Source organism: Oncorhynchus mykiss, chromosome 31, assembly GCF_013265735.2.
Source record: "Oncorhynchus mykiss isolate Arlee chromosome 31, USDA_OmykA_1.1, whole genome shotgun sequence".
NCBI lineage: Eukaryota > Metazoa > Chordata > Actinopteri > Salmoniformes > Salmonidae > Oncorhynchus > Oncorhynchus mykiss.
In genome coordinates, this window is record NC_050571.1 from 25,611,624 (window position 1) to 25,740,461 (window position 128,838).

General features: G+C 43.6%; 9 protein-coding genes across 21 annotated transcripts; 8 read left to right on the forward strand and 1 right to left on the reverse strand.

Annotated features, from left to right (window-relative positions):
• The first annotated feature begins 3,568 nt into the window (after window positions 1-3,568).
• mif (macrophage migration inhibitory factor) lies at window positions 3,569-4,692 on the forward strand. Its single transcript, NM_001124581.1, is given in 3 exon segments — window positions 3,569-3,739; window positions 4,167-4,336; window positions 4,406-4,692. Coding segments are annotated over 3 exon segments (345 nt in total). The 5' UTR covers window positions 3,569-3,631; the 3' UTR covers window positions 4,473-4,692.
• Window positions 4,693-15,956: 11,264 nt separating this feature from the next.
• LOC110504846 (zinc finger protein 607) lies at window positions 15,957-18,669 on the forward strand. Of its 3 annotated transcripts, none has more exons than XM_021583697.2 (3): window positions 15,957-16,145; window positions 16,632-17,156; window positions 17,245-18,669. In XM_021583697.2, the coding sequence occupies exons 2-3, from the start codon at window positions 16,838-16,840 to the stop codon at window positions 17,979-17,981; spliced, it is 1,056 nt and encodes a 351-aa protein (XP_021439372.2). In that variant the 5' UTR covers window positions 15,957-16,145; window positions 16,632-16,837; the 3' UTR covers window positions 17,982-18,669. The 3 variants fall into 3 exon arrangements, with proteins under 3 accessions (XP_021439372.2, XP_021439371.2, XP_021439373.2); XM_021583696.2 differs by having other exon boundaries at window positions 16,649-17,156; XM_021583698.2 differs by having other exon boundaries at window positions 16,720-17,156.
• A 6,054-nt stretch (window positions 18,670-24,723) lies between these two features.
• On the forward strand, window positions 24,724-30,434 carry LOC110504843 (zinc finger protein 250). The gene is made up of 3 exons (XM_021583690.2): window positions 24,724-25,005; window positions 28,895-29,379; window positions 29,457-30,434. The coding sequence occupies exons 2-3, from the start codon at window positions 29,016-29,018 to the stop codon at window positions 30,314-30,316; spliced, it is 1,224 nt and encodes a 407-aa protein (XP_021439365.2). The 5' UTR covers window positions 24,724-25,005; window positions 28,895-29,015; the 3' UTR covers window positions 30,317-30,434.
• Window positions 30,435-31,004: 570 nt separating this feature from the next.
• Window positions 31,005-41,810, forward strand: LOC110504845 (zinc finger protein 517). Of its 3 annotated transcripts, none has more exons than XM_021583692.2 (3): window positions 31,005-31,160; window positions 31,583-32,096; window positions 40,797-41,810. In XM_021583692.2, the coding sequence occupies exons 2-3, from the start codon at window positions 31,775-31,777 to the stop codon at window positions 41,684-41,686; spliced, it is 1,212 nt and encodes a 403-aa protein (XP_021439367.1). In that variant the 5' UTR covers window positions 31,005-31,160; window positions 31,583-31,774; the 3' UTR covers window positions 41,687-41,810. The 3 variants fall into 3 exon arrangements, with proteins under 3 accessions (XP_021439367.1, XP_021439366.1, XP_021439368.1); XM_021583691.2 differs by having other exon boundaries at window positions 31,022-31,496; XM_021583693.2 differs by lacking the exon at window positions 31,005-31,160 and adding an exon at window positions 31,167-31,322.
• Window positions 41,811-42,757: 947 nt separating this feature from the next.
• Window positions 42,758-52,377, forward strand: LOC110504847 (zinc finger protein 69). 5 transcript variants are annotated; one of them, XM_021583702.2, is made up of 5 exons: window positions 42,758-42,881; window positions 43,744-44,096; window positions 44,247-44,386; window positions 47,993-48,053; window positions 48,151-52,377. In XM_021583702.2, the coding sequence occupies exons 2-5, from the start codon at window positions 43,805-43,807 to the stop codon at window positions 49,551-49,553; spliced, it is 1,896 nt and encodes a 631-aa protein (XP_021439377.2). In that variant the 5' UTR covers window positions 42,758-42,881; window positions 43,744-43,804; the 3' UTR covers window positions 49,554-52,377. The 5 variants fall into 5 exon arrangements, with proteins under 5 accessions (XP_021439377.2, XP_021439375.2, XP_036826349.1 ...); XM_021583700.2 differs by having other exon boundaries at window positions 42,877-43,009; XM_036970454.1 differs by having other exon boundaries at window positions 42,877-43,009; window positions 47,996-48,053.
• A 1,729-nt stretch (window positions 52,378-54,106) lies between these two features.
• LOC110504848 (zinc finger protein 629) lies at window positions 54,107-59,132 on the forward strand. 4 transcript variants are annotated; one of them, XM_021583704.2, is made up of 6 exons: window positions 54,107-54,454; window positions 54,706-55,144; window positions 55,248-55,372; window positions 55,553-55,697; window positions 56,230-57,010; window positions 58,791-59,132. In XM_021583704.2, exons 2-6 carry the CDS (start codon window positions 54,841-54,843, stop codon window positions 58,924-58,926), a joined length of 1,491 nt encoding a protein of 496 aa, XP_021439379.2. In that variant the 5' UTR covers window positions 54,107-54,454; window positions 54,706-54,840; the 3' UTR covers window positions 58,927-59,132. The 4 variants fall into 4 exon arrangements, with proteins under 4 accessions (XP_021439379.2, XP_021439380.2, XP_036826111.1 ...); XM_021583705.2 differs by having other exon boundaries at window positions 55,577-55,697; XM_036970216.1 differs by having other exon boundaries at window positions 54,810-55,144.
• Window positions 59,133-68,569: 9,437 nt separating this feature from the next.
• LOC110504850 (serine/threonine-protein phosphatase 2A 55 kDa regulatory subunit B gamma isoform) lies at window positions 68,570-92,124 on the forward strand. 2 transcript variants are annotated; one of them, XM_036970028.1, is made up of 10 exons: window positions 68,570-69,305; window positions 73,889-74,038; window positions 84,900-84,997; window positions 85,217-85,382; window positions 85,587-85,699; window positions 87,040-87,217; window positions 87,848-88,012; window positions 88,144-88,313; window positions 90,464-90,555; window positions 90,915-92,124. In XM_036970028.1, exons 2-10 carry the CDS (start codon window positions 73,957-73,959, stop codon window positions 91,207-91,209), a joined length of 1,359 nt encoding a protein of 452 aa, XP_036825923.1. In that variant the 5' UTR covers window positions 68,570-69,305; window positions 73,889-73,956; the 3' UTR covers window positions 91,210-92,124. The 2 variants fall into 2 exon arrangements, with proteins under 2 accessions (XP_036825923.1, XP_036825925.1); XM_036970030.1 differs by lacking the exon at window positions 73,889-74,038.
• A 7-nt stretch (window positions 92,125-92,131) lies between these two features.
• LOC118946024 (serine/threonine-protein phosphatase 2A 55 kDa regulatory subunit B gamma isoform-like) lies at window positions 92,132-97,581 on the forward strand. The gene is made up of 5 exons (XM_036970031.1): window positions 92,132-92,278; window positions 92,394-92,591; window positions 92,723-92,892; window positions 95,043-95,134; window positions 95,482-97,581. Exons 2-5 carry the CDS (start codon window positions 92,453-92,455, stop codon window positions 95,774-95,776), a joined length of 696 nt encoding a protein of 231 aa, XP_036825926.1. The 5' UTR covers window positions 92,132-92,278; window positions 92,394-92,452; the 3' UTR covers window positions 95,777-97,581.
• Window positions 97,582-99,395: 1,814 nt separating this feature from the next.
• On the reverse strand, window positions 99,396-115,084 carry LOC110504851 (wolframin). The gene is made up of 10 exons (XM_036970222.1): window positions 114,953-115,084; window positions 113,168-113,548; window positions 109,637-109,713; window positions 109,290-109,434; window positions 108,744-108,917; window positions 105,076-105,156; window positions 104,832-104,986; window positions 104,416-104,652; window positions 102,604-103,479; window positions 99,396-101,203 (listed from the first exon to the last, which is right to left on the reverse strand). Exons 2-10 carry the CDS (start codon window positions 113,544-113,546, stop codon window positions 100,418-100,420), a joined length of 2,910 nt encoding a protein of 969 aa, XP_036826117.1. The 5' UTR covers window positions 113,547-113,548; window positions 114,953-115,084; the 3' UTR covers window positions 99,396-100,417.
• Window positions 115,085-128,838: the final 13,754 nt, after the last annotated feature.

Below are 128,838 nucleotides of genomic sequence, written 5' to 3' on the forward strand. Positions count from 1 at the left end.
TGGGACACAATCATGAAGTGGAACGACATTTATTGGATATTTCAAACTTTTTTAACAAATCAAAAACTGAAAAATTGGGCGTGCAAAATTATTCAGCCCCCTTAAGTTAATACTTTGTAGCGCCACCTTTTGCTGCGATTACAGCTGTAAGTCGCTTGGGGTATGTCTCTATCAGTTTTGCACATCGAGAGACTGACATTTTTTCCCATTCCTCCTTGCAAAACAGCTCGAGCTCAGTGAGGTTGGATGGAGAGCATTTGTGAACAGCAGTTTTCAGTTCTTTCCACAAATTCTCGATTGGATTCAGGTCTGGACTTTGACTTGGCCATTCTAACACCTGGATATGTTTATTTTTGAACCATTCCATTCTAGATTTTGCTTTATGTTTTGGATCATTGTCTTGTTGGAAGACAAATCTCCGTCCCAGTCTCAGGTCTTTTGCAGACTCCATCAGGTTTTCTTCCAGAATGGTCCTGTATTTGGCTCCATCCATCTTCCCATCAATTTTAACCATCTTCCCTGTCCCTGCTGAAGAAAAGCAGGCCCAAACCATGATGCTGCCACCACCATGTTTGACAGTGGGGATGGTGTGTTCAGGGTGATGAGCTGTGTTGCTTTTACGCCAAACATAACGTTTTGCATTGTTGCCAAAAAGTTCAATTTTGGTTTCATCTGACCAGAGCACCTTCTTCCACATGTTTGGTGTGTCTCCCAGGTGGCTTGTGGCAAACTTTAAACAACACTTTTTATAGATATCTTTAAGAAATGGCTTTCTTCTTGCCACTCTTCCATAAAGGCCAGATTTGTGCAATATACGACTGATTGTTGTCCTATGGACAGAGTCTCCCACCTCAGCTGTAGATCTCTGCAGTTCATCCAGAGTGATCATGGACCTCTTGGCTGCATCTCTGATCAGTCTTCTCCTTGTATGAGCTGAAAGTTTAGAAGGACGGCCAGGTCTTGGTAGATTTGCAGTGGTCTGATACTCCTTCCATTTCAATATTATCGCTTGCACAGTGCTCCTTGGGATGTTTAAAGCTTGGGAAATCTTTTTGTATCCAAATCCGGCTTTAAACTTCTTCACAACAGTATCTCGGACCTGCCTGGTGTGTTCCTTGTTCTTCATGATGCTCTCTGCGCTTTTAACGGACCTCTGAGACAGTCACAGTGCAGGTGCATTCATACGGAGACTTGATTACACACAGGTGGATTGTATTTATCATCATTAGTCATTTAGGTCAATATTGGATCATTCAGAGATCCTCACTGAACTTCTGGAGAGAGTTTGCTGCACTGAAAGTAAAGGGGCTGAATAATTTTGCACGCCCAATTTTTCAGTTTTTGATTTGTTAAAAAAGTTTGAAATATCCAATAAATGTCGTTCCACTTCATGATTGTGTCCCACTTGTTGTTGATTCTTCACAAAAAATACAGTTTTATATCTTTATGTTTGAAGCCTGAAATGTGGCAAAAGGTCGCAAAGTTCAAGGGGGCCGAATACTTTCGCAAGGCACTGTATACAGTGGTGCATTCTGCTGAGGAAAATAGAGAAAATGCAACAGTAACAAAGAGATCTTGGAATGAAGGCACTCTGAGAAGAGGCTGGAAAGAACAGAATAGAGGCAGTTTGAACGGTAGTTGAAATTCAACCTGGCACCATTAAGCAATTAGGCACGGGTGTGTGGTATATGGCTAATTTAGCCCTTAGCCATGGCGTCCTTATGCACAACGCAATGCAGAGACGTGGTATATTGACCATATACCACAAACCCCCTTATTGCTATTATAAACTTGTTACCAACGTAATTGGAACAATAAAAAATATTTTTTTGGTCATACCTGTGGTATATGGTCTGATATACCATGACTTTCAGCCAATCAGCATTCAGTGCTCAAACCACCCAAACTTCTATTTAAGAATGATGGAGGCCTGCAGATCTGCCTTCCCCAGATCTGTTCCTCGACAGAATAATGTCTCTGAAAGTGTTGAATACTTATGTAAATAAGGTATTTCTGTTTTACATTTTTCATAAATTTGCAAACAATGCTAAAAACCTGTTTTCACTTTGTCATTATGGATTATTGTGAGTAGATTGATGAGGGTAAAATATATTTAATACATTTTGGAATAAGGCTGTAACGTAACAGAATGTGGAAAAGGGGAATGGGTCTGAATACTTTCCGAATGCACTGTATATGAATGCAGCTACCAATACACTGAAACCAATGGATGCAGTTCATCACAGCGCACAACACTTTATTACGGGCGACAGGTTGAGGACACATCACTACATTCTGCATCAGAAAGTAGGCTGGCCTTCTTTGAAGTGTCATAGATCGATGCATTGCTCTCTTTTTGTTTATAAAGCTCTTTTACAAAAACTCCCGCCTCACCTGACATCATTCATAACCTTTAGATGTATAAATGACCATACACGATCTCAGGGATTGCGACTTCTGGAGATTCCTTCGGTCTCTACAGTTAGGTAAATCCGTTGTAGTTTTTCCCCCCACCTTTCTTGTGGAATAAACTAAAACTCTTGAAAAGTGGATGAACTGGTGCCTCTGGGGCATTTACGATGGCTGATTGAGGACCGTTTTAATGAAACGTGTTTGTTTTTTAATGACTGGGTTGTGTATCTCTTTCGTGCTTTTCATATTGTATTGATGTGTATAATTGTTTTATCTGTAAAAGAGACCTTGGTCTCAGCATGAGTCCTTGTCAAAATAATGGTTAAAGGTTGGGAACCATTGATGTATTGAGTGACAGGCCTAATCAACAGTGTCATAGCATCAACTCACCTTCACTAGCAGAGAAAACAGTCAGTAGGATCCAGAGGAGCATGACCTACATGGGATACAGTATAAAATGTTAATTATTCGAGATCGGTCATTTGCGAAACGCAGTCAACTGCGTGCAGTTGGTGGAAAAGGAGTTGTAGGTTGAATGTGTTGTGAATGTCCGATTAATTTATTCTTGAAGCGTCATTCCGACGTTTGTTGAGCATATGACCGTACATAATATATGATTTGCCTCAATACTGGAAAGTTCAACAAATACACATATAGCTTCATTTGATTTTAAACCCAATTTGTGTACAGTTTCAGTAATCTTTGTGAATAGCTAAGACATTCAGAACCGTATTCAGAACCTATCCAACAGTAACAAACAAAAAAAATGTGCGCACATTACGTGATTGAATATGCCAATCAACTCCAGCCCAATGTACAAATTCTTCTCGATTCCGCCAGGGTTTTCAAACTTGTCTTTCTGATTCCACGGTATCTGTCGAATTGGAGAGTCAATGTCCCGTTTGTTTCCTACATTCCATAACCAAGACCCAGTACAGAGCCTACGTAGCCTGAACAACCACTTGTGGTCGCTGTTTACTTGTCTATGACTGTCGCGTGCGTTTCACCCGGCCTTCTCCCTTTTCCAGTTTTTTTTCTGCATAAAAATGTCTCAGTTTTCACCCCACGCGGTAGGTGGCGGCAATATACCGTTTTTGTTTGTAGTCCGCCAATAAAAACTCAGAGAAGAAGGAGCTACCTTCCAGATTGCATCCGCATCAGAGCTGAGTGGAACACGGTTAAAATTCCTGCAACACAGAACTTCAGCGAAGCGATCAACATGCCTATGTTTTTGGTAAATACTAACGTGGCCAAGAGTGACATTCCGCCTGCACTGTTGTCTGAGGCCACAGAGGAACTGGCCAAGGCGATGGGCAAACCTGTGCAGGTGAGTCTTCCAAACTTGGCACAGCAATGCTTTTTTTGCCCCAGTTGTAGATGGCTAGCTAGTTGCTTTGATGCTGACGCATTTTTCTGCACCGAAAATTACATCGCAGGGTACCCCCTTTTGTTTCCCTTGAGAGACCTCTTCAGTCTTTACCTATCCATAACAGAACCGTTATACAACTGGGCATGAGCATAGTGTAGTATTCCAAAAATAGAACAGGCTTTACAGTGCTGCAGGTCTGCTGTACTTTGACAGGTCCAGGACAGAAATACTGTAACACACAATCCAACAACTAGTTATTATTTATTACAAATTTACATGAACAACCATGACAGTGAAATTTGAGTTTTCCTCATGCCTTTCAAACACGATTGTTCCAGCTCCCACTGACTGTATGCCCTGTGCTCTGTTTGTGTGTCTCTCTCAGTACCTTGCTGTGCACATCATCCCAGACCAGTTGATGATGTTTGGAGGGAAAGGAGACCCTTGTGCTCTCTGCTCCCTTCACAGCATTGGAAAGATCGAAGGAGCTCAGAAACAATACTCTAAACTACTGTGTGGACTGCTCAACAAACACCTGGGCATCTCCCCCGACAGGTAATGGACACACACATACATTTGAAGTGTTAATGCAGTATATTAACCCATTTCTCGTGTCTGTGTCAGGATCTACGTCAACTTCTTTGACGTGGAGGCAGCGAACGTAGCCTGGAACAACTCTACCTTCGGCTGATCAGGGGATCTGAACTTCAATGGGAGCTGACCCTTCCTTTCCCCCACACCTTAATAACGGTAGTACAGCATTAGAGTAGGCTGTGGAGAGACCAGCAGAGATGCCCAGTTTCTGGGCTGATGTAGAGCAGCATTGATAAATGAACCCTTGCTTTATGCAGACCCTTGGTTTGTACTGGACCCTTGGCTTTGATGTTCCAATAAAGTGATTCTCATTGATCACAACTTGTTCTGTTTTCCCTTTATCTTTAACTTACTGGATACTTTGCATTGACATGCATGAAGCAGTTCAACATTACCTCAGACTATCGTGTTAAATTATTAGGTAAAGTTCAAGGTATAGTTGATAGCCTCCTAGCCTAATGTAAACCACTCTGCGCTGGTGGAGTGATTTGCTAGGTGTGTATATTTGCCTTTTGTACATATGCAAATAATTGGACTTGGTATATCATTGAATGTATGGTATAGAGTGCCCATGACACTTGATGTTTGCCATGCAGCCCATGTCCACCAATAGAGGACAGCAATAGAAACATGTCTTGACTTTTTGTGTATTTATCCTCTGCAATTTCTGGTAGATGTATCTGTTGGCTGATGTAACGTATTTTTAGACGTCAAATCAAAGACTGATGTAGTCCCGCTCCACCTGCGCTATACAGACAACCATCTTTGTTGCCTTGCACCATTTCTGGGGTTCAATCAGGGTCACTGGATAGAATGGTATCAGATTACATTGGAGACTGTTCTGAGTTGAAACGATAGTACTGACACTAGATGTATAACACCCTCTATTGTTGCCACTGGTGGGTAAACACTTCAGCAGCCAAACCTCATTCATATGCTCACACAGTTGCTTAACATGTCGACTGGTCCTCAGCACAGGCGGTTTACCCATATATCTTGCTTCAAGTAAACTTACAACTATGCCAGTGTTCATGGTGAACACACATGTAGCCACGGCTTCCATGACTGGTGCACTTCTATTTGCAGCCTGGTATCATAGACGAGATGAAACATTGGGAAAGTATATAGTATATGTTACGTTTGGTATGGTCACAAAAGACAAGTTTACTTAAGGCAAAAGTGAGAGTAGGGTGGGTGGGAGTATAACACAAACGACTAGCAACCCAATGGTTGCGTGTTTGAATTTCATCATGGACAACTTTACATTTTTGGCTAATTAGCAACTTTAACTACTTTGCAGCTACTTAGCATGTTTGCTAACCCTTCCCCTAGCTAACCCTTCCCCTACCCCTTTAACCTAACCTTAAGCCTTCCCTTAGGCTAGCTAACGTTAGCCACAACAAATTGGAATTTGTAACATATTGTACGAATTGCAATTCGGATTCTGTGCTTCCAAATTTGTTTGGGGAAGGCCCTTTACTGTTTCAGCATGACAATGCCCCTGTGCACAAAGCAAGGTCCATTCAGAAATGGTTTGTCGATCTGTGTGGAAGGACTTGACTGGCCTGCAAAGAGCCCTGACCTCAACCCCATCACACACCTTTGGGATGAATTGGAACACCGACTGCGAGCCAACCTCAGTGCCCGACCTCACTAATACTCTTGTGGTTGAATGGAAGCAAGTCCCTGCAACAATGTTTCAACAGCTAGTGGAAAGCCTTCCTGGAAGAGTTGAGGCTGTTATAGCAGCAAAGGGGGAACCAACTCCATATTAATACCTCTGATTTTGGAATGAGATGTTCAACAAGCAGATGTTCACATACTTTTGCTTATGTAGTGTATATACCAGATGAAGCGTAACAAACTAAATGGACTGTCTCGGATTTACCAGATTGCAATCTGAAACTAATGGAACTGTCCAAAGCTATGGTAAATCCAGGACCTGAGGTGGGTAAAAAGAAAATAACTATAGTGCAAATTAATGTACAGAACCCATTTCAAGTAGTGTTGTATACAGTGTCTTAACTTTTCCATAGCTCACAAACCGATGTAGTAGGAAGGAATGAAATGGAACTAAAATCTACAGCTATAATCTGTACCTAAAACACTTGTGGACCAGCACTAGCTCTTAGAACTGAGGGACTTTTGAGAAGAATGGGTGTGACTGTTTGCCTGTCAACATACAATGAATCATTCACATTGTATTAAGCCATTAAACAAAATAAATGTGTATTGACCAGGCTTGACATTATGGTAGATAAAAGTATTTTGATTTCTGCAGTACTTTTTCGTTGACATCTTTCCAGACCAGATGATGATGTTTGGGGGAACCACACGGTTCTGTCAACACCATTGGAGCTATCAGTGAGGAACAGAACCTGCTGTATTCTAAACTACTGTGTGAGCTGCTCAACAAACACCTGAGCATCGCTCCTAACAGGTACAGAACACGCATGCTTGCATATACAGTGCCTTCGGAAAGTATTCAGACCCCTTGACTTTTTCCACATTTTGTTAGGTTACAGCATTATTCTAAAATTGATTAAATTGTTTTTTTTCTTCATCAATCTACACACAATACTCCATAATGACAAAGCAAAAACTGGTTTTTAGAAATCCTTGTAATTTATAAAAATATTCTAACTGAAATATACCATTTACATAAGTATTCAGACCCTTTACTCAGTACATTGTTGAAGCATCTTTGGCAGTGATTACAGCCATGAGTCTTCTTGGGTATGACACTAAAAGCTTGGCACACCTGTATTTGGGGAGTTTCTCCCATTCTTCTCTGTAGATCCTCTCAAGCTCTCGTCAGGTTGGATGGGGAGCGTTGCTGCACAGTTATTTTCAGGTCTCCAGAGATGTTCGATCAGGTTCAAGTCGGGGCTCTGGCTGTGCCACTCAAGGACATTCAGAAACTTGTCCCGAAGCCACTCCTGCATTGTCTTGGCTGTGTACTTAGGGCTGTGTACTTTTTCATCAAGGATCTCTCTGTACTTTGCTCCGTTCATCTTTGCCTCGATCCTGACTGGTCTCCCAGTCCCTGCTGCTGAAAAACATCCCCACAGCATGATGTTGCCACCACCATGCTTCACCGTAGGGATGGTGCCAGGTTTCCTCCAGATGTGACGCTTGGCATTCAGGCCAAAGAGTTCAATCTTGGTTTCATCAGACCAGATAATCTTGTTTCTCGTGGTCTGAGAGTCTTTAGGTGCCTTTTGGCAAACTCCAAGTGGGCTGTCATGTGCTTTTTACTGAGGAGTGGCTTCCGTCTGGCCACTCTACCATAAAGGCCTGATTGGTGGAGTGCTGCAGAAATGGATATCCTTGGAAAGTTCTTCCATCCCCACAGAGGAACTCCAGAGCTGTCAGAGTGACCATCGGGTTCTTGGTCACCTCCCTGACCAAGGCCCTTCTCCTCCGATTGCTCAGTTTGGTCGAGCGGCCAGCTCTATGAAGAGTCTTGGTGTTTCTAAACTTCTTCCATTATAATAATGATGGAGGCCACTATGTTCTTGGAGACCTTCAATGCTGCAGACAATTTTTTGGTACCCTTCCCCAGATCTGTGCCTCGACATAATCCTGGCTCGGAGCTTTATGGACAATTCCTTTGACCTCATGGCTTGGTTTTTGCTCTGACATGCACTGTCAACTGTGGGACCTTATATAGACAGGTGTGTGCATTTCCAAATCATGTCCAATCAATAGAATTTACCCCAGGTGGACTCCAATCAAGTTGTAGAAACATGTTAAGGATGACCAATGGCAACAGGATGCACCTGAGCTCAATTTCGAGTCTCATAGCAAAAGAGTCTGAATACCTATGTAAATAAAGTATTTGTTTGTTATACATTTGCAAAAATTTCTAAAAACCTGTTTCCGCTTTATCATTATGGGGTATTGTGTGTAGATTGCTGAGGATTTGTTGTTTTTTTTCAATCAATTTTAGAATTTGGCTGTAACGTAACAAAATATGGAAAAAGTCAAGGGGTCTGAATGCTTTCCGAAGGCACTGTGTACACACACACACGGAACATTTTGACCCATTCCATTTGTCTCTGTCTCAAGATCTACATCTGTAAAATGGAACGTTGCCTGGGACAACACAACATTCGGCGCTGTTCTTTCATCAAAGAAATTAAGAGTGGATGGATAAGATATCCAATTAAATCAAGAAACGGCATTGTTGTTACAATAAAAGTTAACTCTTGTTTATTGTGTTGTTTTGAGTGTTTATTCTATAAACATGAAAGGCGAGCAAGAAGATTAGTTAGTATATTAGTGTAACAGTTAGTATAACAGTCCATAGTCATTCTAAAAGTTTATATTATCAGGAAAAATTTGTTTTATTTATGCTCCTAAAACCAAACAGTCATTGACAGGCAAATACAGCTGGTTCTTTACTTGGGCGGTAGATAGCAATGTTGAGCAATTGAGAGACGAGCACTGCGCCCACTCTGGTGGCTTGAAGTAAGCGGTAGTATCATGGTTCATTGGCAGTCTATATAGAGGACCTATCATCTAATAATGTGTGGTTCACAAACGATTCATTATTTTTGAACGACTCTTTTTACTGACTCGAGAGTCATTGATTCGTTTTTCAGAGTGATTCGTTCATTTTAGACGTTCGTTCTCAATGAATCCTACAGCAGGATTAGTACACGCTCCTCCGGCTCCGAACGCCAACTGTCGGACATGCTCGTGTAACAGTATAACTTTAGTCCGTTCCCTCGCCCATACGAGGGCTCGAACCACACATCTGCACACATCAACAACTGACACCCACGAAGCATCGTTACCCATCGCTCCACAAAAGCCGCGGCCCCTGCAGAGCAAGGGGAACCACTACTTCAAAGTCTCAAAGCGAGTGATGTCACCGATTGAAACGCTATTAGCGCGCACCACCGCTAACTAGCTAGCCATTTCACATCCGTTACACTCGCAGGGAATAGATCACGAGCATAGAGGAGAAACATACATGTTTAGAACTGATAATTGATCGCTGATAATTGATCATTAAATGTTATGATGGACACCGCTTTGAGGTTTGTAGAACCAAAACATACACAGCCTCTAGAATCTGCTCAACTCACACTCGAGAACGAATTGTTTGAGGGGCTGCAGTTCGCAAATGACATTGTGCTTATCGCACAGTCGTTCACAATCTAGTCCGGTTGTGGCCACAATTTAGTTTAAAGTGTATCAAGAATTAATCTTATTTGTATGCATAGCAATCAAAAAATGTATACTGTTTAAATCACACGTTTACATGTCTCAGTCACAAATGACAGCTTCAATAAGTCCCCTATTGTGAACGAGAAGCTTGTAAAATCATGACTCTTTCGACTTTTCAGTTCACCGTTCGCCAGCAGGGGTCCTGTGTGCTCTCGGCATTACTGACTCGAACAAAATTAGTCTAAAGATTCGTTCTTTTGACTGAACGGGTCGAAAAGATTTTCAGTAAAAAGAGCCGAACTTCCCATCACTACTATAAACACACCAATGGCAAATTACTTCCAGCTAACGAGAGACTTGCATTTCAGAGGCCACACCCCACTCGTATGCACAGAATGGTCTAAACTGTTTTAAGCACAGTAAATGTACTGAACATTTATTGTGTTAAAGCTAGAATCTCTAGTTGCTACATCCATTTCTGGACTTAAATAAATGAATGAAAGGGTACTACGGGGTAACTGCCCCCACCCCCTTAGAACAACGTCTAATTGATGACACAAAACATAAACGTTTGGAAAACAATTGGTATGTGGATGGTCATGCTTCGGCGAATAAACGATAAAGGGAAATAAATGGCTACAGTTTACACTTTTTTAGTTATTTAATGAAATGTTTTTAGAAAAAGGGATTTTTTTTAAAGTACCAGGTCACCCCCACCCTCCCCCCTCCCCCGTGGGTTAACTGGCACCTGGGGACAGTCAGTGCTCAAGTACATAGTCCTGGGGACAGTCATAGGATCTCTGTTATTAGATAGAACGCATCCGCATCACTGTGGAGGTATGTGGAAACTAGGCAAAATCCTGAATGGAAAAGGATTGGCCCAGTGTTTTTTTTACCTTTATTTAACTAGGCAAGTAATTTAAGAACATATTCTTATTTTCAATGACTGATTTTTACCTTGTCAGCTCAGGGATTTGAACTTGCAACCTTTCCAGTACTTGTCCAACGCTCTAACCACTAGGTTACCCTGCCACCCCGTTTCATTGGAAACCAGAAGTGGAGTGACCCCTGGAACACATGAACTCAGTTTCCCGCACATTTGAAGACCCTGAGATCAAAATGAGTATTGTTGTGTGCAGTGCTACTGTCAATGAGATTGAAAAGAATGGAAATTGTATCGGGACAATTTTTTGGGACAATTTAGGCACTACAATGACAATTGAGTACTTTCCACCACTGGCTTTAAGTTACAAAAAGGCAGAGTATGTACCTTTAGTTTAGAGACATGAAATTGTTAAAAAATGGCAACAGTTTGCCTACCTGGCGCACAGGGAAGCTGAGTCAGGTGCAGCTACTGCCAACAGACCAAGATTAATTTAAAAAATAGGAACACTTTAGGAATGTCTTGGAGATCGAACGGTTGGTGACCACTGCTCTAGAAAGTTGAGTGAAATTTAATCGTGCCCATAGGGAGAAGAAGCCCTATGGGCTAATATTTCATCTGCTGCAAAGAAACCCGGGACCAACAACAGGGTACAGAGATGGACAAGAATGTGCACGTGCGCAGTTTAGAGGGAACTTTGGTTAAGACTATCATTTAGTACAACATACATTTCAAAAGCATCTCAAACTAACTTCTAAAAATGAACTATAGCCATTGAATTTTATAAGGTGTGAATATACCGTGTGTTATAGGGAAATAATTATTCCTCTAGAATGCCCTTCAAGACAACCATGACAACAATGTCATGGTATAAACTCTTTCATAAACTGGGTGGCTCGATCCCTGAATGCTGATTGACTGACAGCCGTGGTATACCAATCAGACCATATACCACTGGTGTGGCAAAACATGTATTTTTTCTGATCTAATTACGTTGATAACCAGTTTATAATAGCAATAAGGCACCTTGGGGGTTTGTGGTATATGGCAAATATACCACAGCTTAGGGCTGTATCCAGGCACTCCGTGTTGCATCGTGCATAAGAACAGCCCTTAGCCATGGCATTTTGGCCATATACCACCCCACCCTCGTGCCTTATTGCTTAAATGTACAATACATTGTTATGTATAATACACTGTTATGATAACTCAAGATATAACAGAGAGTATAATTCTGTAACTGGTATTAATCATCAGGCCAGGAGATCAAGTAAAGAGTAAGCTGATCTAGGAACATGGGCTGTTTCTCCACTTGAAATAGCTATTCAAGAGTTTCATCATTCAATGCTTTTAGTTGAGAGGTTAATTATTACCTCTTGGTTTTAGAGGGAAAAGGGCAATAAACACACTGACTGTAGGATTTATATCATGTTGCTAGTGTAGGAGGGGATATGGAGAGTTTACTAATACTAACCAATGGAGGGCGAAATGACTATTTTGAATACAGAGTTAAACTGGTAATCTGAGTTAGTTAGTGGGGAGGTAGAGGCTGGTGTTCAGCCACACCTTTCCTCACAAGAGTCTGGGAGTGTTGATCTGAATAAATGGTTGTTCTACTGGTATAGGCCTTTCAAACAATGATTTACCTACAGGCCAGAACAAGACACTTTTAAAAAAACATTTTTAAAACTTTTACAGCTTTTCCTCCCCAATTTCGTGATATCCAATTGATAGTTATAGTCTTGTCCCATGCGCCGCCTCATGGGTCTCCTGGTCACGGCCGGCTGTGGACACAGCCTGGGACCGCTGCCCCACTCAGGAGGCCCAGAACAAGGAACCTTATAAAGTTACAATTGTCACACAGCACCTAAAAAAACAGTGTAGTTTCATTCTTGAACAAGCATTGAACATGCAAATATAGGTTACTTGCTATTCCTGTTCATACATTCCGAAGCCCAGTATGTTTAAGAAGGAGTCTTCCACCAGTCGAACATTGTGAAGGTTATCTATCTACTTCATGGAACAATGTAGATAAGAGATCATCTATTTATTATAGAGTCTACATCCACAAACAAAAGAGTCACATGCAAACAATCATACATACAAACTATTTACATTGCCAGGAATCCTAAACAAACAAATCATATTCATTAATAATAAAACAAGTTCGAATTGCCTTTTTGTTTTTCGTTTTTGTTTAAAGTAATGCCATATTGTTTAAATTAATTTATAAAGTGAAAAAAGTTAGCTTTTGAATTCGACCATTTGCATATGTGAATATCAAATGTACCTAATATTATTAGCAGTTGAATGAAATATACTACATCTTTATCAATGTCACAACTTCTGAAATATATCATAATATCAAAACCATTCAATTGTTCAACCGGTCCTATTTGTTATGCAACAAAGTTCTATATGTCAATCCAAATAATTACACTACACTACAGGCAAAAAAAAAAAAAAAAAAAAAAATCACAATTATAGTCAATATTCAGCTTGATAAAGGATAAATTCTATGTAATATTTTAAATGAAACTTCCTTTACCATGTTACTGATTCAATATTTGTTAGTTATTTCCCATGCTTTCCACCATTGTATATCAACATAGATATTCAACCAAAAAAATCTTCCTGAAGGAATTGTAGTATCACAAACAATATTCCTAATCCTTTTATTACTATATTTATCTTTGATGTTAATATTGCCAATTAATATATTTTCATGTAACTCTGTTACTTACATCAACCACAGAGGAATTTAAAAGAAATACAACCCTCCTTGGAATCGCATCAAAAACAATTGCATATTCTTTCAGGGTTATTGGAGTTCGAAATGTATCAAGAAATTCTGCATATGAGAGTAGATATCCATCATGATTCAGTAACTGACCAACCAAAATAATTGTATTCTCAAGCCAGTTACGAAAAGAGACTTATTTTTTTATAAATAGTATATCTAGTCTGGAGACTAATTATGCGCAATCACCTTCTCGTGATGATCCCCTTGAAGCACGTGCCAGGGGGCGGGACCTAGCCGTCTAACCTTGTTACCTGTGTACACAGTCAGCACATATTGTTACACACATTGGCACTAGGATGAGAGATTGAACGTTTCCAACTAGCTGATTGACACGAACCATGTGTCAGCGTTTGGCAAGTATTAGGATACTTTCTATTCGAGTCAAATGAAGCTGCTACCACTCCTGTGGTATCACAAGCTAGCTAGGTAAGCGAACTTGATAACATTTGCTACTGTGCTAGCAAGAAAAGCAGGACAACATTCTGCTATCCAGCTAACTAGTAGCTCGGGTAGTGCTAACTAGCTATGACGCTAATAATGTCTTAAATATCTAGCTATTACTAATAGCCATTCAGGCAAACAAAATGTTTAGCTATTTGTCGCTGAGCTTCCCTATTTCACTGGCAAGGTGACAGTCCACACTGCAAGGTCTCCCTTATCATGTATTTGACAGTTTGTTCCTGTTTCCAGGTGGACTCCCTGGGTGCTGGTGTAATCTGGAAGCTACGTGCCAGTTTCATAGCTTGTTGAACTTTGGAAGTGAAGTGTTTTCTTTCCAGTGTTGGATTGATGTTGTTGCAGTTATGTCAGAGGCCATCCTCACCTTCCAGTACCAGCTCAATGGAGTCATGGAAACGGTCCTCGAAACCGCTGTGCATGAGATCACTCGGCTGGTGAAGTACAGCTTCCTAGAAGAAGTGACAGGGAGCAAGCGGGAAGTTGACGTCTTGAAGGAGAGGCTGCAGCAGTGTGAACACAGATGAAGGGATGGAGAGGAGAAGAGGAGGGAAGATAAAGAGCAGAAAAATAAGAGGGAAGAGTGCGAGCCGAGGGGGATGTGTTGGAGATGTGGTTGTGCTGGAGACACTGAGGAGAGAGAAGAGGCTCTGTTAGGTGAATGAGGAGAGATGTGTGTGTGTGTGTGTGTATCTATATATATATATATATATCACACACACACGATATAGGATCTATAACTTTCTACTGTTTTGTCCTCAGCAGCAGAGGAAGGTTGTGTTATCAAACAGGAGATCTTCCAGTCAGGTGGACCCAGCACTCTCCCAGAGAGGGTCCACGGGAAATGGCCACACCCAGCTCTTCCTGTGTCTCTGAAAGGATGAAAGAGAGGGAGGCCCATGTCGTCCTCATCAAAGAGGATGCTGATGACTGGGGGGGATCTGATTACCCAGATGATCACATCCACATATTCCCCCATAATGAGCCAGAGTCGTCTGGAGAGATTGAAGTCACATCATGGGGCCAGTGAGCTTCTTCCTATAGTACCAGCACCATGGACCAGGAAAGAGCAGCACCTACTCCCAAGGTCAGTGATACCCACCCAGGGAACAGAGCATGCTGTGGGTGCCCTCAAGGACAGCCCCTACGGCCTGATGATCAACACAACAGCAGAGCTGGGGTCAAACCCTACAGCTGCCCACACTGTGGGAAGAGCTTCCCTCAGCTCCGAAATCTGAAAGACCACCAGAAGTACCACCACACAGGGAAGAAGGCCTTCACCTGCTCCCAGTGTGGTATGGGTTTTGTGTACATGTGCCACCTCAGGGTACACATGCAGCGCCACACGGGGGAGAGGCCGTTCAGCTGCTCTCAGTGTGGGAAAAGCTTCAGCCTTCAGAGCAGCTTGAAGAGACACAGGGTCCTTCACACTGCAGAGATGCCTTACCACTGGTAACAGATTCAATTCTAGAGCGGCCCTGCAAAGACATGAACAGATAGATTCATGCAGCAAGGTAGACCTTTGAGATGAGGCGGGGGGGGGAATATAACTGCCCACGTGTACTATGTTCAATGTATCTATTAGTTGCTGATTAATTTAATGTTGAAAGGAATACAACTCTTTGAATAAATTATTCTCATCGTTTCTTAAATGATTGGTCACACAGTGCTATTTAATTGTTACATACACACACACACACACACACATCTTAAAAGTAAAAGAGTAATAAACAAGTAGCCTTGTCTGAGCCCGAATGGCCCATAGAGCAACTTAGGCAAATAAATACTTGTGGAACTGTGCTTTAGACAGATTGTCACATCAAACAATATTTACCAGATCTGTGCAATTGCATTGGCAGTATCATCACCTTGATGTCACAGATCAGTGGGGGAGGGACCCATCCTCTACAGTCTAGTTAGGTATTAGTTTAGCTATAATGTATAATCTGTGCTATAATATAAAGTAGTGTTCGGGAAACGAAGCTTCTTGAAGCATTGAGCATTTCAAGCTAATTGGGTCGAAAATATGTTAATTACTCTTGGCTTTGATCAACACGTACACTAGTGGCAGCTGCTGGTCAAAATAATTTAGAATAGCCAAATTATTATAGTTTACGTCGCACGCGCTGGGTAGCCGTAGATAAAATCTTTGAGGTAACTTTTTTGTCTTCTACAGAAACAAATCAGGTGGTCGTTCGACAAAACGACGATTCGGACGTCATTGATCACGTGCTTCTTACAAAGCGATAAAAGCAACAGCACACTGCTTCGAGATAAACTGCTTAGCGGTTTCTACGCATGCCTCGGAGTTCCGGTATAAAACGTGACATCACTAATATATAGTAGCTGCCTGTCTCTTTTACCTCTGTACAGTTCTAGTAGAGATAGGTAGGCGGTTTTGTAACTAGTTGATTTGTTGACGCACACCAAAAAATAACGTTTGGAAAGTGGTAAGTATATTTTTGTTTGTGTCAAATGGTCAGAAAGCTGCTACACAACCCTGTGTTATTAGCTTAGTTAGCTAGATGCTATTAGAAACGCGGGTGTATTTACATTCTACCGTTGCTTTCTATTGTATTGGGTGGCACAGAAACAGTCCAGGGGAAACCAGGAGTAAAATACAATTCCATTTCAACTTACTGTGCAGGAGGGCAGGACGGTTAGTCATTATGGTGGGGGAATTTGAGACATATCTAAATTATTGTATTATTAAACAGTATGTAAATACACATGCGTTGCTTAAAGCACCTAACGTTACTAGCTAGCAAGCTTGAAATGCGATAACGTTATGTGGTTTACCTAACCACAGCCAAACGTGGTGTAAGTAAGGGTTTATTAATTTGTTTGTCACAGTCATGTTTCAGGGCTAAATTTATTGGTAGGTGAACCTTCTATTACTGACAAGATATTTGAAGCACATTTAATGTATTTGACAGCTTTCCCATATTTCTAGGAGGAAGAGATACCTGACTCTGGGCATTGGTGTGATCTGTAGGAGGCTAAATCCAAGTCTTTCCATTATAGTGAACCAAACTGGGAAACAAGGGGGGCAGCTCATCCATAGAAGACTGAACTCTGGGACTGGTACCAATAAGGGAAGGGGGGTTGATTTTTCCAGTGTTGGATTGATGTTGTTGCAGTTATGTCAGAGGCCATCCTCACCTTCCAGTACCAGCTCAATGGAGTCATGGAAACAGTCCTCAAAACTGCTGTACATGAGATCACTCGGCTGGTGAAGGACAGCTTCCTGGAGGAAGTGACATGGAGCAAGCAGGAAGTGGACGTCTTGAAGGAGAGGCTGCAGCAGTGTGAGCAGAGATGGAGGGATGGCGAGGAGGAGAGGAAGAGGGCAGTTGAGGAGAGAGAGCAGAAAAAGAAGAGGGAAGAGTGTGAGCCGAGGGGGATGTGTAGAAGATGTGGTTGTGCTGGAGACACTGAGGAGAGGGAAAAGGCTCTGTTAGGTGAGTGAGGAGCGATATACATACACACACACACACACACACACACACCTGATAAAGGAACTATAACTTTGTTCTGTTCCATCCTCAGGAGCAGAGGAAGGTTGTGCTATCAAACAGGAGATGCTCCAGCCAGGTGGACCCAGCACTCTCTCAGAGAGAGAATGTCCACAGGAAATGGCCACACCCAGCTCTTCCTGTGTCTCTGAAAGGATGGAAGAGAGGGTGGTCCATATCAAAGAGGAGTCCGATGACTGGGGGGACTTGGTTACCCAGATGATCACATCCCCAGATTCCCCCATGATGAGCCTGAGTCATTTGCAGCGATTGAGCTCACATCCTGGGGGATGGACCAGTGAGCCTCTACCTCCAGCACAATTGGCCAGGGACCCTCCACCTCTAACTCCAGCACCATGGAACAGGAAGGAGCAGCACCTACTCCCAAGGTCATTGAAACCCACCCAGGGGACAGAGCATGCTGTAGTGGCCCTCGAGACCAGTCCCAATGGCCTGAGCATCAACACAATGGCAGAGCTGGGGGTCAAACCCTTCAGCTGTCCACACTGTGGGAAGAGTTTCCCTCAGCTCCGAAATCTCAAACACCACCAGAAGTACCACCACACAGGGAAGAAGGCCTTCACCTGCTCCCAGTGTGGTAAGGGTTTTGTGTACATGTCCCACTTCAGGGTACACATGCAGCGCCACACGGGGGACAGGCCATTCAGCTGCTCTCAGTGTGGGAAGAGCTTCAGCCTTCAGAGTGGCTTAAAGAAACACAGGGTCATTCACACTGCAGAGATCCCTTATGTGGTGGAAATTAAATATTAATTACATACTATACTGTTTAATTAGACATACTATGCTGTTTTTACTTAAGATAATTGTCTACTGTTATGTTATTTTTACTGATACAGGCTTGTCTTGTGACTTAGTCATAAATCTGAGCGTACAGATTTATGAGCTGCTTGGATGTGACACCGTATGTGACCTCCTGTGTTTACGATCGGCAGGAATTTAGCTATGTGGGATTTGCAGGAAGGAACAGCGAGTGGAGGCGATATCAGCTATCATGATCTACACAGATGAACTAAATTACTTCTTACAACTCTGTTCCCAGGGCATGTTTCTGCACATCTGCTAACTGTCACAAAGATAAAAGGATGTACTTTCTATAAAAGGCGAAAGACAGCTCTGTTCATGGAGCTTTTTAACTCTGACTATTTTTTGTGATGGTTGATTGCTTAATTTTTGCAAATCTTAAAGTTGTTTTGAAGAATAGTCTTTCTCCTTTTGGTTAGAAATACTTACCATTGCACGGAATGTGGGAACAGATTCAATTCTAGAGCAGACATGAACAGATTCATGCAGCAAGGTAGACCTTTGAGCAGAAGCAGGTTGATTTAGAAAAATAGAGTGGGGAAAAAAACTGCCCACGTGTACTGTGTACTATGTTCAATGTGTTGTTGCTGACGCATTTAATGTTGAGAGGAATAAATTATTCTCATCCTTTCTTAAATGATTTATCAGTGTTATTTGTTACACACACATCTTCAAAGTAAGAGTAATAATCAAGTAGCCTTGTCTGAGCCTGAATGGCCCATAGAGGCACTTACTCTGTCACATAAATACATTCCCCCTCCCCTAACTTTATTTAGGCAGGTTGAGAACAAGTTCTCATTTAAATTTGCGACCTGGCCAAGATAAAGCAAAGCCGTTCGAGACACACAACAGAGTTACACATGGAGTAAAAAACAGTCAATAATACAGTAGAAAAAGTGTATATTTACAATGTGAGCAAGGGAGGTAAACGCAAAAGGCCATGGTGGCAAAGTAAATAGAATATAGCTGGAATGGTAGATTTGCAGTTGAAGAATGTGTGAATTAGAAATAATGGGGTGCAAAGGCAAAATAAATTCAGTAGGGGAAAAGGTAGTTGTTTGGGCTAAATTATAAATGGGCTATGTACAGGTGCAGTAATATGTGAGCTGCTCTGACAGCTGGTGCTTAAAGCTAGTGAGGGAGATAAGTGTTTCCAGTTTCAGAGATTTTTGTAGTTCGTTCCAGTCATTGGCAGCAGAGAACTGGAAGCAGAGGCAGCCAAAGGAGGAATTGGCTTTGGGGGTGACCAGAGATACCTGCTGGAGCGTGTGCTACAGGTGGGTGCTGCTATGGTGACCAGCGAGCTGAGATAAGGGGGGACTTTACCTAGCAGGGTCTTGTAGATGACCTGGAGCCAGTGGGTTAGGCGACGAGTATGAAGCGAGGGCCAAACAACGAGAGCGTACAGGTTGCAGTGGTGGGTAGTATATGGGGCTTTGGTGACAAAACGGATGGCACTGTGATAGACTGCATCCAATTTGTTGAGTAGGGTATTGGAGGCTATTTTGTAAATGACATCACCGAAGTCAAGGATTGGTAGGATGGTCAGTTTTACGAGGGTATGTTTGGCAGCATGAGTGAAGGATGCTTTGTTGCGAAATAGAAAGCCAATTCTAGATTTAATTTTGTATTGGAGATGTTTAATGTGAGTCTGGAAGGAGAGTTTACAGTCTAACCAGACACCTAGGTATTTGTAGTTGTCCACATATTCTAAGTCAGAACCATCCAGAGTAGTGTTGCTGGGCAGGTGCAGGCAGCGATCGGTTGAAGAGCATGCATTTAGTTTTACTTGTATTTAAGAACAGTTGGAGGCCACGGAAGGAGAGTTGTATGGCATTGAAGCTCGTCTGGAGGGTTGTTAACACAGTGCCCAAAGAAGGGCCAGAAGTATACAGAGTGGTGTCGTCTGCGTAGAGGTGGATCAGAGACTCACCAGCTGCAAGAGCGACATCATTGATGTATACAGAGAAGAGAGTTGGCCCGAGAATTGAACCCTGTGGCACCCTCATAGAGACTGCCAGAGGCCCGGACAACAGGCCCTCCGATTTGACACACTGAACTCTATCAGAGAAGTAGTTGGTGAATCAGGCGAGGCAATCATTTGAGAAGCCAAGGCTATCGAGTCTGCCGATGAGGATGTTGTGATTGACAGTCGAAAGCCTTGGCTAGGGCAATGAATACGGCTGCACATATTGTTTCTTATCGATGGAGGTTAAGATACCTTTAAGGACCTTGAGCGTGGCTGAGGTGCACCATGACTAGCTCTGAAACCAGATTGCATAGTGGAGAAGGTGCTGTGGGATTCGAAATGGTCGGTAATCTGTTTGTTGACTTGGCTTTCGAAGAATTTAGAAAGGCAGGGTAGGATAGATAGGTCTGTAGCAGTTTGGGTCAAGAGTGTCCCCCCTTTGAAGAAGGGGATGACCGCAGCTGCTTTCCAATCTTTGGGAATCTCAGACGACACGAAAGAGAGGTTGAACAGGCTAGTAATAGGGGTTGCAACAATATCGGCAGATAATTTTAGAAAGAAAGGGTCCAGATTGTCTAGCCCGGGTGATTTGTAAGGGGTCCAGAGTTTGCGGCTTTTCAGAACATCAGCTGACTGGATTTGGGAGAAGGTGAAATGGGGGAAGGCTTGGGCGAGTTGCTGTGGGGGGTGCAGTGCTGTTGACCGGGGTAGGGGTAGCCAGGTGGAAAGCATGGCCAACTGTGGAAAAATTCTTATTGAAATTCTCAATTATAGTGGATTTATCGGTGGTGACAGTTTCCTATCCTCAGTGCAGTGGGCAGCTGGGAGGAGGTGTTCATATTCTCCATGGACTTTACAGACCCCAGAACTTTTTTGAGTTTGTGTTGCAGGAAGCAAATTTCTGCTTGAAAAAGCTAGCCTTAGCTTTTCTAACTGCATGTGTATATTGGTTTCTAACTTCCCTGAAAAGTTGCATATCACAGGGCTGTTTGAAGCTAATGCAGAACGCCATAGGATGTTTTTGTGTTGGTTAAGGGCAGTCAGGTCTGGAGAGAACCAAGGGCTATATCTGTTCCTGGTTCTACATTTCTTGAATGGGGCATGCTAATTTAAGATGGTGAGCATTTAAAAAAGAAATCCTTCCAGGATACCCGGGTCAGGTCGATTAGAAAGGCCTGCTCACTGAAGTGTTTCAGGGAGCGTTTGACAGTGATGAGTGGAGGTCGTTTGACCGCTGACCCATTACGGATGCAGGCAATGAGGCAGTGATCGCTGAGATCTTGGTTGAAAACAGCAGAGGTGTATTTAGAGGGCAAGTTGGTTAGGATGATATCTATGAGGGTGCCCATGTTTACAGCTTTGGGGTGGTACCTGGCAGGTTCATTGATAATTTGTGTGAGATTGAGGGCATCAAGCTTAGATTGTAGGATGGCTGGGGTGTTAAGCATGTACCAGTTTAGGTCACTTAGCAGCACGAGCTCTGAAGATAGATGGGATGGCAATCAGTTCACATATGGTGTCCAGAGCACAGCTGGGGGCAGAGGGTGGTCTATAGCAGGTGGCAACGGTGAGAGACTTGTTTTTAGAGAGGTTGGTTTTTATAAGTAGAAGTTCAAATTGTTTGGGTACAGACCTGGATAGTAGGACAGAACTCTGCAGGCCATCTCTGCAGTAGACTGCAACACCGCCCCCTTTGGCCGTTCTATCTTGTCTGAAAATGTTGTAGTTAGAGATGGAGATACTCACCATCCAGTACCAGCTCAATGGAGTCATGGAAACGGTCCTCAAAACCGCTGTGCATGAGATCAATCGGTTGGTGAAGGACAGCTTCCTGGAGGAAGTGACATGGAGCAAGCAAGAAGTGGACGTCTTGAAGGAGTGGCTGCAGCAGTGTGAGCAGAGATGGAGGGATGGCGAGGAGGAGAGGAAAAGGAGGGAAGTTGAAGAGAAAGAGCAGAGTGGGATGTGTAGGAGATGTGGTTGTGCTGGAGACACTGAGGAGATAGAAGAGGCACTGTCAGGTGAGTGAGGAGAGATGCACACACCCACACAATATAGGATCTATAACTTTGTTCTGTTCCATCCTCAGGAGCAGAGTAAGGTTGTGTTATCAAACAGGAGATGTTCCAGCCAGGTGGACCCAGCGCTCTCCCAGAGAGGGAAACGGCCACACCAAGCTCTTCCTGTGTCTCTGAAAGGATGGAAGAGACAAAGGCCCATGTGGTCCATATCAAAGAAGAGCCCAATGACTGGGGGGACTTGGTTTCCCAGATGATCACATCCACAGTTTCCCCCATAATCAGCCTGAGTCGTCAACAGAGATTAGGCTGACATCATGGGGGATGGACCAGGGAGCCTCTTCCTCCATTACCATTGGCCAGGAAGGAGGAGGACCTTCTCCCAAGGTTAGTTATACCCACCCAGGGGACAGGGCATGCTGTGGGGGCCCATGAGGACAGCCCCTACGGCCTGATGATCAACACAACGGAGGGCTGGGGGTCAAACCCTTCAGCTGCCCACACTGTGGGAAGAGCTTCCATCAGCTCCGAAACCTGAAAGACCACCACACAGGGAAGAAGGCCTTCACCAGCTCCCAGTGTGGTAAGGGCTTTGTGTACATGTGCCACCTCAGGGTACACATGCAGCGCCACACGACGGAGAGGCCATTCAGCTGCTCTCAGTGTGGGAAGAGCTTCAGCCTTCAGAGTGGCTTGATGAAACACAGGGTCATTCACACTGCAGAGAGACCTTACAACTGCACGGACTGTGGGAACAGATTCTATTCTAAAGTGGACCTGAAAATACATGAACAGATTCATGCAGCAAGGTAGACCTTTGACATGAAGCAGGTTGATTTAGAAAATCAGAGGGGGGGGGGGATAACTGCCCACGTGTACTATGTTCAATGTATCTATTAGTTGCTGATTCATTTAATGTTGAGAGGAATAAAACTCTTTTATAAATAAATGATTCTCATCCTTTCTTAATAAATGATTGGTCACACAGTGTTATTTGTTACATACACACATAGATATCTTAAAAGTAAAAGAGCAATAAGCAAGTAGCCTTGTCTGAGCCCGAATGGCCCATGGAGTAACTTACTCTGGCAAATAAATACATTTGGTACTGTGCTTTAGACAGAGATTCTAACATCAAAGAAATATGTACCAGATCTGTGCAATCGCATTGGCAGTATGATCACCTCTATGTCACAGATCAGGGGGTGCGGAACCCAACCAGTCTAGTTAGTTAGCTATTAGTTTAGCTATAATATACAGTAGTGATGGGGAAACGAAGCTTTAAAGTAAAAAAATATTCAAAAAATTATAAAAAGTAACACAACAAGTAACGCAATAATATAACAATATCGAGGCTATATACAAGAGGTACCGGTACCGAGTCAGTGTACAGGGGTACAGGTTAGTTGAGGTCATTTGTACATGTAGGTAGGGGTGAAGTGACAATGCATAGATAATAAGCTGCGAGTAGCAGCAGTGTACAAAACAAATGGGGGGGGGGGTCAATGTAATAGTCCAGTGGCCATTTGATGAATTGTATTTATGGCTTGGGGATAGAAGCTGTTAAGGAGCCTTTTGGTCCTAGACTTGGCGCTCCGGTACCGCTTGTCATGTGGCAGCATAGAAAAAAGTCTATGACTTGGGTGACTGGAGTCTGACAATTTTATGGGCTTTCCTCTGACACCGCCTATTATATAGGTCCTGGATGGCAGGAAGCTTGGCCCTAGTGATGTACTGGGCTGTACGCACTATCCTCTGTAGGGCCTTACGGTCAGATGCCGAGCAGTTGCCATACCAGGCGGTGATGCAACTGGTCAGGATGCTCTCGAATGTGAAGCTGTATAACTTTTTGAGGATCTGGGGGCTCATGACAAATCTTTTCAGTCCCATGAGGGGGGAAAAGGTTTTGCCGTGCCCTCTTCACGACTGTCTTGGTGGACAATGATCGTTGGTGATGTGGACACCAAGGAACTTGAAACTCTCGACACGCTCCTCTTCAGCCTCGTTGATGTTAATGGGGGCCTGCCGGCCAGCCTTGTTCGGCCTGCCTTTTACTGTAGTCCACAATCAGCTCCTTTGTCTTCCTCACATTGAGGGAGACAAAGCAGGTTAACATATCAAAACAGACTCTGAACCAATGACATTCATTTGGGGACAGGTCGAAAAGCATTAAACATGTATGGCAATTTAGCTAGTTAGCTTGCACTTGCTAGCTAAGGTTAATTTGTCCTATTTAGCTAGCTTGCTGTTGCTAGCTAATTTGTCCTGGGATATAAACATCAAGTTGTTATTTTATCTGAAATGCACAAGGACCTCTACTCCGACAATTAATCCACACATAAAACGGCCAACCGAATCGTTTCTAGTCATCTCTCCTCCTTCCAGGCTTTTTCATCTTTGAACTTATATGATCTCATCTAAACTTTCATTGTATTACCACGACAACCTGCAACAAAGTTCGTCTTTCAATCACCCACGTGGGCACGAGGAGATGGCAAGTGGGTACCTGCTTCTATAAACCAATGAGGAGATGGTAGAGGCAGGACTTTCAGCGCGATCTGCGTCAGAAATAGAAAGGAGTTCTATTTTAGTCCTTGGCAACGCAAATGCTCGTTGGCGTACTCGAGCAGTGTGGATGCAATAATTGAATAACATGGATTTCTACATTCATTTTGCGACGTTCGCGCACGTGACGTGTTGGGTCTGGTCAGCGTGTTACGTGGTTGTTCGACAAAACGAAGCTTCGGGCGTCATTGATCACGTGCTTCTAACACAGCGAAACAAGCGACAGCACACTGCTTCGAAATAAACTGCTTATCGATTTCTACGCATGCCTCGGAGTTCCGGTAGAAAACGTGACATCTTTAAAAAAATACAGTTTCTACCTTTCTCTTTTACCTCTGTTTATAGTTCAAAGAGACATAGCTATAATGTTTGTAACTAGTTGATGTGTTTTAGCACAACAAAAAACAACGTTTGGAAAGTGGTAAGTATATATTTTTTGAGTCAAATGGTCAGAAAGCTGCTACACAACCCCATGTTACTATCAGTAGCTGTTTAGCTAGGTCTGGTTAGCAACGCGGGTGTATTTACACATTTAGCCTTGCTTTCTACAGTATCGGGTTGCACAAAAACGGTCCGTGCCAGGAGTTAAATATAATTCCAGTTAAACGTACTGTGGAGGTGGGCAGGATGGTTAGTCATTAAGACGGGGGAATTTGAGACCTATATCTAAAGGAACCAATTATTAAATATACTTCCCAAACGTGGGTCTTCCTCTCTGCCTAACCTTACCTCATGTCAAAAATAAAATTAGCCCACAAGTTATTCCTTATTTATCCACATATGTCGCGCTTGCAGGACTTTCATTTTGACATGAGGTAAACAGGGAGGGAGTGGGTCAACAACAGACCCATGTTTGAAAAGTGTGTTTAATAGGATGACCCTTGACGTTTTGTCACAACACGCGTTGCCAAAAGCATCTACTAACGTAAACTCGTACATCGCCTTGGTCCGTACAATTGGCCTTATTTGAGCGCCCCAAAAACGTAATACTTCCAGATCAACTGTAATGTCAATACCATTGTAAAGCACAATTGCTCTCCTTTCCAACAGAATCAATTACATGACCTAAGTCGGGTCTTTTTTTAAATGGGGGTGGGGAAGCGAAATTAATGGGTGATAGTGAGAAGGAGAGATGTCGTGTGGGAAAATAGTTTTTTCCCCACTCGATCTGTCCTACCTATCACCTTATCGCCTCTAAAATGTAAATAAAACACTATAAAGAGTTTTTATATAATGTGTCATTACATACCTATTTGAAGGTTTGTGTCATTTGAATCTGGTTTTTAGGGATGTGCTAAAGTGATCTTAGACGTAAACAGCGGCTTTGAGAATGATGATGCATGCAACGATGATGCAAAAATGACTAGGTATCCCCCTTACCCCATTACTGTCCATTTCTTGTTTTTAAAGGATGATAGAAGTGCTACACCTGATGGAGTGAGATTGTAAGACATACATAGTTGCTTTATGCGTGCTGTACATGACACACCACGATGTAACGGAGGGTCCGTTTTTTTCAACTTTTCTCCAATACTATAGAGCCATTACCATGTCGATCAACGCTTGAATAGAAACCTAGTTCACGCCCCCGATTTTGAAGTCAACACAGTCGCTTCAGTCCCATTAGTTTTCTTTGTAGCCTTGTTTGAAATTTGCGGTTGCGCACATTTGTACGGAATGGGGTGAGTTTACGTTAACTAGAACACTTGAAATGCATTATTTGGTACACCTAGCCACAGCCAAAAGTGATGTACAGTGCTTTCGGAAAGTAATCAGACCCCTTGACGTTTTCTAAATTTTGCTATGTTACAGCTTTATTCTCAAATTGATTCAATTGTGTTCCTGCCTCAATCTACACACAATACCTCATAATGACAAAGCAAAAATATTTTTTAGGAATGTTTGCAAATGTATTAAAAATAACTGAAATATCACATCTACGTAAGTATTAACCTCTAGTGACTCCCCATCCCGCATGAGGGAGCGTAATCATCGACTGACACTAATTAGCATAACGCAACGGACATAAATATTATTAGAAAATATTCCTATTCATGAAAATCACAAATGAAATATATTGAGACACAGCTCTTAGCCTTTTGTTAACCACCCTGTCATCTCAGATTTTCAAAATATGCTTTACAGCCAAAGCTAGACAAGCTAGCATAACATTTTGTCCAGCTATCAGCAGGTAACTTGGTCACGGAAATCAGAAAAGCAATCAAATGAAATCGTTTACCTTTGATGAGCTTCGGATGTTTTCACTCACGAGACTCCCAGTTAGATAGTCAATGTTCCTTTTTTCCCAAAATATTATTTTTTGTAGGCGAAAAAGCTCCGGTTGTTCTTCACTTTTGGCTGAGAAATCGCCCGGAAATTGCAGTCACGAAAACCCCGAAAAATATTCCAAATTAGCTCCATAATATCGACAGAAACATGACAAACGTTGTTTATAATCAATCCTCAAGGTGTTTTTCAAATATCTATTCGATAATATATCCACCAGGAAAATTTGTTTTTCAGTAGGACCGATTGGATTAATGGCTACCTCTGTATTTTACGCGAGAATCACTCTATGAGCATCAGGTGACCACTTGCACAATGTAGCCGCTTACGGCTTACATATATGCGTAAAACTACGTCACAATGCTGTAGACACCTTGGGGAATACGGAGAAAAAGTAATCTGGTTAATAGCCCATTCACTTCCGGATTGGATTTTTCTCAGGCTTTCGCCTGCAACATCAGTTCTGTTATACTCACAGACAATATTTTTACAGTTTTGGAAACTTTAGAGTTTTCTATCCTAAGCTGTCAATTATATGCATATTCTAGCATCTTGTCCTTTCAAAATATCCTGTTTACTACGGGAACGTTATTTTTCCAAAAATGAAAATACCGCCCCCTAGTCACAGACCCTTTACTCAGTACTCTGTTGAAGCACCTTTGGCAGCGATTGCAGCATTAAGTTTTCTTGGGTATGACACTAGAAGCTTGGCACACCTGTATTTGGGGAGTTTTCCAATTATTCTCTGCAGATCCTCTCAAGCTCTGTCAGGTTGGATGGGGAGCATCGCTGCACTGCTATTTTCAAGTCTCTCCAGAGATGTTCATGTCTGGGTTCTGACTGGGACATTCAGAGACTGGTCCCGAAGCCACTCCTGTGTTGTCTTGACTGTGTGCTTAGGGTCGTTGTCCTGTTGGAAGGTGAACCTTCACCCCCAGTCTGAGGTCCTGAGCAGGTTTTCAGGAAGGATCTCTGTACTTTGCTCAGTTCATCTTTCCCCCATCCTGACTAGTCTCCCAATCCCTGTCGCTGAAAAACATGCCCAGAGCATGGTGCTGCCACCAACATTCTTCATCGTAGGGATGGTGCAAGGTTTCCTACAGATGAGATGCTTGACTTTCAGGCCAAAGAGTTCAATCTTGGTTTCATCAGACCACAGAATCTTGTTTCTCATGGTCTGAGTCCTTTAGGTGCCTTTTGGCACACTCCAAGCAGGCTGTCATGTGCCTTTTATTGAGGAGTGGCTTCTGTCTGTCCACTCTACATAAAGGCCTGATTGGTGGACTGCTGCAAAGATGGTTGTCCTTCTGGGAGGTTCTCCCATCTCCACAGAGGAACTCTGGAGCTCTGTCAGAGTGACCATTGGGTTCTTGGTCACCTCCCTGATCAAGGCCCTTCTCCCTCGATTGGTCAGTTTTGCTGGGCAGCCAGCTCTAGGAAGAGTCTTGGTGGTTCCAAACTTCTTCCATTTAAGAATGATGGAGGCCACTGTTTTCTTGGGGACCTTCAATGTTGCAGACATTTTTTTGGTACCCTTCCCCACATTTATGCCTCGGAGCTCTATGGACAATTCCTTCAACCTCATGGCTTGCTTTTTTTTCTGACATGCACTGTCAACTGAGGGACCTTATATAGACAGGTGTGTGCCTTTCCAAATTATGTCCAATCAATTGAACATACCCCAGGGGGACTCGAATCAAGTTGTAGAAACATCTCAAGGATGATCAATGGTAACAGGATGCACCTGATCTCGATTTTGAGTCCCATAGCAAAGGGTCTGAATACTTACGTAAATAAGGTATTTCTATTTTTTTATTTGCAACAATTTAAAAAAAAAAACAACAGTTTTTCGCTTTGTCATTATGGGGTATTGTGTAAACCACTGTAAGTAAGGGTTTCTTAATTGTTTGTTACAAGCATGTTTCTGGCCTAAATCATTGGTAGGTGTGCTTGCTATTACTGACAAGGTATTAGAGCCACATCAAGACCACATTTGGTATTTGACAGATTGCCTCTGTTTCCAGGAGGAAGATCCCTCACTCTCTGGACACTGGTGTGATCTGGAGGAGGCTAAATCCCAGTCTGTCCCTTGTAGTGAAACAAACTGGGAAACAAGGAGGGCAGCTCATCCGTAGAAGACTGGCTATGAACTTTGGGACTGGTATTGGATTTTCCAGTGTTGCAACTATGTCAGAGGCCATCCTCACCTTCCAGTACCAGCTCAATGGAGTCATGGAAACAGTCCTCAAAACCGCTGTGCATGAGATCACCCGGCTGGTGAAGGACAACTTCCTGGAAGAAGTGACAGGTGGCAAGCAGGAAGTGGAAATCTTGAAGGAGAGGCTACAGCAGTGTGAGCAGAGATGGAGTGATGGAGAGAAGGAGCGGCAGAGGAGGGAAGTTGAAGAGAAAGAGCAAAGAAAGAAAAGGGAAGAGACGGAGCAGGGGGGGGTGTGTAGGAGATGTGGTTGTGCTGGAGACACTGAGGAGAGAGAAGAGAGACTGTTAGGTGAGATCCACACACACACACACACACACGCACACACACAATATAGAATCTCTGACTGTGTTTGGTTCTGTCCTCAGGAGCAGAGAAAGGTTTTGATATCAAACCGGAGATGTTCCAGCCAGATGGACCCAGCGCGGGAGAGGGTCCACAGGATACAGCCCCGTCTGGCTCTTCCTGTGTCTCTGAGAGGATGGTAGAAAGGGAAGACCATGTGGTCCATATCAAAGAGGAACCTGATGAATGGGGGGACTTGGTAAACCAGATGGTCACATCCACAGATTCTCCCATAATGAGCCTGAGTCGTCTACAGAGATTGAGCTCAAATCCTGGGGCATGGACCAGTGAGCCTCAGCCTCCACTCCCAGCATCATGGGCCAGTGATCTTCAACCTCCAGCACCATGGTCCAGGGAACCTCTTCCTCTAGCACCTCTGGCCAGGGAGCCTTCACCTCTACCTCCAACACCATGGACCAGGAAGGAGCAGCACTTTCTCCCAAGGTCAATGATACCCAACCAGGGGACAAGGCATGCTGTGGGGGCCCTCGAGACCAGTCCCAATGGCCTGCGCATGAACACAACGGCACATGTCAAACCCTACAGCTGCCCACACTGTGGGAAGAGCTTCCCTCAGCTCCGAAACCTGAAAGACCACCAGAAGTACCACCACACAGGGAAGAAGGCCTTCACCTGCTCCCAGTGTGGTAAGGGTTTTGTGTACATGTGCCACCTCAGGGTACACATGCAGTGCCATACGGGGGAGAGGCCGTTCAGCTGCTCTCAGTGTGGAAAAAGCTTTAGCCTTCAGAGCGGCTTGAAGAGACACAGGGTCATTCACACTGCAGAGAGACCTTACCACTGCACGGACTGTGGTAACAGATTCTATTCTAGATCGGACCTGAAAAGGCATGAACAAATCCAGTGCAAGGTAGACCTTTGAGGTGGAGCAGGTTAATTTGGAAAATTGGAGGGTGGAAATAACTGCCCATGTATACTATGTTCAAATGCTGATGCATTTTAATGTTGAAAGGAATAAAACACTGAAGAAATTATTCTCATCCTTTCTTAATAACTTATTGTTCACGGTGTTAACTGTTACATACATACACAAAGACTTATCTTAAGTAAAATAGTAATAAGTAAGTGGCCTTGTCCTAATCAAAACGGCACATAAATGTAGTTATTTCCCAGAGAAAGTTATGTTACTCTGACAGAGATTCCAACATTGAAGAAAAATATGTACGAGTTCTGCGCAATTGCATTCGCAGTATGATCACCTCGATGTCACAGAGCAAAGGGACGGGACCCAACCTTCTCCAGTCTAGCCAAAGACAGAGGTAAACCGACACGTCACAGGGGCTATAAAGGTGAAGCATCCATTTAGAATGTTTTCTCACCACCAAATATGGTAGTGAGAGGAAGTCTAGTTGCGGGTAGTGTGAGCTAGGTTAAACTGGTCTGATTTTCTAATGAATGAAACGTCTGATCTGAATACCTTTCCTGGTCTCAAAACTAAAATCTGTTACGAACACAGTGCACTAGGTTTTATAGACTTGACGCTTTGACAACATGCTCTCGTTTTAAATAACTCGATGTAAGGTCGAATCGAGTTTGTGCACACGCGCACTTCACAGAGGGGCGTTCCCTAACGGAAATACGGAAATAATGCTACAACGTGCCTATAGGATATCGCTAGCTCGTGCTTGGTTTTGCCCTTCTTCCTTGCTTGATCTGCCCACTATGCTTCATTTGCTCACACTCTAAAAGACACTGAACCTTCTTGGGTTAGTTCTATCTTTGTTATAACCGTCTATCTAGTAGCTGTTAGCTTATTCCAGTAGCTAGCTAGCCACCTGTCTTTGATACGTATGTGTACAGTTCTAGGAGAGAGAGGATATTTGTAACTAGCTGATTTTTATGACGAACAACATAACGTTTGGGAAGTGGTAAGAATATTGTGTGAAATGGATAGACCTTCTGCAGTACTACACTGTGTTATTATCTGTAGCTAAAGCTAGCTAGCAAGTTTGATACATGCATACCACCTACCCACAAGTAAAAAAGGGTGTACGGGTTTATTAATTTGTTAGTTACGAGCATGTTGCTGCGCTAAATCATTGGTAAGTGAGCTGCCAATAACTGACAAGATATTTGAGGCACATCAAGACCACATTTGGTGTATTTGACAGTTTGCCCCTGTTTCTAGGAGGAAGAGAGACCTGACTGGGCACTGGTGCGATCTGTAGGAGGCTAAATCCAAGTCTTTCCATTATAGTAAACCAAACTGGGAAACAAGGGGGGCAGCTCATCCATAGAAGACTGTCTGTGAACTCTTGGACTGGTACCAATAAGGGAAGGGGGGTTGATTTTCCAGTATTGGATTGATGTTGTTGCAGTTATGTCAGAGGCCATCCTCACCTTCCAGTACCAGCTCAATGGAGTCATGGAAACGGTCCTCAAAACTGCTGTGCATGAGATCACTCGGCTGGTGAAGGACAGCTTCCTGAAGGAAGTGACCGGGAGCAAGCGGGAAGTGGAAATCTTGAAGGAGAGGCTGCAGCAGTGTGAGCAGAGATGGAGGGACGGCGAGGAGGAGAGGAAGAGGAGGGAAGTTGAAGAGAGAGAGCAGAAAAAGAAGAGGGAAGAGAGAGAGCAGAGGGTGTTGTGTAGAAGATGTGGTTGTGCTGGAGACACAGAGAAGAGGGAAGAGGCTCTGTTAGGTGAGTGAGGAGATATATATATATATATATACACACACACACACACACACACACACACACACACACACACACACACACACACACACACACACACACACACACACACAGTCTGATTAATCAGGCTGTAATACACAATTAATTGGTATATACAGCCTGAAACATATACCTGCAAAATCGTGTACATTTTCCTTACAAGCCAGAATATGAATAAAATTTCATTTAAATGTACTCAAATTAAAATCTAATTCTATTGATCACATGCTTCGTAAACAACAGGTGTGTGGGCTAACAGTGAAATGCTTCCAAATCTTTCCCAACAGTGCAGAGAGAAAAATAACATTTGCAAATAATAAAAAAGTACCACGTAACAATAGATACACAATGAGTAATGATAACTTGGCTATAAACAAGGGGTACAAGTACTGAGTCGATGTGCAGGGGTATGAGGTAATAACATGGCTATATACACAGGGTAGGAGTACCGAGTCAATGTGCAGGGGTACGAGGTAATAACTTGGCTATAAACAAGGGGTACAAGTACCGAGTCGATGTGCAGGGGTATGAGGTAATAACATGGCTATATACACAGGGTAGGAGTACCGAGTCAATGTGCAGGGGTACGAGGTAATAACTTGGCTATAAACAAGGGGTACAAGTACCGAGTCGATGTGCAGGGGTATGAGGTAATAACATGGCTATATACACAGGGTAGGAGTACCGAGTCAATGTGCAGGGGTACGAGGTAATAACTTGGCTATAAACAAGGGGTACCAGTACCGAGTCGATGTGCAGGGGTACGAGGTAATAACATGGCTATATACACAGGGTAGGAGTACCGAGTCAATGTGCAGGGGTACGAGGTAATAACTTGGCTATAAACAAGGGGTACCAGTACCGAGTCGATGTGCAGGGGTATGAGGTAATAACATGGCTATATACACGTGGTACCAGTACCGCGTTTATGTGCAGGGGTACGAGGTATTTGAGGTAGATATGTACATATAACTCGGAATAAACTGACAGACCATCAACAGTTGCAGCAGCATATATGATGGGTCAGAATATTCCGTGTAAATAGAGATTTACCATTAAAATAAATGATTACCATTATGTTGTTTGTAGTTAGATTGGTAAAAACAAAGTCAAATTGATTGTATAATTGATTCAATTAATGCAAACATGGCTCTAAAAAAAAATGATTCTATTATAATAATGATATTGAACAAAAAAATGCCCAACAATTAAACAGAAACTCAGCTACTGCTCTGTCTGGATCAAGTGACTTTGGCTAATATGCCTTTTTTTTGTGGTATCGAGTATCGTGATGTATTGTGATACTAAACCTGGTATCGAAGTCAAAATTCTGGTATCGTGACAACACTAATCAGGATAGCAAAATAGTTACCCAATAGCTACCCGGACTAACTCTTAAGCAGTCTTCAGGGTCCTGTTGGTTCCAGACTTTGCATTGGTACCACTTGTCATGTGGTAGCAGAGAGAACAGTCTATGATTTAGGTGGCTGGAGTCTTTGACCAGTTTTAGGGCCTTCCTCTGACACTGCCTGGTAAAGAGGTCTTGGAGGGCAGGGAGCTTGGCCCCAGTGATCGAGCTGCTTGACACGGTTGTGGTAGGCCTGATCACCGACGACGATAAGACAGCCTATAGGCAGTAGGTCAGAAATATGTCAGTGTCGTGCCATTACAACAACCTCTCCCTCAATCTGAGCAAGACAAAGGAGCTATAGGAAACGGAGGGCTGAGCAAGCCCCCATTCACATCGTCAGGGCCATAGTGTAGCAGGTGGAGCGCTTCAAGGTCCTCAGTGTCCACATCACTAAGGATCTATCATGGTCCAAACCACAGGAGGTTGGTGGCACCTTAATGGGGGAGGACGGGCTCGTGGTAATGGCTGGAGCGGAATCAGAGGAATGGTATCAAACACATGGTTTCCATGCATTCCATTTGCTTCGTTCCAGCCATTATTATGAGCCGTCCTTCCCTCAGCAGCCTCCACTGGTCCAAACACACCAACACAGTCGTGAAGAGGGAACAACAATGCCTATTCCCCCCCAGGAAGCTGAAAATATTTGGCATGGGCCCTCAGATCCTCAAAAAGTTATACGGCTGCGCCATTAAGAGCATCTTGACTGGCTGCATCATCACTTGGTATGGCAACTGCTTGGCATCCGACTGCAAGGCGTTACAGAGGGTAGTGCGTACAGCCCAGTACATCACTTGGGCCGAGCTCCCTTCCAGTCAGGACCTTTATACCAGATGATGTCAGAGGAAGGCCCTATGCTACCGCATGGAAAGCGGTACTTATTAACCAAGTTTTAGGGCTGGGCAATATGGACAAAATATTATATCACAGTATTTTTTTTAAATTGAAGAGTATTTTTAGTTTTTGAATAATATAAGTTCTACATTTGCTTCATGAGTAGTGAGTGATCCTAGGGTGTCAACACATACATTCTAAGTGATTTCAATTAGTATTTCTCCATTCTGATTGTTTTAAGTAAATTCAGCTTCAACCAAAACAAATTTAAGCACTTATCATTTCTGCATGTCCTGCACTCAGTTGCAGTGGTGGAAAAAGTACTCAATTGTCATACTTGAGTAAAAGTAAAGATCTGTTAATAGAAAATGACTCAAGTAAAAGTGAAAGTCACCCAGTAAAATACTACTTGAGTAAAAGTTTGAACGTTTTTGGTTTTAAATATACTTAAGTATCAAAAGTAAATGTAATTGATAAAATGTACTTAAGTATCAGAAGTAAAAGTATAAATAATTTCAAATTCCCTATGTTAAGCGAACCAGATGGCACCATTTTCTTTTTTAACATTTTATTTACGAATAGCCAGGGGCACACTCCAACACTCGGACATAATTTACATATAAAGCATTTGTGTTTAGTGATAAATAATAATAATTGTGTTTAGTGCAAATAATCTAGGACTTATTTTTAACCAAATGTTGCAATTGCGATTTGACTTGTGAATTAGAGCAAAACTGTTGGAATCATGGAAATATAATAACTATTCTAATTCTATAATTAGACTATAATAGTGGGCACTTTGAATACAGCGTTGTTTGAGATGACAACGAATTAAAATGCCAGGGAGCAGTTATTGTGACAGGGTAGGAACTAAAGTTTTGGTAAGTGTTTCCTACGGGACCCTATAAGCTTTGGTTTGATTGCATGTTTTCTCTTAGCTACTTCATGTGGCTAATAAATTATTGCTTTGCATAATAAGCGAGGGCCAGCCAATGAGAGCGTACAGGTTGCAGTGGTGGGTAGTATATGGGACTTTGGTGACAAAACGGATGGCACTGTGATAGACTACATCCAGTTTGTTGAGTAGAGTGTTGGAGGCTATTTTATAGATGACATCGCCGAAGTCAAGGATCGGTAGGATGGTCAGTTTTACGAGGGTATGTTTGGCAGCATGAGTGAAGGAAGCTTTGTTGCGAAATAAGAAGCTGATTCTAGATTTAATTTTTGATTGGAGATGCTTAATGTGAGCCTGGAAGGAGAGTTTACAGTCTAGCCAGACACCTAGGAATTTGTAGTTATCCACGTATTCTAAGTCAGAGCCGTCCAGAGTAGTGATGCTGGATGGGCGGACAGGTGCGGGCAATGATCGGTTGAAAAAGCATGCATTTAGTTTTATTTGCGTTTAAGAGCAGTTGGAGGCCACGGAAGGAGAGTTGTATGGCATTGAAGCTTGTCTGGAGGTTAGTTAACACAGTGTCCAAAGAAGGACCAGAAGTATACAGAATGGTGTCGTCTGCGTAGAGGTGGATCAGAGACTCACCAGTTGCAAGAGCGACATCATTGATGTATACAGAGAAGAGAGTCGGCCCGAGAATTGAACCCTGTGGCACCCTCATAGAGACTGCCAGAGGCCCGGACAACAGGCCCTCCGTTTTGACACACTGAGCTCTATCAGAGAAGTAGTTGGTGAACCAGGCGAGGCAATCATTTGAGAAACCAAGGCTGTTGAGTCTGCCAATAAGAATGTGGTGATTGACAGAGTCAAAAGCCTTGGCCAGGTCGATGAATACAGCTGCACAGTAATGTCTCTTACCGATGGCGGTTATGATATCGTTAAGGACCTTGAGCGTGACTGAGGTGCACCCATGACCAGCTCGGAAACCAGATTGCATAGCGGAGAAGGTACAATGTGATTCAAAATGGTCAGTAATCTGTTTGTTAACTTGGCTTTCGAAGACCTTAGAGATACAGGGTAGGATAGATATAGGTCTGTAGCAGTTTGGGTCTAGAGTGTCTCCCCCTTTGAAGAGGGGGATGACCGCGGCAGCTTTCCAATCTCTGGGAATCTCAGACGATACAAAAGAGAGGTTGAACAGGCAAGTAATAGGGGTTGCAACAATTTCGGCAGATAATTTAAGAAAAAGAGGGTCCAGATTGTCTAGCCCGGCTGATTTGTAGGGGGTCCAGATTTTGCAGCTCTTTCAGAACATCAGCTATCTGGATATGGGTGAAGGAGAAATGGTGGGGGCTTGGGTGGGTTGCTGTGGAGGGTGCTGGGCAGTTGACCGGGGTAGGGGTAGCCAGGTGGAAAGTATGGCCAGCCGTAGAGAATTGCTTATTGAAATTCTCAATTATAGTGGATTTGTCGGTGGTAACAGTGTTTCCTAGCCTCAGAGCAGTGGGTAGCTGGGATGAGGTGCTCTTATTCTCCATGGACTTTACAGTGTCCCAGAATTTTTTTGAGTTTGTACTGCAGGATGCAAATTTCTGTTTAAAAAAAGCTAGCCTTAGCTTTCCTAACTGCCTGTGTATATTGATTCCTAACTTCCCTGATAAGTTGCATATCACGGGGGCTATTCGATGCTAATGCAGAACGCCACAGGATGTTTTTGTGCTGGTCAAGGGCAGACAGGTCTGGAGTGAACCAAGGGCTACATCTATTCCTGGTTCTACATTTTTTGAATGGGGCATGCCTATTTAAGATGGTGAGGAAGGCACTTTTAAAGAATAACCAGGCATCCTCTACTGTTGGGATGAGGTCAATGTCGTTCCAGGATACCCCGGCCAGATCGATTAGAAAGGCCTGCTCGCAGAAGTGTTTTAGGGAGCGTTTGACAGTGATGAGGGGTGGTCGTTTGCTCGCAGACCCATTACAGATGCAGGCAATGAGGCAGTGATCTTGGTTGAAAACAGCAGAGGTGTGTTTGGAGGGTGAGTTAGTTAGGATGATATCTATGAGGGTGCCCGTGTTTACAGATTTGGGGTTATATCTGGTAGGTTCATTGATAAGTTGTGTGAGATTGAGGGCATCAAGCTTAGATTGTAGGATGGCCGGGGTGTTAAGCATGCCCCTGTTTAGGTCACCTAGCAGCAGGAGCTCAGAAGATAGATGGGGGCAATCAAATCACATATGGTGTCGAGGGCACAGCTGGGGGCAGAGGGTGGTCTATAGCAAGCGGCAACGGTGAGAGACTTGTTTCTGGAAAGGTACATTTTTAGAAGTAGAAGCTCAAATTGTTTGGGTACAGACCTGGATAGTAGGACAGAACTCTGCAGGCTATCTTTGCAGGAAATTGCAACACCGCCCCCTTTGGCAGTTCTATCTTGTCGGAAAATGTTATAGTTAGGAATGGAAATGTCAAGGTTTTTGGTGGTCTTCCTAAGCCAAGATTAAGACACGGCTAGGACATCCGGATTGGTGGAGTGTGCTAGGGCAGTGAATAAAACAAACTTAGGGAGGAGGCTTCTAATGTTAACATGCATGAAACCAAGGCTTTTACGGTTGCAAAAGTCAACAAATGAGAGAGCCTGGGGGATGGGAGTGGAGGTAGACACTGCAGGGCCTGGATTAACCTCTACATCACCAGAGGAACAGAGGAGGAGTAGGATAAGTATACGGCTAAAGGCTAACAGAACTGGACGCCTAGTACGTTCAGAACAGAGAGTTAAAGGAGCAGATTTCTGGGGACGGTAGAATATATTCAAGGCATAATGTACAGACAAAGGTATAGTAGGATGTGAATACAGTGGGGGTAAACCTGTGCATATAGTGATAATAAAATAGATATTGTCTCTAGAAATAGCATTTAAACCAGGTGATGTCACTGCGTGTGTGGGGGGTGTTGAGCAGTGCTAGAGCCTCAACAGTGAAATAAAACAATAGTTACAAAACAGAACAGCAATCGACACGGCATGGTGACGTTAGGGAAAGGCATGCGTAGCCGGGTAATCATACAAGTCCAGTGCGTGGCTTCAGGCAGCTAGCGGCACGGGGCTAGCAGGCTAACAGAAAGGCCTTAGAGGGATGACCCGACGGTGGGAAGTCTGTTGTGCCCCCCTCGTGCAGTTACATCAGCGGACGGATCAGCAGGGCTCCGTGTGGTAAACCAGGCCAATTGGCAAAATATGTATAGTGGCGGAAGAAATATGTCCGAAGGGCCTCTTAAGTCAGCAGTCCAATGTGCTTAAGATAGCTATCGGGCCGCAGAAAAGTGGCTGTGCGTTCAGGGGTCGTTAACTGCTATAATTCTAGGTGGGAAAAATAAATACAAAAATATCATAATAAAAATAAAAAAAGTTCAGAGCTTGCGGTAGGAATCCGGAGATATCGAGGAGAATAAGTCCGACTAGCTCTGGTTTGAGTCACGCTGTACAGACTGGCGAGAGTTGTCCGGGATCAAGGTAGCTGATGACCGCTAGCAAAGGATAGCTGACTGCTAGCTAGTGGCTTCGGAGTCTGTGTAGAAAGTGGCAGGGAGAGAAAGAGCGGAGAGAGATGACTCAAGTAGCGAAGTAAACTATAAAAATTGACATTACACATGGCGTATCACAGTTAACAAACTAAACATTCAAATATTGGCATAGAAGGTAAAGTAAAAACCCAAACCGGTACCTGCATCAATACAGGTATGTCATAAAATACGGTATACCGCCCCCCTCCCCACACACTTTTTTGACTCATCACATATGCTGCTGCTGCGGGTACTGTTTACTATCTGTAGTTTTATTCCTAGTTAAATGTACATATTTTCCATCTATTACCGTGTACCACTGCACATTGACTCTACTGGTACCCTGTAGCCAAGTTATCATTACTCATTGTGTATCTATTATTTATTATTATGTGCTTTACTTTTCAATTTTTCTATATTTTATTTTCTCTGCGTTGTTGTGTAAGCATTTCACTGTTAGTCCTCAGCTGTTGTTCACGAAGCATGTGATAAATACAATTTTATTTGATTTCAGTACAGGAGCGGAAGCACACAACCCTAAGCACACACCCCTGAGGGGCCCCCGTGTTGAGGGTCAGCGTTGCGGATGTGTTGTTGCCTACCCTTACCGCCTGGGGGTGGCCCGTCAGAAAGTCCAGGATCCAGTTGCAGAGGGAGGTGTTCAGTCCCAGGGTCCTTAGCTTGGTGATGGGCTTAGAGGGCACTATGGTGTTGAATGCTGCGCTGTAGTCAAGGAACAGCATTCTCACATAGGTCTTCCTCTTGTCCAAGTGGGAAAGGGCAGTGTGGAGTGCAATAGAGATTGTGTCATCTGTGGATCTGTTGGGGCGGTATGCGAATTGGAGTGGGTCCAGAGTGTCTGGGATGATGGTGTTGATGTGAACCATGCCCAGCCTTTCAGAGCATTTCATGGCTATGGGGCGATAGTCATTTAGACCTTGGCGTTCTTGGGCACAGGGACTATGGTGATCTGCTTAAAACATGTAGGTATTACAGACTGGGTCAGGGAGAGGTTGAAAATGTCAGTGAAGACACATGCTAGCGGGTCAACGCATGCTCCGAGTACGCGTCCTCGTACTCCGTCTGGCCCTGCGGCCTTGTGAATGTTAACCTGTTTAAAGGTCTTACTCACATCGGCTACGGAGAGCGTGATCACACAGTTGTCCGGAACAGCTAGTGCTCTCATGCATGGATCAGTGTTGCTTGCCTTGTAGCAAGCATAGAAGGCATTTAGCTCCCGGTAGGCTCGTGTCACTGGGCAGCTTGCAGCTGGGTTTCCCTTTGTAATCCGTAATAATTTGCAAGCCCGATGCGCGTCAGAGCCAGTGTAGTAGGATTCGATCTTAGTCCTGTATTGGCGCTTTGCCTGTTTTGATGGTTCATCGGAGGGTGTACTGGTTTCTGTGCGGTTTGTCCTTCAGCTGCTCAAAAATTTTGACAAAATATCCACAGAAAAGTATTGTTTACCCAACTTTAAAGAGCCGGTAGGTATATAGTTTGGTTCGGCACAGAGGTATTTTTATTGGTGTACAATGTTTATATTCTGAATCGGGGGGGATGGAGAACAATCCACTTTTTTAATTTAAATAAGATTTTTTTTCATTGTCATGGCATGCTTGGTTCAGTAGCTATTGATGAGAGAACCGGATATCAAATATAAAACTAACTTTACTTCAGTGCTGAACTGAACCATATACCTACTGACTCTTTAAAAAATGTAGAAAACAGCACTTAACTGTGTATATTTTGTCTCAAATTTTGAGCAGCTGAAGAACAAACCACACAGACAACCGCTAGAGTTTAAATGTAATTGTATTCACTATTCTGGCTTTTAAGGAGCATTTTACACAGTTTTGCAGGCATTAGATTCAGCCTGTATATACCAATTAATTGTGTATTACAGCCTGATTAATCAGACTAACACACACACACACCTGATATAGGATCTATAACTTATTTCTGTTCTATCCTCAGGAGCAGAGGAAGGTTGTGTTATCAAACAGGAGATGTTCCAGTCAGGTGGACCCAGCACTCTCCCAGAGAGAAAGGGTCCACAGGAAATGGCCACACCCAGCTCTTCCTGTGTCTCTGAAAGGATGGACGAGAGGGAGGCCCATGTGGTCCATATCAAAGAAGAGCCCAATGACTGGGAGGATCTGGTTACCCAGATGGTCACATCCACAGATGCCTCCATAGTGAGCCTGAGTCGTCTGCAGAGATTGAGCTCACATGCTGGGGCTTGGACCAGTGAGCCTCAGCCTCCACCTCCACTCCCAGCACCATGGGCCAGTGAGTCTCTTCCTCCAGCACCATGGGCCAGTGAGCCTTTTCCTCCAGCACCATGGGCCAGTGAGCCTCCACCTCTACCTCCAGCACCATTGGCCAGGGAGCCTCCACTACCTCCAACACCATGGATCAGGAAGGAGCAGCTCCTACTTTCAAGGTCAGTGATACCCACACAGGGGACAGAGCATGCTGTGGGGGCCCTCGAAAGCATCAACACAACGGCACAGCTGAGGGTCAAACCCTTCAGCTGCCCACACTGTGGGAAGAGCTTCCCTCAGCTCCGAAACCTGAAAGACCACCAGAAGTACCACCACACAGGGAAGAAGGCCTTCACCTGCTCCCAGTGTGGTATGGGTTTTGTGTACATGTGCCACTTCAGGGTACACATGCAGCGCCACACGAGGGAGAGGGCATTCAGCTGCTCTCAGTGTGGGAAGAGCTTCAGCCTTCAGAGCGGCTTGGAGAAACACCGGGTCCTTCACACTGCAGAGAGGCCTTACAACTGCACGGACTGTGGGAACAGATTCTATTCTAAAGTGGACCTGAAAATACATGAACAGATTCATGCAGCAAGGTAGACCTTTGACATGAAGCAGGTTGATTTAGAAAATCAGAGGGGGGGGGGGGGGATAACTGCCCACGTGTACTATGTTCAATGTATCTATTAGTTGCTGATTCATTTAATGTTGAGAGGAATAAAACTTTGTAAATAAGTTATTCTCATCCTTTCTTAAATTGTTGGTCAAACGGTGTAACTGTGACACACACACACATCTTAAAAGTAAAATAGTCAAATGTAAGTAGCCTTGTCCAAACCACAACGGCCCATAGAGTAACAGATATCTTCCTCTGGGAAACATACATTTGACAGAGATTCTCTCCTCAAAGAAAAAGATTTACGAGTTCCCGCGTATTCGCAGTATTATCACCTCGATGTCACAGACCTGTGCAAGCTTTTGTGCCGAACACATTACATTGTTACAGGTGTCAAGCTTATGGGCATGTGGCAGTGGTGTGTAGGAGGGAGGTTCCAAGGTGTGAGAAGTGTGCCGCAGGGCATGAGACAAAGGAATGTGTAGCATTGGGAAAGTAGTGGTATGTGTTAATTGCAGGGGTGCCCATGGGGCTGGGCATCAGAAATGATCAGCGCGAGAGAAGCAGGTTGAGGTTTCCAGGGTTAGAGTAGTGCAGAAATAGTTGTATGCTGAGGCAGTGAAGGAAGTTGAGGAAAATGGGTCAAGGGGGAGAGATCCTGAGAGGAGTGGTGTGAGTTGTAGATATGTACCAGTACAAGTGATATATCTTTCAGTAGGATTGGATTTTTAGAATGTATAGCAATGGTTATCAACTGTACTGCAGGGATGGAATGTAAGTTGCAGAAAATTGAGGTTGTGGTGGCAGCTGCAGAGAAGTATTTGGGTGTGTGAGACTTGACATCAGAAGAGTTACAGGGTGTGTTAAGTGGCGGTGTCCCATCCTTTCAGGTTGTTTGCCCGAGGTAGGACTAAATCAATTTAAATAGTGGAGTAGGGTGGTGTTATTTATTTTTTATTTTTTGTGAGTGTTGTGTTAGATGGTTGGGTATTTGTTTATTTTGTTCAAGCAAAGTATAAGGGAGTTGTACTCCAGTCTAGTAGGTGGCGGTAATGCAACATTTATTGGATGCCAACCGCGGTTAAACCTCATCGAAGAAGAAGAGAGACCCTCAGAGATGACTGCTCTGAGAGATGACGTCGCAGCTGGACCCTATTGGAATCTCGAGCTAGGGCTCAGGTACACATCCGAGTCTTATTGGATATGGAAAATCACGAGGGTTGGCCGAGAGGCGAGGTCCTCTCGGAAAAATGTTGGTGTGGTAGCTAATTCGAGCATTTGCACAGCAGCGGACAGTTCTAACAAAAGTAAATATGGCTTATATTGCATGCTCCATACGTTGAAGATATACACAAATACGCTGAATACCAAGCCAACAGAGTCAGTTGTTTTAGAGACCGCTGTTTTAGCAGGTTCGTGCTGACCGACTGACTGCTATCAATGTGCCTGTCATGTTTACGTTTTCGCGCGCGGACCCCCCAGCTAGTTCTCTAGCTAGCAATGCACATTCACTGCATGTTGTGTTGGACTTGCTCGTCTGTAAGCAATGCATACACCTTTACAAATGACAACAAAAAAACAGTATAACGTGCATGAATATACGTTTATAGAGTTATCTATGTGACACAAGACATGTTAAACTCGCATGTCCTAGCCCACAGTGTCTTCATCTCGAGTTGTGTAACGTTACTGTAGCTACATCGCCATAAATCCGGATATATCCGTTTTTTTAAAGTTAATTAACTAAGGTATTTGAGGTATAAATGTTATGTTGATGACAAAGTGTTAACAAAAGCATCGCATTAAAGCTGCACCTTCTGCAAGACCTCTGATCACTCCCTAATCAGCATCGTTTATTTGGTTTGAAAACAATCACAGCAGTATTTTCTTCAGTTTAAAGTTAGAATCTTTACCTTTTTTACGTGGTCAAATATGCCCCAAAAAATCCTGATCTTGAATACAACGTTAGTCTACTATACTGTAACTTTACTGTTGTCCTGTTTAACCTCCTGATGTTTACATGATTCGTCTTGATTGACAGCTGAGCTTCCAACTCTAGAACCTGGGTGACGTCACACAAACCTGAGCCAGGGAGATTAAATATGTCGGAGAAGGTGCAGAACACCTTCAGGTTGCAGCTGTCCTCCGTCATGGACTCCCTGCTCACTGCAGCCGTGTGTGAGATCTCCAAGATCTTTGAGGGCAGTCTGAGTGAGCAGCAGGCAGAGCTCACGCAGAGTGTAAAGGAGATCTCAGCATTGAAGGGGAAGCTGAGGCTGGCAGAGATGAGGTTGAAGGAGGGTGGGAAAATAAAGGTGTTGGATGGTACGGCTGCCAACACCTCTGGGCAAACAGTCACTGACGTGACGACAATTGCTGAGATAGAAGAAGAAGGTAACTTGATATTGCGTAGACAAATGGCAACATACAATTTCAGGTCTGGATAACTGTAGACATGATATGCATTTGTTTCCCTCCCAGTTGGTGTCACCTCAGCTTTATTTTTCTGTGTCATTACATTTCCATTTTTGGGTTTCTATGCAGTACCTGATTGGTGCGAGCCCCTTCAGTCAGAAGATTCTTTAATTCCACCCTCGAAGATCAAAAAGGAAAATGAGTGGCCATGGGTGGACCTGCGACCACTGAGTGTGTCTCTATGGCGCATCCCTAACATCAAACAAGAGGTCAGTTACCTGTCTGGTGTGGGAAACCTACTGCACACCTAAATGTAGCACATGGCTGAACAAAAACATGTCTTCTGTTAATTAGGTTAAAAGGTAACTCTCAACCCCAATTTCAGCCTTCGCCCAACACATTCACATTTTCAAGAAATACATTCAGGTTGGGGGAATTGGGGTGGGTAAACGTAGTTGTACCTGATCCAAACACTTTCTCATTAAAGCATATTTACCAGATGTCAACTGGCATGCTCTGATAATACAATTATGTGCATCACAGAAATATGGCTCTGGACAGTTCGCTCACAGTGGTAAGGTGCTGAGTTTCTGACATCTACTTACAACCTTGCGGTGTAAGTTTGAATCCCCATGAAATGTGGCCTCATGTTTATCGCGTTATTGTATTGGGAAGAAAAGTGCAATCATTACCTTGAAAATTAAGATTAGGGGCTCAATTCAATCCAACTAGCATTGCAGTATTTACGCAGTAGCTCTTTTTCCAATGGTCAAATTAACTCACAGATTGGTCTTGGGTACTGTATAAAAACCTACAACTACTACAAGGGCAACTCTTCTCACAAGTATGCTTTCACTTTTCAGAATTAGAAGTGTGTGGGCACGGGATGAATATTGTAAATAAAGTATTTTTTTAAATGTATATCTGCCCCACGTGGGATTAAATCTCACAATGCGCCACCATTCTGTCATAGCAGTTGGGAAAAAATACAAGTTGAGATGATCACCATTGTCATCTATTTCTCGTTACGATGGATGTAGCTACGAATATAAACGTTTTTATCTTTGTCGTAGAAGCTCATAGATGTGTATGAAACAGTCAGGAAAAATGTTGAATTTGGTCAAATATGGAAATATGCTTTAGTGTCTTTTCAATTTTGTGTAAAGTCAGAGGTCTAGTCAAGGAAGCATAACGCAAACTACACTGCTCAAAAAAATAAAGGGAACACTAAAATAACACATCCTAGATCTGAATGAATAAAATATTCTTATTAAATACTTTTTTCTTTACATAGTTGAATGTGCTGACAACAAAATCACTCAAAAATTATCAATGGAAATGTATCAACCCATGGAGGTCTGGATTTGGAGTGACACTCAAAATTAAAGTGGAAAACCACACTACAGGCTGATCCAACTTTGATGTAATGTCCTTAAAACAAGTCAAAATGAGGCTCAGTAGTGTGTGTGGCCTCCACGTGCCTGTATGACCTCCCTACAACGCCTGGGCATGCTCCTGATGAGGTGGCGGATGGTCTCCTGAGGGATCTCCTCCCAGACCTGGACTAAAGCATCCGCCAACTCCTGGACAGTCTGTGGTGCAACGTGGCGTTGGTGGATGGAGCGAGACATGATGTCCCAGATGTGCTCAATTGGATTCAGGTCTGGGGAACGGGCGGGGTCCATAGCATCAATGCCTTCCTCTTGCAGGAACTGCTGACACACTCCAGCCACATGAGGTCTAGCATTGTCTTGCATTAGGAGGAACCCAAGGCCAACCGCACCAGCATATGCGGTTGGCCTTGGGGTCTGAGGTTCTCCTCTCGGTACCTAATGGCAGTCAGGCTACCTCTGGCGAGCACATGGAGGGCTGTGTGGCCCCCCAAAGAAATGGCACCCCACACCATGACTGACCCACCGCCAGACCGGTCATGCTGGAGGATGTTGCAGGCAGCAGAACGTTCTCCACGGCGTCTCCAGACTGTCACGTCTGACACGTGCTCAGTGTGAACCTGCTTTCATCTGTGAAGAGCACAGGGCGCCAGTGGCAAATTTGCCAATCTTGGTGTTCTCTGGCAAATGCCAAACGTCCTGCACGGTGTTGGGCTGTAAGCACAACCCCCACCTGTGGACGTCGGGCCCTCATACCACCCTCATGGAGTCTGTTTCTGACCGTTTGAGCAGACACATGCACATTTGTGGCCTGCTGGAGGTCATTTTGCAGGGCTCTGGCAGTGCTCCTCCTTGCACAAAGGCAGAGGTAGCGGTCCTGCTGCTGGGTTGTTGCCCTCCTACGGTCTCCTCCACGTCTCCTGATGTACTGGCCTGTCTCCTGGTAGCGCCTCCATGCTCTGGACACTACGCTGACAGACACAGCAAACCTTCTTGCCACAGCTCGCATTGATGTGCCATCCTGGATGAGCTGCACTACCTGAGCCACTTGTGTGGGTTGTAGACTCCGTCTCATGCTACCACTAGAGTGAAAGCACCGCCAGCATTCAAGTGACCAAAACATCAGCCAGGAAGCATAGGAACTCAGAAGTGGTCTGTGGTCGCCACCTGCAGAACCACTCCTTTATTGGGGGTGTCTTGCTAATTGCCTATAATTTCCACCTGTTGTCTATTCCATTTGCACAACAGCATGTGACATTTATTGTCAATCAGTGTTGCTTCCTAAGTGGACAGTTTGATTTCACAGAAGTGTGATTGACTTGGAGTTACATTGTGTTGTTTAAGTGTTCCCTTTATTTTTTTGAGCAGTGTATATTGGCACACTCCACTTACCAAGACCATTACCAAATAAGGTGCGCTGTCACCTGCCTTTATAGCAAGCTTTGACGTGGTACCACCCAGCACATCTGGAAGGGAGTACATTTCAAACCGAACCCCTCCCTTGAGACGACGTGGTACCACCCAGCACATCTGGAAGGGAGTACATTTCAAACCAAACCCCTCCCTTGAGATGACGTGGTACCACCCAGCACATCTGGAAGGGAGTACATTTCAAACCAAACCCCTCCCTTGAGATGACGTGGTACCACCCAGCACATCTGGAAGGGAGTACATTTCAAACCGAACCCCTCCCTTGAGACGACGTGGTACCACCCAGCACATCTGGAAGGGCGTACATTTCAAACCAAACCCCTCCCTTGAGATGACGTGGTACCACCCAGCACATCTGGAAGGGCGTACATTTCAAACCAAACCCCTCCCTTGAGATGACGTGGTACCACCCAGCACATCTGGAAGGGAGTACATTTCAAACCAAACCCCTCCCTTGAGATGACGTGGTACCACCCAGCACATCTGGAAGGGAGTACATTTCAAACCGAACCCCTCCCTTGAGACGACGTGGTACCACCCAGCACATCTGGAAGGGAGTACATTTCAAACCGAACCCCTCCCTTGAGACGACGTGGTACCACCCAGCACATCTGGAAGGGAGTACATTTCAAACCAAACCCCTCCCTTGAGATGACGTGGTACCACCCAGCACATCTGGAAGGGCGTACATTTCAAACCAAACCCCTCCCTTGAGATGACGTGGTACCACCCAGCACATCTGGAAGGGAGTACATTTCAAACCAAACCCCTCCCTTGAGATGACGTAGAGGAACCTTCTTAAGGCACCTCTACATCAGAGTTGAACTGCGAGGGGCAAAAAGAGCTAGATTTGCTACCAAAACACCTAAATATATCACTTTTGCAACGAACTGTCTAAATAAATTGACTTTTCACTATAACAAAGCCTAAAACATCTGGATTTCCATGATTTTATATTTTTTATCATCAAAGTCACTCTTTAAATGTCTGGTTTAGTAGTACTTTGGTGGCGTTTTTGGTTGAGAGCATATTCATTATGAGTCTGTGTTTTAGCAGGCTGAAGATTTTGATAACCACTTGCTGACAGCCCTAGCCAGGAGTCCTCCACGAAAAGGTAAGAGTAAATCATCCTTGCCCCTCGTAATTGTAATTCAGCTCCTGGTGCAGGATATCTTTACTGATCCCGCTCTTTCCGCTCCTCTCTCCTCCAGGGTCGGCTGCGGAGCGGTTGTTAAACAGACGGTTAAAAGACATACCTGAACTGAGCGCGGCCGGGTCAGGGTATGGTTGTGGTTCAGTAGGGCGGGGGCTGAGGAAGACCCATGGTAGTCTGTTGTGCACATTCAAACAAGAAAATCCGGAACCCCAGAGCAGCATCTTATTAGATAAGAATGTCTTGAGGCACAGCACAAGACATGGAAAAGATTGTGACTTACAAAGCAAACACAGAGAGGGGACACATGGGAAAACGAGTGACATAGTGAAAAAGAAGGTAGGAAGGAGAAGAAAGCATTTAAAAATGGAACCTAATGCAGAGGAAGAAGCAACAACCAGTGGAACTGACAAGAGTTTCTGCTGCAAATACTGTGGGAAGTGCTTTCACAGAGAGTTTGGTCTTTCTGTGCACATGAGGTCTCATAACAAGGGGACATACAAATGTCCTAAGTGTCCCAAAAAGTTTCCGTATCCAAGTGCACTCCGTGTGCACACATTGAACAGCCACGGCAAAACAGAAAAAAACAAACCTTGCTCTAACGTCAAAGAAAAGTTGAACTCTATCAACCACAAAGTGAAATCCCTCTCCCCCAGCAGAACAAAGCCTACTTCCCCCAACAACAAACCTCTCTCTTCCAGCAAGGCCAAACCTCTACCCCCCAAAGACAAACCTACCTCCCCCAACAACAAAGCTGGCTCCCCTAAAGGCAGCACACATCCACAACTTTATTCTTGTCACGTTTGCCATAAGGAGTACACTTCTGCAAAATCCCTGCAGGACCACGAACACATTCACACAGGTGAGAGACCGTACCCTTGTAACCAGTGTGGGCAGAGGTTCCGTGTAAAGCAGTTCCTGATACTACATTTGCGTAAAGCCCATGCGGATGTGTACGGGGGTGAGGAGAGCAGCAGATACCTCTCCTGGACTGCACCAGTGGAGGATCCCATTGCTAACGGTGCTGAGCAGCAACCTGCCATTAAGTCAAAGAGCAAAGACGATCGACGTGCAAAGGAAAACAGCAAACGGAAGCAAATGACAGAAACAGACGGCCTGTTTCAATGCACAGTGTGTAAAAAGCTGCTAAGTACACAGATGAGCCTCGTTCAACACTTCCGCATCCACACAGGTGAGAAACCGCTCAGCTGCGAAGAGTGCGGCAAGAAATTCCGCTGTCACCCAATCTTGATCAGCCACAGGAAGTCCGCCCACCCGGGGAAGAAGTACCAATGCCTCAGGTGTGTTCAGCAATTTGAGACCATGGCTGAACGTAAGAGACATCTGCTACAAGTCCACCAATTCAAGAAACCCAACCCGCGGTCCCGCTGTCCTCGCTGTAACAGGACTTTCCACAACAGTAACTCCTTGAGGATCCACTATGAAACTGTCCATGCCTGAGTCTGTCCACACATGGCTCGGCTTAGTCAAGTTGGAGTGTTCAGCAGGACCAGGATCAATTCCATTCAGAAAGTCAGATTGTTACGTCCATTTGAAGTTACATTTGTGATTTGAAAAGTGCTGTTTATTTTCAATTAGTCTTTTTTGTCATCATTGACTGGCTGAGTGAAAAGCGAATTGACCCCAACCCTGGTGGCCAATGAATTAACATGATGCTGAGAGAGGACTCTAAAAGAGCAAAAACGTGTGATTTGGTGGTCAATGTTTGTGATATGGTGCTCAATATGGGTATCACTGATCAAACTGTGATATGGTGCTCAATATGGGTATCACTGATCAAACTGTGATATGGTGCTCAATATGGGTATCACTGATCAAACTGTGATATGGTGCTCAATATGGGTATCACTGATCAAACTGTGATATGGTGCTCAATATGGGTATCACTGATCAAACTGTGATATGTGGTTGCAGGATCACATTTTTAAGTCAGTGCCGGAACAGTTTATGGCATTTTTGATTTCAACGTCTTGGAGCCATGTTTTATGTTTTAGTTTCATTTCTATGTTATTAAGACAAATGTAACATATTCTTTGTACTCTACATTCTCTATGTTGTCAAGAAAAGCACAGGGAATATACTTTTGCTCCATCATTTTTTTTTTTTTTTTTACATTAATAAAATGTATTTACTGGAGGTTGACTTTCTTCAATAGGTCATGCATACTTCAATAGGTCATGCATACTTCAATAGGTCATGCATACTTCAATAGGGTTTTGCATGGATCACCCAGTTTATTAGTGACCTTTTATGAATGACAAAGATTGCACAAACATGGGCAGTAGAGACCTCTAGTAATAAAGGATAACAAATAGTACATGTTCCTCATTTGCAATAATTATTTCAAGTCATTAGATCTTCAGGTACAGTTAAAAGCCATGTTCACATTGAAGTGACTTAAATATTTTTACTTTTTTTTGTGCATATCCAATTTGTATCTGTTCATTTTCCTGCAGTCTGAACAGCCAAACAGCACATGGAATCTGATATTTCAAGCCATGTTTCAAACCACCTTCGTAGGTAGTGTGAAGTCAGATACGAATATGATTCCTGGCAATGAGACTTGTCTGAGAGGTCAAATCTGATTTATTTCCCCGCAAATGGTTTTTAGAGTTATTTGGCATATCTTGTTGCTTGCTAGCTACTATGTTGACAGTTTGACAAGAAAATGTGGTAGCTAACCAGCTTGCTAATTGTTTAAACAAATGAGTGAATGTGCCAGAAAGCTAAACCACTAACTAGTTGACTGCTGTGGCTAGCCAAAAAGGACTTTGTATTGGAAATTGGATAGTCTCATTCTTTGAGGCTTTAAAAGTGTTCTTACACTATGATTTTGAACATTCAAAGCAATTAGGAAACGTCCATGGCATGTGTTGTCACCTTAGCTTGTTGCATACTGTAACTTCTGATGGTTACCAATCAGCCTATACCACTGTGCACACACCCTTAGTTACTATGACAACTAGCGTAGCCGTGTCAGCAAATGACTGCTGTCACAAACAAATCCGATGTGTCACTTGTCACTTGTTTGGCCAGTCAGTATTAAAAAACAGATTTGAAGTTTAAGGCTTTGGATAAAGATAGAACTAACCCAAAATAGTTCATCTGTGTCTTTTCCGATGGGAGCAAATTAAGTATAGTGGGCAGGACCAAGCGCGAGATCCTATTAGCGCGTTGTAGCATGTATTTGCATGTTTTTGTTAGTTAGGGAACGCCTCCTCGGTGAAGTGCGTGTGTGCACAAACTTAATTCGACCTTGCACTCCTAAACAACGCAATTTTTAAAAACTTTGGCGAAGAGTCAAGTCTATAAAATGTAGTGTACTGTGTTCGTAGTTTTGGGAACAGAAAAATGTATTGAGATCAGATGTTTAATCGATGAGAAAAATAGCAGAATGTCGGCCCAGTTTCACCTAGTTCCATCCTCTCCCACTAACCGTGACTGGACATTGGATGCTTCAATTTTATAACCCCTGTGACTTGTCTGGGCTAATCCCTTCTGTCTGTGCTTTAGATCTCCAGGTGTTAATGGAATTACTTCAGAATTTTACAAATTATTTTCTGAACAAATACCTCCCTTCCAATCTGAAGTAAAAATTTTTTAGAGAGTATTAAAAACAATGTTCTCCCTCCTACAATGAATCAGGGGTTAATAACACTGATACCTAAACCCAAAAAAGAAGTGCTGCTCATCGATAACTGGCGTCCAATTTGTCTTCTTAATAATGACTATAAGATATTTATTTACTACTTACAAAAATAATGAAAGAAGTCCTGGATGCAGTCATTGATGAAACACAGTCTGGCTTCATGAGGAACAGACATATTTCTAACAATGTCAGACTAGTATTAGACATACTTGACTACTCAGACCTAATAACTGAGGATAGCTTCATATTATTTTTTTGATTTTTATAAAGCATTTGTCACAGTAGAGCATCAGTTCCTCTTCTACTCCCTTGAGAAATGTGGCTTTGGGGATTTGTTCTGTAAGGCTATTGACTCTATACAAATGGTAACAGCTCTATCAAATTGAAATATGGCACCTCACCTAGATTTGAGTTAAAGAGAGGAATTAGGCAAGGTTGTCCTATCTCTCCGTATCTGCTTTTATTAATCACCCAACTTCTTACAAATTCTTTAAGTAATAGTCCTTTTCAAAGTATTTCCATAGCTGGTAAAGAAATTAGTATAAGCCAGCTGGCTGACGATACTACACTTTTTCTGAAAGACGCTAACCAAATTCCCATATCGATCAATGTGATACAATCCTTTTCCAAAGCGTCTGGTCTATATCTTAACATTAATAAATGTGAACTCATGGCTGTCAAAGATTGTGTGACACCTTCATATTATGGTATTCCAGTAAAAGAAGAACTTATGTATTTAGGCATAACCATTACAAAGGATCAGAAGTCTAGAGGCTTACTCAATTTTAACCCCCATATTAAAACAACCCAGCTAAATCAATGGCTACAGTGGACTTATCTTTAAAAGGTAGAGTCCTAATAACCAAGGCTGAAGGTATCTCTAGACTAACATATGGCGCTCTATCTTTATATCTTGATGGTAAAATAAGCAAGGAGATAGACCAGATGCTTTTCAACTTTCTGTGGAGAAACCGTTCCCATTACATGAGGATAACTGTTGTAATGAACACTTATGAGAATGGTGGACTGAATTTTCTGGACTTTACTACTTTAAATAATACTTTTAAGATCAATTGGATAAAACCATTTCTAAGAAGACCCACTTCTATGGGGAATTTTATTCGTCATCATGTCTTCTCTACTTCTGGAGGCCATCATGTTGGTTTGCCATTATAATATTGACAATGGTCCAGTGAAACTTTCTGCTTTTCATCAGCAGGTTTTCTTGTCATGGTCCTAAATGATGCTTATACATTATTCTCCACGCAGATATTATATATGGAATAATTGGGATATATTGTATAAAAGTACCTATTTTCTTTTAGAATATTGGTTCTGAAATAATATCCTATTGGTGAGCCAACTGGTAAATGCAGAGGGTTTTTTACTCAGTTATGAGGAATTCTTATCACTTTACAAGGTCCCTGTAACACCTAAAGATTTTGCAATTGTTTTAGATGCCATTCCCTCAGGTGTTGCTCTATTATTCAGGAACGTGTCAAGACCTGACCCTCAGAGCCTACCTTCTGTTGACCCTGTTGACTCATCAGTAGGAAGGATTTGTTTCTCTTTTGGTCCATTCAACAACAGAGCGATTACGATCCTTGTTTCAGCAGGATGTTGTATCTATCTATACCTTATGTCATGCCTTATTGGAATGGATTTATTGATAATATCTGTTGGAAAAAAGTTTGGATGTTGCCACACACATCCCTACTTGTTAACAAAATTAAGGAAGTTTCCTTTAAAAAAATATATAAATATTATCCTGCCAATGACTATATGAAGAAGTTTAAGGAAAACATAAACTGAAATTGTACCTTTTGCAATGACCACCCAGAAACGGTGTTGCATCTTTTTTGGCATTGTATTCAATAATGGAAACTGTGGCAAGACATCAGTAGATTTATAATTGAACGCATTTATGAAGATTTTACACTATTGTGGAGAGATGTACTGCTTGGATTCTTTACCTAAAATAGAAATAAGCTGAAACAATTTTATGTAATTAATTTCATTATTCTTTTGGCCAAATTTCATATTCACAAATGTAAATTTACAATCAAAACACCACATTTTCTTACCTTACAAAAATAAATGTAATTATATTTAAAGACAATTAAATACTCTACTAACAAGAAAGCTGTTCGAATTGTAAGTATATGTATGTCCCTTAAGGTCCTTGTGTAATATGATATTGTACCTCCTAGCCCAATTGTCCTTTGTATATTATTTATATATACTTGTGTTCCCACATGTACTTCCTGTATTGATTTGTTGTTAATAAAATAAAATAAATAAAAAAGCTTTAGATCTCACTCATTTCCCTTTTGCGGTCACTCCATCTATCCGGCTGGGAATTGCAAATCCCGTAGAGAAGAACGTCTCATTATCGCGAGATGGAGAATCAACATGGCTCGCTTCCATAGATTTCGCTAGCCATTTTAGTCAATTGAAAAATCCCAAAATCTGAGAGTTTGAGTTATCTACTCGAATTTCAAATGACTCGACCAATAAAGCAAGTACTGTAGCTACATACAGTAATTGCTCTTCCAGGTTTCTTGCGTCTTTGTTAACCAGCTAGCTAGATAACGTTAACTGAGTCTGCCATCCAGAGCTACCCTTGTTCAGCTGTCTAGCTATCTTGATTTGCCTGGCTGCACTCGTCACAGTCTTCAGTGTTTGTTTTAAGGTAAGTCTCATCTGTTGTTAACAGCATGTAGACTGGATATTAGTGGTTTAGCCAGCTAACGAGCAGTGATTCTGGAGGGGTGTGGCGTTGGCTACTTGGCTTTGTAGCTAGTTATGCTTCACAGACTGGCTCAGATCCAGATAACTGGTGGACTGTATAGGAGACAGATGTAGCCAGGTTGACTCCAACATTGCTGTATGTCAGATAGAGGGTCACATCTTTATAAATTACTGTATCATCTTCTACCATAGTGACATCCTCCTCTTCACCACCCCACCTGATTGACAGCAAAGAAGTGCTCCTCTCCTTGGGACTCGGTGTAACCCTCCACCCTATCTACCCCTGTTGCCCCCAGAGCAGGGGGTAAGGACACCACCGTCGCCACAATGCTGGAGTCTGTAAGGAACACGTTTCACGCCCAGCTGGCCACCGTCATGGACTCCCTGCTGGCGGCAGCGGTGTGTGAGATCGCAAAAATCTTTGAGAGCAGTCTGTGTGAGCAGCAGGAGGAGCTGACACAGAGAGGAGAGGAGATCACAGGCCTGAGGGGGAGGCTGGAGCGGGCAGAGAGGAGGCTGAAGAAGGAAGGAGAGGAAGAAGAAGGAGATGGCCTACTGGATGTGGTAGAAGGACCAGTGAGAAAAACAGGAGGAGATGGCAGCCCAGGGCAGCAGTCTGAACCAAGAGCTGGTAAGAAAACCGGATGTCTCATCTGAAAATGATCTTAGGAACATTTTGGTTGAAAACACCCCTAAACTACTGTCTGGTTTTCTGTCCTGCACCGTTTGTTCAGGTTCAAGCTGGGATTCGGATGCGGCCTCTGAGACCCCTCCACTGGTCCAGGACAGCGGATGTAAGAAGTCCCACAGGATGAAAAAGGAGAGAACTGAGCTGGAGGGGTCCTCCATCAAAGAAGAGGTCAGTCAGTCATTCTCTAACACAATAAGAATGTCTGTCTTTCTCTATTTAATTACTGTTTTATTCTATGTCACAAAGATAGTCATGGTGCTTTGAGTTTTCAATGGTTAATTTATTCAAAGGCTGTTAACACAGCTGTGACGCTGGCCCCCACATTAATGTTTTATTCTCTCCCTTTAGCTTAAACATTGCCCTCTTCCACAGTTCGAGGAGCCCCACCCTGCCCCTGTGGAGGGGGAGGGCCAAGGGCCAGGGAGGAGCTCTTCTGCTGGAGGTCAGAGGCTGGGAGAACCCTTGTCTGACACAACAGGGACCAAGGCAAAGTGTAAGGAAGTGTAATCCTTAACCAATCAATCTACATGTTTGTGTTTTACAGTCGCTCCAGGATTTAGCGATTCTGCAATAGATTATTTTTTGGGGTGAATCAACAATTCCTTGCGTATTATGCTAAGGCTTGCAAATTTTCCAATCACCACACTATTATTGCATAAAACAGCCAAAATCAATATTAACATTACCACATAAAACTGTCCAATCACCTCAGTACAAAAAGAGGGCTTTCAATCTTAACCAGTCACTGCACTTTTACTCCATACAATTGTTCAATCAAACCATCAACAAACTTTTCCCCCCGTCAGCGAATTTTCCTGACAAAATCATTGCAAATTGACATCCAAAATGTCAGAATTGCCGCAAGCAAAATCAAGCATTTTGGCCCACAACTATCGCAACTATACGCTGCGATTTTAGAGCAAATAAACCTTGTCTTTTCATTCTGTATTGTATTTTATACTTGTGGAATTGTTGGAATGAGTATATCGAGCCCCCTTCATGATGTTGTTCCTATCTCTTGGTAGTATCCCATTGGGAGGGAGACCCCAGACCTCTTCAGAGCCAGAGCTCCACCTCCTTCTTCCATGGCCCCCGGGTTGGACATTTCTCTCCCAGACCCGACCACAGGTCTCCTGGGCTTGACCCCTGGGCCAGTGGGGTTCCTCTAGAGCTTCAGGATCCAAGCTTCCTGGACCAGAGCCCAGACCAGGTACTAGAGCAGAGAGAGCCCCGGCAGTCACAGGACCAAACCAACCAATCCCAGAGAGGCTTGAGACCAAGAGACGACAGAGGGAGGGGCCTAGTTCATCAGAACCGCTGGTCATTGGCTGCCAAGGATCCAGTCAGACCACACCCCAACGCACATACTCAGAAACACGCACAAGGTCACGCACACACACTGGGCGGGGCGAGACCCTACACTTGCCCGTACTGCGGCAAGAGCTTCAGCTACCCGTCCCACCAGCGCAGGCACCTGCTGCGCCACACAGGGGTGAGGATGTACCCCTGCTTGGTATGCGACAAGAGCTTCCTGACTCCGTCAGAGCTCACGGTGCATACCCGCGTCCACACAGGGGAAAGACCGTTTGGCTGCACCCAGTGTGGAAAGCGTTTTGCCCGCAGCGGGAACCTCCGGGCCCACCAGAGAGACGTCCACCTGGGGAAGAGACCCTTTGTCTGCCAGGAGTGTGGCAAGAGGTTCGCCCACAGGGGCAACCTGAGGGTGCACTACCAGAGGGTACACCAGGGCCTGCCATACCATGAGGATGAGTATGACCAGGATGGCAACACTCTCCCCTCTACTGGGTAAAGGGTCAACAGGGTCACATTCAGTAGGAGCTAATGGGAGAAACATTTTAAAATGGAAAATGAGTGTTCTTGCAGTGCATTTGGAAAATATTCAGACCCCTTGACTTTTTCCACATTTTATTATGTTATAGCCTTATTCTAAAATTGATTAAATTGTTATTTTTCTCAATCTACACTCAATACCCCATAATGAATAAGCAAAAACAGGTTTTTAGAATATTTTGCATATGTATAAAAAATAAACCTGGGGAATAGTTACAGGTGAGAGGAGGGGGGATGAATGAGCCAATTGTAAGCTGGGGATGATTAGGTGACTGTGATGGTATGAGGGCCAGATTGGGAATTTAGCCAAGACACCGGGGTTAACACCTCTACTTTTACAATAAGTGCAACATCCCATCTGAAAGACGGCACCCGACACAGGGCAATGTCCCCAATCACTACCCTGGGGCATTGGGATATTTTTTTAGACCAAAGGAAATAGTGCCTCCTACTGTCCCTCCAACACCACTTCCAGCAGCATCTGGTCTCCCATCTAGGCACTGACCAGGACCAACGCCGCTTTGCTTCAGAAGCAAGCCAGCAGTAGGATGCAGACCCTTTACTCATTACATTGTTTAAACACCTTTGGCAGTGATTACAGCTTCGGGTCTTATTGGGTATGACACTACAAGCTTGACACACCAGTATTTGGAGAGTTGTTCTAATTCTTTGTAGATTCTCTCAAGCTCTGTCAGGTTGGATGGGGAGCGTCTCTAGAGATGTTCTATTGGGTTGAAGTCTGAGCTCTGGCTAGGACATTCAGAGACCCGTCCCAAAGCCACTACTGCATTGTCTTGGCTGTGTGCTTTGGGTCGTTGTCCTGTTGGAAGGTGAACCTTCATCCCAGTCTGAGGCTGAGCGCTTTGTAGCAGGTTTTCATCAAGCATCTCTCTGTACTTTGCTCTGTTCATCTTTCCCTTGACTGGTCTCCCATTCCCTGCCGCTGAAAAGTATCCCCACAGCATGATGCTGCCACCACCATGCTTCACCGTAGGGATGGTGCAAGGTTTCCTCCAGATGTGATGCTTGGCATTCTGGCCAAAAAGTTCAATCTTGGTTTCAGCAAAACAAAGAATCTTATTTCTCATTGTCTGAGAGTCCTTTAGGTGCCTTTTGGCAAACTCCAAACAGGCTGTCGTGCCTTTTTTACTCAGGAGTGGCTTCTGTCTGGTCGCTCTACCATAACGGCCTGATTGGTGGAGTGTTGCAGAGATGGGAGAACCTTCCAGAAGGACAACCATCTCCACAAAGGAACTCTGGAGCTCTGCCAGAGTGACCATCGGGTTCTTTCTCAGTTTGGCCAGGCGTCCAGCTCTAGGAAGAGTCTTGGTGGTTCCATAATTTTTACATTTAAGAATTATGGAGGCCACTATGTTCTTGGGGACCTTCAATGCAGAAGACATTTTTTGGTACCCTCCACCCCCCCCCCCCCCAGATCTCTACCTTGACACAATCCTGTCTTGGAGTTCTACAGACAATTCATTCAACCTCATGGCTTGGTTTTTGCTCTGACATGCACTGTCAACTGTGGGACCTTATATAGACAGATGTGTGCCTTTCCAAATTAGGAAAACAATTCATTTAGTCCGTTTTAGAATAAGGCTGTAACGTAACAACATGTGGGGGAAAGGAAAGGGATCTGAATACTTTCCTAATGCCCTGTATTTAGCATGTTGTCTTCTATGAATTAGGCCTACCTGCACATCTGTCTGCATTTTAAACTCATGTCCCATAGGAATGACTCCACCTGTCAAGAGACAATGATGAAGACAGGAAATGGTGAGAGCGAGAAAGGAAAGCAGCGCTCCCTGCGGAAGGAAGAGAAGGCATTTCTAAGTGTTGCATCATTTAAAGGGTTGTTATATTGTTAGTAGTGTTTTTATACTGAGAGACTGTGCTTTTACCCTTTACTCTACATGGTTGTGTATGTTAGCAAAAGTGACAAACGTGCAAACTGATTGATTATGAATGATACGATTAGCATAACATTCCCTATTTTGTGTCGTTAGTCATCCTCCACGTGTAGTGTTCATATAAAGTAATTAACCAAAATAAAACCAGATGTATTCACAGTCGATCTTGCAATGATGATACAGTATCTTATTTCTGAATATGCTTTCTTTGGTCCATAAGGTAAGGAAAAGCAGGAACAAGATTTTAGAAGGTACTGTACTTTTTGGGGGGGAGTGCAGTACCATTGATTGCCACCAGAGAGCAGTCTTACTGCTGTGTTCTCCCTTATAATGCATAGAAGACATGCACTGACAGTATAGTAGGCTGGTTGAAGACGTCGGCCTCGTCAGCACGTTTTACGTCTAGTGTGTGTGAAGCATTATTGGCCTTGCAAGTCACATTCTCTGCTTTAACAGAGAGAAGTCCTTTTCCCCTGTTCCCTCAGGTTATGTCAGACTGTTCTGCCGACCTGTTCGAGGAAGGCTCCACACCACTCTCTCACTTGAGTATCTTACCTAGTAAGTTTCAGATCAAATTGAGCTTTTTTGTAGCTTTGGCAACTATGTATGCGTTTTCTATACCTGTTCACTCCTCTCCCAGTAGGCTTTACAGACACTCCCCACCCCTTGGCTGCAACCCTTCTAATTTAGTGTACCCTGCACACACAACCCATATGGAATTGCTGGTCTCTGGCAGCGATTGGAACTGACAATTTGCGATCAAGAATGCGGAGTTCATCCCTTCAGGCCCTTTCCTGATAGAGACATTGATCACCTCACCCCAGAGAACACTGCTACTCCAGCTGCTCTCTCTTCATCTGACTACGTTTTCTCTCATAGTCTGAGAGCATCTGGTCGTTGTGGTGGCACAGGGCTACTAATTTCTCCTAACTGGAGATTTTCTCCTTTCTTCCTCTCACCTGTCTCCTCATTTGAATTCCCTGCTGTCACTCACTTGTCCACTCAAGCTTAGGATTGTTGACATCCATTGCCCACCAGGTGTCCTAAGAGTTCCTCAATGAGCTTGACACCTTGATAGGCTCATTTCCTGACAATGGCTCGCTGCTCTTGATTTCTTTCCAACTCTCTTTCCCCTCCTTGCCTCTTTTGACCTCACCCTTTCCCAGTCCCCTCCCACACACAAGACAGGTAATACACTTGACCTCACCCTTTCCCAGTCCCCTCCCACACACAAGACAGGTAATACACTTGACCTCATCCTTTCCCAGTCCCCTCCCACACACAAGACAGGCAATACACTTGACCTCACCCTTTCCCAGTCCCCTCCCACACACAAGACAGGCAATCCCATCTGACTACAAAATGGCCCAAGTCACTCCCCTCCTCGAGAAATGAACACTTGACTACTCTGACGTCAAAACAAACAAATCCCTTTCTTTTCTTTCCCAAACACTTGAGCGCGCTGTCTCTGACCAACTCTCTTACTATCGCAGAATGATCTTCTTGACCCTAACCAGTCAGGCTTCAAGACGGGTCACTCAACCCATACTGCTCTTCTCTTTGTCACGGAAGCTCTCAGCACCCCCAAAGCTGACTCTCTCTCCTCTGTTTCATCCTCCTAGATCTATCTGCTGCCTTTGACACAGTGAACCATCAGATCCTCCTCTCCAGCCTCTCAGGGCTGGGCGTCTCAGTCTCTGCACATACATTTCTGCGTGCCTGGCAGATATCTCAGCTTGGACATTGGTCCACCACCTCAAGCTCAACCTTGACAAGACAGAATTGCTCTTTCTCCAGGGGAAGACCTGCCTGCTCCAAGACCTCACCATCACAAGTGCATTTATTTTAAGATTGTTAGGTGGGACGACCACATATCACAGTCATAGTAGGTACATTTTTCCTCAAAGAAGCTATCAGCAAAGTCACTGCTAGTACGCGGGGGGTTTGGGTTGAGAAGGGGGGGTTGCTGTGGGATTATTTAACATAAGTCTTTGAAGAGGTAGGGTTTCAGATGTTTTTGGGAATACCACCAGGGACTCTGCTGTCCTAGCTTACGGACAAGATGGTTCCACCATTGGGGTGCCAGGACAGAGAAGAGTTTGGACTGGGCTGAGCGGGAGCTGCCCTCCCGTAGGGATGGGAGGCCCAAGATACCAGAGGTTTCAAAACGGAGTGCTGGGGTGTAGGGTTTGAACGTAGCCGGAAGGTAGTGAGGGACTGTTCCTCTTGCTGCTCCGTCCGTATGCATGTCCCACAGCACCCCCCCCCCCCACCCCCCATGCCATTCCAGGGGCTAACACTCGCACTTGACTTTTCCCCCCTTACGAGCTTTGACTTTTCTGATTTAAATGAAAATGTACTTACTATGACTGTAATATGTGGTTGTCCCACCTAGCTATCTTAAGATTAATGCGCTAATTTGTAAGTCGCTCTGGATAAGTGTCTGCAAATGACTAAAATGTATACTGTGAACAGGTATTCTTGATTAGTATCTCTTTCTCGCTTTGTCTTCTGTCTCTTTATCCCTCTATTTCTCTCACTCACACACATACACACCCACCTGAATACGGAGTAGCTTTCTGGGTGGGTCGATTTCCTCATGCTACTGAGGCCATGATTTGTTCATTGAAACATTACATTCTCTGACCTCTCCCCTCCCCCAAGGTCTGTGGGGTTGAACTGTTCCATTACAGACCCAGGGCTTTAGTGTAATAACACCTCTCAGCCCTCACAGAGAGCACAGAGGGAGAGGAATCACTGTGTGTGTGTGTGCACGCACTGTGTGGGGGCTAGAGAGAGTGGTGTACACCGGGTGTGCGTTAGGTCACTGGGTTTTGTGTGTGTATTGAGGAGGAGGTTGATCTTGTCATTCATGTTTGTTTGTGTGGGGGCTAGAGAGAGTGGTGTTATAGCTTTGCTCTGTGCATATAGAGGTTTTGCTGTGTTTTCTGTTGATATATTTTGCTATGTATATACATCGAGTGTAGAAAACATTAGGAACACCTTCCTAATATTGAGTTGCACCCACTTTTGTCCTCAGAACAGCCTCAATTCATTGGGCATGGACTACAAGGCATCAACAGTGTTCCACAGGGATGCTGGCCCATGTTGACTCCAATGCTTCCCGCAGTTGACTGGATGTCCTTTGGGTGGTGGACCATCCTTGATACACACAGTGAACTGTTGAGCGTGACAAATCCAGCAGCATTGCAGTTCTTGACACACTCAAGCCGGTGCGCCTGGCATCTACTACCATACCCTTTTCAAAGGCGCTTAAATATTTTGTCTTGACCATTCACCCTCTGAATGGCACACATACACAATCCATGTCTCAATTGTCTCAAGGCTTAAAAATCATTTTCTAACCTGTTTCCTTCCCTTCATCTACACTGATTGAAGTAACATCAATAAGGGATCATAGCTTTCACCTAGTCAGTCTGTCATGGAAAGAGCAGGTGTCCTTATTGTTTTGTTCACTCTGTGTATACAATGTCTCTTCACAATTTCACCCATAAGTTATATTACTGCTTATTCAATGTTTTGTACACAGTGTATTTTTGTTGGTGTGTATATTTTGGTGTGGTGTATGTAATCCCATTTCAGCCCCTGAAAACATAAGCAGCTTTGCCCCCAGGGAAAGGAAACAAATGAACAGTTACGCAGGCACATGCCGTGGCTGTGTCACCTAAATATTGTCAGACATTTTCATGACCTACATTAAATGGTGTGGTTTTCGGCATCGATTAACTTCAGTGTGTGGGAATGGCCTTGTATTGTGCAGTTACACTAACTGACTATGTACCCAGTTACCCATCTCTATTTCTGATCCAACTATAACTGTTTTTATATATGTTGTTACACTTGGTGTCTTCTCTGCCTCGGGCTACTTGTTCAATTCTCCAGAACACTATTCTGCTGCCTCTCCCCTGCCCAAAATTTCCCCCCTAAAATATGTAATAAAATAACTCTGTAGGGGGTTATGGAGTCAATGGAATGATCACCCCTCAGATGTGTACTGTACATACATCCCGTGTGTGTCGGAGAGCGAGACAGACTGCCAACAGTTAGAGGTTTGTTGCCCAAGGCTGCTCGTAATCTGCTCTACTGTCTGGTCCCCAGGGGCCATGTTTTCATTTAGGTTGCCACTACTGATTGTACTGAATCCTGCCTTTAGGGGATTACAGTGCTGTCTGTAGCTGAAGGAAGCCTGTTTATTAATCTACCAGACTGTACTGAAGAACTACATGTGCTAATGGTGTTAGCGGACTCTGGTTTAAAACTTTCATCACTGGCCTCCAAATTGGCACAGCGGTCTAAGGCAGTGCAGCGCTAGAGGCGTCACTACAGACCCGGGTTCGATCCGGGCTGTATTACAACTGACCGCAAATTGGAGTCTGGTCGGGCGGTGAAAAATTGGCCCAGCGTCGTCCGGGTTAGGGGAGGGTTTGACCCAGTGTCATCCGGGTTAGGGGAGGGTTTGGCCCAGTGTCGTCCGGGTTAGGGGAGGGTTTGGCCCAGTGACATCCGGGTTAGGGGAGGGTTTGGCCCAGTGTCATCCGGGTTAGGGGAGGGTTTGACCCAGCGTCGTCCGGGTTAGGGGAGGGTTTGGCCCAGCGTCATCCGGGTTAGGGGAGGGTTTGACCCAGCGTCATCCGGGTTAGGGGAGGGTTTGACCCAGCGTCGTCCGGGTTAGGGGAGGGTTTGACCCAGCGTCGCCCGGGTTAGGGGAGGGTTTGACCGGCGGGGCTTTACTTGGCTCATCGCGCTCTAGCGACTCCTTGTGGCGGGCCGGGCCTCTGCAGGCTGACCTCAGTTGAACTGTGTTTCTTCCGACACATTGGTGCGGCTGGCTTCTGGTTTAAGCGGGTGGGTGTTAAGAAGTGTGGTTTGGCGGGTCATGTTTAGGAGGACGCTTGACTCGACCTTCTACTTTCCCAAGCCCGTTGGGGAGTTGCAGCGACGAGACAAGATCAGAATTGGGGAAAAATACAAAAAATATATTTAAAAAAAACAGTTCATCACTGGCGTCTGTCTCGTCAGCCATTTTGTGTCTGTTGAAATATTGATTTTGACGACATGATTCAGAACCATCTTTTATCGTACAGCATTCTAAATACCAGAGCATTCTAACACTGTCCTCACACAACTGTGGATTTATCTATGTGATTTATAACTTTATAACCCACATCAACCCAGTGTGCATGGAGGAGGTGAGACCATGCACTGGTGTGTAGCATATTATCCTTTGTGAAAAACGTGGATGGAGATATAATTACAGTGAATGTGCTTCCGGTTGGGAAGAGGAATGCCGGGATAGAGTGGGGATTCATTATCCTAGCGCTCTGAAGTTCCTGTGTTGACACGTCTGCTCCTGCGCCTCCCCTCTGGCGTAAGACATGGCCAGAGTACTAACCACCAGTCCTGGGATACATCATTACTGACACCTGGCACTCATCATTACACGCATGTGATTCACACCTGGACTCCACTAGCTTAATCATTTCCTCCCCTTTATATGTCACTTCCCCAGGTTCACTCACCAGTTGGTATTGTTCTTGTGTATCAGTGTCCTGCCTTATGTTAGTGTCGTGTTCTTGGTTTTGTTGTTTTATTAAAACGTTTCACCTGCACCTGCTTCGACTCACCGCCCCATCATTACATGTGTATTCTGAGTGGCTCTGTGGGTTGCTAGGCAACTCTGTGGCTGAGTGGAGCAGAGTGTTCTGGAGTGGGGATTGGATGAGGGAAGAGCACTGGGTCACTTACAACTTTACCCACAGCATCAGGCTCTCTGATTCAACCGTTTGATGATCAAGATAAAAGATATTGCTCGACCAGGGTTTCAAATCAAATCAAATTGTATTAGTCACATGCATCGAATACAACAGGTGTAGTTGTACAGTGAAATGCTTACTTAAGAGCCCCTAACCAACAATGCATTTAAAAAAAATACGGATAAGAATAAGAAATAAAAGTAACAAGTAATTAAAGAACAGCTGTAAAATAACGATAGTGAGACTATTGATTCTGTACTGGTACAGAGTCAATGTGCAGTGGCACTGGTTAGTTGAGGTAATATTTACATGAAGGTAGAGTCATTAAAGTGACTATGCATAGATGATAACAACAGAGAGTAGCAATGGTGTAAAAGAGAGGGGGAGGGGGCAATGCAAATAGCCTGTGTAGCCATTTGATTAGGTGTGGTAGCAGAGAGAACAGTCTATGACTAGAGTGGCTGGAGTCTTTGACAATTTTTAGGGCCTCCCTCTGACGCCGCCTGCTATAGAGGTTCTGGATGGCAGGAAGCTTGGCCCCAGTGATGTACTGGGCCATTTGCACTACCCTCTGTAGTGCCTTGCGGTCGGAGGTCGAGCAGTTGCCATACCAAGCAGTGATGCAACCAGTCAGGATGCTCTCAATGGTGCAGCTGTAGAACCTTTTGAGGATCTGAGGACCTATGCCAAATCTTTTCAGTCTCCTGAGGGGGAATAGGTTTTGTCATATCCTCTTCACGACTGTCTTGGTGTGCTTGGACTCCAAGGAACTTGAAGCTCTCAACCTGCTCCACTGCAGCCACGCCATGATAACAGTCTAGCACTTCGTTTCCCAAACTCATCAAGCGTTGATTATTTAAAACATTTGGGAAACCAAATGCTGAACCATTATCATGGCGTATGCTTTATGTGAGGAAATTAATTTGTCGAGGGACATTCAACCTGTAGACTGTCTATGAATAATGCTTTTTGTGATCTGAGATTCTAATGAATCCTCAGTGAATCATACAAACACAGTTTATCATCAAATCATCCCATATATTTTATTTGTTTATTAAAACCGGGGATTCATTTTGAGGTTTATGTCTCAGTTGAGGGTTGCACTTTGGCAGTGCTGTCTGGACTGGTTCCAACAACATCAGTCTGTTCACTGGCTCTTCCTCTGATCCGTCCATCCCCCCTTACCAGTCTATCCCTTAGGGAGGATGTTCCCTGTAGTTTGGGACACCATGGCTGCATCTCAATAGTCTAAAATGTCTTCCTCTCCTTGTCTTGTTTCCTTAATCTGTACTGACGTGAACCAACTGGAGCGATGGAAGTGAATGCCCGGCAGACATAGTCCCACCATGTTGTTGTCACCTCCTCTGCCTTTACAGATCAGTGCAGATGAAGGGGAGGAGAAACCACATCAGACTATTGAGGTGTGCTCTGTGCCTTGGGTCCAACCTAGTGGCTGTGTTCCAGCATCGCCAAGGCAACAGGCACAGTCTGTGGGCAAGCCCGAGGTCTAACCCTCTCGTCTACGGTCAGGGTCAGGGATGGCAGCCCTTGAAGGACATACTGCGGTGGGGTGGATGAAGATCGAGCTGGATGTAAAAGGAGAAGGATATATAAAAAAGTGTGTGTTTGAGATGATAGATATTGCTCAGGGATATTAAGATGTTTAAGTGGGATGGCAAGACTCAAATGTATTTATAAAGACCTTCTTACATCAGTTGATGTCACAAAGTGCTGAACAGAAACCCAGCCTAAAACCCCAAACAGCAAGCAATGCAGAGGTAGAAGCACAGCGGCTAGGAAAAACTCCCTTGAAAGGCCAGAACCTAGGAAGAAACCTAGAGAGGAACCAGGTTATGAGGGGTGGCCAGTCCTCTTCTGGCTGTGCCGGATGGGGATTATAACAGAACATGGCCAAGATGTTCAAATGTTCATAGATGACCAGCAGGGTCAAATAATAATAATTAGGGTGGTTGTAGAGGGTGCAACAGGTCAGCACCTCAGGAGTAATGTCAGTTGGCTTTTCATAGCCGATCATTCAGAGTATCTCTACCGCTCCTGCTGTCTCTAGAGAGTTGAAAACAGCAGGTCTGGGACAGGTAGCACGTCCGGTGAACAGGTCAGGGTTCCATAGCCGCAGGCAGAACAGTTGAAACTGGAGCATTTTGGATTGTTCTTATTTTCCTCAAATAAAAAAATAGGATGATCGAGCAACAGTAAGGGCTCTTCGATACTGCACAGTACTGTCTTTCCAAGCTAGTCGGAAGACTTCCAGTTTTGTGTAGCGCCATTTCCGTTCCAATTTTCTGGAAGCTTGCTTCAGAGCTCGGGTATTTTCTGTATACCAGGGAGCTAGTTTCTTATGACAAATGTTTTTTGTTTTTATGGGTGCGACTGCATCTAGGGTATTATTCAAGGTTAAATTGAGTTCCTCAGTTAGGTGGTTAACTGATTGTTGTACTCTGATGTCCTTGGGTAGATGGAGGGAGTCTGGAAGGACATCTAGGAATCTTTGGGTTGTCTGAGAATTTATAGCACGGCTTTTGATGATCCTTGGTTGGGGTCTGAGCAGATTATTTGTTGCGATTGCAAACGTAATAAAATGATGGGTCGATAGTCCAGGATTATGAGGAAAACATTAAGATCCACAACATTTATTCCACTGGACAAAACTGGGTCCAGAGTATGACTGTGGCAGTGAGTAGGTCCGGAGACATGTTGGACAAAACCCAACATGGCGCCTCTGAAAGCCTTTTGGAATGGGTCTGTGGACTTTTCCATGTGAATATCATCTGCCATGACTACCATGCCCGAAAGGAATTCAGGGAACTCACTGAGGAACGCTATATATGGCCCAGGAGGCCTTTTTTTTGTAAATTTAAATTTGCTATCATAAATGTTAGCAACACCTCCGCCTTTGCGGGATGCGCGGGGGATATGGTCACTAGTATAACCAGGAGGTGAGGCCTCATTCAACACAGCAAATTCATCAGGCTTAAGCCATGTTTCAGTCAGGCCAATCACATCAAGATTATGATCAGTGATTAGTTCATTGACTATAACTGCCTTGGAAGTGAGGGATCTAACATTAAGTAGCCCTATTTTGAGATGTGAGATATCACAATCTCTTTCAATAATGACAGGAACGGAGGAGGTCTTTATTCCAGTGAGATGGTGGGTTATCTTATTCGGTGGGTTTTATTAGTTTCATGATGTGTGGGGGGCTTCATTAGTTGAGTAGGTTGTAGCTGTGTTTAGGGGGTTGAGATGGTGGTGAAAGCTGATGATTGGAGGTTAGAGCTGATAAATAGGCCTTATATTCCCTGCTTGGGGTTAAAAGGAGATGGCCAGAAGCAGAAATGAAACCAAATGTCACTGTCACTTCCATTGCACTCTACTCTCCATTTTCTCCCCCACCTCTCTTTTTCTCCCATCCATCCATTCCCACTCCCTATTCATAATTCTCTCTCTCTCTCTCTCTCTCTCTCTCTCTCTCTCTCTCTCTCTCTCTCTCTCTCTCTCTCTCTCTTTCTCCTCTCTCTCTCTCCTCTCTCTCTCTCTCTCTCTCTCTCTCTCTCTCTCTCTCTCTCTCTCTTTCTCCTCTCTCTCTCTCTCTCTCTCTCTCTCTCTCTCTCTCTCTCTTTCTTGTCTCTCTCTCTCTCTCCTCTCTCTCTCTCTCTCTCTCTTCTCTAATAATTTGCAGTCAGTGGTCGTGAAGATTGCAGTTGGTCTCTGATTGGGTGAGCTGGGAGGAGTCTATTCTGATGTGTCACACCCGTACCACATCAGCAGTATAGAACCTCCCTCTTTCCCTCTCTCCCATCATTCCCCTCTCTCGCTACCACTCTCTCTCCCTCACACACACACGCGTGCGCTTTCACACACATCCATACGCCAGAGCTGACACTGCAGCAGAAAAACAGCCTGGTAGCGAAAGAGAGGGACTCCATTGACTGTGAGAGAGGACTGTCTTCATGGAGGCTCTATCGAGGAGTACCTGACCAGAGGCAATGGGCTGTGTGTGTGTGTGTTAATGTGTTAGGTCTGTGTGTGTGTGTGTGTGTGTGTGTGTGTGTGTGTGTGTGTGTGTGTGTGTGTGTGTGTGTGTGTGTGTGTGTGTGTGTGTGTGTGTGTGTGTGTGTGTGTGAGAGAGAGAGAGCACCCCAGCAAGAGAAGCAGCACTGCAGATACTGACTGAGTCCGGGGCTCAGCTTGGAGCATCGACCGAGAAACGAAGATCCATTGCTCTCAACCTCTGTGTGTGTGTGTGTCAGTGAACGTGTATGTTTGTGTAAGAGCTGGTGTGTCATTCACTGCTCTGCCTGCGTATCCTTGCGTATCTGTGTCGTCGGCCCTCTCCCTGTCCCAGAATGCTTCATTCTGCGCCCCTGTGCTGAGGAGGCGTTGGGCAGTATGGACTGTGCGCTGGCCGGGACCCCCCCCCACGGATCTAGGCTGCCCCCCCAGGACGGGCACACACTGCACCTCTGCTGATGGGCGAGGACACTGACACCACCCGAACACTGAACCACAGCTTCCTCCGAGACCACAACTATGTGACTGAAGGTAAGAGAGGACAGGGGCATGGGGTGTGGGGCTGCAGGTAACATAGCGGTTAAGAGTGTTGGGCCAGTAACTGATAGGTTGCTGGTTCAAATCCCAAGCCGACAAGGTGAACAAAAATCTGTCTGTTCCCTTGAGCAATTTCTCTGGATAAGAGCGTCTTTGAAATTACTTAAAGTATGTGTGTGCTCTACGACTGTTTATGTAAGTGTGTGTGTTTTCTCTCTCACAATCTCTTTGCTCATAGGGTAGATCTATAATCTCTCATAAGAGGATCCAGAATCTTTCAAAGGAGTTAGTCAGGTACAGTCAGTTAGTCAGTACAGTCAGCTCGTCAGTACAGTCAGTTAGTCAGTACAGTCAATTAGTCAATAAAGTCAGGTACAGTCAGTTAGTCAGTGCAGTCAGTACAGTCAGTTTAGTCAGTACAGTCAGTACAGTCAATTAGTCAGTACAGTCAGTACAGTCAGGTACAGTCAGTTAGTCAGTGCAGTCAGTTAGTCAGTGCAGTCAGTGCAGTCAGTTAGTCAGTACAGTCAGTACAGTCAGTTAGTCAGTACAGTAAGTACAGTCAATTAGTCAGTGCAGTCAGTTAGTCAGTAAAGTCAGTTAGTCAGTGCAGTCAGCTAATCAGAACAGTCAGGTACAGTCAGTTAGTCAGTACAGTCAGGTAGAGTCAGTTAGTCAGTACAGTCAGGTACAGTCAGTTAGTCAGTACAGTCAGTTAGTCAGTACAGTCAGTTAGTCAGTGCAGTCAGTTAATCAGTACAGTCAGTACAGTCAGTTAGTCAGTACAGTAAGTAAGGTCAGTTAGTCAGTACAGTCATGTACAGTCAGTTAGTCAGTGCAGTCAATTAGTCAGTACAGCCAATTAGTCAGTACAGTCAGGTACAGTCAGTTAGTCAGTACAGTAAATTAGTCAGTACAGTCAGTACAGTCAGTTAGTCAGTTAGCCACTACAGTCAGTAGAGTCAGTTAATCAGTACAGTCAGTACAGTCAGTTAGTCAGTTAGTCAGTACAGTCAGTTAGTCAGGTACAGTCAGTTAGTCAGTACAGTCAATTAGTCAGTACAGTCAGTTAGTCAGGTACAGTCAGTTAGTCAGTACAGTCAGTTAGTCAGTACAGTCAGTTAGTCAGTACAGTCAGGTACAGTCAGTTAGTCAGTACAGTCAGTTAGTCAGTATCGTCAGTTTGTCAGTGCAGTCAGTACAGTCAATTAGTCAGTACAGTCAGTTAGTCAGGTACAGTCAAGTACAGTCAGTCAGTCAGTACAGTCAGGTACAGTCAGTTAGTCAGTACAGTCAGTTAGTCAGTACAGTCAATTAGTCAGGTACAGTCAGCGCAGTCAGCACAGTCAATTAGTCAGTACAGTCAGGTACAGTCAGTTAGTCAGTACAGTCAGTTAGTCAGTGCAGTCAAGTAGTCAGTACAGTCAATTAGTCAGTGCAGTCAGTACAGTCAGTACAGTCAGTTAGTCAGTATAGTCAGTTAGTCAGTGCAGTCAGTAGAGTCAATTAGTCAGTACAGTCAGTTAGTCAGTGCAGTCAGTACAGTCAGTTAGTCAGGTACAGCCAAGTACAGTCAGTCAGTCAGTACAGTCAGGTACAGTCAGTTAGTCAGTACAGTCAGTTAGTCAGTACAGTCAATTAGTCAGGTACAGTCAATTAGTCAGTACAGTCAATTAGTGAGTACAGTCAGGTACAGTCAGTTAGTCAGTACAGGCAGTTAGTCAGTACAGTCAATTAGTCAGTGCAGTCAGTACAGTCAGTACAGTCAGTACAGTCAGTTAGTCAGTATAGTCAGTTAGTCAGTGCAGTCAGTACAGTCAATTAGTCAGTACAGTCAGTTAGTCAGGTACAGTCAGGTACAGTCAGTTAGTCAGTACAGTCAGTTAGTCAGTACAGTCAGGTACAGTCAGTTAGTCAGTACAGTCAGTTAGTCAGTGCAGTCAGTACAGTAAGTTAGTCAGTACAGTCAGTTAGTCAGTATAGTCAGTTAGTCAGTGCAGTCAGTACAGTAAGTTAGTCAGGTACAGTCAAGTACAGTCAGTTAGTCAGTACAGTCAGTTACAGTCAGTTAGTCAGTACAGTCAATTAGTCAGGTACAGTCAGTGCAGTCAGTACAGTCAGGTACAGTCAGTTAGTCAGTACAGTCAGGTACAGTCAGGTACAGTCAGGTACAGTCAGTTAGTTAGTTAGTCAGTACAGTCAATTAGTCAGTGCAGTCAGTACAGTCAGTACAGTCAGTACAGTCAGTGAGTCAGTACAGTCAGTACAGTCAGTTAGTAATACAGTCAGTACAGTCAGTTAGTTGGTACAGTCAGTACAGTCAGTACTGTCAGTTAGTCAGTACAGTCAGTACATTCAGTACAGTCAGTTAGTCAGGACTGTAAACTCTCCTCTCTCTCTCTCCTGTCATCTCTCACCTGTCATCTCTCACTCCTGTCATTCCTCTATCATTTAGCTCTGATCTCTCCTTTATTTATTGTTCTCTTTTTTTCTCCTCTCTCTGTGTGTGTGTGTGTGTGCAGGTGGTTGTGTGTGACTGTCTCTGGGTACTGTACATACCATACATGCATCTATACAAGTGACTCATGAATTTTCTTACATTTTCCTGAGTTTTCATGAAATTAAAACACACCAGAAATAAGTGAAAACAGAAATCTCTCTCTCTCTCTCTCTCTCTCTCTCTCTCTGGTGATTGTTGAGTGTGTGTGGGCGGCTGACTGTCGAGTGACGTGCGTCAGAACAGAGGAGGTAGTTGTCTTGAGTTTCATCCCTGTATCAGAATTCAGGATTAATATCCCAATCTATTTCCCTCTGTATTCCTGTTCATCTGAACTCAACACTGTTCATTTGGCTGGAACACAACATTTTTCAGCAGCAGGTCTCAGAGGTAGGATTACAATTCCAGAATGTTAAGGGGTTGTGTACCTGCAATTACCCTGTCTAGATAATCCATTACACACTGTGCTATTTTCAGTTGTTTATATCATTTGTTTGTATGTATGAATTAACAATGTCTCAAACAGTAGTGTGTGTGTGTGTGTGTGTGTGCGTGTGCGTGTGTGTGTGTGTGTGTGTGTGTGTGTGTGTGTGTGTGTGCGCGTGTGTGTGTCTCTCTCTGAAATACTTTCTATGTGTGTCAATGGATACTGAATACTGTACATTGTCTTTCACGAGGGTGTGTGTGGGTGGAACGCATGTTCCATTGCATGCACACTGTCTCCCATACATCATACATCACCATCCGTCCATCACCATGGAAACAGAACAGGAAGATACATTTGGCGTGTTGGGAGTGGCCTTGGGTGATTGACAGGCTAGCCCCGCCCTCTAACAATAGCCATATTAAATTATGCCATCAGACCACAGCTAGAGTCCCTGACGATTCAGAAACACAGGGAGGAGTACATACAGCCAACACCATGCGACTCCTCTCCTGTCCCCATACATCCCCACCACCTCAACCTCTCTCTCTCTCCACACCTCCATCTATCTACATATCCATCCATCCACCTCTGCTCTATTCCTCCTTCCCCTCCTGATATTACTCATTACATTGGCTATTGATGAAGTGTGTGTGCACACAGCAGTGTATCTGTAGCTATGTCAAGACCGAGGCCTCTCTCCAGTCTCCAGCGTTTCCTGCCCAAGGCTCGAAGAGGGGAGGATATTTAGCCCATTTCCTCCTGTCCCCCTCCCCCTCTCTCTCCCCCTCCTGCCCTATAGACTACCCCTCCCTGTACAACCCTCCTGTCCCCCTTCCCCTCTCTCTCCCCCTCCTGCCCTATAGTCTCCCCCTCCCTGTACAACCCTTCTGTCCCCCTCCCCCTCTCTTTCCCCCTCCTGCCCTATAGTCTCCCCCTCCCTGTACAACCCTTCTGTCCCCCTCCCCCTCTCTCTCCCCCACCTGCCCTATAGTCTCCCCCTCTCTGTACAACCCTTCTGTCCCCCTTCCCCTCTCTCTCCCCCTCCTGCCCTATAGTCTCCCCCTCTCTGTACAACCCTTCTGTCCCCCTTCCCCTCTCTCTCCCCCTCCTGCCCTATAGTCTCCCCCTCCCTGTACAACCCTTCTGTCCCCCTCCCCCTCTCTTTCCCCCTCCTGCCCTATAGTCTCCCCCTCTTTGTACAACCCTTCTGTCCCCCTCCCCCTCTCTCTCCCCCTCCTGCCCTATAGACTACCCCTCCTGTTCCCCTCCCCCTCTCTCTCCCCCTCATGCCCTATAGACTACCCCTCCCTGTACAACCCTTCTGTCCCCCTCCCCCTCTCTTTCCCCCTCCTGCCCTATAGTCTCCCCCTCTCTGTACAACCCTTCTGTCCTATGGCTAGGAGTTCCTGGACAGAGATGGTAGGATGGTGAAATGGACATTAACGATAATAATAAAACCATGACAACATGCATGATTTGTTTGTATCAGTCACTACAGTATTAACAATGCCACCATTACTTTCGTTATAGTACAGAAGAAGGAAAGGAGACACTTTAGACCCACCCCCTCCTCCTCCTCTCTCCTCCCCTCCCTCCCTGTGGCATCCCTCTGTGATGCAGTGTAACTGAGACCCTGCTGCCCCCCTCTTGCAGGGCTGCTCGTGGCTTTAGCCTGAAGAGCCCGCCCCGCCTCCTCCCCTCTCCCGGACTCCTCCCCCAGGATGTTGAACCCTATCCAGGTCCTGTGCTCCGACATCACTTCCCTCTCACTGGAGCCCGAGCCGTTTGCCTCTTACACTGAAGGTGTGTTTACACTATACAGTACCAAGTACTTTTCACTTTATCACCTATTCAGATCTATAAAGACCCAAAGCACTGTGTGTGTGCGAGCGACTGTCTATCTGTCTGTCTGTGTGAATAGATTGTTTGTGTGTGTGTGTGACTGTGTCTGTCTCTGTGTGCATCTGGCTCTGTGAGTGTCTCTTTCTCTCTCTGTGTTTGTGTGTGTGTGGGACTGTGTCTGTCTCTGTGTGCATCTGGCTCTGTGAGTGTCTCTTTCTCTCTCTGTGTTTGTGTGTGTGTGGGACTGTGTCTGTCTCTGTGTGCATCTGGCTCTGTGAGTGTCTCTTTCTCTCTCTGTGTTTGTGTGTGTGTGCGACTGTGTCTGTCTCTGTGTGCATCTGGCTCTGTGAGCGTCTCTTTCTCTCTCTGTGTTTGTGTGTGCGACTGTGTCTGTCTCTGTGTGCATCTGGCTCTGTGAGCGTCTCTTTCTCTCTCTGTGTTTGTGTGTGTGTGCGACTGTGTCTGTCTCTGTGTGCATCTGGCTCTGTGAGTGTTTCTTTCTCTCTCTGTGTTTGTGTGTGTGTGCGACTGTGTCTGTCTCTGTGTGCATCTGGCTCTGTGAGTGTCTCTTTCTCTCTCTGTGTTTGTGTGTGTGTGCGACTGTGTCTGTCTCTGTGTGCATCTGGCTCTGTGAGCGTCTCTTTCTCTCTCTGTGTTTGTGTGTGCGACTGTGTCTGTCTCTGTGTGCATCTGGCTCTGTGAGCGTCTCTTTCTCTCTCTGTGTTTGTGTGTGTGTGCGACTGTGTCTGTCTCTGTGTGCATCTGGCTCTGTGAGTGTTTCTTTCTCTCTCTGTGTTTGTGTGTGTGTGCGACTGTGTCTGTCTCTGTGTGCATCTGGCTCTGTGAGTGTCTCTTTCTCTCTCTGTGTTTGTGTGTGTGCGACTGTGTCTGTCTCTGTGTATATCTGGCTCTGTGAGTGTCTCTTTCTCTCTCTGTGTTTGTGTGTGTGTGCGACTGTGTCTGTCTCTGTGTGCATCTGGCTCTGTGAGCGTCTCTTTCTCTCTCTGTGTTTGTGTGTGTGTGCGACTGTGTCTGTCTCTGTGTGCATCTGGCTCTTTGAGCGTCTCTTTCTCTCTCTGTGTTTGTGTGTGTGTGCGACTGTGTCTGTCTCTGTGTGCATCTGGCTCTGTGAGTGTCTCTTTCTCTCTCTGTGTTTGTGTGTGTGTGCGACTGTGTTTGTCTCTGTGTGCATCTGGCTCTGTGAGTGTCTCTTTCTCTCTCTGTGTTTGTGTGTGTGTGCGACTGTGTCTGTCTCTGTGTGCATCTGGCTCTGTGAGTGTCTCTTTCTCGCTCTGTGTTTGTGTGTGACTGTGTCTGTCTCTGTGTGCATCTGGCTCTGTGAGTGTATCTTTCTCTCTCTGTGTTTGTGTGTGTGTGTGACTGTGTCTGTCTCTGTGTGCATCTGGCTGTGAGTGTATATTTCTCTCTCTGTGCTTGTGTGTGTGTGCGACTGTGTCTGTCTCTGTGTGCATCTGGCTCTGTGAGTGTCTCTTTCTCTCTCTGTGTTTGTGCGTGTGGCGCCATCGCTTTCCTGAAATAGACTTTGACCAGACCAACTCCAGTCTCTCAGAGGACGTGTCCTACTTAAGTCTGGGAAACACACTCATTGTCACTGGAGTCAGTGCTGTGGGACAGAGGACTATCTCTAGTGTCAGTGCTGTAGGATATAGGACTATCTCTTGTGTCAGTGCTGTAAGACAGAGGACTATCTCTAGTGTCGCACATACATATACATCCATACTTCATGTGGATAGTGTATAAATTGATATTTTATCATATGGATTCAGCATAGATACGGTATGGATTTAATGTATAGGGGTTATATATACTGTATACATCACATATCAGAGCAGTGTTCACATATAGTATGGTACACTCACTCACTCACTCACTCACTCACTCACTCACTCACTCACTCAATCACTCACTCACTCACTCACTCACTCACTCACTCACATAGATTGTGTAAGCATTTTGTTCCCAGTAGTTTAGCTCCATTGTTGTGTGTTCTGGAGTATTGGGATCACTCTGCCGTGTCACGCCCAGATCACTTATCTGCTGTCCTCCCTGAAAACCTTCTGACACACACCCAACATGGGGAATGGGTCAATTTTCCCTGTTTTCTGTCCTTTTTTTTAGGAGGGTAAATGAGTGTGTGCATAGACACATGTACACACACGGCCCAACCCCGACATACCCACCCACACACACACTTCCCCTGTTAGGTGTTAATTTGTCCATGCTGTTCAGAGAGTGATATTGGCAGCAATGTTTACCCAGACCAGAGATGGCTCTAATTGGAACAGTAGGACGCCCCCACCCTCCTTATCAGCCCACAAGCAGTTTGTGTGTGTGTGTGTGTTTTACTGTATGTGTTGATGTGTGAATAGTCTCATGATTTGGTTCTGGGTGACAAGATAAGTGTGGGATGGACAGACTTGCCTGTGTGTGTGTTTTCTTTTTTTTTGTGAAGGACGTGTGTGTGTGTACGTACATGTATTTGTGTGTATGTGGACAACGTGTGCGTGCATGCCTGATGCCTGTGTATATGTGCTCAGACTGGTTCTCTGTAGTTAGGTAGTGGGTCATTCAGACTGGTTCTCTGTAGTTAGGTAGTGAGCCGGTCAGACTGGTTCTCTGTAGTCAGATAATGAGCCGGTCAGACTGGTTCTCTGTAGTTAGGTAGTGTGTCATTCAGACTGGTTCTCTGTAGTTAGGTAGTTAGCCGGTCAGACTGGTTCTCTGTAGTCAGATAATGAGCCGGTCAGACTGGTTCCTTGTAGTTAGGTAGTGAGCCGGTCAGACTGGTTCTCTGTAGTTAGGTAGTGAGCCGGTCAGACTGGTTCTCTGTAGTTAGGTAGTGAGCCGGTCAGACTGGTTCTCTGTAGTTAGGTAGTGAGCCGGTCAGACTGGTTCTCTGTAGTTAGATAATGAGCCGGTCAGACTGGTTCTCTGTAGTTAGATAATGAGCTGGTCAGACTGGTTCTCTGTAGTTAGGTAGTGAGACGGTCAGACTGGTTTTCTGTAGTTAGGTAGTGAGCCGGTCAGACTGGTTCTCTGTAGTTAGATAATGAGCTGGTCAGACTGGTTCTCTGTAGTTAGGTAGTTAGCCGATCCGACTGGTTCTCTGTAGTTAGATAATGAGCCGGTCAGACTGGTTCTCTGTAGTTAGGTAGTGAGCCGGTCAGACTGGTGCTCTGTAGTTAGGTAGTGAGCTGGTCAGACTGGTTCTCTGTGGTTAGGTAGTGAGCCGGTCAGACTGGTTCTCTGTGGTTAGGTAGTGAGCCGGTCAGACTGGTTCTCTGTGGTTAGATAATGAGCCGGTCAGACTGGTTCTCTGTAGTTAGGTAGTGAGCCAGTCAGACTGGTTCTCTGTAGTTAGGTAGTGAGCCGGTCAGACTGGTTCTCTGTGGTTAGGTAGTGAGCCGGTCAGCCAGACCAGTATACCTATCTCTGGTCAGTCCTGATGGTACTGTAATGGGAGACCAGGCCTGCTATGACACTAGGACACATCCACTCTGCTTCCCACTGCACCATAGAGATGGTATATGGACTCTGCATGGGGAGGCTATCGCTGTACGGACCAATAGTGCTGCTACAGTACAGTAGACTTCCACAGGACTGTTGATGTGTGTCCCAGTACTGAGAGGAGAGAATGTGCTCCATATTTCATTTCGCTACTATATGTATGTCTTGTCTCTGGTGACGCTGAGCTTTGTGTGTGTGTGTGTGTCTTGATGTGTGAGCTCTGAAATGTATGGGTGTGTATGTACTGTGAGGATTGTGTGTTTAGCGTGTGTCCGTGGCGACAGAAGCAGTGCTTGTACTGAACGACTAGTTGAAAAACGTGGAGGGGTTGGGTTGTGGTTTGGGGAACGCTGTCAGCATGGTCACTGTCCTTTTAAATACGCTACTCATTGCTTCAAGCCACACCCACCAAATGGGAGGAAACATACAGTGCCTTGCAAAAGTAGTTATGCACACTCAAGTTTTCTGTTTTTTGTCTTATTTCTTGTTTGTTTCGCAATAAAAAAATATTTTGCATCTTCAAAGTAGTAGACATGTTGTGTAAATCAAATGTTACAAACCCCCCCAAAATCTATTTTTAATTCCAGGTTGTAAGGCAACAAAATAGGAAAAATGCCAAGGGGGTGAATACTTTCGCAATCCACTGTACTGTTCAAGAACGTACAATAACTTTTTGGGGAACGTTTCAGGACAAACCGTTCTGTAACGCAGCAAACGTTCAAACGAACTGAACACACCTCAGGTTTAATTTGGGATGTTGTGGGCAGGCCCATTATTTACCCCAGATTGATCAGACTGCTGCTGCCTGCCTCACCAACAAGACTGCTGCTGCCTGCCTCACCAATCAGACTGCTGCTGCCTGCCTCACCAACCAGACTGCTGCTGCCTGCCTCACCAACCAGACTGCTAATGCCTGCCTCACCAATCAGACTGCTACTGCCTGCCTGCCTCACCAACCAGACTGCTGCTGCCTGCCTCACCAATCAGACTGCTGCTGCCTGCCTCACCAACCAGACTGCTAATACCTGCCTCACCAACCAGACTGCTGCTGCCTGCCTCACCAACCAGACTGCTGCTGCCTGCCTCACCAATCAGACTGCTGCTGCCTGCCTCACCAAACAGACTGCTGCTGCCTGCCTCACCAAACAGACTGCTACTGCCTGCCTCACCAACCAGACTGCTACTGCCTGCCTGCCTCACCAACCAGACTGCTGCTGCCTGCCTCACCAATCAGACTGCTGCTGCCTGCCTCACCAATCAGACTGCTACTGCCAGCCTGCCTCACCAACCAGACTGCTACTGCCTGCCTCACCAACAAGACTGCTACTGCCTGCCTCACCAACCAGACTGCTAATACCTGCCTCACCAACCAGACTGCTCTGCCTGCCTCACCAACCAGACTGCTTCTGCCTGCCTCACCAATCAGACTGCTGCTGCCTGCCTCACCAATCAGACGGCTACTGCCTGCCTCACCAACAAGACTGATACTGCCTGCCTCACCAACCAGACTGCTGCTGCCTGCCTCACCAACCAGACTGCTGCTACCTGCCTCACCAATCAGACTGCTGCTGCCTGCCTTACCAACCAGACTGCTGCTGCCTGCCTCAACAATCAGACTGCTGCTGCCTGCCCCACCAACCAGACTGCTACTGCCTGCCTAACCAACCAGACTGCTACTGATAGGGCCAGACCACTTCAACATGTTGCCATGGCAACCCCTGCACGGAAATACCCTGCCCAGTCCCCTCTTAGAGATAGAGAGACTCAGCACAACTCATTGTCTCCCTCCTCCCATCATTCACTACTTAAGGCCAGATCACAGCAGGGTTCAAAGGCTGGATCTAACCTTCCACTCCACATCTCCACTTCTTCCTGTTATCATTATCAATACCATGGTTTATTCACACTTTACTAATGGTTACTAACCTATTTGGTAATGGTTTAATCACAGTTTATGAGCAGACCTCCTAATAACATCGAACAGCCCCCGTGATATGCAACTTATCAGGGAAGTTAGGAACAAATACACACAGGCAGTTAGGAAAGCTAAGGCTAGCTTTTTCAAGCAGAAATTTGCATCCTGTAGCACAAACTCAAAAAAGTTCTGGGACATTGTAAAGTCCATGGAGAATAATCGCACCTCCTCCCAGCTGCCCACTGCACTGAGGCTAGGAAACACTGTCACCAGCGATAAATCCACTATAATTGAGAATTTCAATAAGCATTTTTCTATGGTTGGCCATGCTTTTTTGGACCCCTACAAATCAGCCGGGCTAGACAATCTGGAACCTCTCTTTCTAAAATGATCTGCCGAGATTGTTGCAACCCCCATTACTAGCCTGTTCAACCTCTCTTTATCGTCTGAGATTCCCATAGATTGAAAGGCTGTCGCGGTCATCCCCCTCTTCAAAGGGGAAGACACTCTAGACCCAAACTGCTACAGACCTATATCTATTCTACTCTGCCTTTCTAAGGTCTTCGAAAGCCAAGTTAACAAACAGATTACCAACCATTTTGAATCCCACCGTACCTTCTCCGCTATGCAATCTGGTTTCAGAGCTGGTCATGGGTGCACCTCAGCCACGCTCAAGGTTATAACCGCCTTTAATAAGAGACATTACTGTGCAGCCGTATTCATCGACCTGGCTAAGGCTTTCGACTCTGTCAATCACAACATTCTTATTGGCAGACTCAACAGCCTTGGTTTCTCAAATGATTGCCTCGCCTGGTTCACCAACTACTTCTCTGATAGAGTTCAGTGTGTCAAATCAGAGAGCCTGTTGTCCAGACCTCTGGTAGTCTCTATGGGGGTGCCACAGGGTTCAATTCTTGGGCAGACTCTTTTCTCTGTACACATCAATGATGTCGCTCTTGCTGCTGGTGATTCTTTGATCCACCTCTACGCAGACGACACCATTCTGTATACCTCTGGCCCTTCTTTGGACACTGTGTTAACTAACCTCCAGACGAGCTTCAATGCCATACAACTCTCCTTCCATGGCCTCCAACTGCTCTTAAATGCAAGTAAAACTAAATGCATGCTTTTCAACCGATCGCTGCCCACACCTGCCCAGCATCACTACTCTGGACGGTTCTGACTTAGAATATGTGGACAACTACAAATACCTAGGTGTCTGGTTAGACTGTAAACTCTCCTTCCAGACTCACATTAAACATCTCCAATACAAAATTCCTATTTCGCAACAAAGCATCCTTCACTCATGCTGCCAAACATACCCTCGTAAAACTGACCATCCTACAGATCCTCGACTTTGGTGATGTCATTTACAAAATAGCCTCCAACACTCTACTCAACAAATTGGATGCAGTCTATCACAGTGCCATCCGTTTTGTCACCAAAGCCCCATATACTACCCACCATTGCGACCTGTACGCTCTCGTTGGCTGGCCCTTGCTTCATACTCGTCGCCAAAAACACTGGCTCCAGGTCATCTACAAGTGTCTGCTAGGTAAAGCCTTATCCCAGCTCACTGGTCACCATAACAGTACCCACCCGTAGCACACGCTCCAGCAGGTATATCTCACTGGTCACCCCCAAAGCTAATTCTTCCTTTGGCCGCCTCACCTTCCAGTTCTCTGCTGCCAATGACTGGAATGAACTGCAAAAATCACTGAAGCTGGAGACTCATATCTCCCTCACTAGCTTTAAGCATCAGCTGTCAGAGCAGCTCACAGATCACTGCACCTGTACATAGCCCACCTGTAAATAGCCCATCCAATCTACCTCATCCCCATACTGTATTTATTTATTTATCTTGCTCCTTTGCACCCCAGTATCTCTACTTGCACAGTCATTTTCTGCACATTCGACCATTCCAGTGTTTAATTGCTATATTGTAAATACTTGGCCACCATGGCCTATTTATTGCCTTACCTCATTTGCACATGCTGTATATAGACATTTCTACTGTATTATTGATTGTATGTTTGTTTAGTCCATGTGTAACTCTGTGTTGTTGTGTGTGTCAAACTGCTTTGCTTTATCTTGGCCAGGTAGCAGTTGCAAATGAGAATTTGTTCTCAACTAGCCTACCTGGTTAAATACATGTGAAATAAAAAAATCGAATCAAATAGAAATGTTACCTATTATCAATAGAGCCATTGGTTATGTGAGACAGCATCCATTCTAACATATTGAATCATGGAGGCAATCCATTGACTATCATTACCACTTTAATGTAATGTAATATTTAATCAGTCAGCTGTAAGTAGGAGATGCTATCTGACAGAATGGTCCCTGGCTGCTAAAACAGGCCTCCTCCTTAGACTGGCCTGTAGTGTCTCAGACATGTGGGGAGATGATTGGAGGGTTAGGAGAGTTCAAAGAGTAATATTTACCATTCAGTCACCACTTTTCACTACTCAGTCTGTAGCTGTGGTGTGTTTTAGATACAGTGCCTTGCGAAAGTATTCGGCCCCCTTGAACTTTGCGACCTTTTGCCACATTTCAGGCTTCAAACATAAAGATATAAAACTGTATTTTTTTGTGAAGAATCAACAACAAGTGGGACACAATCATGAAGTGGAACGACATTTATTGGATATTTCAAACTTTTTTAACAAATCAAAAACTGAAAAATTGGGCGTGCAAAATTATTCAGCCCCCTTAAGTTAATACTTTGTAGCGCCACCTTTTGCTGCGATTACAGCTGTAAGTCGCTTCGGGTATGTCTCTATCAGTTTTCCAAATCGAGAGACTGAATTTTTTTCCCATTACTCCTTGCAAAACAGCTCGAGCTCAGTGAGGTTGGATGGAGAGCATTTGTGAACAGCAGTTTTCAGTTCTTTCCACAGATTCTCGATTGGATTCAGGTCTGGACTTTGACTTGGCCATTCTAACACCTGGATATGTTTATTTTTGAACCATTCCATTCTAGATTTTGCTTTATGTTTTGGATCATTGTCTTGTTGGAAGACAAATCTCCGTCCCAGTCTCAGGTCTTTTGCAGACTCCATCAGGTTTTCTTCCAGAATGGTCCTGTATTTGGCTCCATCCATCTTCCCATCAATTTTAACCATCTTCCCTGTCCCTGCTGAAGAAAAGCAGGCCCAAACCATGATGCTGCCACCACCATGTTTGACAGTGGAGATGGTGTGTTCAGGGTGATGAGCTGTGTTGCTTTTACGCCAAACATAACGTTTTGCATTGTTGCCAAAAAGTTCAATTTTGGTTTCATCTGACCAGAGCACCTTCTTCCACATGTTTGGTGTGTCTCACAGGTGGCTTGTGGCAAACTTTAAACAACACTTTTTATGGATATCTTTAAGAAATGGCTTTCTTCTTGACACTCTTCCATAAAGGCCAGATTTGTGCAATATACGACTGATTGTTGTCCTATTGACAGAGTCTCCCACCTCAGCTGTAGATCTCTGCAGTTCATCCAGAGTGATCATGGGCCTCTTGGCTGCATCTCTGATCAGTCTTCTCCTTGTATGAGCTGAAAGTTTAGAAGGACGGCCAGGTCTTGGTAGATTTGCAGTGGTCTGATACTCCTTCCATTTCAATATTATCGCTTGCACAGTGCTCCTTGGGATGTTTAAAGCTTGGGAAATCTTTTCGTATCCAAATCCGGCTTTAAATGTCTTCACAACAGTATCTCGGACCTGCCTGGTGTGTTCCTTGTTCTTCATGATGCTCTCTGCGCTTTTAACGGATCTCTGAGACTATCACAGTGCAGGTGCATTGATACGGAGACTTGATTACACACAGGTGGATTGCATTTATCATCATTAGTCATTTAGGTCAACATTGGATCATGCAGAGATCCTCACTGAACTTCTGGAGAGAGTTTTCTGCACTGAAAGTAAAGGTGCTGAATAATTTTGCACGCCCAATTTTTCAGTTTTTGATTTGTTAAAAAAGTTTGAAATATCCAATAAATGTCGTTCCACTTCATGATTGTGTCCCACTTGTTGTTGATTCTTCACAAAAAAATACAGTTTTATATCTTTATGTTTGAAGCCTGAAATGTGGCAAAAGGTTGCAAAGTTCAAGGGGGCTGAATACTTTCGCAAGGCACTGTACATGTCTGGTTTGAGGGGGCGGGGGTTATGTGTTCATTTTTATTCATTTGCTTACTCACTGTATTGTTGGGTGATGCTGCTTACAGTACCAGCTGATAATGAATAGTTAATTATGGTGCATGTTGATCTGTGTTCTGTTTGCTAATAACTATTCTCTCTCTCTCATCTCACCTCTCCCTCGCTCTCTCTCTCTCTCTCTCTCTCTCTCTCTCCCATCTCACCCCATCTCCCTCTCCCTCCAATCTTACCCCATCTCTCTCTCTCTCCTATCTCACCCCATCTCTCTCTCTCCCATCTCTCTCTCTCTCCCATCTCACCCCACCTCTATCTCTCTCCCATCTCACCCCATCTCTCTCTCTCTCCCGCTCTCTCTCTCCTATCTCTCACCTCAACCCACCTCTCTCTATCTCTCTCCCATCTCACCCCATCTCTTTCTCTCACTCCCATCTCACCCCACTATCTCTCACCCATCTAACCCCATCTCTCTCTCCCTCTATCTCTCTCTCCCATCTCTCTCTCTCTCTCTCCCATTTCACCCCACCTCTATCTCTCTCCCATCTCACACCATCTCTCTCTCTCTCCCATCTAACCCATCTCTCTCTCTCCCATCTCACCCCACCTCCATCTCTTTCCCATCTCACCCCATCTTTCTCCCATCTCACCCCACCTCTCTCTCTCTCCCATCTCATCCCATCTCTCTCTCTCTCTCCCATCTCACCCCACCTCTATCTCTCTCCCATCTCACCCCATCTCTCTCTCTCTCCCTCTCTCTCTCTCCTATCTCTCACCTCAACCCACCTCTCTCTATCTCTCTCCCATCTCACCCCATCTCTCTCTCTCACTCCCATCTCACCCCACTATCTCTCACCCATCTAACCCCATCTCTCTCTCTCCCTCTATCTCTCTCTCCCATCTCTCTCTCTCTCTCTCCCATTTCACCCCACCTCTATCTCTCTCCCATCTCACACCATCTCTCTCTCTCTCCCATCTAACCCATCTCTCTCTCCCATCTCACCCCACCTCCATCTCTTTCCCATCTCACCCCATCTTTCTCCCATCTCACCCCACCTCTCTCTCTCTCCCATCTCATCCCATCTCTCTCTCTCCCTCCTATCTCACCCCACCTCTATCTCTCTCCCATCTCACCCCATCTCTCTCTCTCCCATCTCACCCCATCTCTCTCTCTCTCTCTCTCTCTCTCTAACCCATCTCTCTCTCTCTCTCTCCCCCCCCCCCCATCTCCCCCCAGCTGATATCATCTCCACTGTTGAGTTCAACCACACTGGAGAGCTTCTGGCCACTGGGGACAAGGGGGGACGTGTGGTCATCTTCCAGAGGGAACCTGAGGTACATGCACACACACCAACCACAGACCTGGCACTGTGTTTGTTCATTACATAGATGTTCAGGTTTAGGGTCAATTTCACATGATTACTTACAAACCTGTCTTCTTTGGCTCTCATTCATTCATATGTGTGCATATATATATATATATATATATATATATATATATATATATATATATATATATATATATATATATATATTTTACACACACACACACAGGGTAAGACAGAGCCATTCTCCCAGGGGGAGTATAATGTCTACAACACCTTCCAGAGTCATGAGCCGGAGTTTGACTACCTGAAGAGTCTGGAGATAGAGGAGAAGATCAACAAGATACGATGGCTGCCACAGCAGAACGCCGCCCACTTCCTCCTCTCCACCAATGGTGAGGGATTGCTGCCTTTACACCAGGGAGTTATTCAAATGTTTTTACATGATATTACCATGTTATTGTTACCCTATCATCAACACTTGTACTGCCTGTATGTCAGTGAAGACAGTTTGAGACATTTGATTTGGGAATGATCCTGTCTGTGTAATAAGACTGTTTGAGGTGGAGGATTGGAGAATTGTGCCGTCTGTCTATCAGATAAGACCGTTAAGCTGTGGAAGGTGAGTGAGCGGGACAAGAGGCCTGAAGGCTACAACCTGAAGGATGAGGAGGGCAGGATGAAGAACCTCTCCACTGTCACCTCACTACAGGTACACACCACCTCTTCCTCAGCCTTCTTTCTCCTCCTCTCCTTCTGTCGCCATCTGTCTATCTATTGTATCTATCCATTTCTCCTTAAATGCATCATGTCACTCTGGACTATTGTCTGTCTGTCTGTCTGTTTTTCTTTCTGTGTGTCTATGTTTTTCTTTCTTTCCCTTCCCTCTGTATCTATGTCCTGTGTGTGTTCTGTGCACACACACACATTCGCACACATGCACGTGTTCCAGATCAGACAGCATAAGTAGGTCAGTGGTGCAGATGTGTTTGCATTTATAAAAGTGGGTCATTGGCACAAGGTGTGTGTAGCAGTATTGCTTCTGTCCCTCTCCTTGTCCCAACCTGCGCTTGAACCAGGGACCCTCTGAACACATCAACAACTGCCTCCCAGCACACCACCTACTGCTCCACAAAAGCCACTGCTCTTGCATAGCAAGGGAAACGACTACTTCAAGATCTCAGAGCGAGGGACGTCACCGATTGAAACGCTATGTGTGCGCGCGCGTGTGTGTGTGTGTGTGTGTGTGTGTGTGCGCTTCGCGACAACATACTGCCAGCTGTTCTGTTATTTGGGTGGGACTGTTGTCTCTGCGTTGGTGAAAACACAGCCATACTCCTCTGTACTGGTTGACATTATTTGTTGCATTCTTCTCATGTCATCATCCCTGTGCCCTAAAGCACTGACGGAAGAAGATTTTGAACAAGGTCACATGACCAATAGATACAGAAAAAATCTATTAGTGAGAAACCTTGCTTTTCTCTGCGATAATATCCCAGTATTGCAGGCATTCCTAATGGGTATATCTCAGTGATTTCTCTGTGCTCTCTGTAAAGATACAATCAATTTGAATCTCCCATTTTGGACAAAATGAAATAAACTAATTTATTTTTGACTTATTCTGTGAATGTTGACTCTATCATTTGATCTCATCATTTTGGGTCTACTCACCACATGACACATCTGTGTTTCAGGCTGTATCCTCTGATAGGGATCATCAACTAGATTTAGCCACGGGAGGAGGCAGAACATACTGTAATTACAAATATTTGTAGACTGCAAGAAGCCCAAACAGATATAATATTTGACTAAAACATGCGTAAAAATACTTGGGAAAATATTTCCAAAATTAAAATCACTTGGAGCTGACATGCTGGTGTTTTTATAGTATTTTATGTCCAAGAATGGAAAATAAAACGTTTTTTTAAATGTTTAATCCTTTGATAATTTAGGGGACGAAATGAAACCATCTGCGGGCCAAATTCGGCACGCGGGCCGCCAATTGGGGAACCCTGGTGTGTTGTGTGTTCTGACTGTCTGTACATTGTCTAGGTGCCGGTGTTGAAGCCCATGGATCTGATGGTGGAGGTGAGTCCTCGGCGTGTCTTTGCCAACGCCCACACCTACCATGTCAACTCCATCTCCGTCAACTCTGACCATGAGACCTACATGTCAGCTGACGACCTGAGGATCAACCTCTGGCACCTGGGCATCACCAACCGCAGCTTCAGTATCCTTTAGATCAGACAATGGGTCAATACACACACTCTTCTTCTATAAGACACTGTTCATTCACACACACACACGCGCACACACACGCGCACGAGCACACACACACACACACACACACACACACACACACAGACACACACAGACACACACACACAGACACACACACGCAGACGCAGACACGCACACGCACACACACACAGACACATACACACACACACACACACACACACACACACACACACACACACACACACACACACACACACACATACAGTGATGTGGGTGAGGGGAATCATTCCTGAGGAGTGTGTGTGTGTTTGCAGGTCAATTAATTATTACATCTATACATTTTTCTCTCCTTTTGTGGCATGTAACGCAGCTGAATAGAACACACACACTCCTCACCCCAGACAGGATTTGCGTGTTACAATTCATCTGAAGTTGAGATTATCCTCCCACTACCCCTAGTACCCCCTAAAGGTATGTGTATAATACTATATGTAATAATGTCAGTGTGTTTTGGTGTATCATTCTGAATATGCTATGTTTGTAATCACCCTCGTACACAATCAAATGTGTGTATGCTGTTATATAGACAGTATGTTGTAGTCCTGAACCCGTGCCCCAGACATCGTGGACATCAAGCCAGTGAACATGGAGGATCTGACAGAGGTGATAACAGCAGCAGAGTTCCACCCTCACCACTGTAACCTGTTGGTCTATAGCAGCAGTAAGGGAACTCTACGGCTCTGTGACATGAGAGAGGCCGCACTGTGTGACAAACACTCCAAACGTGAGTACTCACACACACACACGCGCACACACGCACACGCACACACACACACACACACACACATGCACGCACGCACGCACGCACACACACACTAACACACACAAACTCTCACCCCGTCTCCTCCCACACAGTGTTTGAGGAGCCGGAAGACCCCAGTAACCGCTCCTTCTTCTCTGAGATCATCTCGTCTGTGTCGGACGTGAAGTTCAGCCACAGTGGGCGCTACCTGCTGACCAGAGACTACCTCACTGCCAAGGTGTGGGACCTCAACATGGAGAACAAGCCCCTGGAGATATACCAGGTGAGGAGTCCAACATCACTATTAACACAGAGACACAGACAGTATGTAATATCACTATTAACACAGAGACACAGACAGTATGTAATATCACTATTAACACAGAGACACAGACAGTATGTAAAATGACTATTAACACAGAGACACAGGCATTATGTAATATCACTATTAACACAGAGACACAGACAGTATGCAATATTCATATTAACACAGAGACACAGACAGTATGTAATATCACTATTAACTCAGACAGTATGTAATATCACTATTAACACAGAGACACAGACAGTATGTAATATCACTATTAACACAGACAGTATGTAATATCACTATTAACACAGAGACACAGACAGTATGTAATCTCACTATTAACACAGAGACACAGACAGTATGTAATATCACTATTAACACAGAGACACAGACAGTATGTAATATCACTATTAACACAGAGACACAGACAGTATGTAATATCACTATTAACACAGAGACACAGGCAGTATGTAATGTGGGGATACCTTACTGAGCCACTACACTGGGAGAGTAGGGGGGATACCTTACTGAGCCACTACACTGGGAGAGTAGGGGGGGGATACCTTACTGAGCCACTACACTGGGAGAGTAGGGGGGGATACCTTACTGAGCCACTACACTGGGAGAGGAGGGGGGATACCTTACTGAGCCACTACACTTTGAGAGTAGGAGGGGATACCTTACTGAGCCACTACACTGGGAGAGGAGGGGGGGGGATACCTTACTGAGCCACTACACTGGGAGAGTAGGGGGGATACCTTACTGAGCCACTACACTGGGAGAGTAGGGGGGGATACCTTACTGAGCCACTACACTGGGAGAGTAGGAGGGGATACCTTACTGAGCCACCACACTGGGAGTGTAGGAGGGGATACCTTACTGAGCCACTACACTGGGAGAGTAGGGGGGATACCTTACTGAGCCACTACACTGGGAGAGTAGGGGGGATACCTTACTGAGCCACTACACTGGGAGAGTAGGAGGGGATACCTTACTGAGCCACTACACTGGGAGAGTAGGGGGGATACCTTACTGAGCCACTACACTGGGAGAGTAGGAGGGGGATACCTTACTGAGCCACTACACTGGGAGAGTAGGGGGGATACCTTACTGAGCCACTACACTGGGAGAGTAGGAGGGGATACCTTACTGAGCCACAACACTGGGAGAGTAGGGGGGATACCTTACTGAGCCACTACACTGGGAGAGTAGGACGGGATACCTTACTGAGCCACTACACTGGGAGAGTAGGAGGGGATACCTTACTGAGCCACTACACTGGGAGAGTAGGAGGGGATACCTTACTGAGCCACTACACTGGGAGAGTAGGAGGGGATACCTTACTGAGCCACTACACTGGGAGTGTAGGAGGGGATACCTTACTGAGCCACTACACTGGGAGAGTAGGAGGGGATACCTTACTGAGGCCTATCTACATCTGCAATGCAGCAAGGAGACTGAGAGGGAGGTGGGGGGATGGGAGAATGTAAGAACTGTAAACCTCTTCTGATTTGTCCGTATTAACTGAAGTCTTTCCTTTATTGAGGAGAGGAGAGGACAGGAGAGGGTGAGGGGGAGAAAATGTTAACACTGAAGTAAAAAAGGAAAGATGTGAAGGTGCGAGTGTTAAGAAGGGTGGGGTGGGTTGTGAGGGAAGAGAACAGCCAATGTTTTCTTCAACACAACACATTTTCATTGGTCAGCGAGAACGGTATGGAAGCAAACATATGATTTACAACCGAACCATCAACTCAGTTTGACCGTAGATTGACCGTTGGATGCAGACATCACCACGCAGACAAAATGCTGATACAAGCAGGTCCAACAAATCAATAGGGAAGTGTGTGTGTGCGTGCGCCTGTGCGTGCGCCTGCCTGGCTCTGTCCTAAATGGATTAGATTAGAATGTGGTTCTGTAGTTCTCCTAAAATATATTAGGTTTATCCTCTCCTCTCTCAGAATGAATATACTGTAATAAGTGTCACAGCTGTCTATGTGAGTACTGTGCTGTGGATTCTGTTTAGAGCTGTCCATGTCTGTGTTGCACACTGTGTCCTGACTCTGTGTGTGTGTGTGTTGGCTGTGAACAGTGTGTTGATTACATCTCTGTGTGTGATCCTGCAGGTGCATGAATACCTCCGCAGCAAGCTTTGCTCCCTGTACGAGAACGACTGCATCTTCGACAAGTTTGAGTGTGTCTGGAACGGCTCAGACAGGTAGATGAAGTGTGTGTGTGTGTGTGTGTGTGTGTGTGTGTGTGTGTGTGTGTGTGTGTGTGTGTGTGTGTGTGTGTGTGTGTGTGTGTGTGTGTGTGTGTGAGAGAGAGAGAGAGAGAGAGAGAGAGAGAGAGAGAGAGAGAGAGAGAGAGAGAGAGAGAGAGAGAGAGAGAGAGAGAGAGAGAGTTTGTGAGTGGCTCTTCTAATCCGTTATTTGTTGCTCTGGGAATGAATGTCTGTGCTCATGGCGTTATTCAGCACAAGGGCAGAATAGGACATTCTCAAGGACCTAGGCACATTGACTTCCTTTGTCTCCTCTCAACTCTTCTCTCTCTCTCCCTCCATCCCCCCTCTCCCAGTGTGATCATGACTGGGGCCTACAACAACTTCTTCCGGATGTTTGACCGGAACACCAAACGCGACGTGACCCTGGAGGCGTCCAGGGAGAGCAGTAAGCCCCGGGCCGTGCTCAAGCCTCGCCGCGTCTGCCAGGGCGGGAAACGACGCAAGGATGACATCAGCGTAGACAGCCTGGACTTCACCAAGAAGATCCTGCACACGGCCTGGCACCCCACGGAGAACATCATCGCCATCGCTGCCACCAACAACCTGTACATCTTCCAGGACAAACTCAACCAGGAGATGCATGGCTGAGAGAGAGAGAGAGCAGGATGCTGGAGACATACACACACACACACACACACTGATGCACACATTCATTCAGACAGTAAGGCAAGCAAGAACATATAACATATGCACACACACACACACTCTCTCTCTCTCTCTCTAGATGACAGGGAGACGCTGTAAAGACACACTCCACAGTTCTCAGTGGATGGACCGGTCCACCCTAGGTACCAGACAGGGGGAGCTGGATAACCCAATAAGAATGATGCTGGATTATGGTTTATGGAATTCTAAATCATGGATGTGTTGACTGTTGACCTCTGGATTGTGGCTGATCTGATGGTGTTTGTTTTGCTATTGGTCATTTTTGCATTCTGAGGGGTTTGACCTCTTGACAGGAGGAGCTTTCACATGTGTCTGCCTTTTTCTGATCATCTGCCTCTTCCTCTCCTTCCTCTTCCTCCTCACTCTGTTTCTGTACATGTCTGTGCTCAGTCCTCTCCTACAGTCTGGACTGATTCTTGACGTTAGTGTAAAAACCCTTTGTGGTTCCTGGTGGTAACTAGTGGAAATGTTTGCGGAATGTTTGAAGTCTAATTCTAGTTTTTTTTTGTTAAATCATGTTACATGTTACATGATTTGAATGATCATTAATGATGATGGTAAAAGTGATGACAATGACAGTTAATGGTACACGAGACATTAGTCAGTAGGACATTGGGTTCCACAAGGCTGCCTGTCACCCCTAGGTGACATTTAATCCTGATGTTTCAGTTGACTGTGAAGACTGCTGGGGAACTTGGCTGTGTCGTGCTACTTTGCAATGAAACACAAGGAATGAAGCAAAAATCAAGTCCAGCAATCAAGCAAAAAAATATGCTGCATGATGGATTTTTTTTTTGTTTATATACATTTACTGGCTGCCTTTCTAACCATAAACAGGCTGTATTATTACATCTATACATTTTTCTCTCCTTTTGTGGCATGTAACGCAGCTGAATAGAACACACACACTCCTCACCCCAGACAGGATTTGCGTGTTACAATTCATCTGAAGTTGAGATTATCCTCCCACTACCCCTAGTACCCCCTAAAGGTATGTGTATAATACTATATGTAATAATGTCAGTGTGTTTTGGTGTATCATTCTGAATATGCTATGTTTGTAATCACCCTCGTACACAATCAAATGTGTGTATGCTGTTATATAGACAGTATGTTGTAGTCCTGAACCCGTGCCCCAGACATCGTGGACATCAAGCCAGTGAACATGGAGGATCTGACAGAGGTGATAACAGCAGCAGAGTTCCACCCTCACCACTGTAACCTGTTGGTCTATAGCAGCAGTAAGGGAACTCTACGGCTCTGTGACATGAGAGAGGCCGCACTGTGTGACAAACACTCCAAACGTGAGTACTCACACACACACACGCGCACACACGCACACGCACACACACACACACACACACACATGCACGCACGCACGCACGCACACACACACTAACACACACAAACTCTCACCCCGTCTCCTCCCACACAGTGTTTGAGGAGCCGGAAGACCCCAGTAACCGCTCCTTCTTCTCTGAGATCATCTCGTCTGTGTCGGACGTGAAGTTCAGCCACAGTGGGCGCTACCTGCTGACCAGAGACTACCTCACTGCCAAGGTGTGGGACCTCAACATGGAGAACAAGCCCCTGGAGATATACCAGGTGAGGAGTCCAACATCACTATTAACACAGAGACACAGACAGTATGTAATATCACTATTAACACAGAGACACAGACAGTATGTAATATCACTATTAACACAGAGACACAGACAGTATGTAAAATGACTATTAACACAGAGACACAGGCATTATGTAATATCACTATTAACACAGAGACACAGACAGTATGCAATATTCATATTAACACAGAGACACAGACAGTATGTAATATCACTATTAACTCAGACAGTATGTAATATCACTATTAACACAGAGACACAGACAGTATGTAATATCACTATTAACACAGACAGTATGTAATATCACTATTAACACAGAGACACAGACAGTATGTAATCTCACTATTAACACAGAGACACAGACAGTATGTAATATCACTATTAACACAGAGACACAGACAGTATGTAATATCACTATTAACACAGAGACACAGACAGTATGTAATATCACTATTAACACAGAGACACAGGCAGTATGTAATGTGGGGATACCTTACTGAGCCACTACACTGGGAGAGTAGGGGGGATACCTTACTGAGCCACTACACTGGGAGAGTAGGGGGGGGATACCTTACTGAGCCACTACACTGGGAGAGTAGGGGGGGATACCTTACTGAGCCACTACACTGGGAGAGGAGGGGGGATACCTTACTGAGCCACTACACTTTGAGAGTAGGAGGGGATACCTTACTGAGCCACTACACTGGGAGAGGAGGGGGGGGGATACCTTACTGAGCCACTACACTGGGAGAGTAGGGGGGATACCTTACTGAGCCACTACACTGGGAGAGTAGGGGGGGATACCTTACTGAGCCACTACACTGGGAGAGTAGGAGGGGATACCTTACTGAGCCACCACACTGGGAGTGTAGGAGGGGATACCTTACTGAGCCACTACACTGGGAGAGTAGGGGGGATACCTTACTGAGCCACTACACTGGGAGAGTAGGGGGGATACCTTACTGAGCCACTACACTGGGAGAGTAGGAGGGGATACCTTACTGAGCCACTACACTGGGAGAGTAGGGGGGATACCTTACTGAGCCACTACACTGGGAGAGTAGGAGGGGGATACCTTACTGAGCCACTACACTGGGAGAGTAGGGGGGATACCTTACTGAGCCACTACACTGGGAGAGTAGGAGGGGATACCTTACTGAGCCACAACACTGGGAGAGTAGGGGGGATACCTTACTGAGCCACTACACTGGGAGAGTAGGACGGGATACCTTACTGAGCCACTACACTGGGAGAGTAGGAGGGGATACCTTACTGAGCCACTACACTGGGAGAGTAGGAGGGGATACCTTACTGAGCCACTACACTGGGAGAGTAGGAGGGGATACCTTACTGAGCCACTACACTGGGAGTGTAGGAGGGGATACCTTACTGAGCCACTACACTGGGAGAGTAGGAGGGGATACCTTACTGAGGCCTATCTACATCTGCAATGCAGCAAGGAGACTGAGAGGGAGGTGGGGGGATGGGAGAATGTAAGAACTGTAAACCTCTTCTGATTTGTCCGTATTAACTGAAGTCTTTCCTTTATTGAGGAGAGGAGAGGACAGGAGAGGGTGAGGGGGAGAAAATGTTAACACTGAAGTAAAAAAGGAAAGATGTGAAGGTGCGAGTGTTAAGAAGGGTGGGGTGGGTTGTGAGGGAAGAGAACAGCCAATGTTTTCTTCAACACAACACATTTTCATTGGTCAGCGAGAACGGTATGGAAGCAAACATATGATTTACAACCGAACCATCAACTCAGTTTGACCGTAGATTGACCGTTGGATGCAGACATCACCACGCAGACAAAATGCTGATACAAGCAGGTCCAACAAATCAATAGGGAAGTGTGTGTGTGCGTGCGCCTGTGCGTGCGCCTGCCTGGCTCTGTCCTAAATGGATTAGATTAGAATGTGGTTCTGTAGTTCTCCTAAAATATATTAGGTTTATCCTCTCCTCTCTCAGAATGAATATACTGTAATAAGTGTCACAGCTGTCTATGTGAGTACTGTGCTGTGGATTCTGTTTAGAGCTGTCCATGTCTGTGTTGCACACTGTGTCCTGACTCTGTGTGTGTGTGTGTTGGCTGTGAACAGTGTGTTGATTACATCTCTGTGTGTGATCCTGCAGGTGCATGAATACCTCCGCAGCAAGCTTTGCTCCCTGTACGAGAACGACTGCATCTTCGACAAGTTTGAGTGTGTCTGGAACGGCTCAGACAGGTAGATGAAGTGTGTGTGTGTGTGTGTGTGTGTGTGTGTGTGTGTGTGTGTGTGTGTGTGTGTGTGTGTGTGTGTGTGTGTGTGTGTGTGTGTGTGTGTGAGAGAGAGAGAGAGAGAGAGAGAGAGAGAGAGAGAGAGAGAGAGAGAGAGAGAGAGAGAGAGAGAGAGAGAGAGTTTGTGAGTGGCTCTTCTAATCCGTTATTTGTTGCTCTGGGAATGAATGTCTGTGCTCATGGCGTTATTCAGCACAAGGGCAGAATAGGACATTCTCAAGGACCTAGGCACATTGACTTCCTTTGTCTCCTCTCAACTCTTCTCTCTCTCTCCCTCCATCCCCCCTCTCCCAGTGTGATCATGACTGGGGCCTACAACAACTTCTTCCGGATGTTTGACCGGAACACCAAACGCGACGTGACCCTGGAGGCGTCCAGGGAGAGCAGTAAGCCCCGGGCCGTGCTCAAGCCTCGCCGCGTCTGCCAGGGCGGGAAACGACGCAAGGATGACATCAGCGTAGACAGCCTGGACTTCACCAAGAAGATCCTGCACACGGCCTGGCACCCCACGGAGAACATCATCGCCATCGCTGCCACCAACAACCTGTACATCTTCCAGGACAAACTCAACCAGGAGATGCATGGCTGAGAGAGAGAGAGAGCAGGATGCTGGAGACATACACACACACACACACACACTGATGCACACATTCATTCAGACAGTAAGGCAAGCAAGAACATATAACATATGCACACACACACACACTCTCTCTCTCTCTCTCTAGATGACAGGGAGACGCTGTAAAGACACACTCCACAGTTCTCAGTGGATGGACCGGTCCACCCTAGGTACCAGACAGGGGGAGCTGGATAACCCAATAAGAATGATGCTGGATTATGGTTTATGGAATTCTAAATCATGGATGTGTTGACTGTTGACCTCTGGATTGTGGCTGATCTGATGGTGTTTGTTTTGCTATTGGTCATTTTTGCATTCTGAGGGGTTTGACCTCTTGACAGGAGGAGCTTTCACATGTGTCTGCCTTTTTCTGATCATCTGCCTCTTCCTCTCCTTCCTCTTCCTCCTCACTCTGTTTCTGTACATGTCTGTGCTCAGTCCTCTCCTACAGTCTGGACTGATTCTTGACGTTAGTGTAAAAACCCTTTGTGGTTCCTGGTGGTAACTAGTGGAAATGTTTGCGGAATGTTTGAAGTCTAATTCTAGTTTTTTTTTGTTAAATCATGTTACATGTTACATGATTTGAATGATCATTAATGATGATGGTAAAAGTGATGACAATGACAGTTAATGGTACACGAGACATTAGTCAGTAGGACATTGGGTTCCACAAGGCTGCCTGTCACCCCTAGGTGACATTTAATCCTGATGTTTCAGTTGACTGTGAAGACTGCTGGGGAACTTGGCTGTGTCGTGCTACTTTGCAATGAAACACAAGGAATGAAGCAAAAATCAAGTCCAGCAATCAAGCAAAAAAATATGCTGCATGATGGATTTTTTTTTTGTTTATATACATTTACTGGCTGCCTTTCTAACCATAAACAGGCTGTAAAAAGGCTTCTGGAGCTCTGCCTCTACACAGCACTAGTTACCATAGACAACAACAAAGAGCTCTCCTTTTGTTTGTGTTTACCGGACACAAAAAGCATGTTTACCAGTGTTCACTTTTACGGTGTACATTTGAAATGAAGCCCAAATAATACATAGTTTTACATGAAGATACTGAACCAGAGGTATGGGGAATGTTTTATCAACGTTGTAATCTAAACCTTTAAAGGAACGTTTTATCAGGGTTGTAATCTAAACCTTTAAAGGAACGTTTTATCAGGGTTGTAATCTAAACATTTAAAGGAATGTTTTATCAACGTTGTAATCTAAACCTTTAAAGGAATGTTTTATCAACGTTGTAATCTAAACCTTTAAAGGAACGTTTTATCAGGGTTGTAATCTAAACATTTAAAGGAATGTTTTATCAACGTTGTAATCTAAACCTTTAAAGGAATGTTTTATCAGGGTTGTAATCTAAACCTTTAAAGGAATGTTTTATCAGGGTTGTAATCTAAACCTTTAAAGGGCCTGAATGGTATCTGCTGTAAATTCAACTATTTTTGACATTTCTAGGTTTGTTGTTTCGGATAAAGAACCAAGAGTGCAGAGCCGATCATCTCTGATGATGGTGTTCATGGCAACAAGAGAGAGATGATTAAACTCTTCCCTCTTAGCCTTTCAACAAATTCAGAATTTTTTTGAGAAGTTATTGTTAACTTGTGTATTTTTTTAACATCTGTCACTTGTGTTTGATTTCATGTCCTGCTGCCCTGGCATTGATTCACATATTTTGTGTTCATGTATTTTCAACGGGAAAAAAATCTCATGAACAATTACGAATATGTTAATGTTATTTTTTTTCTGAATAAAGATTTCAACAATATTGCGTTCTATGGGTTAGGCTGTGGTGTCTTTCAGCAGCAGCAGCAGCACCACTTCCAGCAGCATACCACCCTGCACACCACTCCTGGCTTGCTTCTGAAGCTAAGCAGGGTTGGTCCTGGTCAGTTCCTGGATGGGAGACCAGATGCTGCTGGAAGTGGTGTTGGAGGGCCAGTAGGAGGCACTCTTTCCTCTGGTCTAAAAACCAAATATCCCAATGCCCCAGGGCAGTGATTGGGGACACTGCCCTGTGTAGGGTGCTGTCTTTCGGATGGGATGTTAAACGGGTGTCCTGACTCTCTGAGGTCATTAAAGATCCCATGGCACTTATTGTAAGAGTAGGGGTGTTAACCCCGGTGTCCTGGCTAAATCCCCAATCTGGCCCTCAAACCATCACAGTCACCTAATGGCTCATTCATCCCCCTCCTCTCCCCTGTAACTATTCCCCAGGTTGTTGCTGCAAATGAGAACGTGTTCTCAGTCAACTTACCTGGTAAAATAACAAATAAATTAATAAAAATGTAACTTATGTAGCTGTTAAATCATCAATTCCAATATGATCAATATTCAATCAGTTAACATTGATGTATAGTGAGTGCTATTAATTGCTGTTTGTGTACTTTATAGGAGTGTAGCTGCAACATTAGTCTTCATATGGATCAATATATTTGAACTAGATCACTGAAACAGTCCCGAGGTGGATGAGTCTCTGTGTTGTAGTCTTGACCACCACCTAGTGGTAATACAATGTCATTACAACAATGAAGCCAAATCCGAACTTTGTATGTGTGATTGCAATAACCCTTCAGGAAGGAAAGGTTTACATTTCCATGATTTGTTTATTGGTCACGGTAGAGTAGAGGGTTACAATAGTGACATCACATCTTGTGACAGTGACCTTATCATTAGAGGTCTGCTGCAGACTGGAACTGTGGGATCAGATCAGAATAGAACCCAACACAGCAGGGAGGGAGAGGAGGGGCAAAAATATATTTGGACACAAGTGCACTTTGATACAGGTCAACTATCGGAGGTTGAATATGTTATTCTCTGTAAAGAGAAACGCTGACAGGATTTCAGTAGCATATACGCTGCTAGGTTAATGTGGCATCAGAACTATTTACCAATGTGATTTGAATAGACAGGGCACTTAATATTCACAACAAGAAGGGTATCAACATGACAATGATTAAAGCTCAATATTTAAGGAGACAACTGGAACAGTTTAAGTCCATTTGTTTCTCCATCATGATCTTATAATGAAAAACTATTTAAGAAAACAAAAAAACATTCAACTGTACAATACTTTACAAGTACCTAAAATGAAACTGAATTAAGGCCTCAAACTGTTAAAAAAAGGCAGTTCATTTTGAAAACACAATTCATTAGTAAAACACAAACACTATTGAGTATTTTAAATGTAGTTAAAAAGTCCTACTTTTACTTCATATGTAGACAAAGTCAAACAACAGACAAAAAAATGTACCGTAAGGCCTAGATTCAATCAGATCGTTAACCAGCGGATGTTTTGGCGGTGTCGGAGGTGGAACTGCGTTGGAGCTGTCAAATCAGTGAGCGGCTGCTCTTGATCATTGTCACGAAGCCACACCCGTCCCACCCTTCCCACCCTTCACACCCGTCACACCCTTCCCACCCGTCCCATCCGTCACACCCTTCACACCCGTCACACCCTTCCCACCCGTCCCATCCGTCCCACCCTTCCCACCCTTCCCACCCTTCCCACCCGTCACACCCTTCCCACCCTTCACACCCGTCACACCCTTCCCACCCGTCACACCCTTCCCACCCTTCACACCCGTCACACCCTTCCCACCCGTCACACCCGTCCCATCCGTCCCACTCACGTTAGAAGTTCAGAATGAGAACGTGAAGGCCATATAGAAATAATTACGCTCAAATTGAAAAATCATTCAACTAAATAATGAGGATTTCTATCAGCCTAAATGAGGTGTGGATTACATCTCATATTCCAGTGTCCCAACTTGTAAAACAAAGCTGCATGGGATTTCTCTTAATGAGACTCCATACAGCCAATGGCAAGGTATAATAGCAGGAGCCGCTTGTGGATTTGACAGCTCTAACACAGTTAAGCGGGTGTTGGCTAGTGCGAATATGATAGAATTTAGCCATTAGTGCCATGGATGCAAACAGCAGGCCTATGTGGATGAATGGCATGCAGAATTAGACATTTGGACTGCATGTCAAGAGCAAGTCAATAAGATTATTGGCCACAATGTTGATCGGCATTGTCCCACACACTTACTCAAACGTTGACAGACCGAAAACACTGGCTATGAATGAGGAGGTTGAGGTGGTGTGTGTATTTATGTGGAAGTGATTGTGTTTGAGGTGTATGAAAGTGTAAAGTTAGTGTAAATTGTCTTCCTCCTTTGTAATCCAGTGGTTTCGTTATGTTATGTGATATTATCCTATCCCACTATGACTCAGCAGCTATGAAAACACACACACACTATAAACACACACCCATAGTTTAGCCATATGCACAATTCAACTATGATTCTAAGCTGGTTTTACTAGTCAACAGTAGGGGCTCATAGAGCAGACACACACACGCACACACACCACTAGAAGCAATTGAACCGCGGTACTGGAACTCCAGCATAGACTTACTGACAAACCTTTATGTGATTGTGTGTATATTTCCAGTGTACACTCCACATAGTGTACACTCAGACACTCCTAATAGTGGTCGACATGATGCATTACTTACAATCCATACTGAAATGAGTTCTCTCAGTGTACACTTAGTGTACACTTATACACTCCACATAGTGTACAGTCCTCTGCATTTATCCACCACTAGCCTTGGTCTATTCCTCCTCTGCCCTGTGTGGTCTGGGTCTCAGTGTCCTGCTTCAGCCGTGCGGTGAGGAAGGGGTTGAAGAAGAAGTCAAAGGCAAACTGCAGTGCCCCCTGGGCCGTGTGCCTCCAGTCGTGTTCTATCTTATATTGCCTGCCGCTGGGCACTCGGGCGTCCGCACACATCAGACAGTGGATGGCCTTCAGCTCAAACACAGGCCACTTGGAGCCCAAGCGTCCTTCTAGAACCGTACTGAACTCTACCAGGCTCCCAGCGCTCAGGTGCAGCAGCACTGGGCCAAACTCACTACTGGCCTTCAGGACGATGTCCTTGGTGGCGTCCTCGTCCTCTATGATGGTCCCGTTCTTACTCTTCCTCTCCAGGGGCATGCCCAAGGTCACCTCGAACTTGTGGCGGTCGAAGTGCTTCACGTGGCACTCGTGCTTGGCCAGCTTTTTCAGTTTGCATAAGGGGTCTTCTGGAAGAGGTGCGGGAAGGGCCTGGTGAGGGGCAGTGGGGTCGGTGGTGTTTTCACAGAGGGGATAGGCCTCACCATAGAGACATCTCATCCAGTTCCCTACGGACACAGGAAGTAGGCCGATGACGGACTGGGCTCCGTTCTCGATGTCGGTAATGCGGGCGTATTTGAAGCGTCCTGTCCAGGTGACCCGGTGGCCCTCCAGGTGAGAACACAGGATCTGGGTTTGGGCCATGTTGTATTCCTTCCAGGCCTTGGGCCCACACAGGTTACTGTACTCCGGCCACGTGAGGGTGGAGTTATACACCTGTTCAACACACATTCACATTTGGTTCAACTTTATTTTGAGATTGTTAATGTATTCCATTTAACGCTTTTCATACACTTACTGTATTCTTTATGTTGTTACATTTGAACACTGTAAATAGTACTCTGATGTAAATAGTACTCTGTTGTAAATAGTACTCTGTTGTAAATAGCACTCTGCTGTAAATAATACTCTGCTGTAAATAATACTCTGCTGTAAATAGTACTCTGTTGTAAATAGCACTCTGCTGTAAATAACACTCTGCTGTAAATAATACTCTGCTGTAAATAATACTCTGCTGTAAATAGTACTCTGTTGTAAATAGCACTCTGCTGTAAATAACACTCTGCTGTAAATAATACTCTGTTGTAAATAGCACTCTGCTGTAAATAACACTCTGCTGTAAATAATACTCTGCTGTAAATAATACTCTGCTGTATATAACACTCTGCTGTAAATAATACTCTGCTGTAAATAATACTCTGCTGTAAATAATACTCTGTTGTAAATAGCACTCTGCTGTAAATAACACTCTGCTGTAAATAATACTCTGTTGTAAATAGCACTCTGCTGTAAATAACACTCTGCTGTAAATAATACTCTGTTGTAAATAGCACTCTACTGTAAATAACACTCTGCTGTAAATAATACTCTGCTGTAAATAATACTCTGCTGTATATAACACTCTGCTGTAAATAATACTCTGCTGTAAATAATACTCTGCTGTAAATTATACTCTGCTGTAAATAGTACTCTGTTGTAAATAGCACTCTGCTGTAAATAACACTCTGCTGTAAATAATACTCTGCTGTAAATAATACTCTGTTGTAAATAGCACTCTGCTGTAAATAACACTCTGCTGTAAATAATACTCCGCTGTAAATAATACGCCGCTGTAAATGATACTCTGCTGTAAATAATACTCTGCTGTAAATAGTACTCTGATGTAAATAATACTCTGTTGTAAATAATACTCTGCTGTAAACAGCACTCTGCTGTAAATAGCACTCTGCTGTAAATAGCACTCTGCTGTAAATAATACTCTGCTGTAAATAGCACTCTGCTGTAAATAGCACTCTGCTGTAAATAATACTCTGCTGTAAATAGCACTCTGCTGTAAATAGCACTCTGCTGTAAATAGCACTCTGCTGTAAATAATACTCTGCTGTAAATAGCACTCTGCTGTAAATAGCACTCTGCTGTAAATAACACTCTGCTGTAAATAGCACTCTGCTGTAAATAGCACTCTGCTTTAAATAATACTCTGCTGCAAGCAATTAGATCTGCTTCTGTCATTCTGTTGTTCTTTACTATGTAAATATGCTAGAACCTGTATTTTGTTTTAATTAGCGCTTTGGGCATAATGTAGCATAATATAGTAAACTACTTCTTGTGATTACCTTCATGCCTTCTGAGCGGTAGACATACATCCAGCAGAACATCATCAAAGCACTTAGCCACACCAGGATGAGCTTCACCACGCTGCTCCGTGACAGGAACCGCGCCACCACCAGCGGGTTCAGGCTGAACCGCATCCACATCCGCAACACAAACGGGACCGTGCAAACAGTCAGAGTCACCAGCATCTTGGTGATCTCCAGAGCCATGAACCACTGGAGGACCTTGAAGAGCAACAGGGCCGCCAAGCCCAAGGTGAGGACAGGCAGTGCGAACAGGAAGAGGAGGTAGCCTGCACAGGTCCGAATCAGACCGATGGTGGAGGAGGAGTGGAGCAGGGCCAGGCAGAGCTCACACCAGACGAAGCAGACCATGTAGGGTACGAGGCAGAGGTAGGTGCCCCTGAAGCCTCTCCGCTGGGCCATGCGGAACAGCAGGTAGATCAGGTGCCCGTAGAGAAGACACGGCACGCCCACGTTCAGCGCCACCATCTCCCCTAGCGGCACCGTCACAAACGTTGTGCCTAACACCCGCAGGAACCAGACACTATCAGGTAATAGTTGTGTAAGGGCACAGACCCCCGATAACACCTCTGTGAGCAGGGCGCGGCGGGCGAAGAGCTCAGCGGAGGCTTGGAGGCTGAGGAAGGAGGTGACGGTGAAGAACAGAGCCACGGTGGCCAGCTCGGAGCAGGGGATCCAGGTCTTGTCAGCCACGGGGAAGGAGAAGACCATGAAGACCACTGACAGCAGGAAGTAGAGGTAGGGCTCCAGGTGGGTCCAGCCGAAGTTAGTCTCAGCTTGCTCTAGGTCCAGGCCGGGCTCAAAACGTAACAGCAGTTCTGTAAGGGCCCGGAAGTTCTCCCACGCCTTGGAGTTCTAGAAGAACAACACCAACAGCTCTTTACACACTGAACACTCATTATACAATGGGTGGTTTGGAATTCCCATTGTTAGAGCCTCTCCTGCCCATGATATATGAGACAACATACACATGGCCACGTTCATATAAAGTGGCATCGTTTACATCGTTACCTAGCAACCCACTACCACTACTACTTTTAAAACTACCTGTAAGTCATCATTGAGTTCTGGAAGAACAACACCAACGGCTCTTTACAGATCAAGAACAACACCAACGGCTCTATACAGAACAAGAACAACACCAACAGCTCTTTACAGAACAAGAACAACACCAACAGCTCTTTACAGAACAAGAACAACACCAACAGCTCTTTACAGAACAAGAACAACACCAACAGCTCTTTACAGAACAAGAACAACACTGACAGTTCTTTACAGAACAAGAACAACACTGACAGTTCTTTACAGAACAAGAACAACACTGACAGTTCTTTACAGAACAAGAATAACACTGACAGTTCTTTACAGAACAAGAACAACACAGACAGCTCTTTACAGAACAAGAACAACACCAACAGCTCTTTACAGAACAAGAACAACACCGACAGCTCTTTACAGAACAAGAACAACACAGACAGCTCTTTACAGAACAAGAACAACACCAACAGCTCTTTACAGAACAAGAACAACACCGACAGCTCTTTACAGAACAAGAACAACACCAACAGCTCTTTACACACTGAACATACACATCCTATAGCTGTCATGGAATAACTTTTTACATACTGTCATGGGATTACAGTTACATACTACTAACCATTTTCATTCTGTTTTCCAAGAAAACACCAAAGGTCAAGTACTCCCTAAATGAGAGTACTTGCTAGTATTTTACAGGTTATCCTCTTTCAGTTCCTCTGTTCTAAGGCCAGAGCCGTGTGAAGGGTATCCCACCTGGAAGACGCGCAGTGTGCAGATGACCATGGAGAACAGGGACAGGTAGAAGATGAGCAGGGGGATGAGAAAGATGAAGAAGTCGATGGTGAGGTTGCTGATGATGAAGAAGAAGATGAGAGCGTTGATGTGGTGCGTGGGGATGAGGGCACTGAGCCACTGCATGCCTGCCCGGGATGCCCAGTTAATCAGGTGCTCCTTGATCTCCAACAGGGCGTGTAGGGGGAACTTCAGCACCTAGGGGAGAGGCAGTGGGGAGAGAAAGGGAAGTGGAGAGGGAGTGACAGAGAGCGAGACAGAGAGACAGAGAGAGAGAGAGAGAGAGAGAGAGGGTAAATAGATGAGCAAGATAATTACATCTGTGTGTGAAGATGTTATGAACACATGCATTCCCAGAGAGATAAAAAGGTTCAGACCTTCTTGTGAAGGGGCAAGTCGTCTGGATTCTTCACAGCTTCATCATCGTCATCGTCACCGCCGTCACCAGCCATAGTGGGAGAGGGGGGGATGCCCTGAGCGTACTTCTTAGTGGTCTCCACAAAGTCATCCAGACCCACGTCATAGCAACTTGCTGCAGAGACACACAGAGAGAGAGGTAGTCCTTACTCACTATTACATTACCTTTCCATTTGATTCTATAACACATAAACACACACCAACCTTTGCTGGTGACGAGGCTCTCCAGAACTCTCCTCTGTTTCTGCATGGAGCTGGATATGGGGCCCTGGGTGGCAGCGTCATCTTGGGATGGAGGAATTACAGAGAAACACAAAGTTTTTACTAATGTGCACCGTTTGGTAACATGATGCCTCGCTGTCTTAGACTCCCAAATAGCAACATCCACAAAGGGGCAATAGCAGAGGCTCTCTTGTTGTCTTCTCATTTGAGTTGAAAGTAAAGAAAAATCCTGTTTTGGTTGTCTCCCCTTGCTAGTTAGCTGGCTAACATAGCCAATGAGCTAGCTAGCCTTTTAGATTCCCACATCTCCATGTGAAATAATCCGATTTCTAATTAAATAATATGCTCTGGTAAATATAATATTATTGTACTTGCCAGTGTAACCTACAACATTATCCCAGTTTGATATGCTGCTTGAATGTATTCGCTCTCATATCACAGCTAAAAATAGAATGTAAACAAAAAACACATGGCTACAGCTGTTTTTACAGTAACAAAAATTGCCTAGAATCACGTACTTATTACTTCCAAACAAAGTACTTTTTGGGGGGATTCTAATAACGATACAATGTTGTTTGGTTTATTGTTTGAACCGACGCTGAGATTATAGTTGGTTATCAAAGCAAAATATAGTTCTTATTAGATGCAGCAGTCTAATGCCAAGCTCAACCAAAACAGAACAATGTTGAAGTTGAAGTGATTGAGTGTATATTTGTGTCCATATACAGTACCAGTCAAAAGTCTGGACACACCTACTCATTCCAGGGTTTTTCTTTAGTAGTCACCTGGAATGCATTTCAATTAACAGGTGTGCCTTGTTAAAAGTTAATTTGTGGAATGTCTTTCCTTCTTAATGCATTTGAGCCAATCACTTGTGTTGTGACAAGGTAGGGGTGGTATACAGAAGATAGCCATATTTGGTAAAAGACCAAGTTCATATTATGGCAAGAACAGCTCCAATAAGCAAAGAGAAACAGTCCATCATTACATGAAAGTCAGTCAATCCGGAAAATTTCAAGAACTTTGAAAGTTTCTTCAAGTGCAGTCGCAAAAACCATCAAGCCCTATGATGAAACTGGCTCTCATGAGGACCGCCACAGGAAAGGAGAACCCAAGCTGTATTTGGAATACCGATACTAACATATTGTATACTACATACTTAATGAGTATATACTACATACTATTAGTTAATTTTAGTATACTGTAAACGGACGGTATCCTTTCAGTTGAGCGTACTAGCTCGTCACCTGTCTACTGGAAGTTGATGCTGTTGCTATGCAACCTCTTGCTAGCTAGTTAGCATAACAAATTACATTTTACGACTTCGGATGGGTTCTTAAATTAAATTTGGAGTGCCAGAGTTCGCTCGTAAATTCAGAGCGCTGTCAGATTGTCCGTTTGTAAATTCAGAGCACACACTGGGCGCTTGGGCCGAGGAGTTGGGTTGATTTGAGCATTCTGACCTAACAACGGCAGTCAAACACCCAAGCTAACGTTGGCTAGCTTGCTAGCTACTTACAGACATAAATGAGACCACTCTGACGATTTTACTCGCCCTAGCAGAGATGGTTAGGCAGTTGTCATGTTATCTAGAGTGTTGGTGACTAACTGTGCTGCTGGCAACAATTTAATTACACTTTTTTTCCCAGACGTTTACTGACATCGGCCACATTCAATGGATGTTGAACGCGGAACCACCAGAATTTACGGAACCACCAGAATGTCCATTGAGAACGCACAACGACTTTTCCATTCAGCTAAACTAAGAATGACGGGAATAATCAAGTCAACAAACGTTGGGTAGTTAGTTAGCCTATAGTTAATATACTGGCAAGTTTGATGTATAAGTAGCCAACTAACGTTAGGTAGCTAGCTAACATACCGGTACATACTGCTGTAATGATATGCTATGTGGTTCGTAAGGACAGTGTAGCTTTCAAATTGTCAGCCAACATAATGTGTAAGGTAACTTATTTGAAAAGTCATTAGTTTATTTCATTCCTCAACATTTTCTTAACATTTGTCATAGTTAGTTAAAGCAATGAATTAGTTTGCTCCCTCGTACTTCGGCCGCATATTTTCCGCCATTTTCTTCAAATCTGAAAATGATGTCAAGCCACGCCGTTTTCCTGAAAAATTGCGTCATGGGCCCTAAAGTACGAAATAGTGTCCTCTGTATACTTCATATTTTAGTGAGTTTAGTACGACATCCGGATGCTTTTCGCATACTAACTATATGCATACTATGACCAATAAGCATACTATATTCCTAATTCACATCACAAATACTACAGTTAGTGCTGTTAGTATGAGTATTCGAACACAGCTCCAGAGTTACCCCTGACCATAGTTTGCTTTGTATGTTTCTATGTTTTGTTTGGTCAGGGTGTGATCTGAGTGGGCATTCTATGTTACAGGTCTAGTTTGTCTATTTCTATGTTTGGCCTGATATGGTTCTCAATCAGAGGCAGGTGTTAGTCATTGTCTCTGATTGGGAACCATATTTAGGTAGCCTGTTGGGTTTTGTGGGTGATTGATCCTGTCTCTGTGTTTGTACCAGATAGGGCTGTTTTGGGTTTTCACGTTTCTTGTTTTGTTAGTTTGTTCATGTGTAGAGTCTTTATTAAAGAACCATGAATAGAAACCACGCTGCAGTTTGGTCCGCTCCTCCTTCGACACAAGAAAACCGTTACAGCTGCAGAGGATAAGTTCATTAGAGTTACCAGCCTCAGAAATTGCAGCCCAAATAAATGCTTCACAGAGTTCAAGTAACAGACATCTCAACATCAACTGTTCAGAGGAGACTGTGTGAATCAGGCCTTCATGGTCGAATTACTGTAAAGAAACCACTACTAAAGGACACCAATGAGAAGAAGAGAATTGCTTGGGCCAAGAAACGAACATTGGTGTAAATCTGTCCTTTGGTCTGATGAATCCAAATTTGAGATTTTTTGTTCCAACCGCCGTGTCTTTGTGAGAACGGATGATCACTGCATGTGTGGTTCCTACCGTGAAGCATGGAGGAGGAGGTGGGGGGGTGCTTTGCTGGTGACAGTCTGTGATTTATTTAGAATTTAAGGCACACATAACCAGCATAGCTACCACAGAATTCTCCAGCGATACGCCATCCCATCTGGTTTGGGCTTAGTGGGACTTTCATTTGTTTTTCAACAGGACAATGACCCAAAACACACCTCCAGGCTGTGTAAGGGCTTTTTGACCAAGAAGGAGAGTGATGGAGTGCTGCATCAGATGACCTGGCCTCCTCAATCACCCGACCTCAACCCAATTAAGATGGTTTGGGATGAGTTGGACCGCAGAGTGAAGGAAAAGCAGCCAACAAGTACTCAGCATATGTGTAAACTCCTTCAAGATTGTTGGAAAAGCATTCCAGGTGAAGCTGGTTGAGAAAATGCCAAGATTTTACAAAGCTGTCATCAAGGCAAAGAGTGGCTACTTTGAAGAATCTAAAACATTAAACAGTTTTTTGGTTACTACATGATTCCATGTGGATTATTTCATAGTTTTGATGCCTTCACTATTTATCTACAATGTAGAAAATAGTAAAAATAAAGAAAAACCTTTGAATGAGTAGGTGTGTCCAAACTTTTGACTGGTACTTTATGTCATGTCAGTGCTCAGTACAGTACCTGGCTCAGTGTTGACGTGTTCCACGTTCTCGAGCATCTCAGACACTGCCACCCTTCTCTTCTTCTCTGGGTTGAGCTTCCAGTACATGACCAGAGCAGCCTTCCTCACTCCTCTCTCAAATCTGGTCTCCGTACACAGCTTCTTCACCTCCTCAAAGTTCTCTGACGTGATGCCTAATGGTAACCACAAACTCAACCTTAATGCCTCAAAATAAACGCTATGCAATGAAACAATCAGTTCAACATTCCCAATGACAGTTGACTCATAGGTTCTTATCGCTTAAGTGCATACTCCATTTAATTGCACACTGTACTTTTTCAGATGCAATTCAAAAATATTATCTTGAATTGCTCTAGTTCGCCATACTGTTCCAGGGTGAAGTTTTCCCTAGGTACAGATCTAGGATCAGCTTCCCCTCCCCCAAATTGTAACCTTAACCATTAGTAGGGGGAAATGCTGAACTGATCTAAGATCAGAGTCTAGGGGTAACTACACCCTACACCTAACCATGCTTCCTGTTAGTGGTTTAGGCCGTGCCCCCTCACCTTTCCTGGTTGCTAGGCAGCGCTGTAGCATCTTGACTGCGTCCTTGCGGCCCTGTTTGGTGGCCTGCACCAGCCAGCTCACTGCTGTACAGTTGTTCACCTCCTCATCTCTCTCCTCAGCTAGGGCCAAGTAGTACCGGCCCATCTACTCACAGACACAATATATATCACCTACAATATGTGCACATTCAATTAAACTTGCCAGATGTGGGATGATGCAAACAATTCTAATCACACTAAATTAATCTGCAGTTCTGTCCTTATGAAGACCCGTTGTAGTTCATATGTTAGGACTATTCATGTTTGCTCTGGTGGTCTCTCTGAGGTGGACTATGGGTAATACTCACCCTACTCTGGGCTTTGGCATCTCCAGACTTGGCCCTCTCCTCCAGCTCCTCCACACTCAGCTCCTCCTCTGGCTCCTCTACACAGAGACACAACACCCATCTATTCATCATGATGGTTATTGGCACAAGGTTATTACATGGTGACCGGCAGCATTGATACATACAGTAACAGATGTTGCATAGCATTTTAGGAACCAACAGATGCATACAGTATGACTCACACGAACAGTAGCAGTCTTGAGCAGTAGTGTTATTCATAGACAGATGCTGACTGCTCACAACAACTGTCACTGAACAGAGCCCACTTGAGTAGCGTCCCCCCAGCCCCCCCAACAGACAGTCTCTCTAACCGTTACTGACACCTGTCCTTCTTCCTATCTCCAATACCGTTTGTGTATTTGTGAAGGAAACATCCATCCTTTTCAACATCAAATTCATCATCTCCAGCAACATCATCATCTGTTTTGGAGTCAAAGAGACAGCAGAAGATAAATGTTTCAGATGACATCATCCGTAATCACTGATGACATCATCTGATGTGTATGATCGTGATTTTAAAGAACTATGAGCAGGCAAAGGTTGGTCAAATGTGTTTTAGAGCCCTTGTTATACTATGTAGGCTAAGTGAGGTCTTGCTGTACTGTATAACGCTTCTAGAGGTGGTAAATCTGTGTTGTGTCACTAAGGAGCAGAGGGAACCGTCCGCATGTGCTGTGCTTCTACATCCATCCATCCCTTCCATGCCATCGATTCCTGGCAGCATTGTGGACCTAGCCCAGCCCTACGCCTCAACCCTAAAATAACAGTTTAATAATAACAGCTACTCCTCACCCCCTGGCACTGACACAACACCAACACGTTTATCAGAAATATGTGGTATGGTTATTATTGTTGTCTGAGCTTTGGTGTGTTGTAATGTGTTGTGTTGTAATGTGTTGTGTTGTGCTGTAATGCGTTGTGTTGTGTTGTAATGTCTTGTGTTGTAATGCGTTGTGTTGTAATGTGTTGTGTTGTAATGTGTTGTGTTGTAATGTGTTGTGTTGTAATGTGTTGTGTTGTAATGTGTTGTGTTGTGTTGTAATGCGTTGTTTTGTAATGTGTTGTGTTGTAATGTGTTGTGTTGTAATGTTGTAATGTGTTGTGTTGTAATGTGTTGTGTTGTAATGTGTTGTGTTGTAATGTGTTGTGTTGTAATGTGTTGTGTTGTAATGTCTTGTGTTGTAATGCGTTGTGTTGTAATGCGTTGTGTTGTAATGTGTTGTGTTGTGTTGTAATGCGTTGTTTTGTAATGTGTTGTGTTGTAATGTCTTGTGTTGTAATGTGTTGTGTTGTAATGTGTTGTGTTGTAATGTGTTGTGTTGTAATGTGTTGTAAAGTGATGTGTTATTTTGTAAAGTGATGTGTTATTTTGTAAAGTGTTGTAATGTTTTTGTGCTGTTATCACGCCTGCTCCAGCTCTTCCCGCCTGGCACTCGAGGGCGCCAGGCTCCCCTGCATTACGCACTCCTGCCACCATCATTACGTACACCTGCCTTTTCCCGTCATACACATCAGCGTATTATTGGACTCACCTGGACTCAATCACCTGTTTATTACCTCCCCTATATTTGTCAGTTCCCCATCTCTGTTCCCTGCTGCTGCATTGATTGTCGATTGTCGTTGTTTTGCCCGTGTGCTAACGCTGTGCCTGTCTTGTTTCATGTCTGTTCTTCATGAAATGTTGACTCCCCGTACGTGCTTCTCATCTCCGTTGTCGGTCCTTACAGTTGCAGTGTAATGTGTTGTAATTTGTGTTGTAATTTGTTGTGTTGTAATGTGTTGTAATAAGTTGTTTGTAATGTGTTGTAATAAGTTGTGTTGTAATGTGTTGTAATAAGTTGTGTTGTAATGTGTTGTAATAAGTTGTGTTGTAATGTGTTGTGTTGTGTTGTAATGCGTTGTTTTGTAATGTGTTGTGTTGTAATGTCTTGTGTTGTAATGTGTTGTGTTGTAATGTGTTGTGTTGTAATGTGTTGTGTTTTAATGTGTTGTAAAGTGATGTGTTATTTTGTAAAGTGATGTGTTATTTTGTAAAGTGTTGTAATGTTTTTGTGCTGTTATCACGCCTGCTCCAGCTCTTCCCGCCTGGCACTCGAGGGCGCCAGGCTCCCCTGCATTACGCACTCCTGCTACCATCATTACGTACACCTGCCTTTTCCCGTCATACACATCAGCGTATTATTGGACTCACCTGGACTCAATCACCTGTTTATTACCTCCCCTATATTTGTCAGTTCCCCATCTCTGTTCCCTGCTGCTGCATTGATTGTCGATTGTCGTTGTTTTGCCCGTGTGCTAACGCTGTGCCTGTCTTGTTTCATGTCTGTTCTTCATTAAATGTTGACTCCCCATACCTAATTCTCATCTCCGTTGTCGGTCCTTACAGTTGCAGTGTAATGTGTTGTAATTTGTGTTGTAATTTGTTGTGTTGTAATGTGTTGTAATAAGTTGTTTGTAATGTGTTGTAATAAGTTGTGTTGTAATGTGTTGTAATAAGTTGTGTTGTAATGTGTTGTAATAAGTTGTGTTGTAATGTGTTGTGTTGTGTTGTAATAAGTTGTGTTGTAATAAGTTGTGTTGTGTTGTGTTGTAATGTGTTGTAATAAGTTGTGTTGTAATAAGTTGTGTTGTAATGTGTTGTGTTGTTTTGTAATTTGTGTTGTAATTTGTTGTGTTGTAATGTGTTGTAATAAGTTGTGTTGTAATTTGTGTTGTAATTTGTTGTGTTGTAATAAGTTGTGTTGTAATGTGTTGTAATAAGTTGTGTTGTAATGTGTTGTGTTGTGTTGTAATAAGTTGTGTTGTAATAAGTTGTTGTAATGTGTTGTAATAAGTTGTGTTGTAATGTGTTGTAATAAGTTGTGTTGTAATGTGTTGTGTTGTAATGTGTTGTAATAAGTTGTGTTGTAATAAGTTGTGTTGTAATGTGTTGTAATAAGTTGTGTTGTAATGTGTTGTGTTGTAATGTGTTGTAATAAGTTGTGTTGTAATGTGTTGTAATAAGTTGTGTTGTAATGTGTTGTGTTGTAATGTGTTGTGTTGTGTTGTAATGTGTTGTAATACGTTGTGTTGTAATAAGTTGTGTTGTAATGTGTTGTGTTGTGTTGTAATGTGTTGTAATAAGTTGTGTTGTAATGTGTTGTAATAAGTTGTGTTGTAATGTGTTGTGTTGTAATGTGTTGTGTTGTAATGTGTTGTAATAAGTTGTGTTGTAATAAGTTGTGTTGTAATGTGTTGTAATAAGTTGTGTTGTAATGTGTTGTGTTGTAATAAGTTGTGTTGTAATGTGTTGTAATAAGTTGTGTTGTAATGTGTTGTAATAAGTTGTGTTGTAATGTGTTGTAATAAGTTGTGTTGTAATGTGTTGTGTTGTAATGTGTTGTGTTGTAATGTGTTGTGTTGTAATGTGTTGTAATGTGTTGTAATGTGTTGTAATGTGTTGTGTTGTAATGTGTTGTGTGTGTGTGTGTGTGTCTTTTTGGCTGTACTCACCTGGCTGAGCTACTGAAGCCTGTCGTAGAGGGGTAGTAGGGGGGCTGACCGGGGTATCTCCAGCAGCACCAGCCCCCCTCCTCTCCTCAGCTGACCGGCGGGCAGCATTGAGCTGGGATCGTCCTGCCTGGGAGACAGGCCTGATGGGCTGCCGCAGGGGGGAGGCAGGAGGGGTGGATAGTGAGGGCGAGGAAGGAGGGAGAGGGGGACCAGGATGAGAAGAGGATGAAGATGAGACCGGAGAGGTCGGGACGGATGGGGTGGATATAGGCAGGGTCAAGGTGGGTCTAGTGCCTTGGGTAGATTTAGGGGTAGCTGGGGGAGGGGAGGTGGGGCCAGGTTTCAGGGTGTTTGGGGTGCTGGAGGGTGATGGTTCCATGTCTGTAAGACAGAAGAGGATATCAAATAGTTTAAACTCGGCCTGGTGTAAATAACGTTTAACTTTTATAGATGGAGCTTTTCAGAATCATTCAAAAATCTTGTCAGTAATCAATCAAGGAAGGGACATCGATGCACGAGGGGCGTGCCATCTGGAAGTGCGGGTCTGTTGACACAGCTGCAGCAGAGCGGCCAGGGGAGAGGAGAGAGAGAGTGGCCGCATTGTCAATGTGAGGAGGACACCTGGTGCAGTGACACAACAGCTGCATGACACACTCCGCTCTTCTGCTCCAATCATTTAACTCTCACTGTCTAAGGGAGCCCATAGCTTCCCTTCAGGGCAAAGTGCTAAGATATGTCTCTCAACCCCAAAACATAGCTCTGTGTCAGTTTCACTGCCTTACTTGTCCCGCAAATTGCCATATGGTCCAAGTTCAGCTATCCCAGCCAAACTCTAACCAATACATTGCCTAAACACCATTCCTACTTCAGACAGCATGAAGATGCTAGCACAATAAGAGGAGGGTGACAAGCTGGTTGGCATGCAAGAGCTTGAGTGACCATGATGTGCTTTGCTGCAGTGCTGGGGATCTCCCCCAAGCCAATGAGTTCACCAGTAGGAAAGTCGTTCAATAACATAGCTAATAAGCAAATGACACAGGTGAATCAAAGTTGGTGACCAGTTTAAAATCTAGTGGAAAACACAATAATATATTATACAAATATGCATTTACCAAATGTGTTTATCTATAGCGCCTTATGCAGACACTCGTTTTAAAATCTATTCTTCTGTCAACGACAAAGGAACCATAAATATGACCACGAGCTGGCAGTTCTGACTATGGTACAACCAGTGGTGGAAAAATGAGTTAAAAAAAAAATACCTTAATAGAAAATGACTCAAGTAAAAGTGAAAGTCACTTAAGTAAAAGTCGAAAAGTATTTGGTTTTAAATATACTTAAGTGTCAAAAGTAAAAGTATAAATGATTTCACATTCCTTATATTAAGCAAACCAGATGGCACAATTGTTTTACATGTACTTTTTACAGATAGCCAGTGGCAAACCAACACTCGGACATCATTTACAAACAAAGCATTTGTGTTAGTGAGTCGGTCAGATCAGAGGCAGTAGATGACCAGGGATGTTCTCTTGATAAATGTGTGAATTGAACGATTTCCCTGTACTGCTAAGCATTCACATTTGGGTGTCAGGGAAAATGTATGTAAAAAATGACATTATTTTATTTAGGAATGTAGGGGGAGTAAACGTAAATATTTTCAAACATTGTAATATTAATGTAAAGTACAGATACCCCCAGAAACGACATAAGTAGTACTTTAATTTTTTGATTTACACCACTGAGTACAGCATGTCCCAAACAAAAATGTCAGCGTTATTCTCTCACCTTTGCAGTCAAAGACTCAATCGGTGTTTCGTCTAGTCGATAAGACTCTGTTAGAAATGTCCAGTTTAAGTTGTTCAGGGCCTCGTCATCTCACTTTTGACAACCCCGTTCCACAAGCGCATCTGTGATCAAACTCTACTTATATGGATGAGGGGAACTCCTTCAGCTCTACAGACATAATAAACGCCCACTTTCTACTCCGCCTATGATTGGACGTTGTCATTGACTCATTCGGTGTCTCTAAATTTCATTGGCTAACAGATACAAGAAGTCGAAACCATTTCCCGAGCTTTCTCTTTCAGCCATCATCAGTAGATAATCGAAATGCCTGTGGTTCAGAGAATACAGTAATTGGCTGATGACATTTGTACATATTTTCGTGGTTTGATGTGCCATAGCCTACATGCATCGATAAGCACCAAACCTCATACGTTCTGTTACGCTTAAAATTGGGAATGCTTCAGTCACACCATATCATAAGAATTTACATTGTAAATGAATGTCCAGAGTCTTTCTCTTTTCATGTAAACGTTCCACTCAAATTTGCATAGCTCCTACCTCCCTGCTCGATTGCTCTTCCTGGTTACATCATTTGTTGTGGCTGTCTCCTTGGTCGCAGGTCTAAGTGCATTTCTAATATCCCGCAATGAACCTTGAGCTGCCGCTGAGCCCGGCGACAGTCGCAGAGATATCTCCTATCTCCCTGCACGGGTTCGCTCTCGTCCCTGTGCCCAGCTTGGGGGCGGGGGGTGAACCGGGAAGCCGCGACATTGCACCTGGCTCTGGAGTGATACAGGTGTTGTGCCGAAAATCTCCCCCCTGACAGAATTCTCCCCCCCTCTTCTAATTTCCTTAATTTTGTGACTAGAGTCAAATACTTTATGTGGCACACATCAGAGTCAAACACTTTCTATAGAACAAACTGCACGGCAACCGAAATGAATTATTCATGTATGTGCGTTATTAAACATAGAGGGAGTAAAATGTTGGCAAGCAATAAACATTTCGGAACAACTATGGCTGAATTATTATCCTTACACTTTCAAAAGTACTAGTCGAATAAGACATGGGAGAGATGACGAATTTTGTCAAAGAGATTTATTTCTAGACTAATACAAATCAGTAGCGGATTTAGGTACGGGCGACATGGGCAACCGTCCAGGGCGGGCGCGGGTGCTGAAATGGGGGTTCGCCCAGGGCGCCACATTGAAACAAATAGCCAAACCGAAAACTGCAGACAAAAATGGTTTCTGCTACTAAGATCAGTGAAATGTAGGCTAAACTGACAACAGAGTGAAGAGCAGAAATCTCAACTAGCAAGCAAGTCGCAGCAATGAAGAACGCGAAGGGGGGAGATTTTCGGCACAACACCGGCCGAGGATGGGACAACACCACCTGTTGCCTTGTCCGTCCAGAATGTGGATGATCAGCAGAGGTGGGTCGGGGATGCCAACCTTTTTTTGGGGGTTACCACTTGTGGATCTGCCACTGCAATAGGCTACATTAAGACAAAAGGCCAATTCGGATGTTATTTCCCTTTGCAGTTAATTTCATAATGTGTTGACTCAGTTCTGATAACCATCTACTGCATTGTATTGCATTTAATTGAATTTAGCTTCTCAGAATTGCATGCGTCCCCACAGAGTCTGACCCTCATGGTACCAGTCAGTCCTATCTGGGTCAGTTGACCTCAGAGGCAAGACCTGAACTTCAGTCAGATGGTAAGAGCAGCCCATTTAAAACAATGTTAAACCTGCATGACTTTATATTGATGATGATTGTGTGTGTTCGTCTGCATATTCATAACAGCGCCTCCACAGCCCCTCCTGCTCCAGGATGACATGTAATCTCTCCATACCAGTGTGGAGCTCCTCATAGGGGAATCCCACAGTCCTGCCACCCAGCCCCTGTCTCCCCTCCCTCCCCTGGGCCTGATGGTGTCCCTGGACCCCTGTCTGCATCTGGAGGAGGACCAGGAACCACTGGAGTTTCATACTCAGATTGAACCAAAAGGTGGAGAGAAAGCAATAACACTATTCTCCAGACACGCATGCAAATCATAATGATACGGACAGTGATGATGCTTTTAAATCATAATGATACTGTCAGTGAATATGTTTTTAAATCATAATGATACTGACAGTGATGATGTTTTTAAATCATAATGATACTGACAGTGATGATGTTTTTAAATCATAATGATACTGACAGTGATGATGTTTTTAAATCATAATGATACTGACAGTGATGATGTTTTTAAATCATATTGATACTGACAGTGATGATGTTTTTAAATCATAATGATACTGACAGTGATTATGTTTTTAAATCATAATGATACTGACAGTGATTATGTTTTTAAATCATAATGATACTGACGGTGATGATGTTTTTAAATCATAATGATACTGACAGTGATTATGTTTTTAAATCATAATGATACTGACAGTGATGATGTTTTTAAATCATAATGATACTGACGGTGATGATGTTTTTAAATCATAATGATACTGACAGTGATTATGTTTTTAAATCATAATGATACTGACGGTGATGATGTTTTTAAATCATAATGATACTGACAGTGATTATGTTTTTAAATCATAATGATACTGACAGTGATGATGTTTTTAAATCATAATGATACTGACAGTGATGATGTTTTTAAATCATAATGATACTGACAGTGATGATGTTTTTAAATCATAATGATACTGACAGTGATGATGTTTTTAAATCATAATGATACTGACAGTGATGATGTTTTTAAATCATAATGATACTGACAGTGATTATGTTTTTAAATCATAATGATACTGACAGTGATGATGTTTTTAAATCATAATGATACTGACAGTGATTATGTTTTTAAATCATAATGATACTGACAGTGATGATGTTTTTAAATCATAATGATACTGACAGTGATTATGTTTTTAAATCATAATGATACTGACAGTGATTATGTTTTTAAATCATAATGATACTGACAGTGATGATGTTTTTAAATCATAATGATACTGACAGTGATTATGTTTTTAAATCATAATGATACTGACAGTGATGATGTTTTTAAATCATAATGATACTGACAGTGATGATGTTTTTAAATCATAATGATACTGACAGTGATGATGTTTTTAAATCATAATGATACTGACAGTGATGATGTTTTTAAATCATAATGATACTGACAGTGATGATGTTTTTAAATCATAATGATACTGACAGTGATTATGTTTTTAAATCATAATGATACTGACAGTGATTATGTTTTTAAATCATAATGATACTGACAGTGATGATGTTTTTAAATCATAATGATACTGACAGTGATGATGTTTTTAAATCATAATGATACTGACAGTGATGATGTTTTTAAATCATAATGATACTGACAGTGATGATGTTTTTAAATCATAATGATACTGACAGTGATGATGTTTTTAAATCATAATGATACTGACAGTGATGATGTTTTTAAATCATAATGATACTGACAGTGATGATGTTTTTAAATCATAATGATACTGACAGTGATGATGTTTTTAAATCATAATGATACTGACAGTGATGATGTTTTTAAATCATAATGATACTGACAGTGATGATGTTTTTAAATCATAATGATACTGACAGTGATGATGTTTTTAAATCATAATGATACTGACAGTGATTATGTTTTTAAATCATAATGATACTGACAGTGATGATGTTTTTAAATCATAATGATACTGACAGTGATTATGTTTTTAAATCATAATGATACTGACAGTGATGATGTTTTTAAATCATAATGATACTGACAGTGATGATGTTTTTAAATCATAATGATACTGACAGTGATGATGTTTTTAAATCATAATGATACTGACAGTGATGATGTTTTTAAATCATAATGATACTGACAGTGATTATGTTTTTAAATCATAATGATACTGACAGTGATGATGTTTTTAAATCATAATGATACTGACAGTGATGATGTTTTTAAATCATAATGATACTGACAGTGATGATGTTTTTAAATCATAATGATACTGACAGTGATGATGTTTTTAAATCATAATGATACTGACAGTGATGATGTTTTTAAATCATAATGATACTGACAGTGATGATGTTTTTAAATCATAATGATACTGACAGTGATGATGTTTTTAAATCATAATGATACTGACAGTGATGATGTTTTTAAATCATAATGATACTGACAGTGATTATGTTTTTAAATCATAATGATACTGACAGTGATTATGTTTTTAAATCATAATGATACTGACAGTGATTATGTTTTTAAATCATAATGATACTGACAGTGATTATGTTTTTAAATCATAATGATACTGACAGTGATGATGCTTTTAAATCATAATGATACTGACAGTGATTCTGTTTTTAAATCATAATGATACTGACAGTGATGATGTTTTTAAATCATAATGATACTGACAGTGATTATGTTTTTAAATCATAATGATACTGACAGTGATTATGTTTTTAAATCATAATGATACTGACAGTGATGATGTTTTTAAATCATAATGATACTGACAGTGATTATGTTTTTAAATCATAATGATACTGACAGTGATGATGTTTTTAAATCATAATGATACTGACAGTGATGATGTTTTTAAATCATAATGATACTGACAGTGATTATGTTTTTAAATCATAATGATACTGACAGTGATTATGTTTTTAAATCATAATGATACTGACAGTGATTATGTTTTTAAATCATAATGATACTGACAGTGATGATGTTTTTAAATCATAATGATACTGACAGTGATTATGTTTTTAAATCATAATGATACTGACAGTGATGATGCTTTTAAATCATAATGATACTGACAGTGATTCTGTTTTTAAATCATAATGATACTGACAGTGATGATGTTTTTAAATCATAATGATACTGACAGTGATTATGTTTTTAAATCATAATGATACTGACAGTGATGATGTTTTTAAATCATAATGATACTGACAGTGATGATGTTTTTAAATCATAATGATACTGACAGTGATGATGTTTTTAAATCATATTGATACTGACAGTGATTATGTTTTTAAATCATAATGATACTGACAGTGATTATGTTTTTAAATCATAATGATACTGAAAGTGATGATGTTTTTAAATCATAATGATACTGTCAGTGAATATGTTTTTAAATCATAATGATACTGACAGTGATGATGTTTTTAAATCATAATGATACTGACAGTGATTATGTTTTTAAATCATAATGATACTGACAGTGATTATGTTTTTAAATCATAATGATACTGACAGTGATGATGCTTTTAAATCATAATGATACTGACAGTGATTCTGTTTTTAAATCATAATGATACTGACAGTGATGATGTTTTTAAATCATAATGATACTGACAGTGATTATGTTTTTAAATCATAATGATACTGACAGTGATTATGTTTTTAAATCATAATGATACTGACAGTGATGATGTTTTTAAATCATAATGATACTGACAGTGATTATGTTTTTAAATCATAATGATACTGACAGTGATGATGCTTTTAAATCATAATGATACTGACAGTGATTCTGTTTTTAAATCATAATGATACTGACAGTGATGATGTTTTTAAATCATAATGATACTGACAGTGATTATGTTTTTAAATCATAATGATACTGAAAGTGATGATGTTTTTAAATCATAATGATACTGACAGTGATTATGTTTTTAAATCATAATGATACTGACAGTGATGATGTTTTTAAATCATAATGATACTGACAGTGATTATGTTTTTAAATCATAATGATACTGACAGTGATGATGTTTTTAAATCATAATGATACTGACAGTGATTATGTTTTTAAATCATAATGATACTGACAGTGATTATGTTTTTAAATCATAATGATACTGACAGTGATGATGTTTTTAAATCATAATGATACTGACAGTGATTATGTTTTTAAATCATAATGATACTGACAGTGATGATGTTTTTAAATCATAATGATACTGACAGTGATTATGTTTTTAAATCATAATGATACTGACAGTGATGATGTTTTTAAATCATAATGATACTGACAGTGATTATGTTTTTAAATCATAATGATACTGACAGTGATGATGTTTTTAAATCATAATGATACTGACAGTGATTATGTTTTTAAATCATAATGATACTGACAGTGATGATGTTTTTAAATCATAATGATACTGACAGTGATTATGTTTTTAAATCATAATGATACTGACAGTGATGATGTTTTTAAATCATAATGATACTGACAGTGATGATGTTTTTAAATCATAATGATACTGACAGTGATTATGTTTTTAAATCATAATGATACTGACAGTGATGATGCTTTTAAATCATAATGATACTGACAGTGATTCTGTTTTTAAATCATAATGATACTGACAGTGATTATGTTTTTAAATCATAATGATACTGACAGTGATGATGTTTTTAAATCATAATGATACTGACAGTGATTATGTTTTTAAATCATAATGATACTGACAGTGATGATGTTTTTAAATCATAATGATACTGACAGTGATTATGTTTTTAAATCATAATGATACTGACAGTGATGATGTTTTTAAATCATAATGATACTGACAGTGATGATGTTTTTAAATCATAATGATACTGACAGTGATTATGTTTTTAAATCATAATGATACTGACAGTGATGATGTTTTTAAATCATAATGATACTGACAGTGATTATGTTTTTAAATCATAATGATACTGACAGTGATGATGTTTTTAAATCATAATGATACTGACAGTGATTATGTTTTTAAATCATAATGATACTGACAGTGATGATGCTTTTAAATCATAATGATACTGACAGTGATTCTGTTTTTAAATCATAATGATACTGACAGTGATGATGTTTTTAAATCATAATGATACTGACAGTGATTATGTTTTTAAATCATAATGATACTGACAGTGATTATGTTTTTAAATCATAATGATACTGACAGTGATTCTCTTTTTAAATCATAATGATACTGACAGTGATTATGTTTTTAAATCATAATGATACTGACAGTGATGATGTTTTTAAATCATAATGATACTGACAGTGATTATGTTTTTAAATCATAATGATACTGACAGTGATGATGTTTTTAAATCATAATGATACTGACAGTGATTATGTTTTTAAATCATAATGATACTGACAGTGATGATGTTTTTAAATCATAATGATACTGACAGTGATGATGTTTTTAAATCATAATGATACTGACAGTGATGATGTTTTTAAATCATAATGATACTGACAGTGATGATGTTTTTAAATCATAATGATACTGACAGTGATGATGTTTTTAAATCATAATGATACTGACAGTGATTATGTTTTTAAATCATAATGATACTGACAGTGATGATGTTTTTAAATCATAATGATACTGACAGTGATGATGTTTTTAAATCATAATGATACTGACAGTGATGATGTTTTTAAATCATAATGATACTGACAGTGATTATGTTTTTAAATCATAATGATACTGACAGTGATGATGTTTTTAAATCATAATGATACTGACAGTGATGATGTTTTTAAATCATAATGATACTGACAGTGATGATGTTTTTAAATCATAATGATACTGACAGTGATGATGTTTTTAAATCATAATGATACTGACAGTGATTATGTTTTTAAATCATAATGATACTGACAGTGATGATGTTTTTAAATCATAATGATACTGACAGTGATGATGTTTTTAAATCATAATGATACTGACAGTGATGATGTTTTTAAATCATAATGATACTGACAGTGATGATGTTTTTAAATCATAATGATACTGACAGTGATTATGTTTTTAAATCATAATGATACTGACAGTGATGATGCTTTTAAATCATAATGATACTGACAGTGATGATGTTTTTAAATCATAATGATACTGACAGTGATTATGTTTTTAAATCATAATGATACTGACAGTGATGATGTTTTTAAATCATAATGATACTGACAGTGATTATGTTTTTAAATCATAATGATACTGACAGTGATTATGTTTTTAAATCATAATGATACTGACAGTGATTATGTTTTTAAATCATAATGATACTGACAGTGATGATGTTTTTAAATCATAATGATACTGACAGTGATGATGTTTTTAAATCATAATGATACTGACAGTGATGATGTTTTTAAATCATAATGATACTGACAGTGATGATGTTTTTAAATCATAATGATACTGACAGTGATTATGTTTTTAAATCATAATGATACTGACAGTGATTATGTTTTTAAATCATAATGATACTGACAGTGATGATGTTTTTAAATCATAATGATACTGACAGTGATGATGTTTTTAAATCATAATGATACTGACAGTGATGATGTTTTTAAATCATAATGATACTGACAGTGATGATGTTTTTAAATCATAATGATACTGACAGTGATGATGTTTTTAAATCATAATGATACTGACAGTGATTATGTTTTTAAATCATAATGATACTGACAGTGATGATGTTTTTAAATCATAATGATACTGACAGTGATTATGTTTTTAAATCATAATGATACTGACAGTGATGATGTTTTTAAATCATAATGATACTGACAGTGATGATGTTTTTAAATCATAATGATACTGACAGTGATGATGTTTTTAAATCATAATGATACTGACAGTGATGATGTTTTTAAATCATAATGATACTGACAGTGATGATGTTTTTAAATCATAATGATACTGACAGTGATGATGTTTTTAAATCATAATGATACTGACAGTGATGATGTTTTTAAATCATAATGATACTGACAGTGATGATGTTTTTAATGGCTGCTGTTGTCTTTTGCCATAGAAATGGAAAGGTGGCTGGCCGAAGGGGAAGAAGAGGAAACCTCAGAGAGAGTTAACAGCACCCAGAGCTCCAACAACACACACACACACACACACACACACACACACACACACACACACACACATACACACACACACACACACACACACACACACACACACACACACACACACACAAACCAATTGCATAACACAGTTTCTCTGGACGCCTGTAAGGTCGGAGTTCGTCCCCCGACGTAAAATACATTTAAAAATTAACCCGACTTGCCATGCCTATTGATACAGAGATTTCTGTGCATGTTTTTTACGTAGCTGCTGCCCACTTTGCTACCTACGTAGCTTCTGCCCACTCTGCCACCTACGTAGCTTCTGCCCACTCTGCTACCTACGTACTGTAGCTTCTGCCCACTCTGCTACCCACGTAGCTTCTGCCCACTCCTCTACCTACGTAGCTTCTGCCCACTCTGCTACCTACGTAGCTTCTGCCCACTCTGCTACCTACGTAGCTTTTGCCCACTCTTCTACCTACGTAGCTTCTGCCCACTCTGCTACCTACGTAGCTTCTGCCCACTCTGCTATCTACTTAGCTTCTGCCTACTCTGCTATCTACGTAGCTTCTGCCTACTCTGCTACCTACGTAGCTTCTGCCCACTCTGCTACCTACGTAGCTTCTGCCCACTCTGCTACCTACGTAGCTTCTGCCCACTCTGCTACCTACGTAGCTTCTGCCCACTCTGCTACCTACGTAGCTTCTGCCCACTCGGCTACCTACGTACCTTCTGCCCACTCTGCTACCTACGTAGCCTCTGCCCACTCTGCTACCTACGTAGCTTCTGCCCACTCTGCTACCTACGTAGCTTCTGCCCACTCTGCTACCTACGTACCTTCTGCCCACTCTGCTACCTACGTAGCCTCTGCCCACTCTGCTACCTACGTAGCCTCTGCCCACTCTGCTACCTACGTAGCTTCTGCCCACTCTGCTACCTACGTAGCCTCTGCCCACTCTGCTACCTACGTAGCTTCTGCCCACTCTGCTACCTACGTAGCCTCTGCCCACTCTGCTACCTATGTAGCTTCTTCCCACTCTACTACCTACGTAGCTTCTGCCCACTCTGCTACCTACGTAGCTTCTGCCCACTCTGCTACCTACGTAGCTGCCCACTCTGCTACCTACGTAGCTTCTTCCCACTCTGCTACCTACGTAGCTTCTGCCCACTCTGCTACCTACGTAGCTTCTGCCCACTCTGCTACCTACGTAGCTTCTGCCCACTCTGCTACCTATGTAGCTTCTGCCCACTCTGCTACCTACGTAGCTTCTGCCCACTCTGCTACCTACGTAGCTTCTGCCCACTCTGCTACCTATGTAGCTTCTGCCCACTCTGCTACCTACGTAGCTTCTGCCCACTCTGCTACCTACGTAGCTTCTGCCCACTCTGCTACCTACGTAGCTTCTGCCCACTCTGCTACCTACGTAGCTTCTGCCCACTCTGCTACCTACGTAGCTTCTGCCCACTCTGCTACCTACGTAGCTTCTGCCCACTCTGCTACCTACGTAGCTTCTGCCCACTCTGCTACCTATGTAGCTTCTGCCCACTCTGCTACCTACGTAGCTTCTGCTCAGTGCTTCCACTGCTCCGCTGCCACTTCCCACTCATTAACATGGGGGGGAAACTTCATGTTGTACACTAAAGATTTGGTCGACAATTTAGAAATAGGCATTCCATACACATGCTCGGGCTGCCTAGAACGTTCGGCTGCCCAGAGGTGGAACCACTAGGTAGCCTATTCGCGTGGTACTTGCATGATCATTGAGATGCAAAATAGCAGTTATGGCCTGTGTGTGGTTAAAATGCAGATCATTTTTTTGAAGTGGGGTGTTGCATTATTTAGGATGGCACCTTTCCAACAAGTCAGTTTGTCAAATTTCTTCCCTGCCAGAGCTGCCCCGGTCAACTGGAAGTGCTGTAATTGTGAGGTGTAAATGTTTGGGAGCAACAATTTGTATTTATTTATTTTTATTTATCCATTACTTTACAATGGCTCAGCCTGAAGTGGAAGACCACACAAGCTCACAGAATGGGGCCGATGAGTGCAGAAGTGCGTAGCGCGTAAAAATCATCTGTCCTCGGTGGCAACACTCACTACCGAGTTCCAAACTGCCTCTGGAAGCAACGTCAGCACAATAACTGTTCGTCAAGAGCTTTATGAAATGGGTTTCCATGGCCAAGCAGCCGCACACAAGCCTAAGATCACCATGCGTAATGCCAAGCGTCGTCTGGAGTGGTGTAAAGCTCGCCACCATTGGACTCTGGAGCAGTGGAAACGCGTTCTCTGGAGTGATGGATCACGCTTCACCATCTGGCAGCCCAACGGACGGATCTGGGTTTGGCGGATGCCAGAAGAGTGCTACCTGCCCCAATGCATAGTGCCAACAGAAATGTTTGGTGGAGGAGGAATAACGGTCTGGGGCTGTTCTTCATGGTTCAGGCCCCTTAGTTCCAATGAAGGAACATTTTGACTCTACAGCATACAATGACATTCTAGACGATTCTGTGCTTCCAACTTTGGGGAAGGCCCTTTCCTGTTTCGGCATGACAATGCCCCCACAAAGCGAAGTCCATACAGAAATGGTTTGTTGAGATTATTGTGGAAAAACTTGACTGGCCTGCACAGAGCCCTGACCTCAACCCCATCAAACACCTTTGGGATGAATTGGAACACCGACTGCGAGCCAGGCCTAATCGCCCAACCTCAGTGCCCCATCTCACTAATGTTCTTGTGGCTGAATGGAAGCAAGTCCCTGCAGTAATGTTCCTACATCTAGTGGAAAGCCTTCCCAGAAGAGTGGAGGCTGTTATAGTAGCTAAGGGGGGACCAACTTCATGTTAATGCCCATGATTTTGGATGGAGATGTCCAGATACTTTTGGCCATTTTGATGAACAGTTTAGGATTTTTATGGTTTGTAGTTAGAAGCTGTTAAGAAGCCTTTTCGACTGAGACTTGGCACTCCGGTACCACTTGCCGTGGGGTAGCAGAGAGAACAATCTATGACAAGGGTGGCTGCAGTCCTTGGCAATTTTGTGGGCCTTCCTCTGACACTGCCTGGTATAGAGGTCCTGGATGACGTACTGGGCCACACGCATTACCCTCTGAGATAGAGATTTCTGGAGGGTGGGCGGGGAATGGGTGAAAACTCTGTATTTGCAGCCACGACCGCCCCCCCAAATTTTAACTCGTCAGCTAGACAGCCACTACAAAGCATAAACTACCGATCGCTGTCCATGGTGTTTAAATGTTAACATGTCTATGCTGCCGCCTATCAAATCGATGATTGGCTTTCTGTGGTGCCAGGGCATGTAGCCTATAGCTTTGCTCTAGCTAATGTTTATTGGGTCGGCCTATTTGGGCATCATTGTAGTATTGGTGATCTATATCCGACTTACCTAGTTAAATAAAAGGTTAAATAAAATAAAAATATATGAGTTACTATGCTGTTACTAAGCATGAATGTATGACGGGAGTGTTATGTTACAACACCCAATTGGAAGTGCACATGCTCTTTTCTAACTGTACTCCTTCCTGCCTGGTCATTTTCTCCACAACACAAATATTACAATCATGTTCTCATGTTAAGACTAATATTTCAGGAAGCAATACACGCGGTGTAGCAATGATACCAATCATTGAATTACTTGTTCAGTGACTAAAGTTGGAAATTCAAACATTGCAGATTGTAAAATACATTTTTGATACAACAGCATATTAATCAGCTACCAATTATTTTTGTCATTGTATTTATACAACTGTCCTGTATAGGCTACCTGAACCTGCATGACATGAGCCGTCCTCCCGCTCTCTCCCAGCTTGGATAGAAAGTTGTTGTGCATACCAACTAGTCTATTAATGCCAAATAATACAGTCTCTCACAACTAGCTAACTAGGGATTGATTCATTATGCAGTGAAGCCTATAGCTATATACTGTATTTAGCAGCTATTTATACACTTATAACAATTACACATCAAATAGCTTATCAATTAGGAAAAAAAGTAGACTTGAGGATAAATTCAGCCACTATTTATTGTTGAACTTGCCTACACAAATGGACTGGAATATTTAAGGTAATTTTAATCAAATGAAATGAATTCCAACTTGAGAGACCCCATGTCATCTGAAGTCCTCATTGCTGCTTCTGTCTCTGTCTGTGTCTCTTTTTCTCTTTGTTTCTCTTCGAAAAAAGTATATCTGTGTCTGTGCTTCTCTGTTTTTTTCTATGTAGAGGCCCATAGGAGCTATATATATACAACTGTGTTGCCGTGCATCATTTTTTTTAAATGTGTTTTCACCATGGTCTTTAAGTCCAGGTTGCAGGCCCGACTGTTTTCTATGAGTATTGCCAACCCAGACATACTTTCCTGAGACATTGTACATTATATTGTATGTCCATTGCGTTGGACACAATTTAAACTTAGTCTTGAATGATGTATGCTAATACATACCATTGATAAGGGAATGTTGATATCGCAACCACACAACTCAAACGCTGGTTCACCAGTGTGAACGAAATCGCAACCCTCTTTTGTTCAAGCCCTCAACTTGTTGTCCGTTAATGGTCATCTGTTTGCATCCGTCAATTGATTGGCATTCCAGTGTCTAGACAACCTGTCCCCAGAGCTTCCTATTCAGTTGTTCTCTTTCCCATAACGTGTTGAGGCTGACAATTAAGGAGAACAAGAGACTTCAGAGCTGTTGCAGAACTGCTGTATTTGAAACACCACCCCCTTTCTGCCCAGTTCCCCTGGTGTTGCTATGGCAATCAAGCTGTTTTTACCCTCCCTGTAACTGTCGCTTCCGCAGAGAGATTTCTCTTCTGAACTAAAACTCCTAAAGAAGTACCTGAGAAGCATTAGGCTCTCGCTCTGATATGCGCTTCTGAACACCTGAGTAAGCGCCACTCATTGCACTGGCGCCGTCGTAGCCTTGACCACGGCATTTGTTCACCCCTT

Excerpts from the sequence above, each read along its gene's own strand:
- LOC110504846 (XM_021583697.2), top strand. The coding sequence starts at position 16,838 with ATGTCAGAGGCCATCCTCACCTTCCAGTACCAGCTCAATGGAGTCATG. Across the intron at positions 17,157-17,244 it reads GAGGGAAAAGGCTCTGTTAG|GAGCAGAGGAAGGTTGTGCT; the intron begins GTGAGTGAGGAG and ends TTCCATCCTCAG.
- LOC110504843 (XM_021583690.2), top strand. The coding sequence starts at position 29,016 with ATGAACTTTGGGACTGGTATTGGATTTTCCAGTGTTGCAACTATGTCA. Across the intron at positions 29,380-29,456 it reads GAGAGAAGAGAGACTGTTAG|GAGCAGAGAAAGGTTTTGAT; the intron begins GTGAGATCCACA and ends TTCTGTCCTCAG.
- LOC110504845 (XM_021583692.2), top strand. The coding sequence starts at position 31,775 with ATGTCAGAGGCCATCCTCACCTTCCAGTACCAGCTCAATGGAGTCATG. Across the intron at positions 32,097-40,796 it reads GAGGGAAGAGGCTCTGTTAG|GAGCAGAGGAAGGTTGTGTT; the intron begins GTGAGTGAGGAG and ends TTCTATCCTCAG.
- LOC110504847 (XM_021583702.2), top strand. The coding sequence starts at position 43,805 with ATGTCGGAGAAGGTGCAGAACACCTTCAGGTTGCAGCTGTCCTCCGTC. Across the intron at positions 44,387-47,992 it reads TCCCTAACATCAAACAAGAG|CAGGCTGAAGATTTTGATAA; the intron begins GTCAGTTACCTG and ends TCTGTGTTTTAG. Across the intron at positions 48,054-48,150 it reads CAGGAGTCCTCCACGAAAAG|GGTCGGCTGCGGAGCGGTTG; the intron begins GTAAGAGTAAAT and ends TCTCTCCTCCAG.
- LOC110504848 (XM_021583704.2), top strand. The coding sequence starts at position 54,841 with ATGCTGGAGTCTGTAAGGAACACGTTTCACGCCCAGCTGGCCACCGTC. Across the intron at positions 55,698-56,229 it reads AACAGGGACCAAGGCAAAGT|TATCCCATTGGGAGGGAGAC; the intron begins GTAAGGAAGTGT and ends ATCTCTTGGTAG. Across the intron at positions 57,011-58,790 it reads AACACTCTCCCCTCTACTGG|GAATGACTCCACCTGTCAAG; the intron begins GTAAAGGGTCAA and ends CATGTCCCATAG.
- LOC110504850 (XM_036970028.1), top strand. The coding sequence starts at position 73,957 with ATGTTGAACCCTATCCAGGTCCTGTGCTCCGACATCACTTCCCTCTCA. Across the intron at positions 74,039-84,899 it reads GTTTGCCTCTTACACTGAAG|CTGATATCATCTCCACTGTT; the intron begins GTGTGTTTACAC and ends ATCTCCCCCCAG. Across the intron at positions 88,314-90,463 it reads AGCCCCTGGAGATATACCAG|GTGCATGAATACCTCCGCAG; the intron begins GTGAGGAGTCCA and ends GTGATCCTGCAG.
- LOC118946024 (XM_036970031.1), top strand. The coding sequence starts at position 92,453 with ATGGAGGATCTGACAGAGGTGATAACAGCAGCAGAGTTCCACCCTCAC. Across the intron at positions 92,592-92,722 it reads GTGTGACAAACACTCCAAAC|TGTTTGAGGAGCCGGAAGAC; the intron begins GTGAGTACTCAC and ends CCTCCCACACAG. Across the intron at positions 95,135-95,481 it reads GTCTGGAACGGCTCAGACAG|TGTGATCATGACTGGGGCCT; the intron begins GTAGATGAAGTG and ends CCCCTCTCCCAG.
- LOC110504851 (XM_036970222.1), bottom strand. The coding sequence starts at position 113,546 with ATGGAACCATCACCCTCCAGCACCCCAAACACCCTGAAACCTGGCCCC. Across the intron at positions 108,918-109,289 it reads CTGCCTAGCAACCAGGAAAG|GCATCACGTCAGAGAACTTT; the intron begins GTGAGGGGGCAC and ends GGTTACCATTAG. Across the intron at positions 104,653-104,831 it reads ACTTGCCCCTTCACAAGAAG|GTGCTGAAGTTCCCCCTACA; the intron begins GTCTGAACCTTT and ends CCTCTCCCCTAG.